General features: G+C 33.0%; 20 protein-coding genes across 33 annotated transcripts; 6 read left to right on the top strand and 14 right to left on the bottom strand.

Annotated features, from left to right (window-relative positions):
* The first annotated feature begins 2,548 nt into the window (after positions 1-2,548).
* Positions 2,549-6,520, top strand: LOC127257386 (uncharacterized). Its single transcript, XM_051283781.1, has 10 exons — positions 2,549-2,678; positions 2,774-2,835; positions 4,017-4,136; positions 4,220-4,319; positions 4,420-4,500; positions 4,648-4,697; positions 4,790-4,940; positions 5,022-5,078; positions 5,933-6,054; positions 6,188-6,520. The coding sequence occupies exons 1-10, from the start codon at positions 2,664-2,666 to the stop codon at positions 6,396-6,398; spliced, it is 969 nt and encodes a 322-aa protein (XP_051139738.1). The 5' UTR covers positions 2,549-2,663; the 3' UTR covers positions 6,399-6,520.
* A 308-nt stretch (positions 6,521-6,828) lies between these two features.
* Positions 6,829-10,685, bottom strand: LOC127257385 (probable choline kinase 1). Of its 4 annotated transcripts, XM_051283778.1 has the most exons (9): positions 10,536-10,685; positions 9,990-10,357; positions 9,719-9,840; positions 9,432-9,627; positions 9,186-9,303; positions 9,038-9,085; positions 8,049-8,152; positions 7,793-7,951; positions 6,829-7,438 (listed from the first exon to the last, which is right to left on the bottom strand). In XM_051283778.1, exons 2-8 carry the CDS (start codon positions 10,335-10,337, stop codon positions 7,829-7,831), a joined length of 1,059 nt encoding a protein of 352 aa, XP_051139735.1. In that variant the 5' UTR covers positions 10,338-10,357; positions 10,536-10,685; the 3' UTR covers positions 6,829-7,438; positions 7,793-7,828. The 4 variants fall into 4 exon arrangements, with proteins under 4 accessions (XP_051139735.1, XP_051139734.1, XP_051139736.1 ...); XM_051283777.1 differs by lacking the exon at positions 6,829-7,438 and having other exon boundaries at positions 7,456-7,951; XM_051283779.1 differs by lacking the exon at positions 6,829-7,438 and having other exon boundaries at positions 7,458-7,951; positions 8,049-8,149.
* A 9,003-nt stretch (positions 10,686-19,688) lies between these two features.
* LOC127257410 (tryptophan aminotransferase-related protein 4-like) lies at positions 19,689-23,837 on the bottom strand. Its single transcript, XM_051283813.1, has 5 exons — positions 23,570-23,837; positions 22,269-22,560; positions 21,699-21,994; positions 20,605-20,888; positions 19,689-19,899 (listed from the first exon to the last, which is right to left on the bottom strand). Exons 1-5 carry the CDS (start codon positions 23,650-23,652, stop codon positions 19,694-19,696), a joined length of 1,161 nt encoding a protein of 386 aa, XP_051139770.1. The 5' UTR covers positions 23,653-23,837; the 3' UTR covers positions 19,689-19,693.
* Positions 23,838-27,727: 3,890 nt separating this feature from the next.
* LOC127257246 (S-adenosylmethionine carrier 1, chloroplastic/mitochondrial-like) lies at positions 27,728-33,277 on the bottom strand. 2 transcript variants are annotated; one of them, XM_051283630.1, is made up of 13 exons: positions 33,140-33,277; positions 32,975-33,016; positions 31,971-32,078; positions 31,641-31,727; positions 31,214-31,286; positions 30,381-30,471; positions 29,953-30,006; positions 29,729-29,824; positions 29,388-29,477; positions 28,690-28,741; positions 28,403-28,464; positions 28,239-28,319; positions 27,728-28,141 (listed from the first exon to the last, which is right to left on the bottom strand). In XM_051283630.1, the coding sequence occupies exons 2-13, from the start codon at positions 33,003-33,005 to the stop codon at positions 28,031-28,033; spliced, it is 936 nt and encodes a 311-aa protein (XP_051139587.1). In that variant the 5' UTR covers positions 33,006-33,016; positions 33,140-33,277; the 3' UTR covers positions 27,728-28,030. The 2 variants fall into 2 exon arrangements, with proteins under 2 accessions (XP_051139587.1, XP_051139588.1); XM_051283631.1 differs by having other exon boundaries at positions 31,971-32,086; positions 33,140-33,268.
* Positions 33,278-34,701: 1,424 nt separating this feature from the next.
* LOC127257484 (UDP-rhamnose/UDP-galactose transporter 6-like) lies at positions 34,702-39,018 on the bottom strand. The gene is made up of 6 exons (XM_051283932.1): positions 38,656-39,018; positions 37,871-38,109; positions 36,736-36,920; positions 36,447-36,647; positions 36,175-36,336; positions 34,702-35,409 (listed from the first exon to the last, which is right to left on the bottom strand). Exons 2-6 carry the CDS (start codon positions 37,998-38,000, stop codon positions 35,080-35,082), a joined length of 1,008 nt encoding a protein of 335 aa, XP_051139889.1. The 5' UTR covers positions 38,001-38,109; positions 38,656-39,018; the 3' UTR covers positions 34,702-35,079.
* Positions 39,019-42,550: 3,532 nt separating this feature from the next.
* Positions 42,551-44,011, top strand: LOC127256994 (uncharacterized). Its single transcript, XM_051283242.1, has 2 exons — positions 42,551-42,842; positions 43,282-44,011. Exons 1-2 carry the CDS (start codon positions 42,722-42,724, stop codon positions 43,755-43,757), a joined length of 597 nt encoding a protein of 198 aa, XP_051139199.1. The 5' UTR covers positions 42,551-42,721; the 3' UTR covers positions 43,758-44,011.
* Positions 44,012-44,350: 339 nt separating this feature from the next.
* Positions 44,351-47,346, bottom strand: LOC127256993 (dolichol-phosphate mannosyltransferase subunit 1). The gene is made up of 8 exons (XM_051283241.1): positions 47,138-47,346; positions 46,287-46,386; positions 46,153-46,186; positions 46,008-46,084; positions 45,689-45,714; positions 45,441-45,605; positions 45,237-45,351; positions 44,351-44,712 (listed from the first exon to the last, which is right to left on the bottom strand). The coding sequence occupies exons 1-8, from the start codon at positions 47,236-47,238 to the stop codon at positions 44,608-44,610; spliced, it is 723 nt and encodes a 240-aa protein (XP_051139198.1). The 5' UTR covers positions 47,239-47,346; the 3' UTR covers positions 44,351-44,607.
* A 292-nt stretch (positions 47,347-47,638) lies between these two features.
* Positions 47,639-54,063, top strand: LOC127256991 (1,4-alpha-glucan-branching enzyme-like). Of its 2 annotated transcripts, XM_051283238.1 has the most exons (14): positions 47,639-47,791; positions 48,292-48,405; positions 48,771-48,978; positions 49,199-49,268; positions 49,350-49,619; positions 49,856-50,762; positions 51,021-51,137; positions 51,234-51,296; positions 51,625-51,732; positions 52,353-52,454; positions 53,148-53,215; positions 53,307-53,388; positions 53,562-53,678; positions 53,764-54,063. In XM_051283238.1, exons 1-14 carry the CDS (start codon positions 47,714-47,716, stop codon positions 53,965-53,967), a joined length of 2,508 nt encoding a protein of 835 aa, XP_051139195.1. In that variant the 5' UTR covers positions 47,639-47,713; the 3' UTR covers positions 53,968-54,063. The 2 variants fall into 2 exon arrangements, with proteins under 2 accessions (XP_051139195.1, XP_051139196.1); XM_051283239.1 differs by lacking the exon at positions 47,639-47,791 and having other exon boundaries at positions 48,820-48,978.
* Positions 54,064-54,189: 126 nt separating this feature from the next.
* LOC127256992 (G2/mitotic-specific cyclin-2-like) lies at positions 54,190-57,122 on the bottom strand. The gene is made up of 11 exons (XM_051283240.1): positions 56,592-57,122; positions 56,335-56,441; positions 56,090-56,225; positions 55,917-55,994; positions 55,750-55,801; positions 55,537-55,671; positions 55,325-55,462; positions 54,893-55,207; positions 54,717-54,815; positions 54,451-54,629; positions 54,190-54,373 (listed from the first exon to the last, which is right to left on the bottom strand). Exons 2-11 carry the CDS (start codon positions 56,393-56,395, stop codon positions 54,190-54,192), a joined length of 1,377 nt encoding a protein of 458 aa, XP_051139197.1. The 5' UTR covers positions 56,396-56,441; positions 56,592-57,122.
* A 3,536-nt stretch (positions 57,123-60,658) lies between these two features.
* On the bottom strand, positions 60,659-64,157 carry LOC127256987 (catalase isozyme 2-like). Of its 2 annotated transcripts, XM_051283233.1 has the most exons (8): positions 63,992-64,157; positions 63,760-63,856; positions 62,808-63,085; positions 61,946-62,722; positions 61,770-61,859; positions 61,587-61,654; positions 61,047-61,219; positions 60,659-60,958 (listed from the first exon to the last, which is right to left on the bottom strand). In XM_051283233.1, exons 1-7 carry the CDS (start codon positions 64,004-64,006, stop codon positions 61,066-61,068), a joined length of 1,479 nt encoding a protein of 492 aa, XP_051139190.1. In that variant the 5' UTR covers positions 64,007-64,157; the 3' UTR covers positions 60,659-60,958; positions 61,047-61,065. The 2 variants fall into 2 exon arrangements, with proteins under 2 accessions (XP_051139190.1, XP_051139189.1); XM_051283232.1 differs by lacking the exon at positions 63,992-64,157 and having other exon boundaries at positions 63,760-63,883.
* Positions 64,158-64,528: 371 nt separating this feature from the next.
* LOC127256989 (phosphopantothenoylcysteine decarboxylase-like) lies at positions 64,529-66,707 on the bottom strand. Its single transcript, XM_051283236.1, has 3 exons — positions 66,193-66,707; positions 65,729-65,980; positions 64,529-64,705 (listed from the first exon to the last, which is right to left on the bottom strand). The coding sequence occupies exons 1-3, from the start codon at positions 66,535-66,537 to the stop codon at positions 64,697-64,699; spliced, it is 606 nt and encodes a 201-aa protein (XP_051139193.1). The 5' UTR covers positions 66,538-66,707; the 3' UTR covers positions 64,529-64,696.
* Positions 66,708-70,835: 4,128 nt separating this feature from the next.
* LOC127256988 (probable serine/threonine-protein kinase PBL21) lies at positions 70,836-74,217 on the bottom strand. 2 transcript variants are annotated; one of them, XM_051283235.1, is made up of 7 exons: positions 73,770-74,217; positions 73,200-73,575; positions 73,062-73,115; positions 72,792-72,967; positions 72,498-72,687; positions 71,949-72,340; positions 70,836-71,226 (listed from the first exon to the last, which is right to left on the bottom strand). In XM_051283235.1, exons 2-7 carry the CDS (start codon positions 73,279-73,281, stop codon positions 70,948-70,950), a joined length of 1,173 nt encoding a protein of 390 aa, XP_051139192.1. In that variant the 5' UTR covers positions 73,282-73,575; positions 73,770-74,217; the 3' UTR covers positions 70,836-70,947. The 2 variants fall into 2 exon arrangements, with proteins under 2 accessions (XP_051139192.1, XP_051139191.1); XM_051283234.1 differs by having other exon boundaries at positions 73,833-74,217.
* A 3,243-nt stretch (positions 74,218-77,460) lies between these two features.
* Positions 77,461-81,499, bottom strand: LOC127256986 (uncharacterized). 2 transcript variants are annotated; one of them, XM_051283230.1, is made up of 9 exons: positions 81,068-81,499; positions 80,275-80,317; positions 80,099-80,168; positions 79,895-79,940; positions 79,708-79,806; positions 79,324-79,392; positions 78,897-79,248; positions 78,668-78,819; positions 77,461-78,594 (listed from the first exon to the last, which is right to left on the bottom strand). In XM_051283230.1, exons 1-9 carry the CDS (start codon positions 81,308-81,310, stop codon positions 77,677-77,679), a joined length of 1,992 nt encoding a protein of 663 aa, XP_051139187.1. In that variant the 5' UTR covers positions 81,311-81,499; the 3' UTR covers positions 77,461-77,676. The 2 variants fall into 2 exon arrangements, with proteins under 2 accessions (XP_051139187.1, XP_051139188.1); XM_051283231.1 differs by having other exon boundaries at positions 80,293-80,317.
* Positions 81,500-82,397: 898 nt separating this feature from the next.
* Positions 82,398-84,638, bottom strand: LOC127256990 (HMG1/2-like protein). The gene is made up of 8 exons (XM_051283237.1): positions 84,484-84,638; positions 84,333-84,379; positions 83,592-83,684; positions 83,432-83,489; positions 83,307-83,351; positions 82,912-82,992; positions 82,753-82,830; positions 82,398-82,656 (listed from the first exon to the last, which is right to left on the bottom strand). Exons 2-8 carry the CDS (start codon positions 84,377-84,379, stop codon positions 82,639-82,641), a joined length of 420 nt encoding a protein of 139 aa, XP_051139194.1. The 5' UTR covers positions 84,484-84,638; the 3' UTR covers positions 82,398-82,638.
* An 8,255-nt stretch (positions 84,639-92,893) lies between these two features.
* On the bottom strand, positions 92,894-107,804 carry LOC127256855 (uncharacterized). The gene is made up of 28 exons (XM_051283069.1): positions 107,283-107,804; positions 106,862-106,943; positions 106,597-106,672; positions 105,605-105,669; positions 105,486-105,530; positions 105,297-105,397; positions 105,073-105,214; positions 104,641-104,702; positions 104,493-104,566; positions 104,342-104,412; positions 103,398-103,485; positions 103,239-103,311; positions 103,065-103,160; positions 100,722-100,818; positions 100,032-100,125; positions 99,865-99,948; positions 99,617-99,773; positions 98,985-99,178; positions 98,591-98,635; positions 97,562-97,590; positions 97,364-97,485; positions 96,122-96,169; positions 95,479-95,603; positions 95,093-95,400; positions 93,925-94,834; positions 93,754-93,822; positions 93,213-93,338; positions 92,894-93,107 (listed from the first exon to the last, which is right to left on the bottom strand). The coding sequence occupies exons 1-28, from the start codon at positions 107,653-107,655 to the stop codon at positions 93,087-93,089; spliced, it is 3,777 nt and encodes a 1,258-aa protein (XP_051139026.1). The 5' UTR covers positions 107,656-107,804; the 3' UTR covers positions 92,894-93,086.
* Positions 107,805-110,607: 2,803 nt separating this feature from the next.
* Positions 110,608-113,370, top strand: LOC127257233 (uncharacterized). The gene is made up of 5 exons (XM_051283619.1): positions 110,608-110,775; positions 111,895-112,006; positions 112,229-112,325; positions 112,511-112,597; positions 112,967-113,370. Exons 1-5 carry the CDS (start codon positions 110,730-110,732, stop codon positions 113,099-113,101), a joined length of 477 nt encoding a protein of 158 aa, XP_051139576.1. The 5' UTR covers positions 110,608-110,729; the 3' UTR covers positions 113,102-113,370.
* A 301-nt stretch (positions 113,371-113,671) lies between these two features.
* Positions 113,672-116,914, top strand: LOC127257232 (glyceraldehyde-3-phosphate dehydrogenase B, chloroplastic-like). Its single transcript, XM_051283618.1, has 8 exons — positions 113,672-113,892; positions 114,070-114,183; positions 114,489-114,650; positions 114,730-114,897; positions 114,986-115,146; positions 115,275-115,336; positions 115,417-115,466; positions 116,253-116,914. The coding sequence occupies exons 1-8, from the start codon at positions 113,767-113,769 to the stop codon at positions 116,796-116,798; spliced, it is 1,389 nt and encodes a 462-aa protein (XP_051139575.1). The 5' UTR covers positions 113,672-113,766; the 3' UTR covers positions 116,799-116,914.
* Positions 116,915-121,864: 4,950 nt separating this feature from the next.
* Positions 121,865-126,439, top strand: LOC127257441 (serine/threonine-protein kinase/endoribonuclease IRE1b-like). Its single transcript, XM_051283866.1, has 6 exons — positions 121,865-122,238; positions 122,970-123,204; positions 123,322-124,781; positions 125,233-125,405; positions 125,481-125,727; positions 125,814-126,439. Exons 1-6 carry the CDS (start codon positions 122,096-122,098, stop codon positions 126,262-126,264), a joined length of 2,709 nt encoding a protein of 902 aa, XP_051139823.1. The 5' UTR covers positions 121,865-122,095; the 3' UTR covers positions 126,265-126,439.
* Positions 125,641-130,575, bottom strand: LOC127257439 (glutamate receptor 3.3-like). 4 transcript variants are annotated; one of them, XM_051283863.1, is made up of 7 exons: positions 130,261-130,575; positions 129,593-129,875; positions 128,066-129,411; positions 127,700-127,977; positions 127,585-127,616; positions 126,600-127,489; positions 125,641-125,904 (listed from the first exon to the last, which is right to left on the bottom strand). In XM_051283863.1, exons 2-7 carry the CDS (start codon positions 129,849-129,851, stop codon positions 125,878-125,880), a joined length of 2,832 nt encoding a protein of 943 aa, XP_051139820.1. In that variant the 5' UTR covers positions 129,852-129,875; positions 130,261-130,575; the 3' UTR covers positions 125,641-125,877. The 4 variants fall into 4 exon arrangements, with proteins under 4 accessions (XP_051139820.1, XP_051139821.1, XP_051139819.1 ...); XM_051283864.1 differs by having other exon boundaries at positions 125,641-127,004; positions 127,083-127,489; positions 130,261-130,567; XM_051283862.1 differs by having other exon boundaries at positions 125,641-127,489; positions 130,261-130,573.
* Positions 130,576-130,809: 234 nt separating this feature from the next.
* On the bottom strand, positions 130,810-134,388 carry LOC127257442 (U-box domain-containing protein 43-like). 3 transcript variants are annotated; one of them, XM_051283868.1, is made up of 4 exons: positions 134,081-134,388; positions 133,106-133,946; positions 132,700-133,009; positions 130,810-132,593 (listed from the first exon to the last, which is right to left on the bottom strand). In XM_051283868.1, the coding sequence occupies exons 2-4, from the start codon at positions 133,646-133,648 to the stop codon at positions 131,017-131,019; spliced, it is 2,430 nt and encodes an 809-aa protein (XP_051139825.1). In that variant the 5' UTR covers positions 133,649-133,946; positions 134,081-134,388; the 3' UTR covers positions 130,810-131,016. The 3 variants fall into 3 exon arrangements, with proteins under 3 accessions (XP_051139825.1, XP_051139824.1, XP_051139827.1); XM_051283867.1 differs by having other exon boundaries at positions 134,104-134,388; XM_051283870.1 differs by having other exon boundaries at positions 133,106-133,897; positions 134,104-134,388.
* Between the last annotated feature and the right edge of the window lie 2,896 nt (positions 134,389-137,284).

The following is a 137,284-nucleotide window of genomic DNA, read 5'->3' as shown; positions in this document are numbered from 1 at the left end:
TATATTAATAAATAAATTTATGTAAAAAATATTATAATCTAACGGCAAAGCCTTTTATTTTTTACCTGGTATTAGATCGTGGTTCAATTTCAATTTTTTTCTATTATTGGATAGCTAATAGTATATTTAGTTTTAGTTTGAATTTAAAGTGTATTTATTAAAATTTGAATTTAATATTTTATAATAAAAAATACTTTATAGGCTAATAATATAGTCCCTTGTAGGTATCTAGATACAAAAGTTTAAAATAAATATAATTAATAGATAAAATTAAGATAATTAATTAGTTTAATTAAAATTTAAAAATTTAAAATGAGATTAAAGTGTATAATTATTTAAAAAAAAAGAAAAGTAAGTAAGACTGATAAAAACGACAATGTGAATATGGTAGATGACACAAATTGAGTATTTTATTTATTTAAAATAAGAAAACAAATTAATCATTCAAACTTAGATATAATTAAACAAATATATTTAATTGACTCAACAAAATATGTATCCTTTTCATTTTTCAACAATGTAGTTTAAAATTTTTTCACTCCATCTCACTTAAATTGTCACTAAGGTAAAAGCTGAGCTTCAGATATTAAATAATTAATAAGTAATTGAAAAATATATTAGTAAAAATAATTATCATTTAATAAAAATAATTATTAATTAAGATTAAGATAATGGAATAGTTTATTTAAAATAAAATATATATATAAATTATGAATTTTAAAATGTGATTAAAATGTATAATTATATTTTAAAAAAAGAAATGACAAATTATGTTGACACATGAAAATAAAAAGAATGGACAAATTAAGTGAAAAAAATATTTTTATTTTTAATCTTATTTTCATATTAAATATTTTTACTTTAAAAAAATTTTAAATTTAAATTTATATTTATTTTGGAAAAGTTTAGTCTAAAATATTTCACATTACCAAAAAAGTCTCAAATTTAAATAAATACTCCCTCCTTCCCACATATTTTGGGCCTATTAACGTAGATACAAGATTTTAGATAAAATATAATTAGTAAGTAATTAAAAAGTGTATTACTAAAAATAATTATTATTTAGTTAAATCAATAATAAATTAAGATTAAAATAATTAAATAGCTTAAATTTAAAAATTTATAAAATTTAAAATATAATTAAAATGTATAATTATTTTTCAGAAAAAAAAGACAAATTATATGGACAGAAAAAAATAGAAATTAAAGACAAATTAGATGGGACGGATGGAGTATTTAATATAATATTAAATTAAACATTAATTTTGAATATAATATAAAAATAAATATTTAATTCAAAATTTTAATTTTCTTTTCCTTTTCTTTTAAAAAAATTAGAAATTGGAAAGCCAACCCTACACCCGAACAAACATTACCAAACTAATTTTGATATTCAAGTGCTAATTTTCATTTGTGATCAATTAAATTAATGTATTATTTTAATTTTATTTTTTCGTCTTGCATAATTTCTCTTTTATTTATTTTTTTATTTTTTTTCAGTTTTACATAATTTATTTATTTTTTAAAAAATATAATTATATATTTTAATCATATTTTAAATTTTATAATTTATAATTTTAAACTTTTAATTGCATTTTTTAATTATTTTTAATTTTAATTGTATTTTTTTTATTATAATTATTTTTACTAATATATTTTTTAATTATTTAATAATTATATTTAGCTAAACTTCTGTAAATAAGTAATAAATTCACAATATCTAAGAAATGCTATTAGTTGTGTTAGCTTTCAACGATGGATTATGCTCAACAAATACAAATTCAATAAAAGTAAAATCTAAAATTTTTAAATATTAAAATAATATAATCATATCAACAAAAACTCAAATTTCTACACACTAAAAATAACACAAAAAAATTAATATAGGAAGGTTGGAATTGCGGGCGAGAAGTCATGGATTCTCGTGACATTTCAGGTCATCTCTCAGTTTAGTGTGATTTATCTGTCGGACCTATTTTGCAGGATATTAAATTCGATCAGATTTTTACCTATGTTTACTTTCAAAAGCGGTTGCGTATCCCAAAGTCATAAAATCTAACACAATTATATCTATTTTTACATTTTGGTGTGTGTCATAGCAAAATATTCATTTCCGTTTTTACTGTCTACCTAACATTATAAATACCCTTCCAATTTACAATATATTACACAAATGTCATTATCTTTGTATTATACAATGGTTAATTTAGTCTTTTTACCTTTATTTTTACTTTATACACATGTTTGAAGATTGAGTTTTAAATACACTGTTCATTTCATAAAAGAATATTAAATCAAACATTTATTTTTTATTTTTTATATTATACTAAAAATTAATTTTACATTCAAAATATCAGATCATCATCTATTTATATCGCATCTTACAATTATTTAAATTAAAATATTCTACTATTCAAATGACCGCTCAAAATTTAATTCTCAAGAAAGACACCCTAATGGAAACAACTGCAGTGCTTGGGATGGATATTGCCACGTGGCTGCATTAGGGCCGTTAATTTTTATAGGTCCGACGAGCGGACGCGATGCTACCAAAGCCGGCATTTGTTTGCCGATTCGGATACTAAAATGAACTTCACATTCCCTCTTCCAACTAGATTTCGAATAAGGAAAAAAGCGATCCCCTCGCTCGAATTCGAAACGCCATGTTTATTCTCAAGGCACTGAATTGGATTCGTTTAATTTTCGGTATTCTATTTTTGTTTTAAGCGGCTTTTGTTTAATCTGCTTCTGCTCTACTGTGGTTTGCTTGCAGACATGGAGATCGGTTGCATTCGGGATATATGGCTTCAAAAATTTCACCAAGTCTGGTTTTCTGTAAGTCTTTCCATTCATTAATCGTTTGTTGCCTTTCATTAATCGTTTGTTGCCTTTTACTAAAACTGTCAACTATTTGTTGTTTTTTTATCGTTGTTTTTGCTGCGTTTTTCTTTGGTTGAGTTTCGAATAGCTGCTTTTTGATACTTGATTTTTATCAACATAAATGCGTTTAGTATGTGTGTTTGTGTTTGTGCACCATATGTGGTGAATTAAGATCATCATTCTGGTGCGGAAGAATTTGTTGGTTGAATATGTGTTAGGATATGATGAATTTTGCAAAGTAATTTCTTAAATTCACATGAGATCTAGACTTACATGTTTGTATGGGACTCTATTAAATTTTGTATTGTAGTTGATTTTAATCCATAAACTGAACTACAGCAGTGGTAGAATATTAGTGGATTTCGATCTAGATCGCATTCTCAAAATGTTTCCAACAATCTAATACTACCCTGTCCATATCAATTGATACATACTTTTAAGAATATTGATATTTTATTGATAGTGTAAACAAAATAATAGTTAAATGTTCTTTTTGTAGCTGTAAATGTGTGTTTCAATTTAGTTATAAAAATAGTGTCATTTGTGTAATAATAATGGGTGCGTTTATTTGTCAAGTTTTACACTTGATTTTACTATTTCAATTTTTTTTTCCTCCGAAAACATCAAATTAAACACTCAATTTTTATTTATTTTATTACACTAAAATTTAATTTTACATTCAAAACATCACATCAACACATATTTATATCACATCAAATAACTATTTCAATTCAAAATTTTACTATTCAAAATCGAAACTCAAAACTAAAACCTCATAAGTAAACACACCCAATGAAAGATGTTAGTAGTTTTATAGTTGCACGACTATTTACAACACTGTGTTGAACAACGCCCAATAGACTCACAAAAAGCACACGACATTTATATTAATATAATACAAATACAACACATGAACTAAGAATATAAACTCAGACAAAACATATTAGCGCATGACATACTTTTATACTTTATACGCTGTAATTATGAAGCCGTGAGTAATATAGACATGTGCTATTTTGAAAAATCAGCCCGGACTGTAACCCTTCCCGTGAGGGAGTATAAGTTTTGAGAGAGATTTAGAATTGATTCGTCGCTGTGGTCGGTTATTTTGTTTGGATTTTACTTTTCAATGTTAGGGAGCATTCAAAAAATTTCAAGGCAGAAGATATGCAGGCGCAGATTGAAGGGAAGAATTGCATTGTCACTGGGGCAAACTCCGGCATAGGTTTTGCGACAGCCGAGGGACTTGCATCCCGGTGTGTGTGCATTTCTTTTTTCATTCATTTCATTGATGAGCTCATGTTAAGGATCGTAATGTACTGATCTGAATCTTTTTCAGTGGCGCTACGGTATTTATGGTGTGTCGGAATAAGGAGAAGGGCGAAACAGCCCTTTCGCAGATTCGGGCAGCTACAGGAAACGAAAATGTTCACTTAGAGGTTCAATGGCTCGGTTCTTCGCTCTCTTAAGAATGCATCAATTACTTCACATAATGCATGATTTCGATTCAATGATTTTGTATTTGAATACTGCTGGCAGATATGCGATATCTCTTTGACAAGTGATGTCAAGTCTTTTGCTTCTCGATTTTCTTCGAAGGGTTTGCCTGTTCACATCCTTGTAAGTTCATTTTTGTGTTTACATACATTTTTCTTTTCCTTTTTAGATTTACAGTATGATGTTAAAATAAAAAAGAAAAAGATAGTAGTTTGGATGTCTGTACATAATGTCGTAATCCTTAATCCAACCACGGTGCGGTGCATTTAGGTAAACAATGCTGGTTTACTCGAAAACGATCGACAGACTACCTCGGAAGGGTATGGATCATTTGTTTTGCACAATAATCTTCCATTTTTGGTTTTAAAAATGGTTCGAAGTATCAGAGTTTTATATCTGTCTTGCACGCCAGATATGAGATGAATTTTGCTGTAAATGTGCTGGGAACGTACGCCATGACAGAGCTCATGTTGCCATTGCTGGAGAAGGCAGCGCCCGATGCTCGTGTCATTACAGTTTCATCCGGTGGAATGTATACAGCTCCTTTGACGGAAGATCTTGAGGTACACACATTTGTTGAATTTTATTTTCCTCGCCTCGCCTCGTCTCGTCATGTCTTGTTTATGGCGTTAATATCTTTGCAGTTCAGTGGCAACAAATTCAATGGAGTAGAGCAGTACGCCAGGAACAAAAGGGTACAGGTATGCACATCGCTTATTGTACAAATACTTGAACCTCAGTTTTATTCAGCTCGAATATAGATGGATGGATGAGACTAGCTATGCAAGCGATAAACTTTTCTACCAAATTATCTTATATATAATAAACTTGACTGAACTATTGTGATCGATCCGGCAAATTTGGCCTTTCTGAGCGAATGAATGAATGAACCTCATTGTGTCACCAGAATGCCGATTCCTTTGCAACCTGTGGGTAGCCTTTTTCCTTTCGATAGGTTGGTATATGTATGATGATGTTAGCATGCTACGGGTTTGTACATCAATTTGGTCATCCGTTTTTGTGCTTTCATAGGAAGCTTTGTATGGAAAAGATATGACATCGATTGCTCCACAATGTGTTTATAAGCTGAAACTTTGGCTCCGTGTAGATTGAAGTTTCAAAAATTTATAATTTTGAAAAAATTTGGAAATAATAAAAAAATTGAGTATTTGCGTTGTTGATATACCTTAATCTAATTTGCCACTTGCTGAGTTTTCACGGATTATAGACCCTAAACCCGACGGTATGCAGTATTAGGCTTTGGAGTTGGTATTGGGTTAAGTCCGTCCGATGTATTCTCTTAGTTTATTTGAGTAGACTTAGAGATATGAAATCTGTAATCGGTAATATAGCCGTCTTAAAAAAAATTTGCTCTTCGTTTCTGTGTGCCCGTGGACGTAGCCCAAATATTGTCATCCATTTAAATTTGTGTTTTCTTTACGTTTTGTATTTTTTATTCGATCATTAACCTTAATCCAGTCACATGCAAAAAAAATAGACATATGATAGTGATAAAAACTCCATAGTGCCTATGTAAATAGAACATTTGTGACAGGTGGCGTTGACGGAAAAATGGGCGGAGATGTACAAGGATAAAGGCGTCGGGTTCTACTCAATGCACCCTGGCTGGGCGGAGACGCCGGGAGTGGCCAAGAGTTTGCCCGGTTTTTCAAAATCGTAAGAATTCTGTCGAAACCAAATTCGATTACAGAAAGGCAAATGCCATTGCGGATCGATCCATACATGAAATCGAATTGCCAATATAATGTCCAAGAAATTAATGTTGAAAGTACATGGATTGGTGGCACAGGTTGGAAGGAAAGCTCCGGTCGAAGGAGGAAGGAGCCGATACAGTGATATGGCTGGCTTTGCAGCCGAAGGAGAAGCTCATCTCCGGCGGGTTTTATTTTGATCGAGCGGAGGCGCCTAAGCATTTGGCGTTGGCAGGTACGAATGGATCTCATGCATCGTATATCCATTCCATTGCAGCCAACCTTCGTGCTTTATTATCCCGACTTTAGCAATTCATCTCCCCGTCGTGTGTATACATATATATATATATATACACAGATATAATGGGTGCGTTCCTCGACTATATTTTTAGATATTTCCCAATTAATATTACAAAAGATATACTTCCTTTATGGTATATATTTTGTAATTTTTTTTGTTGTTCAAATACAAAATGGTGTGTTTGTTTTGTGAAAATAATTTGAAGAAATATATATATATTTTTTTTATGTAAAGTATATAAAATTGGATAAAGAATATAAAAATGTGTAATATATTAATATTTTTTAAAATTAAAATTATATTTGATGAGATATTTTGTGAAATTGAAAAAGTTTAGTTTGAATTTGATATTAAAATAATATTTGATGGAATATTTTGTGAGAAATATTTTATTGGCTGAGCTGAAATAATAAAAAATTTGAGAAAAGTAATCTAAAACAACAGATCCATAGCACACTTTCATATCATACAATACATACTAGCACAATGATTACATACACCCCACACGGTACTCAAATTCATGCATACACTTATATATAATAGTATTACATTAATACATAAATATAAAACAGTGATTAATATTGCTATTTACTATCCCTATAGTAACATTACAATCATTTCTAATTTTATTGGAAACAATATTATTATGCAGGCCAGTCCTCTCTTGATAAAAGATGCAACAAAATATGTATAGTACACAGTTTTCTTATAAACAATTACACACACATCTCTAAGACGTGGGAATCCGTAATTGCTATAAAAAAATATTCACTAGGTAAACTTCCGGCCGAATCTAATACCTTGTAAAGTAGGTCCGACAAGAAAAGTCACACTAGGCGAACCACGTGTGGCAGGTAAACCTGAAGGCGTTGGGGTTGGGGTTTAGCATTTAAACCCCATGACCTCACGATCACAAGTTCACTTTTCACACCAACCATCCCTTACGAGATTATATTTATACATTTTTACATACATAGAGAGGGAGAGGGAGAGGGAGAGAGAATAGAACAAGGCCAACCGAGGGCCAAAACCCGGATAGCGACAAATCCTGTTTAAATTTTGATAAAATAAAAAGTTAAAAACCACTTTAGTATTATTTATTATGCATATCATTAGTCAAAATATCCGGAAAGCACAAATCCATCCTTCTTATAATCAATTCTTTGAATTTCAACCACTACTTTTTCCCACATCAAAATCTAAATTATGACGGAACGAATCTCACTATATATAAATATATATATATATTTATAATAGTAAAGTATTTTATTCAATTGGAGACATCTTATGCATACATACATATCAAGAGTATGTATGCAGAGTATCATCACACATACCAAATGCATACTCAACTACTGAAATGCATGCATTTGAGAGTGTAATGAGTTTGTAGCAACCGTACCTCTTATAATGTGTATATTGTTTTGCCACAAATGGCTTAGGACACGCTCTTTAGTTTGCTGTTCGACAACGGCAACAATTCCGACTTTCTCAACCAGTATTGCTCCAACCTCTGACGAGCGTACGACTTGTAATCAAAGTCAATGTGGTTCACGTGTGCCTGACAGTTACGGCATATATGTATAAGGGGATCGTGATGCATGAATGAAAACAAATGCCATGCTTGTGAATTAGGAAATCGAATTTGCGTAGGCTACCGAGATTATCCCCCATAGTCCCCAGAAAATGTGGTTTGCCAGAGTATACTTTTCGACATCTTCTGCTAGCTTCTCAACTGCGGCATCACTCGGTTCCTCACCTGCTAATGTCCACACAAAGGAAAAGAAGATTATTAGGCCAATGTTCCATCGGTCCTAAAAAAAAGTTAGGCTCATTTAATTTGCTTTCGACACCGAATTTTAATGTCATATGTACTTTTTGTCTTTTGGTACAAAAAAAATATAGAAAAAATATTAAGAAAATAATACTACCTCTTTCCCACTCTAAAGTTTCCATTTACTTTTTGTTTAAAATTAATTATTATATATAAAAAAAATAAAAATATTTCAGTTAGTATCTTATAATACTCATAAAATGACATTTGTACAAATTTTTTTTACAAATATAAGAATATTTTTAATATTAAGTACAATAACGTAAAAGATAAATGTGACTGTTAGTGCCGGAGAAAGTATGATTTCTTTGCTAATTTTGTTTTATGACAAAGAAGCGTATCCATGACTATTTTGTACTGTGGAAAAGAGGCAAGAAGTCAAAGATAGGATAAGCTTAAGTGTTGTCCCTACACACCAAAAACTTGGAGCAACTGAAAAAGTCGTATTGAAAAAGTCCAAAAAGACTTTCAGTTGTGTGGAAGTTTGGTGTTATATGAAGTCACAGGTTTGACCTAAGGGATAGCATTGCTTGTCACAAGGGAAGGAGAAGTATATCAAATGGTGGATAGAAGAACAAGCTGATGTTATAAAGTTTGAATTTGTCTTCTATTCAATACTCTCCCTCTCTCTAGATATATAAATATACATATATGTCACTGTATGACATATATTATTGATGTTGATATAATACTGCAGCTATATGTTTACACAAGCAAGACAAAAAAAAAAAACCCTTCATGGAAGCTAATTCTAATGTGCAACAATGAAGGTTATAAGTTGAATTCAAGCATTTTATTTGTAAAAAGACTAACCTGCAGAGTTAAGGTAGTGCCGTATAAACCTGTGGCGCTCCTCTTCACCTGTTGCGAAATCGAAACAGAAATGATATGAGACTTCATTTTATTATTTATGCTATAGACGAAAACGTTATATATTGAGACAAAAAAAGGCATTACTAACCGGGATAGTTAGAGTAATCCAAGACGTGGGGAGTATCCGTGTGATAATTTGCAGCCATCTCACAAAAATGATTTGCAATATCGTAAACAACAGGGTTGTAACTTGAGTATTCATAATCCTATATTAGACGAAAAGGCAAAGCAGCAATTAATTTAAGCAAATACCACGAGGATTCGGTGCCTTTTGTAATGTATTGAAAATATTCGTTTATGGAAGCTCTTGCAAAGGTAGAAATCTCTAACATACTATTATAGTGATGGATGAATTCTTGTCATCGATCATTATGTTACCATATTGCAGATCGTTGTGGCAGAAGCCTATCTCTTGGTGATTCCCTGATACCGTATTCTCCAACAAGCTGATTTCGTTTTCTAAGCTTTCCAGCTTATATTCCTTAGCTTCATCTGAAGAACACAGCCTTTTAGCCACCCCAAGCCAATTTCTGAAAGGCATACAGAGAAAAGTAAATATAAAAATAATCAGAATCAAATTCAAACTGTTGCGCACATTGCAGCAAACAACAGATAAATGACCTCAATCTGTTCCACAATACAACATTCTTCGAGCTATCCACATTGAGATTGTGAAATTCCCTCATTTTTGCTGCTATGAGCGCTGATATTTCGGGATTACGAAGATCACCAGCTGATAGAGTCTGCAAGGTAAAAAAAAGGTGAAATCAAGTAACTTAAAATAGTTCGTACTTGACCTTTTAGCCGCAGTTCAAGTTCATCTCGACTGTAGACGAATCTGATTGAAAAGCAGAATTGCGAGAAACTAAAAACTATGTATGAATTTTCTTACCCTAGCATGTATAAACTCCTCGACTCTTCCCTGAGGGAACTGCCCGAGGAGCTTGGGACCATAACCGAGCTCCGATAGACAATCGAAAGTCCGAATCTCCTCATCTCTGTTGAAAAACAAGTCCACACCATCGCCATACATACGAACCAAAACAATCCGTTGATCATTTTCGGCCTCTTTAGACCAACTAATCCTATACACTTCATTCGTCATAGCACCGCTCAGATGATCAACATCCAGAGCGCTTAAATCAATCACATCTCCCCAATTCGAGGCAAGCGACAACAACAATTGCTGCAATTCCTCGGGAAAAGCATTTCCAGCAAATCCACCGGTCTTCACCGCCATCGAAAAACCACAAAGCGTTTCTTCAAATCCAAACAAACAACATACACCAGTCAGAGAAATCCAAACAAACAACCAACAAGAAGCTCGAATATCTCACCAATCCAAATCCTTCGGAGAAAACAACAACTCACATATACAAACGCGATAACTGAAACCATGACTAATTCCAACAAAACGCGAAAACAAAAACGAACTTACCTACAGAAAACAGCAACGAACAACAGAAAGAATCGCGGAGCTTTTAAACAACTGTAGAATTTCGAGCAGAGGCGCTTCAATGGAGCGGTTACCGAGAAGAACAACTCACTACGTATATATAAATAGAAAAGGAAATGAACCCAACGAATCTGCTTTTGCTCTGCCAACGAATTATGACATATTCTATTTATTTTTTATTTTTAAGTGAAATAAAATAATTCTCATAAAAAATAAAATGGTCGCTGGTCTGGTCAGCGTATCTAGAGTCTAAAAGCAAGTTGTAATTCTGGAGGGGCAACACTAACTCCCCCTTACAAAACGCGCAATTCAACAATACAGACAAATGATAATTTGACACGTGGCATTCTGGACGTTAACACTGGCGTAGCGCGTGGACCACTGTACAGAACGCTTTCTTCGTCACGGCGAATGGTGGTCCGTCGGATATATGAACGTGGAGGATCCCAGCCGTCAGATTATTGTGTAGCTTATATTGGATTACTTAATAATTAAGTGACAATTAATGACTCAAATTTGGTTTAATGAGTTTAGATAAACAGTGCATTAATGGTTAGGAGGGAGTATATTAATAAGTTTATAATTAGTACTTAGTTCGTCACGGACAAAGTAAACATTTATTTTTGGCACGGTATTTAATAAATAATACTTCTTTCGTCCCATGTAATATGAGTGTATTATGTAGACACAGAAATTTATGTAAAGTATAATTAGTAAGTAATTAAGAAATTTATTAGTAAAAATAATTATTATTTAGTAAAAATAATTATAGATATAACTAAATAGTTTAATTAAGATTAAAAAAAATTAAATTTTAAATTTTAAAATATCATTAAAGTGTATAATTAATTTTCCAAATAAAGGAAATGACAAATTATGTGTGACGTACGAAAATAGAAAATAGAGATAAATTATGTGGGACGGGGGGAGTACTATTTTAATTATAGTGGATAGTTAAAAATAGTATAAAAATAATGATGTGATGTAAAATAAAGGTATTTGTGGAAAAAGTGAGATATTTAATGAAATTTTTGGTTTTGGACGTCCCAAAATAGAAATGTGTATACTTTGTAGCTAGACGAAGAGAATATAAAATTTATATAAATAATAAATAAATAATTTTAAACAATAATTCTATAAAATATACTGCTCCCTCTTTCCCAGCTAATTTGTCTTATTTAGTTTAGGCACAAAGTTTTGCTTATTGTATTGCGTAATTAGTAAGTAAATAAGAGATCTATTAGTGAAAATAATTATAATTTAATAAAAATAATTATAAATTAAGATGACTAAATAGTTTAATTAAAATAAAAAATTTATAAATTATAATATTTAAAATGTTTTCAAATAAAAAAATGACAGATAAATTATATGGAAGAGACATGAATAAAAAGAATAGATAAATTAAGTGAGATGGAGATAATATAATTCAAATAATAATTGATTTTAAAGTTATTTAAATTTTATTTTATATAAATAAATTTATAATTATTCATAAATTTTAAAACAAAAGCCCTTCTTTTTCCTTCACGACGCACAAAACCCTTGTACATCTTTTTTTTTCTTCCTCAATCCACTTAATTTTTTTCTTCTTCTATTTTTCTAAAAAGCAAGTATATACCTAAATATCCATTTTTCGTTAACGGGATTGAAACGGTCCACGTCATTCCGGTTCCGACTTGCCATGTCGGATTGGATTTGGCCGAGACGGCGAACTATAGCCACACAAGTTCCACGTCATTAAAAAAAGTTATAAAAAGAAATTTTATTTTATTATATGATTTATTATTATTTTACTAAACAATACTATGATTTTCAATAAAAATATGATATACAATATTATTACTGTCAATATATAATTTATATTAATATGATACAGTACATTAATTAACAACATATGATTTAATTTTATATAATACATACATGTTACGCACAAAAAATAATAATAATAAATAATAATAATGATAATAGTAGGGTCAAAAGAAAGTCGGTTGGGCCAGCCGTTCATCTAAGGAGATAAGGCAAATAGAGCCGGTCTGTTGGTCCGCGTTCGGTTGGTTCGCCGTCGGTTGGTCCGAGGTCGGTTGGCCCGTGGTCGGACCAAATGAGGTCGGACGGTCGGTTAATCCGGTCGGCTGATATGGAGTTCGGACTAAGTAGGGTCGGCTGATACGGAGGTCGGACCAAGTGAGGTCGGGCGAAGAAGAATAAGACGGACGATACGAGGTCGGACAAGAGACCAGATGGTGGCCGCTTGGTGGGGCGGCCAAGGAGTCGTTTGGTCTAGCGATTAGTTAGTCTCTGGATTGGTCGGTTGGGTTATGTTGTTGGCGAGACGGTTAAAGACACGTGTCAATGGAGGATAAATTGATGGGCTAGTGATAGTGGTTGTTGTAACCGACCAGGCGACGGTTCATAACGTTTCCTTAGGAAATATTTAAGGATTCGGGTATGTTCTGAAAAATCATCTTTAATCGACATCAAATTCAAAAGAATGGGATCACCACTTTATTTTTCAGTCTGTAGTTTTATTTTCCTATTTTATTTATGTATCCTACGGTGTTTAGAGATTTCTAATCTCAGACACTAATTATATCAAATTCGAAGATAATTTTCTATTTTCGAATTTTACTTTTTATTGTTGAAAAATTGCATCAATAATACAATAATTGATTTCAATGATATATTTTTATATAACATATGTTTAAATATGAACAAATAGAACTTATTTCTATTTTACTAAATATGTATTGTATAAAATAAATACATTTATCTATATATTTTATATGTGCTGATTTTAAAAAGTTAGCACGAAAAATTCATCCAACGTGCTTTTGAACTTTTTTTTTTTTTTTCCGACTTGTTAATCATCTTTTTTTTTTTAAATATAAACATATTATACATAATATCAATTTTCATTCACAATTTTATATTTAATAAAACTCAAACTAATTTTATGAATTTTCTCTGTTTCTGGCATTAAATAAAATTCAAATCCAACATTGCAAAAAAAAAAAAAAAAAAATGGAAATTATGGTATTAATGAAGATTATTATTCTTATTATTAATTTAATTTTGAAAGATCATACAAGATGTCACATTCCTCCCATACTTGATGATTGTTATTCCCATATTATTATTACAAATAATTAATTAAAATCAATCAAGCCGGCGACAAACGTAATCGCAGATGCAATATGTGACTCCTTCATCGACGACGCAAGTTCCTCTAGTAATCCGACGATCGGTCTTTACTATGCAGATACCCAAACAGTAGCGTGGGTCTGATTTTTTATCGCAATTCTCTGTCGCCAACTTCAACGAGCATATCTTGCTTTCGACTACACCGTCACATAAATATATAAAAATAAAATAATTTCAACTCGAACAATAATAATAATAATAATAATAATAATGAGAAATCAAAATTGTAGAGTGAATAATACCTGAAATTTGGAAGAAGAATATTGAAGCCAAAAGTAGAGACACCACCAAGAATTTTCCCATCTTGAAAAATATTCAAATAATTAATTTAACTTAATTTAATTTAGATGAATACCTACATGTGGGCATATATATATATATATATATATGATAATTATAGGCTTACATTTGATTAGATAAAGGAAACTATTATTTCCTCCATCTCACATACCATGTCCACGTTGCCGTTTCTGTCCGTTCCACGTACCATGTCACTTTCTTTTTTTGAAAAATGATTACACATTTTAATCTCATTTTAAACTTTTTAATTTTATTTTTTTTAAATTTTAATTAAACTAATTAGTTATCTTAATCTTAATTTATAATTATTTATATTATCGGATAATTATTTTCACTAATACATTCTTAATTATCTACTAATTACACTCCTCCTAAAATACCTTGTTTACAGTGTAGCAGGCACAGTACGTGGGACGGAGGGAGTATTATTTACCATAATACCATATTTAGAGAAATGAAATAATTATTTAATTACATTATCATTATTGCTTGCTATATATATGTATATTTTGTTTAATTTTCTGATTCTACTTGCCATATTTAAGAAATGGTTATTAATTATTACTATATAATATGGAAAATACTGATTAATTATATTATTATATTTATTTCTTACTATACACACATTTTTTTATTTAATTGTGTTTGGTTGCAAATTAGGATTGTATTTAAAAATTCGATTGAGATCAGGTGATGTGCAGAATAGTAAAAAAAAATCAAAGATTTGTTATTTTTACTCAAAATTTTTTAACACATTTCTTCCAAAAAAAAATTAATATACTCCATAAATTTATTATTTTAATACTATTATTTACACAATTTTATGTACTTCACATAAAAAATACTATTTCAAACCAAAATACAAAACAAACACACCTTAATTATTTTAATTATATTAATAATACAATTAAATTATACTTCATCAATTCCAACACATGATTTATTTTTTTTGTCTCATAAAAAGATGACGTTTTTTTTAATATATTTAATAAATATAAATTAATTAAATTAAATTTCAATTCTTTTACACATTGACTCATTCAAAATTTTTTTAAAACTATATTTCTTCGATAAAAAATATTTTTATGTATATTTAAAATTCCTTTAGCTTACGTTGATTATAGATAGATAAATCTATTTTTTATTATACAAAATTTTATTCTTTATAAAATTATATCAATATTATACATATTTTTATTGAGATATAGTGTTTAAAATATTTAAACACCTATTTGAATTTCTTATAACCATATATCTTAATTTTTATTTAAAAATACTAACAATACACTTATATAAAAATTAATATCATACTACTATTATTAATTTATTATATTATATTATTTTAAATATAACCAAATAAATCATCGTATACTAGACAAAGAAAGTATAAATTAATATAAAATTTTTCTAATGCAATCAAAAGCTATGCTGAATTTTTATTTTAGCATATAATCCATGGCCTTAGATATTTGGTTTTGTTATTAAGTAATTATTGTAAGTTGATTATGATACACTCTCTCTGTCCCATGTAAATTGTTCAAGTCAGTATATATACAAGAATTTAAATAAAATATAATTATTACGTAATTAAAAAATATATTAATAAAAATAATTATAAATTAAAATAATTAAATAATTTAATTAAAATTTTAAAAATTATAAAATTTGAATTTTAAAATATAATTAAAAAAATGAAAGGAATCCAAAATTGAAAAGAATTTTTTACTGTGTTCTCTTAATCCTCCATCCATCCAAAACATGGTTCAAACGAATCATACTAAAATATGATTAAGAATTTTTTATTTTTATTTTTATTTTTATTTTTTGTCCCGTAAAGAATGGTTTGGTGGTTGGACTCACCTGTGAAGTCATAGGTTCAAACCCACAACTCTCGTGTCACCTGCACCTAATGTAACTTGCCTTGTGTTCCCACTTCATAAAAAAAAACCTTTTTACCATTTTTAATACCAAAATATTTTTAATTTTTTTTTTAAATTATAAATATACAATTACGCATGGATTTACTTTTTACATAAAGTTAAAAGAACAAAAATATCAAAATCTTCTACGTATTTCAACTAACAAATAAAATATTATTATTTTTTAATATACTACAAAATCCCTTTATATTTTTTTATATTAGATATAAAAAATTGTATTTGTCCGTCTTAATTTAAAATATTTTTTTTACCATTTTCGTTCGTTTAACTTAAAAGTATTCATTTTTTATTTTAGAAAAAGTAATAATACACTAATACTAAAATATCATTTAATTTTGACCTAAATTACAAAGGTTTGTTTCTTTTACTAAAAAAAATCAGGTCTCTTCTATTTTGACTCTGCATTTCTAAAAAAAAACTATACATTTTTTCTCTCACAAAATATCACATTATATATTATTTTAAGACAAAATTCAAACCAAAATTTTTTCAAACTCATCAAAAGAAACATACTCGTACTATTACACATGCAATTATTTTATACATAAAAATTAATTTAAAAAAAATATCAAAACCCCTTGCACACTTCTATTACCAATAAAATATTATTTTTTAAATCTACTGCAGAATCACAAAAGACACCCTTCATTTAGGGCGGAGTAAATAAAATAGTGTAAACTATTTTTTTTTTTTTTTGTATTTAACCTCTTTTATCATTTTAGTATTTTAAGTGGATCATGTTTGAAAATAGTCTCATAAGTACAAATTTTTTGCTAAAATGGTCCTCCGATACTGTGCCGGACTCACCATGCTGGCCTGCTGTTGTTGATGTGGCGCTGACGCGGCTGACATGTCATCGCCACGCCAACGACACGTAGAATTTTTTTATTTTTTATTTTACAAAACGTCTTTATAAGTTATTTTTTTATTCCCATATATGACCCCCTTCATCATTTTTAGGACTTTAAACGGACTATTACTAAGAATAATTCGTAAAAAATTTCGTTAAAATGGTCTCCGACGTGGCATTTACAGAGCGATTACATGTCAACCGCGTCAGCGCTACGTCAGCAACATCAAACCAGCATGGCGGACCATTTCAACAAAAAAAAATTTACTTACGAGATTATTTTAAAAAATGATCCCCTTAATATTCTAAAATGATAAAGGCATTCTATACAAAATTAAAAACAATAGTTTGCTCAAATATGTTATATTAATATATATATATTATATTTTTTTAATAATATTTATAGAAAATAAAAAGAAAACAAAACACTGAATGAACAAATTCAAAATATGATATTGCCTCCTCATTTATTATTCTCGTAATCATAAATACTATTATTATTATTACAAATTTAATAATAATAATAATAATAATAATAATAATCAATAGGGGGCAGAACAGTCATATTCACATATGCAAGTGGAGGCCCCACTCTCGACAATACAAGTTCCTGTAATAACCCGTTCTTTGATCTTTGTTTTGCAAATATTCAGACAGAAGAATGGGTCCGATTGCTGCTCGCAGATCTCTGTCTTCAACTTCAACAAACATGTCTTGCTTTCAACTACAACGTTACACAACACAAATCCATTTTAATTAATTAATACTTAATTTCAATTCAAATAAAATAAAATAAAATAATCAAAATCAAAATTGTAGAATCAACACTGTTATAAAATTTTAATTTTCTTGGACCATTGGATCCATACATAAACAGAGATATATATATATATATATTCTGTTGCCCAATTAAATTACCAAACATAGAGAACACTTTAGAATTATTCCTAATATCATTTATAACCGCTAGATGATTTTCAATTTCATTACTATTATTTGAAACAATTCTAACATTATTTTTAATTTCAAAAACTATATTTTCTATTTTACTCACGACAGGCTGGCCGGCAATAGATAAGATTCGAAAATCACCAACAAAAATATCAGTTTCACTGTATAAAGCAAACTCCGCGTCATTTTGAACACGATAAAAAACAGTATAAATTTCTATTTCATTACAAATAGAATACCTGAAATTTGGAAGAAGAATATCGAAGCCAAAAGGAGAGACACTGTCAAGAATTTCCCCATCTTGAAAATTATTTGAATTAATTTAATTATTTTAATTTAGAATTATGAATACACATGCATGTGTGTGTGTATTATATAGGCTTGTGCTTTGATTAGATTAAGGAAATGATTATTATTATAATACCATATTATTGATTAGAGAAAGGAAATAAATTTTTTACTTATATTAGCATGCTATTGCTTGTTATGTATATATGTTTCATGTCTTTTCATTTATTTTGCTGATTTTTTTATTGCCATATATTGGAAATGTTGTTACTTAATTATAATATCTTATTATTGCTTGTTATATATATATATATATAATACATATACTAGCGAATAAATCCGTGCTATGCACAGGTGTGTATAAATAATACATTTAAATTTAATAAATAAAATATATAGATGTAAAGAAATTTTTTAAAAAATAACCGAAGATAAAAATAATAATAATAACTTGATATCTATTGATATATATATATATTATAGAATGAAAGCCACATTTTTCTCAATATAAAAATATATATAATGATATATGGTAAGTTAAATATACATAATATATATATATATATGATAAGATTTTTCCATAAAAATATTGTTAAATTTTTTCAAAAATAAAATCGTAAATCACGCAATTTACCATAAAAATTGTTGCTATTATTTTTTTAAATCTAAAATCTCAAATTAATATAAGTTTTCATAAATTATAAAATTTTAAAACCTAAAAATCCTAAATTAATGTGATTTTCTATAAAAACTATAACTTATCAAATTTTTTTTTTCATTTTTTTTTTATTTAAAAAATCTCAAAAATTAAGAAGCTTGGAATTGAGACGTGAATCTACATTATTCTAATATATATATATATATATATATAAGTATATGATATGATATGATATAATTTAGTTACGTGTATTTTGCCGCATGGACTTAAACTATAATAATATAGAATACTATATATTAAATATACAAAAGAACTATATTTAACACGAGTGCACAGTATAAAATAAAAATTATACTTAGATTAATATTAAATAAGGTTATTTGAATAAAAATAGTAATAATAATAATGTTATGATATAATAAAAATATATTGTGTTTAATTGGAGTTTGAATTTTTGGTTGGAATTTGAATACAAAAATTTTGAATTAAAATAGTTGTAAGATACGATATAAAAATATAAATAAGTAATCACCTGGTGTTTTGAATGGAATATTTGTTTTAAGTATAATACAGAAAATAAAAATAGATATTTAATTTGATTTTGCGGGAGAAATTCTTTTGTGAATAGTAGAAATTTGATAAAAACTACACAAGAATCTAAAATTCCAAAAATAAATTTTAGAAAACTCTCAAAAAAATATTTAAATTGATACCAACATTTTGTGTTAAATACCCTTATCATTGTACTTAGATATACATAAGTTTGTGTCAAACCCAATAAAAAAAATTTATTCTCTATTTTGTTAGTAATTTCAATGTTGTTGATCGAGCTAGTGTATAAGTTTCCATAAATTCAAAGTAATATTTTGTGAAGGTAATAAGAAATTAGATAAATTAATTCGATACTATTTTAGCACTAAATCAATAATTCTAAATTAATTCTTTGTATTTATCTTCGATCTTCATCGGATATCAACTCTTTCAAATGATCCAAAAGCAAGTTGAAGTCGTCGTCACTCTTTACAAGACTGAGTCGAACATAACGATCCTCTGCATTGAACGAGCTGCCTTTTCGCCCAATTATTTTTGCTTTTTGACGTAGTATTTGGTGGCAATTTGAATCTTCTTCCCGCTCGCATTTCAACCACGCAAAAGCTGAAGATAAAACATAATCAATGGGTAAGATATTTTTATTTTTTAATTTTTTAGTTTTGAAAATTTTAAAATTAGTAAAAAGTCGAATATTTGATGTGATATTTCATGAAAGAAAAAATATATTCCATCCGCCCCGCAATACGTGGTCCATTTTTTCTTTTTTGCCCGTCTCATTAAAGATAGTTTATTTTTATTTTTAGTAAATTTATTCATTTAAAGCATATTTAATAAATATAAATCAATTTAATTAAATTTTTAACTTTTTATACGTAGGACCCATTCGAAACCAGATTGTTTGTATATCTCTTCTCAATAAATAAATATTTTTATCTATATTTAAAACTTCTTATTTTTTATACAATCACTTTTAAATTAGTTAGAAAGAAATAAATAAAGTTTTTTTTTTATTATATAAAATATTCATCTTGAATATATTTTATTAAGATATAATACTAAAATATTTAAAATATTAACAATGGTACTCATATAAAAAATAATAAAATAATATAATAACTTATTATTAATAATATACTAATCTACACTATCTAAAATATCATGTCTTTAACTAAATGGATCATCTTGACCGAGACAAGGGGAGTATTCGATATGATATATTTTAAAAAATTTACCATTGATAAACCGTTAAACTTCTAAAAATATAAATATAAATAGGGGTAATAATTCAACATTAATGAAATGTGTCACCTGGCGATGCATCTCTGACTATTCGAGAGTAATTACAAAAGGCCCGAGGAATTTTTTGGAGTCGAAAATTCTTAGATTGTGAAAAGATATTGTTTATCTTTTCCCATCTTCGTTTCATTGCCTTGTAACCGAAGTTAAACATTCCTTGCCCCTTGTCATCGTCGAGAACAACTTTGATCAACTTTAACGCCCGAAGTTGCGTGTCTTTGGATGTCCCGGAATCCGCAAGCGACTTATATAATAGCATGTTTTCATACACTTGTTTGTCTTTCACTATAGCCCACCTGTGTTTGAAAAATAAAAAACAAAGTAAAAATCACTATCGTCTTTGTTTAGATAAAAATCTTTGAAAGTTTTCTATAAATTTTTTTGATATTATTCGTCAATATTAATATTCGAGAAAATATTGCATCAAATACTTTATCTTACAATACCTCGTATCAAATACTTTAATCTTTTACTATTCTCAATTTTTTCCAAAACATAAAAAGTTTTGATTAAATTTAAAGTTTTAAAATTATTTTACAATAATAAAAATTAGGTATTTTATGAGATATTTTCTAAAAGTAATAAGTATTTAACATGATATTTTTTTTTAAAAATATTAAATTAACATTGATGAATAGTGCCAAAACATCAAATCTAATACTATAACTTTATTATTTAAATTTTTTTCGGAACTTAAAAAACCTCACTCTAAATTGTGAGGTTTTATTATTATTATTATTATTATTATTATTATTATTATTTTATCATAGTAAAAATTCAAGGGTTCGCTCCTTTAACCCTAAACTCAAATTTTTATATTTGAACTCTGTATTTTTTGAAAAAAATATATTTTTTTTCTTTCACAAAATATCACATCATACGCTATTTTAATACCAAACTCTAACAAAAAAATTTCCAAACTACATCAAAAGAAACATACCCTAATTATTTGATATTATAATATTTTTTGATACTAATAAGTATTTGTATAATCTTTTTTTTAAAAAATATTAATAAATAATATCAAGACTTCCAAATATGTGTAAGCATAACCTTATGTTTAGAATAAATAAAATAAAATGCCGAAAAAGATTAAAATACATTACCCGAATCTACTCCCCGCATGACCGGTGAGCTTCGACATTGTGAAGATCATTAAGTCTTCATCAGCCGGCGATGAAATTGGCGTGTAATGAGGCCAAAAATAGGCGTAATCGTGTATAGTTTTAACTCGAGGGCCAAACAAGGTAGATTTTTTCAATACACCGTCTGGATTATTCGGCGATGTTACAAATTCGATTGTATCTTCAATGACATTCACTCCATTTTTCTTCAATAAGGAGGAATGATCTACAAATTCGAATTGCTTGGAGTTGAAGAACTCTGTTTGTTCTTTGTAAACCTACAAGGGTCAATTTATTTGTTTAGTTTAAATATTTTAGGTAAAAAGTAATGTTTTATATGAAACTTAATACTCCCTCCGTCATGCAAATGTGTACTCATTTGACCGGGTACGAGTTTTAATAAAAATAAATAATAATGATTAATTTTTCCTTTATAGTAAAAAAAGTACAAAAATATAATAATTTTTTATTTAAAAAGAAAACGAGAATATTTTACATTATTATTATTATTATTAAATCATTATTATTATTAACAGAAGTAGTCTAACCCACCGGATAAAATGGTGATTCCGCGACGACCTTTGCAGGAGACGACATGTTCATAGAGAGTGCATAGACGGCAGCGTTGAGTAGCTGAGTCGAGCCTGCACCAAAGACAATATATCTTCCCTCCGTGACGGCATTTCTAGCAACATCGTGCAACATACGAATGTGCGTCTCTAATTCAGCCGAAATGTACAAATTATTCACGTAGTCGTAGCTCATTCGGTGCCACCCGGGAATCACCACCGCGCTTTTACCCGAATTCTCCATCCAAAATGGCTCCAAGAACATCGGATCCCCGCTTTATAAATTGAAAAATAAAAAAGAATAAGTCGAATGTATTTTGAATTTTTTTAAAAATTTATAAAAAAATAGCTTTTAAATGTAATATTTAAGATATATATAGATTTTGTTTATTTTGGCTTTGTGTTTGAATTTAAGCAGCGATGATTTAGTCAGAGAAAATATTATATTATTTTATATAAAATTAAAAAAAAAAAGGATTTTTAAAGAAATTTAAAATGAATTGAATTACTTTGTTTTTAAAATATTTTATAATTTATTCTGTAAGTATTTGAAACAATGCAATATGTATAGTATTTAAAAGATTTTGTCAAATTTTTATTATTCACCGAATTCCCTCGTCTCCTTTTTCTCAATATCAAATCAAATACTGTATTTATTTTTATGAACGATACATATTGTCATTTAAGTAGCGAACAAACAGTAAATATGTTTATATAATTATATTCAATGAAATTATATTCCCTCGTGTACCTCTAAGGTTTATATTTATTTTTTGCATCATATTTAATACTCTCTCCGTCGTATAAAGAAGTATCCATTTATTTTTTGCACGTAGTTTTAGAAATATTAGTATTATATTGAAATATAGTATGAATAAAGTAGAAATGACTAAAATAACCATATGTGTGATATAAAGGTAATAATATTTGTGTAATATATTGTAAGTTGTAAGAATATTTGTAATGTTAGGTAGATAGTACAGTTACATAAAAAAAAAAGGAAATTGATACTTTGTTATGAACAGACTAAAATGGAAAAATTGATACTTTGGTATGGGACGGAGGTAGTATTAAAAATATTGTTATATTTGTATATATTTCTTTTGTACAAATATCATTCTATTAGTATTATAAGATACTAATGAGAGTATTTTTGTAATTTTTTCTTAATTTATATTATGTTTTGATATAATAATTAATATAAAAAATCAACACGTAAAAAATAAATAGGACTCTTAGAGCCGAACGGAAGTAGTATAATATAAAAATGTGAGAGCTAAAAACCTGTCGGCATCGACAGTGCAGTTCGACAAAAATCGAGAACAGTCGCGGCCGCCGTAGCACGTGTTGCATTCGCAAATCGGCATTATGTTTTCAAGCAATCCATCGATAAAAACCCGGCCGTGTCCGGAGCAAGAAACGGCAGCCACAGCCTCGGCTTCGGCGGCTGCGGCTCGGCTCCAGCTGAGGAGCCGCTGACTAAAGCAGAAAGTCAATATGAAATATACATTGAGAGAGATGGAAAGGCAAATGGCAACAATGTTGTAATGACTCTGAGGCACAGCCATGAATATGTGGATTTGAGGCTCTGATAAATAGGTCGAGTAGTCCTAGGTAGCTATTTATAGTGTATAAAGTCAACCTGCGAAGTAGTTTGCAAGGTCAAATAAGATGGATTAATAGCATTTCTAATAATCAGGGTTTTAACATTTTTTTTTTCAATTAACACGTGAGGAATTTAGTTAGAATTTGATAATTAGTGTTTAAACAATTTTTTTAATTACCACGTGAGGAAATTAGTTGGAATTTATTGTGTAAATGGTGATTTCTGTGAGGCTTCCGAGAGATATTGATTTAGGTTATTACTACCCGTCCCACATAATTTATTCATATTTTATATTTTTGTCCGTCCCATATAATTTATCTTTTTCTAATACACTTTTTAATTACCTACTAATTATATTTTACTTAAATTCATATATCTACGGGAATATGCCCAAAATATATGAGACAGATGGAGTATTTAAATATGTTAAAAGCTTGGGGTTCCACTGGAATTTAATTATAATAATATCCTCCATCAGCTAGTTCCTCGGGTTATTTATTACTTCATCATTCTCGTATAATTTGTTTATACTTTTTTTATTTTTATTTGTTTGATATAATTATAAGTTTAATCGCATTATAAATTTTATAATTTTATTAATTTAAATTAAATTAATTAATTATTATAATTTTAATATATAATTATTTATATTATATATAATAATTATTTTAATTAATACCAATTAATTATTTATTAATTATACTTTTGCCCGAATCTCATATTTTTTTTAAAAAAAAATGGAAAAGTGATATAGAGAATAATATAAAAAATTAATGGTAGATGATGATTTGTTCTGTTTTTTTTTTTTTAAATAAAAATTATTATACAATCTTATGGTTTAAAAAATATATATCTAATTTCTAAAACATAAAAGATAATAAGTTGATAGTATATTCAATATTTTAGATTGACAATAAAATTTAAATACATTTTTTATCCCAAAAAAAGGTTCATTGGAAGTTTCACTTACACACTATTATAAAAATAAAAAATGAAATACAAATAAACAAACCTAAAGGTTGTGTTTGCTATGAGTTTTCATAATTTTTGTTAAAGAGTTATGATTTTTGTTTTTGGTTTGTGGTTGTCTGCAGAGGGTCAATCAACCAACGAAATCCAGTATTGAAGCCCAATTAAACCTGGGCCTGTTGACTCAAATATGGCCCAATATGAAATATCTAATTGATGCTACTAGAAAGAAACGTGAAAAACTGTGATAGATTCGCGATTTTGTTGCAACAAACAAAAATGTGATATACAACTGATCGTGAATGACATGTAGGTGGGTTGGTTGAATGTAGTATAGTGTGATGAAAATGGAAGAAATGAGGGCTTAGTGAGTGAGACAATGTGTGCGATGTGACGGTAATCACGAAATATGAGAATTGAGATTTTTGAAATTTCTGTGAGCTAAACATTGTAGAAAGCATGACTGTAACCACGAACCAGTTCTTTGATAGTTGAGATGAGCCTAGGTTAGAACCCCCAAATGTAGGTCATTGATGATCGAACTAGGTTAACAATTGTTCTGTCTGTGTGCGATTATTTATTGTTCGTGGTTGCAGCTGTTTATTTTTGGGACCAACAACTCTTAATAACAGTATTTTTACACATAACTTTTAATTAAAAAAATATACTAATATATCTCATATAATATCACGGTTAAACAACTATTATTGAATATTTCATTAAGCAACTATTATACAAACTTGATCAAACCATTACATAAACTCAAACCAAACAAACCCGAAGCATTCGAATTATTTATGTATTTGAGTTGGTCTCATAGAACGAGGTTATTGTCCAAATTGATGTTTGTTTATTATTTACATGGGTTGTTACAAGTTTCTTTATTATTTAATTATTGTTACAATTTTATTTTATTTAACTAAAGGAAATTGACAAGCAACTCGGTTAAGACTTAAGAAGACGAAGACCCAAGTTAGATGGCTAATAAATTTAATCATATTTATTCAGAAATTTTTATTTTATTATATACAACTCTATATATATATATATATATATATATAATTAAACAGCAAGAGGGATGCTTTCATACGAGACGAGGATAGATACATTGTATTGAAATAGTTTTATAATTTTTTACTTATTTTTTTTTTTTTATGAGTTTCCTATATAATAATATTATCAGTGTCCTTCGTTTCCATTCTCTTTTATAAAATATAAAATGAATAAGAATAAGAATAAGAGCATCTTTCAGTACGGAAGCAGTAATAATTTTAATTCTATCCAAAGTTAAAACAGAGCAGATCATGTCCTAAATTTTAGTAAATAATATAATTACATCATTAATATTCTAAGCTTCTTAAAAATTCGGCACTTGATCTGAAAATAAAATACTCCCTCCCTTCATCCCATAAAAAAAATGATTTATTTATTTTTTTTCCTCCCAAAAATAAAATTATTATTTTTTTATTTGGTAATTGTAATATATATATAATATTATAAATATTCTTATTACTTACCGTATACCCTCCGCCTCTAATGTTACATTTACTTTTCGTACTTTAACATTAAAAATATTCTTATATGTACAACTGTCATTCTATTAGTATTTTTGCGATTTTTTCTTAATTTGTATTACATTTTGATATAATAATTAATATTTAAAAATAAACATAAAAAGTAAACAAGACCCCTAGAGCCGAACGGATCAGTATTATATAAATATTATTATTTTTATATTACACAATACTAATATTAATTTTCGAACCTGTGACTTTCCCATCACAAGTCACCCTACCACCCTTGCTTCTTTCTCGTGGTTTGGAAATTTGGGATTTTTCTGGCTAACTTGTTCCTTAACATTAAATTGCATAATTTTTTGTATAAATTTTCTTATAAATTGAAGTATTTTTGCAATTTTTTTTTTTAATTTATACTACGTTTTGATATAATAATTAATATTCAAATATCAACGCGCACATAAAGTAATGAGACCGGCCAGAGGTAGTATTACATTACATATTCTTTTTCTTACTCTTTAAAAAATTCCAAAATTTTCGAAACTTCTATCTAAATGGAGATTTGCTCCTTTCAATTCAGCCATAGACTAATTCAGACTCATAAAATCTGGTGTAATTAACTCTAATGATGACGAGGAAATGAAAGTCCTAAAGAACGACGAAGATGGCATGGATGACCGAAAGAAAAAGGATAATGTTGTGAGTATTTCTACGACGATAGATGTATTTGGTGGGCAAAATGAACTAATACCTTCTATACAAATTTCAATTCTTGCATGTAGCTCATGTGTATCTATTAGGATTCCATTCTTCTCACCTATGCATTATGAAAAAAACACTAGACAACATCGACACACTTGCTTTCAATTGTAGAAAATTCCGATACTGATGAAGGAACACTGATGGACACAAATTCTAAAATGCATATGCTCTATTGGGTAAAATTTAATTGCATTGCGATCCAAAATAAAATCGACAAAAAACATGTGTGGCATATCTCATATCATAAAGCTTAATGTGGGTTCAGAGTAACAAGAGAGAAAGTATACGACATATGAGAATCATCTCTATAAATATTGGCCAAGTATCTTCGAACACTTCAACAATAGAATCTAAGTAATGTGGTTAAATAGCGCGACATTGACATAAATGAAAATTGCTAATTGATGTGCCCACCTATGCAACTATAGATTCTACATTTCCTCATTGCCTATGTTCTTTGCAAACATCGAAGATCTATGATTGATTTTAAGCCAACATGCCTGGTTTATCACAACTTCAGAGAATTTTCAATAGCTCAAATCTTCTAATGGAGTTTTATCGATTTGTATGCATAATACGTGCTCAAACTATAAAAAGAGTTGCACATATAACCAATTAAGGATTAGATGTGAAATTAGATGTGACTAATTATTTGCAATGGACTGTTATCCTACATTAGAATTCTTCACAAGATCTAACTATAACCAATGCTTTGAATCATAAATGTAAATATATAATTACGATCGATAAAATAATTTATAAATCCTAATTCACTAGCAAACTATCAAGATCCAATTTGCTAAGAACCATCATGACTCATTTCCAATCAATCTTGGAGTTGATCTTAAAAACTATTGATGTAACTTGACATTTAGATAAGTTTAACTAACCTTAACTCTCTTCAAGAGGCTGCCTATGGGCGAGCCCATGCTTCGTCTTCTCAAGAACTCCAGAAAATATACAGCCGCCGATGCCTATCCACAGTACTCTTGGCCCCATTCCCTAATCGAACAAATCATTAATGATTTGCCTCAAAACTCTTTAGAGTTTAGACCTTATTCATAATTAACATAGCTTGATACAGAATATAAAGCCATACCATGAAGAATGCAGAGCTGCCTTCTTCTCGAAGAATTGTATTAACACAATGAAATATACCTTTGTACTGCTTTGCAGACCCCTGCAAGTTAGGATTAAAGAAAGGGATATCGAAACTTTATATGTGCATGCAAAAAACAGGCATAAACAGCATCAAAACCATACCTGCACCATTAATCTGGTTTTAATCAAATCCAGAGGATTTGTCAAGGCACCGGTGATTGCACCTGTTAATTGAATATTTCACAGAGGAAAATCATTCGGAGATAAAAAAAAAACAAAAAAAAAAAAAAATAAATAAATTAAACTTTTAGAAAAATGTTGGGCCAAACTGATCAAAGAGTTAAATGAAGAGAACTAATCAACTGTTTGCTTTTTAATGACTAATCCCTAGTAATAGCTGCAACATTATGGGGTAGCATGCATATCAATGTCATCAAGCAGTCATTCACCTGCAAACGCACCGATGATTGCATTCTCAGGATCGTTTAGGTTCCTTTTTGCCTGCAGTGTACAAAATCACATAAGTTTTTGGACACAAGCATATAAGAAACAGAGTATTGTTATAAATCCTTAAATTTGAACCTTACATCAGTTTAGTATTGGCAGATGTTTTGTAATGTGGAAATTTCTAGTTTTGAGTATAAACAATTTGAATCTAAGAATCATTACATGAAGTTGCATACACAAGAACTTCAATCAGGTATTACTGTTACAAAATTTATATAGAACTAAGCACTTATAAATTTGTATACAACCTCAATACACACATCAGTTAACGAATAAAACTTTCAATAATGGTATTTATTGGGATGCTGTAAAGTTTAATGTAATTAGAAACATCCGGTTTACTTTTACAACAGCAACTTGTTATGAAGATACTGAAGTAAATCAAAAACAGAAATTATCAATCTTTAGGAAGGACATCAATCAATCCAAGGAAGAAATTAAACTCATTCATGCTTTCTAGCTTTCTTCTTTTTCCCTCTTCCCTTTCTAAGTATTTTGCCCCTTCAGAGATCAAATTGTAGTTTAAACAAAATTCATGCACTGAATATATTAATGAAACTTAAGTTATCTTTGGTAAGGTTATACATACTTGGTATGGAAACAAAACACACAATTTTCAGATAAAACTTGGTCAACTTACTGCCAACTTGTATCCAATTCGTAATTGCTCATAAATGCAAAATTGAACGGCATCAAAAGGCAAGTCTCGCAATAAAAATGAGCCATATCCCTGCAATGTCAGAAACATGAAGAGCACCTGCTCAAATCTGATACAACCTTAAGATTTTAAAGAACATAAAAAATTAAGTAGACATTTATTTTTTAACTCTTTTTCATACAATAACTGTAAGATATATATATATATATAATATATATACTTAGAATGAACACCAGGATTTCAGGACTCCAAGCAGTACATACGAATACATTTAAAGAAAGCAACATTTTAATAATTTCATAAGAAAAAATTGCACCATATACCGCGAAAAGGCCTTTAAAACCCTCCTTAGCAACTATAAGGCGAACAGCATCAGGTGCTGAAACAAATTGTCCAGTCTGAATCCTTTGCTTTATAACCTGCCAGAGATTGAAAAGGGTGCTTTCTGAGCGGTACTAACATTATGCATGCATTGTAGTATATAATCATAGTATAGATTAGCACATATACAGTACGGAATGCTATATAGATACAAGTATACACTTGCCTCAGTAGGAACTCGAACAATAGAAGAAGCAGCACCTCCAACAGCACCTGCAACCTGTATGAAGTATAACATATTCAATACAATCGTGAAAGAAAATCTATACAATTCAAAAGCTTCACAACCTTCTTCTGAGTCCCTTGTGAAAAATAATGACTTTTCTCAGAGAAAAGCCATGAGAAAGTCAAAATTCAGCTAACCCATGGGTTACAAACTATACATACATCGAAAATAAGGTTTTGAGATTGTTTCAGGAGAAAAATTAGCTGCTGAAAATAGATGATCATTTTAGGACAATCAACATGATACACATACAAAATTCCAACACTTAGGGCATGCTTTTCATCTTCTGCTCAAATGAAAAAGAAAGCAATTGCATGCCAAACACAATAATATTCTTTGGCAGTGAGATTGTCATTAGCTATTGTTACCAGGTGTGCAACGGCGGAGAAGTTTTCAGGAAAAATGTTTAGCAATTTCTGCTTTGTAGGTTCATACACTCCAATGAATAGAGCTGATGCCCTGTGGACAATTAAGGTCATGAACAATAATAAGTTCCGCACATCACTACAGACTCACATAAAGGTGTAATGAAGAAGTGTTGATTGAAAATAAAAATTAATTATGTTTCATTCACAGCAAATTATAGGAAAACATGAATCTATATTGCGGCCTTACTATGATTAAGGAAACCTTATGAACTAGCATAGAAGTGAAAACCAGATATGCAAAATCCAGTTGGAGACAGTGTACAAAGCCATGACACACATAATTAACAAAGTTACAAATATGGCCGGAAATTGTGCGAGAAGAACTCACTCAAATTAAAGTCACCCTCTACATTTGACAATCAATCATATAATCATTATTTTGTCTGAGAAATAAATATATCATTGCCATCTGTGAATTAATCACAAAGGTATAACGTAACGAGTTGTTTGAGTGCTACACAATTCATTACTATTTAAAGTGAGTGGCAAATGTGTTTACAAATGGACTAGTCTTGATATGTGGCAAAGTCGGTATGGAAGATATAAGTGGACTATCAAAGTGATTATACTGTTTTGGATTTTCTTAGGATACTATCTATATAATTTCTATATTTTTATCTCCTCCAATTTCATATTAATGGTGACATTATTATGATAATAATATGCAAACTTCCCAACAAGCTTAGATATAGCTAAACAGTGACTAAATATGAGACATTATGGTAGAATGAAGAAGAAAATAAAACATAGTAAGTTGTGTATTCCCAACATACGGTATAACACCAGCAAGGTTTGCAGTTAATCCAGAGTATAGTCCTTTAAATATTATTTCACCCCCACCACGAACTGCCTACAAAGAAACCATAAAAAAGGGTTCCAATAAGAAATTTCAGTTAAGAATTACCAATGTAGAAGCAAAACAACACAATCAGGGTTTACACATGCTGCTAATTGAGCTCTTTTTATAAATCTAATAAGAAAATACAGTGTTTCTTTATTAGGATGATAAAACAAACAAAAGTTGCTTTTTTTATAATAAATTGCAACTTAAAAGATAATAAATCCAACTTTTTTTTCCCAATACCAGTAGCAAAACTAATTCTGAAGAAATTATGGTATCGTAACAACCTAGGATTACAAAATGAAATCTCATTCTGTATATTCCACGGAGATTTATACATATTACACTAACGAAATAACCTGCTTGCAATCGAGTTTTTATAGTATCAATTGGATATAGAATAGTCTCCACCACCGCACCAGCAGTAGCTCCTGCCACAGCACCCTCTGCACAAATGAAAGCAAAACTCTAAACCATGCAAAGACAAGAAGCAAATTTATTTGCCTCACAGTTAGATGTTTCACATTCTCTCTCATTCAATATTCCATTTTGCACACATCAATAATTATGAAATGAGACTGACAGAGCAAAAAATTAGCACACGATTCATCACAGCATAATAAAACATTTTCACACTTTGCATGCAATCATCTAGGCATGAACACAATCATTTTCTGAAGTTGAATTACCAAATAACAGGCCTAGAAAATCAAATTGCTTGTTCTGTGTGCTACAAGCTGCTAAATTTGCACATTCCTTGTCCTGAGACCTGAACGTGACCAAATTCATCTTGCTCTCTGCAAGGCTCCATACATACAAAGTTAGATTCCATTAAAAATATCAGCATCAAGCAAAACCGAATATTCTCTTGCAGCATGCAAATACATAATCTAACACAAAACGGATGAAACTTTTTTGTAGGATCGATTAACTCCTTATAGAAAAAGATTTCCCTTATAATGAACCAAAAATAACCACAATAACAACAATAAGAAGAAATAGCATTATTGGAGCAACATATAATCTGTTAGGGACTTAAACCATGTTTAAATAATGGGTCTTTTTGTCTTTGGTATAAAAGATTGTATTTTATCCACTTTCATATTGAAGGATAGTAGCCCATGATTAATTTCATTCTTAAGGAACAACATTATGAGACTGCCGATGATATATAATGGAATGAAACATCTATTCTATTAAAATAATCCCAAGAGTAAGACTAAATTATTTGATCCAATTTTTATCTATTAAATAATAGTATGATTAGCTAGATAATAGAATCTATCAAGTCCAACCACTCAAACCATAAGTGACCATTATCCTATCATTAAAGGGCTTAACTACTTTCTCCCACAATATAAACATCCTTATCAAGCAGCATCAAAGCTAAATGTTCAAAAACCATTTTCACAAGAGAGAGAGAGAACAGTACATGAGAAGATCAAGATGAATGACAGAAATATGAAGAAGGATTAATCCGCCATTAAAAATGAAATCCAAGTCGCAGTCTATTAAGAAAAAACAAAATGCAATCAATCCTCCTTTACCATCGGGTTTACAGTTTACTATATGAATATTCTCCTCATTTAAACTCAAAGAGGCCTTATTCGTGCGTTTTATCATAGCCTTCCAATTAAATTATAATAGTAATATATAAATCACAAGACACATGATTGAAAGCGAGCATTTTTACCATGAGGCTGGCTCTTCGTATTCCCCGACATTTTTTATTTGGCTGCATTCAAAATCGAGAAAACGAAAGCATTAGCGTAAAACACAGGCTCAATCAGGAAGGTGATTGGATAATGAAAGCACCAAAAAGCAGTCTCAGAAAAAAATAGAATGCTTACGAACTTACATTGGATCTCGATGGCGTGAACGGCGACGAAGCTCAGTGACGATGGCAGAATGGGAGAATTGGTTGGGTGTGATTTCTCACTGTGTTGGGTGTGGACTGTGCAGTCCGAAACCTTTTGGTCGGTGTGATTGTTTTGGGTGTGTTGTTTATTATGCTAAAATAAAATAAGAATAAAAAATTAATAATATTAAAATTTATTTTTATTATTATTTCTTTCTTTTGCACTGTCTATTGCTGAAATCACATCGTATAAAAAATTTGAATGAATAGTAAAATTCTCCCAAATCCTTCGTACAAACGCACCTTTAATTACCCGACATTGGTTGTCAAATGCTCAGGGTCTGTTTATAGGCAGAGAATTTTTTAGAATTTTAAATATAACCTCAAATTCTTCTTGTTCATTTAAAATTTAATTTTAATTTATTTATTATATAATAATTAGTTATTTTCCATAAAAGTAATACTACCTCCAGTCAAGTTCTAAGCCACATATTTCTTTTTATTTTTATTTTTGAAATTTATCTTTTAAATACTAATTATTGTAAAAATACCATTGTCATCCGCCATCAACCATGTAGATTTGACAATTAACCGCTAGCTGTTAGTTAATTCAATAAGTTGTTAGTTGATTTAATTAATTGGTTAATTCAATTAATTGATTTGACTAACTGATTCAATTAGCTGTTTGTATTAAAATGTTTAAAACAATTGTTTGACTGTTTATATATAAAACGACTACTAAGGAGTTATTTTTTAAAATATTTAATTTTGTTCATTTTATTTGAAATTTATGAGAATTTTTGTTATTAATTATTGAAAATTATAAAAATATTATAATATTTTTATTTTTATTATGTTAATTATTGTTTTAATATATAAATAAATTAATAACCTTTATTTTTTTAATTTGATTTAGTTTTAAAAATTTATATATAGTATTTTGCAAATAAAATAATTTATATGTAATAATTAATAATAATTATTATTTTAAATTTACAAAAATAAAAATATACTTTAATAAATTAAATATATTAAAAATAATTAATAAATACTACTATAAAAATATATTTATATGTATAAAATAAATAATTAAATTTGAAAGAAATTAGCTTTTTGAACTCTTTTAAAAAATTAATTTACCAAACACTTAAGCTAAAAGTTGTTCAATTCTTCAAAAAAACTGTTCCCAAACACCCTCCAAGTGTAGACAGTTCTTATAATGCATTTATTTTGTATAAAAATATTTAATTTGTCCGTATAAAAATTATTAAGAAAATATAAATATACACACATCACTATAATATATATATAATCCACTGAAAAATATCAATTATTCAACACAAAATATTAGTTATATATACATTATTCATTCATAAAATATCAACTATTCCACACAAAATATTACTTATTTTTTTTATATTACATACCACAACATAAATCAATTTATCTAAATTAGTGAACAGACTGATTATATCTAATACTTATAAAATTTAAAAAAAAAATGGCCCAAAGCCGTTGTAAAATTACAAATTTACAAACAATCACCTAGATAAAATCCAAAGTATAAAAACAAAGTCCCCTTTCCATACAAAAAATTTAATCCATCAACAATAACTTATATATATATATATATATATAACGCCCAAAATCTAGTCACCATCATCACCACCAGGGCAAGTTCTCAACTCCTTTACCAACTACAAATCCTTCATAACCAACACAATTTCGAAAAAAATAAAATAAAAATAAAAAAGAGAGGAAGAAGAAAACACAAGAATATATAAAAATTACAAAATTTCCAAGCTCCTCTATGAATAATCAATCTGGTATGGAAGAAAGAAGTTCATCTTTGATCAGTAAAGAATCACCTTATCAGTATCTCCTATCGTTCCGTTCTGTTCAGTCCGGTCCCGTTTCATTGTAGTATTCTAATCTTACTCTTACACCTTTTCGTCGGCGTCGGAAGATTCCGAAGATCCTCCGTGCCTTTGTTGATTGTTTCTGGGGAGCGAGTGGCTGCGCCGCTCTTTCCCACCGGGTTTCGACGAGGCATTGCCGTACCAGATCATTCCTACTACTGCCACGATCATGCCGAGAACTACTTGTAAATTAAGACCCTCTTTTCCGAAAAATAGGAATCCAAGGATGAGGACGAGGATCGTCTTCATGTGGCCGAGGACTTGGAATGAAACTGCAGTGAATCTGCCTATACAGATGAACTGACTCAGATTTGTTCCCACGGCAATCGTGCACGAGAGGATAATGAACACCTGCACATCCACGGAAATAGGAATTTAAGGGCGCAAGTCGACAGTTCAATTTTTAAAAAGGGAAAAGGTATGTTCATGCAGCTAAGTAAATGGCATACTTGGTGCGCGAAAATTTAGCTATTTAGGTAACCAAAGACAGCACAATCTATTTGTTTCATAACATATTTTCAGCAATTTAATCTACATTCTTGATATATTCTTTCACTCTTTCCGAGCCCAACTAGAATTTGTCCAAATTCGACTTCATAACAGTACAGATTCTCACTCATTTCCTTAACTCAAATCTAATCGAAGAAGAGAATCAGAAGGATGAAACAAGGTCAGGTCAGTAATTATATACATTGATAAAAATGCTCGATGGAATTTAATAGTTTTGAAAATGACAAAAGGTCAATACCCAATAGTACAATCAAGTTAAGCAGTCGAAATTTTCTGTAAAAACCAAACCGTGGGAAGCAAGCTCTGATAATTAACTAGAACGTATGATTTGGAACACAAGCTACGAATTTATTTATCACGCCACATCGACTAACACAGGAAATAATCAAATTTTAAAAATATTCACTAACTGCACTTCTGTTTTTATGCAGAGGAAATTCAACAGTGAAGTTGCCAAAGAAACTCATATAAGAATCGAATAATCATTATGACTCAACCTCTTTTCTATCTTCGAATAAAGAAAAATAATATCCAAACGTAAATAGCACACAATCAATCAGAATCAGGAACAACAATACAGAAATGAGAACTTGTAGAAGCACTTACCACTGACGGCAAATGAAACTGATAGCCATCGATTCTCTTTTCAGTCAGCCAATAATCCAGAAACGGGCCTATCAACAGCAGCGTAACAGCTTGGGTCGGTGCAGTGTGCCCCAATAAATTGAAGGAAGTAAGGGAATATTTCCTTTGAAGAAAATGAACATACTGCGCATACAACATCACAATCATTTATTGCAGCATTTCCATAAAAATCATCGACAAAAGGCACAAAACTTGATAAAAATGGAGATTGGAGATATACGATAAGAACTTACATACTGTTGCAGAGACGTACTCCAGACAGCGATAAATGCCGCAACGAAGCCCTTGAAATTAACACTCACATCAGAAACTGTGCAGACTGCAACACCAAGGAGAACAACTAAGATGCTGAGCTTAGTGTCTCTTGAATAGCGGATATTGTCGAACACAACTTCCAATAAGCAGGATACGGGAATCATAGTCAATTTTGCGATCTGTGTTAGCAAACAGGACATAAGATCACATTTTTAGCAATGCCCTGTTTCTCATTTCAAAGTTTAGAATGAGAATATGTTACTTGACCTGGTAGAAACCGACTGAATTCCACATTAAGCTGACATTCATCCCAACAATCGAGAAGTTTGCAAATAAGACAAACTTTAAAAGCTCCGGCAGAGGTAGATGAGAAGCTTGGATGTAACCCAACCACCTTAGAACGCCCGTCATCAAGGTCGTCGTAGCAAAATGTAACCCAGTCAATGTTGTGGCTGCACATATAGTAATTATTATAAAACTTAAAACAACCCTCGACGTATGGCAAGTACAAACTTAGGCACAAAAAGTATAATAAGTAAAGCATTTCGCCCGCCATTAATAACAAAGGATAATCAGTGTCTCATACAACACTTTGGGTGTGTTCTTTTGAGAGTTTGGATTTTGTGTTTAGGATTTGATTAGTAAAAATTTTAAATTGGAATAGTTATATGATAGTGATATAAATAGGTGTTGATATGATGTTTTGAATGAAAATTTAATTTTTAGCATAATATAAAAAATAAAAGACAGGTATTTGATTTGATAGTTTTAGCTATAAAAATTGGTGAATAGTAAAATTCGGGATAGAAATCCACAAAAGAACACACTAGGGTGTGTTTGTTTATTGAATTTTCCCAAAATTTTACTATTCATCAAAATTTTGATTTTTTCCCCCAAAAATTATCAAATCAAATATTCTATTTTTTATTTTTTATATTATACTATAATTTTATATTTAAAACATTACATCAAGCCCTATTTATATCACATCATACAACTATTACAATTCAAAATTTTTACTATTCAAATCCTAACTCAAAATCCAAACCCCCAAACAAACGCACCCTTCAGCTCAGTTTACAAACACACCTTTGAAAGTGCTTACACTATTCTTACATTAACTTTTTCAAAACATCCCATCAAATATCTATTTCATTTCACAAAACATCACAGCAAATACTAAATTTATTACAATTCCAAAATTTTCTAAAATGCTAAAACTCCAAAAACCTCTATGTAAACGGAAATCGCTTTAAGCTTTTTGACAAATGAAAACAACTTATATGAAACAAACTTGAAGTATGCAATAATTCAAACTAAACCAGAAAATACTTCAACACCAATATCATGCCAAATTGATAAACAAATATAAGTTATGTTCGTAAAAGGAAATCAGACTTACCAAAGCTGAAGCCGTAAGTAGCCATTAATGCTTTGTTGACAATAATGATCCCAACCGAAGTGACTACATTGAACAACCACGCAGCTGCATCCACAGCAGCTTTCCGATCAGCTTTGCTCGCTGGCGGCATTTTTCCTTCTTCGGATTTTCTTGCTATAACGATTCTATGAGCAAACGACTTCCCAAATAGACACAATCAAAAAGGCACATTCACCATAAGCATCCACTTCTAATTCTTCCTGCAAGCAATCAGAAAGTTTTTTAATCGAAGTTGGCTCATTAAAGCAGAAGCTTTTCGAGGCAGAAAAACAGCTAACCTTGAATCGACATTCGGATTAAAAGCATCCATTTTTTAAAATTGGTTAGAATTGAGAGTAACATCACAAAGAACTAGATTACATCAATTTATACACAAATTTCAAAATCAATGAACACAATGTAATCTTCAAGAGGATTCAACACTTATGATTTATAGAACTGTTTTTAGAACTCAACTTTCCAAATTGACAGCACGAATAAAATAACAGTAATAAACACAGATCACAAAATGTTCCCATATTCAAGGCACAATTCGTTCGAACTCCATGAAACCCTAATTTCTTATCTTTTTTATCAGATCTAAAGCCACAAACGCCTGCAGTTTCCCCAGATCGCATACGATCCCCCAATTCCTCATCGATCACTCGCCAATTACAGATCGAACCACACAGAACCGATAGAATTCGACTCCGAATTGATTCTATTAACACACTTGCGTGAAATTAAATAAATTAAAGATCACGCACCGCTTTTTCGACGCTTGCGAAGGGACGAAATAGGGCATGGGCATGAATTCGAAATCTCCCCAAATCCTGATAACTGAATAAATGGGCTCAACTCGCCTGCATGCCGTGATACCTACACACGCGCATTTCACCCGAATCAGAATGCGGGGAAGCGTAGAAATGGTGAATTTCAAGAAATTGGAAATGAGATCTGCGCCGCTTTAGGGCTTGAAAGGCTCGACGGTTGACCAGAGATGCAGATGAGATGGAAAAGGGAAAACGAAAATGGAATGGGAATGGGAAATTGCAGTTAAAGAAGGAAGCTGCTTGTGTTCTTCGTCATCTCATGACATCTGCTGCTGCTGTCTGCTCATTCAATTTCTGCTTACACCGATTTGGCTATTTTTATTATTATTATTATTGATTATTAATTAATCATACTTTTAGTTAATTAATTAAACTTATTCCCACATTCAATCCATACTCTTTTCATCTTTCATTAATTATTGCAATCTTATTTTATTATGATTACGTGTCTCTTTCCCTTCATTTTTTAGAGAATATTTTGAACTTAATGGTTATATGATGTAATATAACGTTGATGTTTTTTATATAATATAAAAAATAAATATTTAATTTTATATTTTTGGGGGAAAAAAATCGAATGAATAATAAAATTGGAAGAAAATTCCCCAATATTATATTCCGTTCGTCCCATAATTTTGTCTTATTTTTTTTATTTTGAATAAAATTTACTAAATCAAAAGACTTTTTGATTACAGTGTTAATATTAAAGCATGAACATGGTAGTGATTAAACATACATCATTAGATCTATATAATTTAAATATATCCGGGGGGCCAATAAAAAATAAAATTAATTTATAATTTTGCTATAAACTTTTGAATGATTAATTAATTTGTATTTGAGATAGCGAGATGCTGCTATAAAATAACTCAACATCAACCTATAAATACAAACATTGTAATACTTTCTGATACTATGTTCTATGCTCTCGTTATTTAATAGCAGTGCATTTAATTAAATTATATTTAGCTTCTTACCATAAATCAAAAGATTAATTTTGCCTTTTAAAATCACATTAAAAAAAAAAAAATGGATTTAAGATTTATAATCATTAGTTAAATCACATTTATAACAAGAATACAATATTAATTATGAAAAAATACAACAATAATATTTTAAAAAATACAAAATTGATTTAAATAAATAGAATATTAATTTTGAAATAACACAATAAAATAATACTCCTTCCGTCCCAATACAATAGTCTTGTTTATCATTTTTGTCCGTCCCAAAATAGTAATCTTATTTTCATAAATAATCATATCACCATAAAACTATCCCTATTTTTTCATTATTATTACACAATTGCCATTACTTTTTACACTAATATATTCACAAAGGTAAAAAAGTAATTTATTCTTTTTTTTACCAACTATCAAGAATATTTCTTAAATTCTGTATTCAATACAACAAGACTATACTTTTCGGACGGAAAAGAAATAATAACAATGAGAGTGTCCCTCCAACAATGAGAGTGTCCCTCCAACACTACTCCTGCTATATTGCAAATTTATCAAACACTAGATGGTTTTCAGAACTTTATTCATGTATACAGAATTATTTTTCATGACTTCTCTGTTGGGTGCGTGTGTGTTAATGAAATTTTAAAACGGATTGTTTTCTAATATGAGATTACAATAAAAAAATATATATATAGTAAAATTTAAAAAATACAATTATTATATTACTAGAATATATCACAAAAGCACCATGATTATAACATAAAGTACAATATAAATTATGACAAAACACAATAATAATATTTAAAAAAAAATCAAAAACTACTTAAAAAAACACAATAATAATTTCAAAATAACACAAAAAAATAATAAAAATAATGAGAGTGCAAGGAATGAATAGACAATTTGCATATTGGCGTTGAGTATCTAATTAAAATGAAATAAAGCTTTAATTTTCACCTTATACCCTTTTTTTTTTTTTTTTTTTTTTTTACAATATGTATCTTCCACCCTACTACAAAAAATATATATTTTAAAATTTATTGTAAATAATTAATAATATTATTAAATTTAAATAAAACTATATCAATATATATTTCGTAGAGAATAAAATTGTATATAATAAAAAAATATAAAAAAAAAATGAAAACAAATAATTAAATAGATGATATTTAAAAACAAAAAGGAGTTTCACTGGATTGTTGTACAAAGTAATCCAGAAATAATTTTTATTTTTTTTAATAGACAAATAGTGAAGTAGTTGTTGTCGTGGAAATTGTTGCAGAGGAGAAAGTCCACTGACGTGGATGCCCTTGTATTTCAAAGCCCGGCATGACAGACTGAATTGCGTTGAACATGGCTAAACTCATGTAAGGAAATATAGAGAAATTACTATCTCGTTGAAGTATAAGTAGAGACGATTTCGTATATGTGATTTATTGGTTTGCATTATTGATTTGGGGTTGGCGTGGCCGGCGGCGGCATTATCTGATGCGGTGGTAGGGCTCCTTGGGAAGAGAATCGATGTGATACCCCCGGAGTTGGGCTGTTGTATGACCAACTTTCGTGTGTGAAAATGAGTTGGTATTAGGTTATCCGAAGTTGATTAGAGGTTAAATGGATTGGAGAATCTACTCATGTCAACAATGTGCACATTCTTTTTCGGAAACCTAACTGAAAGAACTCTAAAGTTTAGCATGCTTATTCTTAAATAATTTGAAGATGAAGGACCTCTAGTAAGTCTCCCAGGATTCGCGTGAGTAAATACAGAAGCGCGCATAAATGACTCATATTGACCTGTGGGGTAAGTCTACAATCCCGATACTCTTGGCTTAGCGTTGCTTGCAAGCCGGAGTGTCACAATTGGTATCTGACCGACCTGCGACAGCTTGCACCCGTTAACCAGACTATTGAGAGGCCTAGCCGTAGCCGATCCTTGGGATGCAACGTGGACATTGCATTCTTAAGTAAGGGAGGGTATAATACTCCGGAGTTGGGCCAGTATTAGGCCAATTCCCGTGCATGAGCCGGTATCCGGCCATTCGAGATAGAATAGTAATTAAATAGATTGAATAGACTACTTATGTCAGCAATGTGTATATTTTTTTTTTCGAAAACCCTACTAAATGAATCCATGTGCTTACTTTAGAGTAATAACCCCCGGAAAGGCTCCAAAATGCACGTAAGTAAGAACAGAAACGCGCGAAAAAAACTCATATTAACTTGTGAGATCAATCTACAATCCCGACACACTCAGCTTAACATTGCTTTCAGGGGTGTCACAACCGACGACGCCGCGTTGCTAGGGCTTCTCCGGGAAGGATTGGTGTAAAAATATCTAATAAATAACTTAGAGAAATAGGAAATTGTGTTTGGAGAGTACTTTGAATAGTGAGTCATTGTGTATTAATTTTTAGTCTCATGTGCAGACGGGGTTCGTATATGCAAGCAGAAAAGGAAAACATTGGATAGACGCTGTGATTGGAGGCAGGGCGCACTGTGCTTTCTCTAACATAGGACTATAGGAAGCATCTAAAAACCAACTATTGGTATTGCTATTAGTGGCCTTTATGGTTATATCTTGAATTAAATTAGAATAGATATTTAATAAAATATTTTGAATTTTAAAAAATTTTATTATAATTATTTAAATGAAAAAAAAAATACTCAATGCGATACATCTTTTTCAAAAAATTATAGTAATAAATAATCCCATAATTCAAAAAGATATACATAAATATCTTAATAAACAGCATTATTACATATGGTAGGAAATTAATGAATGGTATAGATTTGTTTTTATTTTATTATAACGTTGATTGTTAAATCAAGATTAAACCTGAGCCGTTGGATGATGAATACGACCGTTGACGCTCCTCCTCCAAATTTGAAAACACAATAAATTGACTTACTGCAATGATACGTAGAGAAGTCTATATCAGGGCGCTCCGCTCTCTCCTCTCTCGTCTTCACCATTGTCTTCTTCGCAAGGATTTTTTTATTGTTCCTCGTTCGACTTGATTGAGATCATTTTGTCGAAAATGGTGCTGAGATCGAAGAACAAACCGCCTTTGCCTTTGGCACGATCGCCGATTCAGCTCCGGTCCCGCCGCAGAAGCCTCGAGCCAATTGCCAGTAGCGTCGCCACTCAATCGCCGCCAGGTATTTTCGAGAATCTAATTTTGGTGATCTGTTTTTGATTTTCCTTCGCCAATCGAGTTTTGTTGAACGAAACTCGCTAGGGCTGAGGTATTTTGGAGAATCTAATTTTGGTTAACTGTTTTTCATTTTCCTTGGCCAATCGAGTTTTGTTGAACGAAACGAAACTCGCTAGGGCTGAGGCATTTTCGAGAATCTAATTTTGGTAAACTGTTTATGATTTCCTTCGCCAATCGTTGGGGTTTCAGCGGAAGTTCTAATTTGAATTTCTCTATCTATCATCCATTGAGTGTTTCATCTCGATTACACTAACTTCGGTTGAATCTGATTCGAAACACCAAAAATATGATTCTCAGAACCGTCTGTCATTTTAGGTTTCTACGATCCTGTAATTGTTCACATAGTTTTTGAAATGTTGTTTGGAATCAAAATCCAAAAACAGGCCAAACAGCGAAGCCAAACCACACACGGGAGGTTCGGAGATCGGCCGAGGTTCTTCCCACGTACCAAACCATGTCCTGTCAAATCACAGCTTTGGCTAAAATGGTGCACCAAGAGCTCGGGGTGAAACCCGAAGATACAGTTTCCGGTGGTGGAAGAAGCACGGTGGTATTCGAGCGGGGCAGGTTTTACAACGAGTATTCAGCCAAAAGAAACGAGAGGCTGAAGAGAAAGAAGAGTGAAGTAAATATGGATAAGTCCGATGACGAGAATGGTGGCATTGATGATGGTGTGAGGATCGACGCCTCTACAAAAAGAGACACAACGGGAGCAGCGGAGGATTCGAGCAGGTATTCGCTGAGGAGGGTTACTAGTAAGGAAAACAAGAAACCTCCCCTTTCCTTGTCTGCAGCAGTCGCCGTTGATGTCGAGGATGCAAAGGTTAGTGTTAGAAGAAGGGCTCGGAAGGCTTACTAGTTGTGTGCACTTATTTCGTGGGGACGAAGCTATTCTAATGTCCTACTCTCATATATTTTTCTCCTATCATTGAAAGTGTGTTTTGTGAAGTCTCGAACTACATTTTCTACGCTAGAGGGTGTAATTTTCTTTCAAATACGATTGTTAGTAATGAAAGTTAATCCTAAATGTAAGTAAAATAATCCACAGATTATGATTTGAACAAACCATTACCAACATTTGAAAGTCGAAATGAAAACAAGAAAGAATTATGTTGATCGGCCAACCTATGAACATTCTTGATAGTATCCTAAAAATATACACTCTTATCCTGACTAAGTAGATATCTTATTATTAAAATTGCACAAGTCTATGATAGATAAATTTAGAAATTACACTAGGACCTTGTCACTAATTCTCTAGGCTAGTTAGGTGATCTAGCAATAATTTCGAATATTTCATTGCACCAATTGTAAGGATTTTAAGTTTTCTCTACTTCTACATTACCATCGTATATTCAAATCCAAACCTTTTCTATACATAACCTAACATTAAGTGTTTCTATATTGAATGCCGCCAGGAAATCACCTATATTTAAGCTGACTATATATGTCTTGAAGCAATTAAAAAACCTCATTACATTTCAGGTTGCAGTTGCAAACATTTGAGTAATTCTGGACAACTACAAAAAAATCTTTACCATTACGGCATTAAAAATGTGGGAAAAAAACAGAATTTGGAGAAGCCGACACTGTTTAGATTTATGATCAGATGAAATACGGTTAGCTACTCATATAAACGCCAACTGTAGTCAATATAACAATCTGCAAAATCGAACAATGTAATCAGGATCAGCCTCATTACCTTCATTTCAAGTTGTTACCAGGAGGTATAAAAGCCCCTTAAGATATTCTACTATTTCTGATCCTCCCAGCTTTGAACTTCCATAAACTCTATCAACGAAAGTGATTGGCACCTATTAGAAAAGGGAAGATCACGTCAGAGATGTACAAACTTTTCTTAATATCCTATGTATGAGGAAGCTCAGTAAATGTTTCGAGAGATTTGACAGAAAAACAATAATTGAAGCTAAATATTATTCTCACAGTATACAGGATCAAACGAGGAACTGTATACACGTCCTATGTAGCTTAAAGTAGTTCATCACAAAATTTTGTCGGTATCCCCGTTTTGAGTGGGTTTCAACCTCAATAAGTATTTTTGATATATTCCGATTTGATGTACTTGTGATTTTTGAGCCATAATGACTAATTAAAAATTCTCGGTAGTTCAGATTTTTATTATCTGACTGAGATAAGTTCATGAGTGACTACACCAGTGTTTCGTGACACTGCTAGTCTCAAACCTTGATAAAGCACCATAATTCTTAAAAGTGTGTATCAGTCTTTATTCTCTGCTTATTATTGGCTAAATTTGGTGCTTACTACAAATCAATTTCAGCCAGATTTTTTCCTAGATTATAATGTAAATTGTAATTACCTCTTCTATGTGGTAACCCTTTCTTGATGCTCTGACTATCATCTCCATCTGAAAAACATATCCTTTACTCACACACGAGCTTATGACATCTTCAAGTACAGATTTCTGGTAAAGCCTTCAAAAGGGCAGCATAAAATTTAATGGGGTATGTTAGATAGCAAAACTTGAAGACAAAAAAAAAAAGGTTGCGGAAAGTCCACCTACCGGAATGATCCAGTTAAATCTGATACACCTGGCCAGAGAAATGTTTGTGCGAGGACATTGGCTCCCCTGCTTGTCAATTTACGCATCAATGTCCAGCCATGCACCCCACCACCTTTAACATATCGAGTTCCAGTAACTATGTTTGCACCTGTCTCCTTCTGTTTCCTGTAGATAAACAATTCTCAGCTAGTATGACGCCCTAATATATGAATTTGCATGATATATCACTCAATTTAAAGAATACTTACTTAATAAAGCTTGGTAAATATTTTGGCTGCCAGAGAGTGAAAAAGAAAAATGAGTTCAATAGAGATAAAGAAAACATGTAATTCATAATAATGGAGTGACAATGTAGAACATGGCACGTTCTAGAGTACAAGTTTTTGCAAGCATCAATCTCAACTCTCAGTATAAAAGTGAGCATCAATTTCCAATTATAGTGTTATTGAACTCCAACTAAATAACAAATATTGGGTTTCATAACATAATGTCGAGAATTCCTATTTCTTTTTCTCTTTTATTTATTTAGTTATTTTTGGTGACAGTACATTGGATGCACAAACTTACATGATGAGATAAATCAGCATCCATTATCACAACATAATTTCCAGTTGCATGCTTTAAACCATGTATATATGCAGTCCCTGAAATGAAAATCATCTAAGATACTTCCTCGCCATCTTTCAAACTATGGGACACAGAGAAAACATACCCAAACCGAGCTTTCTAGGTCTGGGTCTCAGTAACTGCATTACAAGAGCATCGTGAGCCTATCAGTAATGAAGGCTATGAATTGTGCAAAATCATATGCTGTTGCCACGTTATAATTATGTTTTGAAAACTCACTATTCGATCTTCTCCATATACTTGCTGCAGTTGTTTGACAATCTCCTGAGTTCCATCTGGACTCCCATCATCCACCACAATAATTTCAAAATTTATGTTCCTAGTACAATGTAATAGATCATTACACTAATCATTGGGTCCAAGCAGGCAAAGAGCAGATGCAAAACAATTATTTCAATATCTAAATCATTGTTGCAAAAACATAAGCTCTTTCATGCCATGCCCAATTATAAGTTCTGAAATCAATACAACTATCTAGTGCTTGGTTCCTTAATTAAATTTCTCTTCACAACATTCCAGTGCTGAATTTCTTAGAGCCGATATACATGCACTGTGTGATGGATGACCTCGAGTTAAACGGTTACACCTAGTGTTTCAGGTTCATGTAATCCATTTCCATGTGAGCTTGATGGACGAGCCAGAAGAGCGTTTCAGCTGGACTAGTATGCACAATAAAATACTTACTAAATACTTAACCATGTGTTAATTCGAACGAAAATGAATAACCTAGACTCCAAGGTTTCATGTTGAAAACGGTTATAGTGATACTCTCCAAACATATGCATTCTCTAAATCATGAATTAGCTCAGCAACAGAGCCAAACATCAAACATCAATTTCACAAATTCTCAGCTCCCCGGCTCTAATTTCCGGAACAAAAAATCATGGAAACCTATCCATCAACACCGTGATCAAACAACAGAAGCTGACGTATTAATTAACAAAAGAATAAAATCTCATCAATCACATCACCAGGCTGCCTAAATACGAGAAAATTACAAACACGTTTCGATTCAAAAACGTCGGAAATCAATACCAACAAAGAACAAGCACATAGACATGGGAACTCACTCGAGATGCTTGAAGATTAGGTAAACTATGAGAGCAATGTTGAGGCGTTCGTTGTAGGTAGGAACAATTATGCTATACTTACTTTCCTCTTTTCCTGCCATGGAACTGCAGATCAAACGCCAATTGAAACTCTAGAAATGCACCCTAATCGAGGTTTAGGATGGTGAAGACTTTGAAGGAACGGATCGGACCCGAAAATCGGATAATCCATTTGGACTCCTATTTGGTCTAAACCGAACCCATATAAATAATTGAACTGAAAACTCAACCAACGGCTCAGAATGCATATGAAAAGTTCAACGGTCAAGATTTATTATATAAGATATACTTTGCCTCCTTTCGCAATCAATCACATCATGAAGCAAACAAAGCGCTAGTACGTCAAGTGCGCTTCTAGTTTGGGATATCTTGTGGATATTACATCTAAGCCCTTCGACAAGAGATTTAAAATCGAAGATGTGCAGGGGTAAATATGTACATTCGCATTGGTTTCTAGTTTGGTTATCATGTCGAGAGAATTCTGCTGCAACCACTTCCCCCATTAAAGCTGCTAATGAGATTGATGCTACTGAAGAAATGTACAGTTCGAGCACGCTTCTCTCCTCGCCGGTGCTTTGGTTTTCATCTACTACCTCATGGAAAAACTCCGCGGCGGTATTTTTCTGTATAGTCCTTCGATTACGGGATGTTGATTCATGTTTTGTTTTATGGTTTTGTGCAATTGAATTTTTCCAGGCGATTTGTGTTTCTAAATATGTCAAGTTAGTATTTGGATATGTTTGTATGTTAGCAGAATCAAGCGCATCGTATTACATGTTGATCCTTGAGTTTGGGATTTTCTTTAATGACTGAAACTCCTGGAGAGCAGTATCAATGGCGATATGGGGAGTGTGTTTGGGTGTTTCTGATCACTTGTTGAAAGGATCCAAGGAATGTCTAGTCCATCTATAATGTGGAAAATGTCGATAATACAAAAAATTGGAAATTCCTAGACAACTTCCAGGAGCAAAAAAGGACTTATGAACAATTTCTTGGATATTGATTTAGTTCTTCTTTGTGTTTGTATCTCTGTTGTACACCTTTATATATCCATCTAATTAGTTGGCTAATGATGATCAATGAAATTAGATTCAATTATATCTCTCATTGAACAGGGCCCAGTTAGTGGAAGATGCATCAAGAAACAACCTGGACTTGTCTTGAGTTCCCCTTATCTACTGGGATGTAGCATTGCTAATCCCGTTTTAAGTGTTATGGCAAACAGAAAGGTATTCTATCTATGTTTTGAATTTTCTAGGGTAAAACTGAGAGTAGCTTATATATAGGAGAACTGTATAAATTTGGGACTTTTTTGAAATATTACATGGGCTTGTGATGTTCCTTAGGTCTTGAATTTATTAAATATTCTGTATGTACCAATTAAAAATCAGAATCATTAAGTCCTTCATTGATTCATTATGCATATATAATAGAGATGATATGTTTATAAAACGTCTTGTACTGTTGGAATAATATTTACATAACAATAAGCTTCTTTTAATCATCAATCTTAGCTCCTCAATATTTTCTTTGAAAATTTCAATATCCCTATAGATTGATATTAAAGTAGCTTTTTTTGGCACCATACCACAAGGTGCACAGTACATCTGTCACAGCAGTTCTGACGGATGATGAACCTACAGTGGCAAATGTGGACGAAGGCACTGAAAATATTGGCCTCTTTAGCTTAGATCCAGGTTTAAAGTCTTACAAAGGTCACTTTGGATACAGAATAAAGAGATATTCTGATCAGAAGAACCTCATAGAGAAGTATGAGGGAGGCCTAGAGGAATTTGCTCAAGGTAATGATGTGATCAAAGTGGTGTACTTGTATCTTATGTTTGTAATGTTTTAAGTGTAACATAAATTCATATTCTTCGATAGTCATCCCCTCTGTACATTGGGAAACGCATGCATCTGCAAAATTTGCATTTTATTATTATTGTTCATTTCAAAGAATTTCTTACAAAAGTCTATGTTTTTTCAGATTTTTTTAAAATCAAGATTTCACATGATATTCAGGTTATATGAAATTTGGATTTAACCGTAAAGAAGGGTGCATAGTGTACCGGGAATGGGCCCCAGCAGCACAGTGAGTCTGTATTCATAGATATATGATTTTTTCTGACAGCTACCATGTGTTTGCATCACATATAAGTTGTAATTAACACAGGGAGGCAGAACTTATTGGTGATTTCAATGGGTGGAATGGTTCCGGACACAAGATGGAGAAAAATCAATTTGGTGTTTGGAGTATTAAAATTCCCGATCTTGATGGGAGTCCAGCTATTCCGCACAATTCAAGGGTCAAGTTCAGATTTAAGCATGGAAATGGTGTTTGGGTCGACCGGATTCCTGCTTGGATTAAGTATGCAACTCAGGACCCTACAAGATTTGCTGCACCTTATGATGGTGTGTTCTGGGATCCACCTCCAACAGAAAGGTATATCCATAGCAAATAAAGTTATAAAGATTTGAAACTAACATAGTTCTAAATTAATGCTTATTAAGCTATAGCTTAATGATCTACAAATATTTCATCAATATGAATGTGTATTTATCACCAAACACGAAGAAACTTTTGTTTTGGTTGAAATCTTTAGTTAGAAAGAATGGTAGCAGGCCATCCTGTCCTATACAGACCATTTCATTTCTGTAAACATTTCATTAGCCTTGCAGGTACCAATTCAAACACCCTCGTCCACCTAAACCTGTGGCACCGAGAATATATGAAGCACATGTTGGAATGAGTAGTTCTGAACCTCGGGTGAACTCATATAGGGAGTTTGCTGATGATGTGTTGCCTCGCATTTCAGCAAACAACTATAATACGGTCCAGCTGATGGCCGTGATGGAGCATTCTTATTATGCATCATTTGGATATCATGTTACAAACTTTTTTGCAGTGAGCAGTCGATCTGGGACTCCAGAAGACCTAAAGTATTTGATTGATAAGGCACATAGCCTAGGTCTTGAAGTGTTGATGGATGTCATTCACAGCCATGCAAGCAATAATATTACTGATGGCCTCAATGGTTTTGATGTTGGACAAAGTTCTCAAGATTCGTACTTTCACACTGGAGATCGTGGCTACCATAAATTGTGGGACAGCAGACTATTCAACTATGCAAATTGGGAAGTTCTTCGATTTCTTCTATCCAATCTGAGGTGGTGGCTGGATGAGTTCATGTTTGATGGATTTCGATTTGATGGGATAACCTCAATGCTGTATCATCATCATGGGATAAACATGTCATTCACTGGGGACTATAATGAGTACTTTAGTGAGGCAACAGATGTCGATGCTGTGATTTATTTAATGTTGGCCAATGATCTAATACATAGTATCTTGCCTGAGGCAACTGTGATTGCTGAAGATGTTTCTGGCATGCCTGGACTTGGTCGGCCAGTCTCTGAGGGTGGAGTTGGTTTCGACTATCGATTAGCTATGGGAATTCCTGACAAGTGGATTGACTACCTGAAGAATAAGAAGGATGAAGAATGGTCAATGCACGAAATAATGGGGACTTTGACGAATAGGAGATATACGGAAAAATGTGTAGCATATGCGGAGAGTCATGATCAGGTTTGTCCAGCTGACCTTGAATGTATGTTTTGTCCATTGCTTGTTAGGTACCTAGTTACATTGATCTACCTCTTCCATTGCATTTATTGGCCATGCAAGATATGTTCAAAGCTTCTTTTGAGGTCACCTTTACTAATTTGCACTCTAAAACCATGACAAAGCAGATAACTTAGCTATTTTCATGTTTAACAGATCTAGTAACTATTTGAATGAAATTTTATATTCCATTTATAATGTGTTTTGTCTTGCCTTGTTTAGTCTATTGTTGGTGACAAGGCTATTGCTTTTCTCCTGATGGATAAAGAAATGTATACTGGTATGTCATGTTTGACTGAGGCTTCTCCAGTAATTGATAGGGGAATTGCACTTCACAAGGTATTTTCAACCCTTTTGCATTCATTGCATATTAGTGATTGTGTTATGCGCTCATGCCCTTATAGATGCTATAAGGTTGTTATACCTTTTTTGCAGATGATTCACTTCCTAACAATGTCCTCGGGGGGAGAGGGTTACCTTAATTTCATGGGAAACGAGGTAAATAGACTGTACAGTTGAATTTCAATTAGATAATGCATGTTAACCGGAAGCAAAATTTTTCAGTATTGTTTGCTATAAAGGTATAGGTTAATGCAACTTCTTTGATTTCTTACTTCCTTTTTTTTTTCGCATGAAAGAATGTTTAAATATTCATAAAATATTGAAAAAGGTTGTGGTTTCCTTTATAAAATGTAGTTAATGCAGCTGTGTTCAATATTTTCCAAGAACTTCATGGAGTGAAAAAAGATTATCATTTACTTTAAATGATTTGGCAATTTATGGTTGCCATTGTTCATTCTTCTAACAGACCTGATTACTTTAATAGTTTGGCCATCCAGAATGGATAGATTTCCCAAGAGAAGGAAATGACTGGAGTTATAATAAGTGCAGACGCCAGTGGGATCTTGTGGATACTGATCATCTAAGATTCAAGGTGCATTATCAATGTGTCAAATGGGTTTTGTTAATATTCTTTTCATAGTTTGTTATCTAGCAAATTTTTTGACTTAATCCTTCCTATCAAATGCATTACTGTAAAAATTTCCGCTCTCCATATCTTCATGATCTATTCTTTTTTCTTTTATATTCAGATAAATTGAAACTATCATGTTGTTACTTCCCTATGAGTTGGGTTTGGGAAGTTTGCTGCCTTGATATAGCTGCCACCCTCTATCATGAAGCACAAGTCAAAATATGAATAATATACTATTTTGATTTTTTCATTGTTCTCTTTTTAATTTTTGAAAACATGCCCATTTGCAGCAGTATGCCTCTCTATTACTTTTTCAGTTCTTAATCTTATTCGACATTTCTATATATTGCATCATCCCTTGATTCCTATTATAGCTGATCTGCTGCACTTTACCTCTGAGATGGAGCCCTTTCTTTCCGTTTCTATCTGTTATTTTGATTAATTGCTTCAATCATATAAATGACTTATAGAGGAAAAATGTCTATATTCTGTCTTGGAGCATGAATTTCTCTAATATAACTTTTTTCGTTCTTCAAGTGTATATGAACCCTTTATTTTCTCTTTTATCATTGTATTTGCAGTTTCTGAATGAGTTTGACAGAGCCATGAATTTGCTTGATGAAAAATTTAACTTCCTTGCTTCGTCAAAACTTTTTGTGAGCTGTACAGATGAAGATGACAAGGTAATATATATATATATATATGGTATGTGTATTTCTAGATAGTTACCCTGCTGTTGGGTAACAGTTATTTCTTTTATTTTATTTTATTTTTGTGAAGGAAAAAAGTTATAAATAAGTTTAAGTTACATAAATGTATATATATTTGTTTTGACTGGATTGTATTCATGTTCATGGTATAATATTTTAATAAGAAAGAGGTGGAATATATCGGTAATGATCTACTGTTAAGGTGATGATTTGTATATAAATTTGAACGTGCATCATATATATATATATAATGTAGGTAATATTTTGAATGTAACAAGGCTGAACTTTGAGTTGTTTATGATCACATCCATTAATTCAGCAATTTAATTGCGATTTTTTACTGCTTTCTTAAGTTCTTTACTAATTTCCCTTCTCCCTCTATAATCTATGCATGTGAGAGAGAAAACAAAATTATTTTTGATGTATATATATGTATATATATTTTGCATTACATGCATAGCCCAAGCTTCTTTATGGTGCAAAGAATACTGCTTTCTTTCCGGAAATGCAGCTTCTCTTATGGTAATTAATTCACCATAGGAATGTGTTGTTGAATGGAGCTCCAACTCCAAGTAATTTCCGTAGTTAATGAATCCATGCATCAACAGATATTTCTTTATCCCGTTCTTGTCTTGGTTATGACTACTATTATTATTTCTTTGGCAGGTCATTGTTTTTGAACGTGGAGATTTAGTATTTGTATTTAACTTCCATCCAGAGAACACATATGAAGGGTAAGGGTATCGACTTCTTACAAAGCAACTGATATTTTTTGCATAATTTATGGATTATAGCTCGTAGTCTAATTCATCCTTTTGCATACAGCTACAAAGTTGGTTGCGACTTACCAGGAAAATACAGAGTTGCTTTGGACAGTGATGCTTGGGAATTTGGTGGACCAGGAAGAGTAAGTGATTCATGTACTCTAAACTGCAAAAAACAAGACGACATTTCATCATTAGCTATTGCTCGGTGAAATCCATTTTTTCAACTATTAGAGAAATTCATTTCATATATGTACTTTATACACTTACTTACCTCTATCTTGTATTGTCATATCTCTCGACTGTTTCGTGGCAGGTGGGCCATGATGTGGATCATTTCACCTCCCCTGAAGGAATACCTGGTGTTCCGGAGACAAACTTTAATAACCGTCCCAACTCCTTCAAAGTGCTTTCGCCTCCTCGAACATGTGTGGTATAATATTCTTTTACCTTGAACCTCCATATATAACAAAAAGGGATCATTTTCATGCTATCAGAATATATTGTCCAATTTATAGGTGTATTATAGAGTCGAAGAGGTCGTAGAAGAAGAAGGGAAAAATGATGAGCCAGCAGAATTGGCAAATGCATATGAAGACGACGAGAGTTCCCATGAAGATCCTTATTATTCGGGAGAATCAGAAGATGACGAAGTCATTATTCGGACAGACATTATCACAGAAGACGAAGATGGCGACGACAGCAAAGCGAAGAATCAATGAGATGGTAAAAACAAACCTTTCCTTTGTTAATAAAAAGGAGGCTTGAAGTTCAATTACAGGCTTAACAGTACACACACAGTATGATATATATATATATATATCTGATCAGATCATTGGGACAAAAGTTGTGTTGTTTTACAACCCAGTTTAGTAGTGTTAGAGAAAGCCCTCTTTCTCTCTCTCTCTCTCTATATATATATATATATCTATCATCATATATATCTATCTCAGACTAGTCATATCTGATCTTTCATCTTCTTCTTCTTGAATGAGAAACAGAGCAGGCTGAACAAACCTAGCTGCATAGCCATATTTTGCAGTAGAGTATTTCTTGTACACAGCAGATAGATTTCCCTTCCCACTTGCTGCCTTTTCATGGAGTCTCACCATCATCTTTGCACACTCCCTGCAACAACACAACACCATTCAAACGACGAGAAACAGACGAAAAATGTTCCGGGTTTAGGGTTTAGGACTACATACAACAGATCATCTTGAGTATATCCCGTATATCTCTCGCACGTCTTGCTCCACTGGCGATGTCCGCTCAACGTGCATTGCGCTGTAAACACTGCGCCTGCCGCCAGCATAGACGGCGCGAACCGTAACATCTCATACTCGACCAGGCACAGCTCCATTACATAGAACGATAAAACCTCCATCTGTCATCATCAACGTAATAATCAATCATCATCGAGAACAACAACATCAATCGCTGCTAATAAGTAGCGAAGGCGTAGCAAACCAACCCTTCTGTCCGCCTGTGCTGCCCTGAGGTACCGCGTCATGAACACATACGACGTTGGCAACGATAGATTGAACTGTAATGTATTGATCATCAGCTTCTCCTGTCGTAAAAAGAACCCGTTGGAAGAGGTCAGTGCAAAAATAGGGATTTCTTTTGATAGATATTTCCAAGTTTTACCATTTCAAGAACTTCTTTTCGGGTGTAGGCCTTGTCGGTTATGAGTATGAAGTCCTCGACAACAGGGACCGAAACTTCTTCGTACTTGCAGGCGAGGAGCATCGCCGTCACTCCAACAAGCTGAAGCTTTTTTCTTACAACTGATTGAACTGATAGAAACCGGTCGATCAAATTGACCGTTAGATATAGTGTCTCCTCCGCCAGTTCAAATTTGTAATGAACCTCAATTAGCCAATCGACAAGGATCGCTCGCATTCTTTCATTAATGTCGAATTGTCGAGACATCATATAGCTCGGCGACACACAGCTTAGGCCCTGCAAACATGCAAGTAAGAATTTCCGACAAAAAAAAGGTTTGATTAGGAATGATGCAACAACAATGATCGAAACAGGTGATGTATATATACAGATACATATATATATATGTATAACCTCTGTTTTCTTGTAAAAAGAGTACAAGTCATCGATGTACTCTGTGACGGCGAGAGGATTGTTCTTACATCCGGCGTCGATGTCTATTACCGGCTCGTCGTCCTCCTCGTTGATGATGTCCTCCATTTCAACTTCTTCCTGTAAGGTAGGTATGATCATCAGATTCACACAACCTCAAAACACAGATTCGGACACAGCAATGAAGTTATTACAATTTTTTGTTCTGTTTTTGAGTGGTCATCATCTGTTGCATCGATGATAATGCAATCCTCGGATTGTCGACTAGAAGTCGAAACCAGATGAGCAATTGACCTGATGTTATCTTCCTCCTGTAATAATTCAATAATCTCAAAAACATTAAGATTAGTAACAATATCTGAGATCAAATCAATAATTTGTATCAGGACAAAAAACATTGTACAGACCTGAATTGATGGCTTCTTATCCTTCTCTTCAGCCAATTGTGCAGCAAACTTCCTGAATGCATAAACAAACAATCCATAATCTTCTTTTAAAGTATCTACAAGAATGTGACCTCTTTCTTTTTTTTCTTTTTGGTGAAGATTATCGATAACCCCGAGAACATTCGAACCTGGTTATGGGGCGGCGCGGCGGAACAGCAACAGGAGGCTTGTTATTACAGGCAGCAGCAGCAGCAGTATTGTGATGCCTGATCAATATTGTTATTATTATTTTCGATCAAAAATATATATATATATATATTGTTATTATTATTATTAGAGAGAATTAAAGATTGGTGAGTACCCTCGTTTATTAGAGTGGTAGGGTGGGTGGGCTCCTAGGATGTTCATGTCTATGGTACTTAATGCTCTTCTCTTACTGCCTCCACCATTGCCATTACCATTACATTTAACTACTCCTCCTTCACCCCTCAATCCCCCTGGTTATGTATGTATATATATATATATCATTTTGATGATTTTGTAGGTTAAATTCAAGAAGTTGTGTGTGTGTATGTTTTGGAATAATAATAATAATAATAACAATACCTTGATTGTTTGAAGAAGGAGGCCTAATGAGACCTGGAAAATTCTCATCCATGGATTCCATAATATCTATCTTGATTCGAATCTTCCCCAAATCAGTATTGTTGTTACTGAACGCAAAAAATCAGTGGCAAAATAGAGAGTCAACAACAATCAAGATAAGAAGATACGAATGGATCAGCAAATGAACAATTGAATCGAATCAGTCTCCAATCCACCACCAAATCAAGAACAAAATAAAATAAAATGAAATAAAATACCTGGTGCAGAAAGAAATATGAGTGTGTGTAATCGACAAAACCTCCTCTTCGATCGAAGATTATTATTATTATTATTATTATTATTATTGTTTCAAAAAAAAAAAAAAAAAAACACTAAATGAGACGAAGAAATCTCCTCCAAAAATGGATCGATGGATGAATGAATGAATGAATGAATCTTGGGAGACACCAAAAAGAAAACCCACTGATGTTTCCTTTTCCTTTCCCCTTCTCCTTGGCTATCGCTTTCTTTCTTTCTTTCTCCTCTCAATCAATGGTTGAATCAATGGGATTAAGCTTATGATGATGATTCAGAGGAGAAGAAGACGAAGAGCATTTATTGTATGGGAGAAAGGGATTGGAGGAGATAATGTAAACACACAGCGGATATGTATGTATTGTCTGTCTGTGGGTTTGGATTTGAACGTTGCTTCTTGTTTCTTCAATATATTTTGAAATTAACGGCTAGTGAGTGATTGGATGAATGGTAGCCGTTGGATGGAATGGTCGTGCTCCTTCCTTCCTTGCCTCTCTCTTTAGTTGTCTTTCCAAATTTCCAATGGAATAAATAATTTTGATCTTGTTCGTAATTTATTAATTTTTTTTTTTACTAGTATGTATTATTCAAAAGTATATATTAGGAAAATTAATCACAAGTTAATATCAAAATAAAATATTATAAAGTACAATTATATTTTTATACGTATAAGTAATATGAATAAAAATATCAAAATCAATTTGCATACCTCAACTATTATTTTTTAATTTACTATAAAAATTCAAAATGATACTTTGAAACAAGACATATTTTGGTCTTTTGATTAATTTTGATCTTATTCAAATAAAAATTAATTAATTTTAGTTTATAAGGCCGTGTAAAATAGCTAAAAAATAGGTAAATTTTACATACAATCATCACGGTCATATTCATATGTGAGAGTCTTGTTATAAGTCATGTTCACTTTCATATACTAACTCATGTTCATTGTTCTTTTTCAAATTGTTTAATATGTATTTATAATTTAATTAAAATATTTTTCAAAATTATTTAAAATATATATAAAATAATTATCAAATTGTATTATTTAAAAAAAAATGGTTGCAAATAATAATAATAATAATAATAATAATAATAATTCAATATATATTTTTAATTATTATAATCACAAATATATCAATCGTAATAATGATTAGTCTATTTTATTTGGCAAATGGCGGGAGCTCAACTTTAGAATAATGATTTCGTTCGTAACATGATGTCGCTACTTTTTTTTTTCGTTCATAATAATGATTGGTCTGAATGGCCGAATCGTGATTTTTGGATCCTAGGAGCCATTAAGTTGCATGGGCAATCGAATTATAATAATGTGATCGTGAATAGCTATAATTATCATTGTCATAGTCGGTCCAATTGAATTCACGAAAATTTGGCCATAAATAGCCAGAAATTGATCTTTATCATTGAATTGTCACACGAATAATGATGTTGATTGGTTGCATGAGCAATCCACTTGTTGTTTGGCTGAAAATAGTCATATCTATGTATTGGTTTTAAGTAGTCATTACGGACAGTAGGATATCTACGAACTTTTATTTAAACGTAGATAATAAATACGAAATTAATTCATCATATTGTAAAATGAAAAAAAAATTACACTACGGGTGATCGGAAGATTTGATATCTAAGAATTTCTTCTTAATGATTCGATGTTTTTATAGTATGACGGAAGTTTGGTTCATATTGGAGGATAGTACACTTTTAAAATCTGCGAAGTATACCGCCGATAATTTAGATATTTAAAGTAAAAAATTAAAACAAGAACTCAGAATTTAAAACTAACTAAAATAAATTGGCTTTAATTTCAATATTTGCAATTAAAACAAAGACACTAGACTTATTATCGGTCAACAACACTAAAATTTGATAGCAAAACAGTGCAAAAACAATTAATCAGACATAAATGTTTGCCTAGCGGGTCACAGAAAGATCCGATAACAACGGTTTTTTATTAAATGAAATTTTTAGTTAAGTATTGTTGGAGCCTCATTAGAACTCCCATAATATCAAATACAAATCGAGTCAAAAGTCGTGTTTAAACGAACAAAAATGTGATTATATTTATTTCTCACAGTCGCCTCACAATTATACATATATTATTTGCTAACACACTATCATCATCCGTTCATTTCCTACGAGGTGATCTAACCATTTCGGAAGGGACATGTCTCAAACACTAACACTTCACATATTTATAGGTAAATAGAATAACTATTCCATGTAGTAATTTGTTATAACTATACCTTAGATCAAACCAAAGTCACACTAAGTGAATCATATGTGGCAGGTGACCTGAGACGTCGGGGTTGGACTTACCTCACGGGACTATTATTATTATTTTATTATTATTATTATTATTTGAGGGGGTTTGATTGAATTTTGGGATCCAATGCTCCTTTTCAAAGTCTTATTGAATTAATAATTTTCTTATTTCAATTCTCTAGTTGTTAAAAAAGAATAATGTTTGCACCATATATTAATGCCTTTTTTTGGTATTGTAGATATTGAGATATGAAAAATAATTATTGCTACATTATCCAACTCAAGAATTGGAATTTTACATGCCATTCTCCTCATTTCTAGATTTTAATTTGAGAAAATACAATAAAATCATAATTTGGATCATCTAACGAGAAACCTAACTCCACAATTACATATTAATCTGTGCGAGATCAAATATTTGGATACAAATTTTAATATGAGCATATATTTTTTATTACTTTTTGTTCTTTATATAAATAAATACAAAAATAATACTCATTCCGTCCCATAAGTATATATTTGTTTGTTTTTCACACAAAGTTTAAGGTATATTAGTATTATATTGATATATAATAGGAATATAGTATAAAGAATTAAAATAGCCTTATTAGTATTATATGATACAAAGGTAATGACATTTGTGTAATATTATAAATTATAAGGATATTTGTAATGTTAAGTAGATAATATATTTATTAAAACTTTGTTATTATGATTTTTAATTACTAAAAATAAACAATGTTGAGGATATTCTTATCACAAAAAAAAAAGGAATATAAATTTACATTTATTAATATTTCCATCATCCCATTCCATTTGTCTTTATTTTATTTATTTATTTTTTTATGTTGTAAGTATTTTGTTATCACAATGTTGATATGTTTCTATTTTTTTAAAGTTTATCTAAATTCAAATATATTTAATAAATATAAATTAATTTAATTAATTTTCTCAAAATTATTTTATTTTTATCTCTCTTTTTGATAAACAAATATTTTTATCCATATATATATACTCTCACGTCCATTAAATTTACTCTCACTTTTCTTTTTTATTCTATCTGTTAAATTTACTTCATTACTAATTTTGACAAAATCAACATTTAACTATTATCCATACTTAAATGTGACTGCTTTTATTATTTTATTTTCAATAAAATATATTTTTTTTAATGTCAGGCGGAACCCAATTGTTTTAATTTTTACGGATGGAGGAAATATATAACAAAATAAAAATATAATATCATATCATCTTGTATTAAGTATTCCTAGCTTCTACACCTAAACCCCCTTCGTTCATGCATCCCATTCCTGCTCACTTATCCCACCACTCAACACTACACCATATATTATAGCACTATATGTATACTTTCTCTATTAATAAAGTGTCCATTTTTTATTTTTTCCAGAATTTGATTTTTCTGGTAAATAATTAAATATTTTAAATTTTTTAATTATTTTTATTATACAATATTAATATATTCTTTAATTATTTAAGAATGATATTTTTTTAAAATTCTTTTGTCTACATTTACGAAGACATTTTTACTTTGACTTTGAGAGTATGGGTAAGTCCACATGCTTACGTATAATTCGTCTAGTATGACTTATTTTATCGAATTTAATTTGTAAGTTATTAAATCCAATCGAGAATTTATCCAATGCGCACTCAATGTGTAGCGGCTACAAATTTTCATATTATAAAAAAAATAAAATAAATAATAATAATAATAATAATAACCATTGCATAACGATAATTAGGTATATGATATATGAGATGGTTGTTTTTAGTGACACTGAAAGACACCACTTCTCACCATCACTACTAGTACATTTCTTATTATTATTATTATTATTATTATTTATAACTTGAGAATTCGCAGTCGCTATCCGAAAATACACATTGGGTAAATTTTTGACCGAATTCAATACCCTATAAATCAGACCCGACGAAAAAAACACGCTAGGCGAACCATAAATAAGTGAGAGAGAAAAAGAGAGAGAAAGAGATAGATTCCAACAAACAATAGCTGCTGTCCCTGCCCTGCCTGCATTGCAAATGCTTATTTTATTTTATTTTATTATTATTATTATTATTATTTTTTTGTATGATGTGAGAGAGGTAGGTATCCGTACCTCTATTCCATGATCACAATCACATTGTTGGCCTCACATTAAGTCGGGATGCGAGCTTCTGCCCCAGAGACTTGTCAGCCTGAGACCAGTATGAAATCCATATGCTTCGGATTTCGTGTGTCAGCCGTCCATCCGACAGAGCTTCTACCCATCGCCGAATGAACCTTTCTTGCCTATACAATACAAGTACAAATTATAGAACATTTCATACCTTACGCTAATTTTATGGTTTCTGCAAAGATATCTGTTTCTTTTATCCCAAAATTATCGTTTTTTACTATTTGAATTATATAGGTTTTTTTTAAAAAAAAAAATTCTCACGAAACATCGCATAATACATTAATTTTTTTAAATTAAGATTTGAATAGCAAAAATTTTGAATTGAAATAATTGTATGATAGTAATATAAAAAAACTTTGATATAATATAAAAAATAAAAAATAAATATTTGATTTTGATATTTTTAAGAGAAAAAATTTGAATTAGTAGATTTTGTGACGGACAAACACACCCCAGTAATTTCTTATAAGATGCGTGTACCTGTCTGGCGCCCAAGAACGGTATCTCTCTCCAGGTTGCTTGAAGTTGTTCTCTTTCTCAATGGACACCTGCATACATACACCCGCACACACATATATATATATATATATATATCAATCTAAATCGCATAAAAAATGAATGAAATGGCCATAAATGAAATAAATATATATTATATCTATATACCTTGTCGCGCTTCCCTGTCAATACGACAGTTGGAATAGGGTACCTCTCAGCATGACGGGTAGGGTCATATCTCGATGGGAAATAGTTTACCTGCAATATATATATATATATAATGGAATCGAACATTAATTGAATAATGCATATACAAATATATATATATATATATATATATATACCTCTTCATCCCTGTGCATAAAGTTCATGAACCCTTCATGGTGATTGTTGTGATGGGCACATTTGGGGGCATTAGCCGGAAGCAGGAGGTAGTTAGGCCCCAGACGATGTCTTTGAGTATCAGAGTACGAAAACACCCGAGTTTGGAGCAGCTTATCATCCGAATAGTAAATCCCCGGAACAATAATACCAGGGCAGAATGCAAGCTGCTCATTCTCTGCAAAAAAGTTGTCGATGTTCTTGTTCAACACCATTCTCCCCACCGGCTGCAGGGGCAATATATCCTCAGGCCAAGTCTTGGTTACATCCAGCGGATCGAAGTCGAACCTGTCCTCATGGACAGGATCTATAGTCTGGATGAACAGCTTCCATTCTGGATAGTTTCCTGCTGCAATTGAATCGTACAGATCTTGAGTGGCATGGCTGTGATTGGCTCCCCCAACTCGAATTGCTTCTTCCTCCAACAGAGACTTCACTCCGCAGGTAGGCCTCCAATGGAACTTAACGTAGTGGACTTTTCCAGCAGTGTTGATTAGAGTGTAGGTGTTGACGCCGGAGCCATCCATGTGGCGGTAATCTTGCGGGATGCCGATGTCGTCGAAGAGGAAGGTGAACATGTGTAGGCTTTCGGGATGGTGGGAAAAGAAATCCAGGATTCTCCAGTTCTCCTGGATGTGGGACTTGGGATTCGGCTTCAAGGAATGAACCATGTCGGGGAATTTTATTCCATCTCGGATGAAGAAGACAGGGAAGTTGTTTCCAACCAAATCGAAGTTTCCCTGAACCAAAATTGATTGCACAGGGATGGTTAGATAATTGAATTCAGCAGAGATCAATTTTAAAAGTTTTATGTATTCTATTCACCTCTCTTGTGTAGAATTTGACTGCAAATCCTCTGGGGTCCCTGAGAGTTTCAGGGCTGCCGCGCTCATGGATGACAGTAGAGAATCGAACGATTACAGGAGTCTGGACTCCTGGAGCTCGGAGGAAATCAGCACAGGTGAGGTTGGATATATCATGTGTGACCTCAAAAAAGCCTTTGGCACTCGCACCTCGGGCATGTACAACACGTTCTGGGATCCTCTCGCGGTCGAAATTCGCGAGTTTCTCCACCAAATGGTAGTCTTCCAGTAGAATTGGACCTGTTCAAAGAGGGGAAATTAAATCAGCATGAGCATGACAGGAAAGGAAATTTTGCAGTAAAATTTGAAGCTATATCCATGTCCAACAATTAAGATTATCCATCCATAATCCTCGTTGAGGTGTTCTCTGTTGTACAGGAAATGCTAACAGATTCCTTAAATATTTTCTTAGTTTGGAACGTCAAATATTGAGGAAGCATTAGAGCTAATAGCTGTATTATTATTACTACTATTTTTTTCTGCGCTTCAAATTATGTTTCCTAGGGCAACTCAGTTTAATCGTCTGTATAATGTTCTAAACACAATTTTGCGATTCAGAAACATGAAATGACAAGCAAAAATGGACCTATTATTCACCTATTTCAGCAGTTTATCGGAATTTGTAAAGCAATAAAAAATAGACGGATTTAGAAGCAATTCAAAGATGAACGCAGAGCACCTAATTCTTATGGAATCCCCAAAACATATTCTCATAGCTATAAAATGTTAATTATCTCCATGGAGCAAAAAACTAGCTCCATTACTAGCTAACAACATAGACCTGGAAACGCCGAATCACTAATTGAACAAGGAAACACGAGTTATGCTTCACTATCTATCACAAAAAGGATAATCGAAAACGCGAAAGACAACAACTAACAAACACGAATTCCTCCAAAAATTTAAACCAAAACCTCTGGTTCCAACCGTCAACGAGTTGTCATTGTTCCAAACCGGAGCTCCGGAGTTTGTGGTCATAAAAGGCGAATTGAAAGCGCTCGAAGGACGGCACTGCACCACCATATCAAACATCAACGAAAAATCAACATTACCAGAACATTAAACAACAAATTTCGATACCCTGCGTACTATCTATCACATAATTACTACAGCAATATCCATTCCAAACCAAAACCAAAAACTCACCTTGTATGGATCCATGGAGAGAATTCTGCGAGACTAAACCACGCACGCAATGGAAGCAGTGTGCAAAAAGCTATGTGGCGGTTGAGTTTTATGAATGTATACATGCATATATATATATATATATATATTTTATTTATTTATTTTATTGATTATTTAATTAAATTTTCGTAGGGTCTGTATTTTATTTGGCTGACACTTCTATATCCGCTACACTTTATCATCATATATATTATAATCTTTATATATATATTTTTAAGTGATTTCTGTGGCGTAAAATTGGAAACTACATTATCGTATTATGTGTGGTATAAATTTGTTGACGTTACAAATTTATGGCAATACAATACACACGACGACGTAATTTTAATTTATTAATTGGTAAGTGTTACACTATATTAGTATTTCTTTTTTAATTTTTTGTGACGTACAAATATCTGCCCTTTTATCGACAGAAAGATTGAAAAATTATTTACTTAATTAATTTACATATAAATACGAAAACATGAAAGAAATTTAAAAATGCCAATTTCCGGCCGTTATCCAAGTATTTGGCGGTACTTCTGTGTGGCGGCAACGAGCTTCACCGTTAAGATCTTGCCACGTGGCAAGCGCCTCTTTGAATTGTGCGCTTCAGATTTAACGTGTGGGAAAGGACCCACTAATATGATAACACGTGGCTGTCCGTTTTGGTCCCAGAAACAACCTCTACTCACGCTGGACAAAATCGGGAGTGGAGTTAAACGTTTTCTATTTGAAATTATTCTCGTTCAAGAAATTACTAATATGCATATTTTTCGTGTTTTCTTTTTTGAAATAAAATAAATTCAACCTAATATTTTAAATACAAAATAATACAAAATAGAAAAATCAATGAAAACTCCGACTCTTCAGTTTTGCAAAGGACTTAGTCAATTTGTTTATCATTTAAAGTCACAATAGGATCAAGATTGGAAAAAAATTACTAAAATAATACTCCCTCCATCCTACATAATGTGTCTCTTTGTCCTGACATTCATTTTAATGGCATTTAAAGTTTTAAATTTTAGAATTTTTTATATTTTAATTAAATTATTTAGTTATCTTAATTTTAATTTATAATTATTTTTACTAATACACTTATTAATTATACTTTAAAAAAATTATGGGACAGAAGAAATATTATTTTTGTCATCAACAAATATTTGTTTTTGTATTTTTCATAAAAAATTATATATATATATATATTCCAATGCCGGAGAAAATAATAGTTTTGACTATATTCCACAAACTAAGTGAAAAAATGAGTATGGTAGACACAAAATATTATTACATGCCATAAAATACAATTTAACAAAGTATATATTAATATAATACAAATATAAGATAATAATTGAAAAAATGTGATAATACTATATATACATTACATAAAAGTATATCAAAATATTATATTTCTAAATCAATAATAATAAAATAAAATAAAATAAGAGAGAGAGAGAGAGAGGGAGATGGGAAAAGCCATAAACAAAATAGGTGTTGAGTAAATTGTGTATGCAAAAACATATAGTACTAAACTAACTACTATTCGATTCACAAACAATACGAGAAACTCTGTATCTATATATGTATCTAACCAAATGATGCAACAGAGGGATCGATCATATTCATATATCAATCATCAAATCAGTGAGCTCTGGAAACCAGATTGTGCCTAAGCTTCTGAAAAAATCGTTGTTTTTCATTCTCAAAGAAAAGCCTTACCGTGGCACTTATGTGAGAATTGTCAGCCATTGAGCCGGAGCTTTCCACGTGTTCCCCGGTCGAAGGATCTCTTTTCAGCACAGGCGGGATTAGGGCCACCCCGAGCTCATCCACCAACATCGCATGGCGCTCGGTGACTATGTTCTTCCACATTGAGGCGGTCATCGATGGAGCCATGAACACTTGCTTCTTTCCGTAGTCCCATGCCCGGACTATGCACGTCAGCAGATTGTCGCACAATCCACCAGCAATCTACATTATAGTAAAAAAAAATAAAAATAACAAAACAAACTAAAACAAACAAATACAAGACAAGCGTTAGAATTACGACTAGAATCCAACAACAGGGGTTATGATGATGTAAGTTAAATAATCATCTCACCTAAAAGGTTAAAGAAGACGAATAATTAACTGTTATACGTATGATCAACCATGATCCAGCAAAGTGAAATGCGTTTTTGTACCTTTCCAAGTGTGTTGGCTGACAATGGTGCAATGACCATCATATCAGCCCATCTCTGCAGCTCGACGTGCAGCACGCTGTCGCCTATCCGTTGCCAGCAGGCCCATTCGTGCTCGTCTGTGTAAACTGTTACGCCCCTCGGCAGCGACAATATATCTATGAACTTGAGGGCATCCTTGGTGACTACTGCTTTCACTTCTGCCCATTCGAAGAAACAATGGCAGAGCGTCGAAAATTCGGTGGCAGATACACTACCACTTGCAGCTAAGAGAATCCGAGGCTTCCTTGCAGAGCTGTATAGTGCGTATAAGTTCGGATCTATGCTTGAAGGTTCTGTGTTCTCCATTATCTGTTCCTCGTTCTTAAATCACACAAAAAAATGAGTCATCGAACACAAGATATGTTATCTCAATCCCAATCTCTTGCGTAAATCAAAAACGATTTTGTTTTTGTTTGGTTTCAAAAGTTGTGTAGGGCGAACAATACAATGAAGAAATTCTTCAATGAATTCACCATACGAACTGAACATCGTAAAATCAGAAATTGAGTTCATAACTTGCATTTCACAAAATATATATATGTAAGTTTCCTAAATCCTTCATCATCTACGCTTCGATCGATCGACCTCCCTAACTGTTCGTTCGCATTACCCAATCATTTTGGGAGATTCTATGCATAAGAGATATAAACGCAATCGAATAACATTATAGAGTCTGTTTCGAAATTCAATCCTAATCACGTCAGAGATCTAAACCTCCATATAAAGAAAGACAACGAGTTCTCGCAATCTTTACTGCCATTCATTGATTTCTTGGAATTTATAAAACACGAAAGTAAATCTATCTGATAACTTAAGTTCCACAACACCATGCTTACTTGTTCAAGATTCAATCGGAAACACCACAAATACTAACTACAAAGGCAAGCACCTTGAAGACACACAAATTTGAAACTGTAGATCAATGTTTCGATTCTGAAAATGGAGAATAGGAGGCGCGATCGCAGGAAACTGACCGTGGAGAAACGTCTTGACTATGGAGGATTGGGAAATGGGAAGTTCGAGTGAGACTGTGAGAGGGAAATCGAAGTCCGTGGGTTTTCAAATCACCATTTAACAATGGCTTTTATAGTTTCCGAATAATAATATCCTTATTAAAATATTGAGGTCTTTTTATACATAAAGATTGATATTATTCATTAATACTACTCCCTCCGTTCCAATACCATGTCCATCAGTTTCTGTCAATTCCACCTACCATGTTACTTTCTTTTTTCTTAAAAAAATATTACACATTTTTAATCACATTTTAAATTTTAATTTTTTTTTAATTTTAATTAAACTAATTAGTAATCTTAATCTTAATTTATAATTATTTATATTATAGGATAATTATTTTCACTAATACATTCTTAATTATCTACTAATTACATCCCTCCTAAAATACTGTGTCTACAATACAGCAGACACGCAGACACAGTATATGGGACAAAGGGAGTAATAATTTTAAAATATTTTATTAATTTCTTTTTTTTTAAAATATTATAATTTTTAAATTTTTAACATTTTAGAGTGAACTTGATTTAGTATTTATATTTAAATGATAATTGAAAGTAATATTTTGTTTTTTTTTATCGATAATTAGTAAAAAAAAAATGTACATTATGCTTATATGCATCAATATTTATACAAGATTTTTTTTTTGGTAATTAGTTCCTCATAGCTTACCAAATAATATTTATTTATTTTAATTATATAAATAATTAAAAAAAATATTTTTAATTTGATAATGAGTAATAGCATATACATTATAATATGGAAAAGTAATTGTATAATGTATTTGGTTCTCATGGGTGTGTTTTTAAATGATACAACTTTTCAAAAATATTATAAAAAAATACAAAATTTATATACACAGTAATACAATATATATATATATTATATTACTCTATATAACTTTATGCACTAAAAAAAATCAACAATTCGACATTGCATACTATTTTTTATATTACTAATTTAATTTTTCGTATTTTAAATAAAAATTAAAATTAAAAATTATCTATAAATACTAAATGAAAAAATTCAAAAGAAAAAAGGTTTGAGCACCAAAAGACAGAAGATTTTTATTTAGAAGAGCAGAGCTCCTCTTAAAGGGAGAGTCTTGATATGAAAAAATTTTAATGGAGGAATTCTGGTTCAGATAGAATTAATTAGAAAATATACAATGTTGATAGAAGGAGTTGAGTATGTTGTGTGTTGGCTTGAAAATGAGGAGTCTTATCATATTTTTGAGCTTTGAGAATTTGCATCCTTCCGTGTGGGCGGGAGGTGTCAAGTTGGTTTGGACTATCTTGGCGCATCCAAATAATGTACAGGTTTGGGGTTGAAAGGGGCTCCAAAGGAAGGCTTCCTATGAATTGATTTTGGACATTCTTTGCTTCGCGAGTTTTTGGTGTATTTGGAGATCAAGAAATAAAGACAAGTCACCTTCGGAATCGGATATAGTATAGAGGGTTAATTGGGTGGCACGAAAATAATTTGATACATACAATCCTGGAGTAGATAGTTCGACAATTTTATTCAATGGGAACATGGACTACCTCCATTTTCGTTGAAAAGGAAAAGAGAGTGACTAGAAGTGTATCTATACGGTGGATGCCTCTGCCACAGAGTTGGTAAAAAATCAATGTGAATGGTTCTGTAAAGGATATACCTGGATAGGCAGGGATTGAGGCGGTGGTGAGAATAAGACATGAATGATCATATTAATGATGTCAAAATATATTGGAGTTTCGATCCCGGTGGAGGTGGAACTGGAGGCCGTCAGAGTTGTATTCAAGGAAATTCGATGTTGGACAAGCTTTTCGTTACCGAAAGTGGTTACGTATTATATATAAATATTACACATATGAAGAATAAATATTGTAAATGTCATAAATAAATATATAGTCTATGATTTGTTTTGATAAGATATTATCTTATTTTTCGGTGATCTATAAGTATTTCTTAATTATTTCTTAGTCATACAAAATATTTGCATAAGCTATATATGTTGCTTTTGAATAGTGCCCACTTATATAAAAATACTTGTATAAAGTAGACGGTTATTATGTTTGTAATAAGATATGTTATTAAGTTATTAATAATAAGTTAAGATAATATTTTATTATTTTTTATATGTGTAATACTATTGGTATTTTAAATATTTTTAGAATTATATCTCGATAAAATATATGCAATATGGATATCATTTTGCAAGACAATAAAATTTTATATAAATAAATAAATAAAATATTTATTTATATATATCATTATCATAAATTAGTTTTATAAAAAATGAGGAGTTTTAAAGGTAGATAAAAATATTGGTTAATTGAAGAGAGAGATAGAAATAAAAGAATTTTGAGTGAATCTTATTAAGATTGATAAACTTACCAAAAATGAAAATTGTCATCTTTTGTGGGACGTACCAAAAATAAAATTGGGTCAGGAATGAGAGAGTACTATTTTCTTCTTATGCATGCATAATTTGAATTCTATTTTAAGCCTAAAGTTGGTATTCTAATTAAATGTAGCGCATGCAATAGATAAATAGCATAGATATTATTATAACATATAATATGTTTTACATGTAAATATCTTATATACTTTTTTAACATTCAAATTTATACTTATTATTTTTTTAGTTGTCATAAAAATATTTATTTTTATTTTTTGTTAAGTAAATATGCTATTTTTTGTACTTTTCTATTCTATTTTTTTTCTTTTTACTAATTTTTATCAAAATATATACTCAATCAAATTGATATAAATTTTTTTTTTTTTTTTTAATGATGTGGGAACCCAAAAATGAATATAAGTTTTGATGATGCAGAATATGTATAACTGTGTATAATTTGAGTACAAGTGATGAAAAAGAATAATAACTCATATGTGAATGAGGTAAGACCAACAATAAAAGAAAACTCGTGTCTGTGATTGAGTAATAGAGAAGGTAAATTATTTTTTTAGTCTTCTAATTAGCCTATTTATCAATTTTAGTCAAGTAATTGTAATTTATCGTAAATTAGTTTCTAAAAAAATTTTACATTTTAGTTCTCCAGCGCCAGAGAAACCGACATCTGGCCGACACATAAATTTAAAAAAAAATAGAAAATTTATTTATTTTCTTTTTCAAAAAAATAAAAAAAATTAAAATTAAAATCGATATGTTCGCCAAGTATCACTAACTAACCTGGCGAACACGTATTCTCCAGCAAATCACTTTGATGACATCTTTGGTGCCTTAGGACTAAAAGAAAAAAAGAAAAGAAAAAAAAAAAAGAAAAAAAATCACTTACATGACAAAAAAGTAACCGTATTAGAAATAGAGGTATGGGAATAAAATAAATATATATAAGATTTAAATAATAATAATGCGATGCATGTACTCAATAAAAGAAAAGCCAGAATATTTAACGTCGCCAAAAAACAATCGAAGAAACGAATGTGCTTAAAAAATAATAATAATAATAATAATAATAATAAAAAAAAAAAAAAAAAAGATTACCTATGTTATGTATATCTTCAAAAACCAAAAAAAAAAAAAAAAGTGTGCAATTTCAAAGGACCCAAGAAAATTTGTTCGACAGTAAAAACTTTCAAAGGCTTACCTTACCCGATTCTTGAAATGTATATGGAAATCTCTCCTTTGTACAAAATAGAAGTATCAGCAGCAGCATCTGATCGACAGCTCCATGAGTAATCAATTTGCAAGCTTCAATTACCGTCGATTTCGACGTCGAGATGGGTCTGTGACGACGACGTCCGCGAGTGAGATCTTCTCCTGTGGTGGTCCTGAGACTCCTCCGCCTGTGAAGCCAAGTATTCAAGCGCCATGACGACGTCGCTGATCATGGGACGGAAGCTCGCCTGTTCCTGAAGACACATCGCCGCTATCGCAATCGCGTGGTGCAGACTCCGCACCGAGTAGTGTCCTTCCAGCCGAGGATCCAACATCTGGACAAACTTCCTACGGTCCTTCAGAAAAGGACGCGACTGCAACCAAAATTTCAATTTCGAAACATTAGAACGCGAGAAAGAAGCTCGAGATTCGACCACATTTTCTAGAACTGTCATTTTGATTCCAAATTTCAATTTTGAAATATAACCACGCAAGAAGAAGCTCAAGATTCGACCACATTTTCTAGAAATGTCATTTTGATTCCAAATTTCAATTTCGAAATATAACTATGCGGGGAGAAGCTCAAGATTAGACCCCATTTTCTAGCAATGCCATTTTGATTCCAAATTTCAATTTCGAAACATAAAGAAGCTCAAGATTCAACCACATTTTCTAGAAGAAGCTCAAGATTCGACCACATTTTCTAGCAATGTCATTTTGATTCCAAATTTCAATTTTGAAATATAACTACGCGGGAAGAAGCTCAAGATTAGACCCCATTTTCTAGCAATGTCATTTTGATTCCAAATTTCAATTTCGAAACATAACTAAGCGAGAAGAAGCTCAAGATTCAACCACATTTTCTAGAAGAAGCTCAAGATTCGAACCCATTTTCTAGAAATGTCATTTTGATTCCAAATTTCAATTTCAAAATATAACTACGCGAGAAAGAAGCTCAAGATTTGACCCCATTTTCTAGAAATGTCATTTTGATTCCAAATTTCAATTTCAAAATATAACTACCCAAGAAGAAGCAAAAGATTCGACCCCATTTTCTAAAAATGTCATTTTAATTTTGGATTCACATAGAACGTACCCATGCGACGAGATTCTGCTCTCCCGGTGCCTTACTGGTGTCAATGGCTTGGCGTCCGGTGATCAGCTCCAACAGAACCACGCCAAAGCTGTAGATGTCGGACTTGAGGGTCAGTTTGCCGCTCATGGCGTATTCGGGAGCGCAGTATCCGTAAGTTCCCATCACTCGGGTCGAGACATGAGTGTTGTCCCCAACAGGTCCTAACTTGGCGAGCCCGAAATCAGACAGCTTCACATTGAAGTCGTTGTCTAGCAAAATGTTCGAAGACTTGAGATCGCGGTAAATGACCGGGGGATTTGCTTTGCAGTGAAGATGTTCGAGGCCTCGGGCAGCGCCGGCAGCAATCTTCAGCCGCGTGCTCCAACTCAATGCCTTCTTGTTCGACCCCAAATCTGAAAGGAAAAAGAAAAATTGCTCGGATTGATTTTTCAATCCCTTCTACAAAGATGTCGCCGTTTAATTTCTAATGATATTTGCTTAAATAGAGTAATCAAAGAGAAAATATGAACATCGTAGTAGTTAGGTTCAACAAATTTGACGAGAGATTACCGAATAGATGATTCTCCAAGCTGCCCATCGGCATATACTCGTAAACGAGGAGCCTCTGATCTCCCTCGGCGCAATAACCAACGAACGGGACAAGGTTAGGATGGTGCAGCAAACTCAGCATAAGAACCTCCATTATGAATTCTTGATGCCCTTGATGTCCCTCGAGATTCAGCTGTTTCACCGCAACAACCTGATCGGAAAGGCAATCGATAATCTACATCATAAATCAAATTTAAAGGGCAGATATATATATATATATAATCTCTGATTTTTTTGATGAAATGTAGTGTTCACCAATCCGGATCCGAGTCGACCTCTGTAAACGCTACCAAAACCACCTTCGCCGATGAGATTAGCCTCCTTGAAATTCTGCGTTACCGTCGCAAGTTCCTTGAATGTGAAGCTTTGCGCAATCTTCCCCTTCGGCGAATTTCTTTCCGCCCTCTCCGACCCTCCCTTCCTCAGCTTTGCTACATAACCAAAAATGAAGTAAAATGAAAAACAGAGATTAAACACGTCGCCGGAGATCAAAAGGATTGAATATTTTCCTTACTCATCACTTACCTCTCTTACTTGCATTCGATTTCTTATTTGCATTCGACTTTGGCTTCCTACCGTCTGACACATTCGATCAAAAAATCAAATAAAAACACAAATATCATCGATAGGAGCCATCAAACATAGGTAAAATCGAAAAGGGACCTGAAACATGACTGGATCTTGGATCAATATCTTCGTCGCAATCCCGAACATCCTTCCTCCGCAATCGAAAACAGCAAGCCATGTCTTAACCCTTACCTTCCTCTTCAAAGAATTTATTTCAACCCCAAAAACTTTGATCTCCAAATCAAACCCCTACCAAATTCAACTCAACAATCCCAAATCCAACACATACTTTACAAATTACAAGAACAAAGAATCGATCACGATAAATACAACAACAACAAAACAGAGATTCAACTGCTAAACGAGCCAACAGTTAAGCATTCCTTCTCCCTCACTCCAGACAGCAATGAAACAATTCCTTGTTAAACCAACAATCCAACAGTCAATCCAACACGCAACTCCACCCACAGATCTGAATTCAAAAAATCAATACAATCACAAAAACGTAAAAGCAATGTGTATATATATATATGTACATACACACAAATAACTCTTAACTCTGTGCAGTGTACAAATGCTGAAAAAAAAAGCGCGTCATTCTAAGAACGAGAAAAAATTATACAAAAAATCCCCAAACCCTAAAACATTGAGAAATCCTCAACTCACAAGAACATCACCGATTTTTGTTTTTATTTGGTGAATCCACGGCAACGTAACGGTAATTGGTACCTGGTTGTTCTCCGTTGCTGGTCGCGAATTTGAAATCTTTTTCCTTCTCATGAGCTGTTGAGTGCGTGTAATCTGTGGGCCTCGGGAGGGGAAAGCAGAGCAATTAAAAGCATTTGCGCGTCGCTCTCATTCACAGCTAGCAATAGCTAGTAGCATCTTCAACCGCATTTCACTCACTCACTCTTGGATTTGGATTCGGCTAATAATCAATCGATTGATTACTCACTGACTCATTCATTCGCAATCCATTCGCCTTCCTTCGTGGTTTTGGGGTAAGTAGGTAGGTAAGTAAGTGATAAACACTAATGGTGATGATATCAAGAAAATCGATTATCGGTAATGATGCTCCATTTTTGGTTAATTTTTCTTGAAAAACAATCGTCTTATTAATGGCGGACTGGATTTGGAAAAGGTGGCGTTCACACTAAACACTTGCTTGCTTCCACATGGGGATTTGTGTGAGGGATTATTTTATTTGTGGGTCAATCTATTATTTTCTGAATTAGATTTTGGGGTCACTTTATAACTTTTTTATTTCTGCGGGGCTCGGCTTTAATTGGGGAATCCAAGAATTTTATTCGGCTCTTATTTTATAAGGGAAGTGAGTTTATTTAGTAAAGGAATTTTATTCCACTGTTCACTTATTTAAAGATTTTATTTTTGTGTGTTAATTTTATATACAAATCAATATTATTTAATTTTTGTTATTTTTAATAAAAATATACTTTCTCTATTCATAATGTGCAATGTTTGGTTTGGTTTTTGATACAGAAAAAATTATAATAAATTATTTTTTAATTTATAAATATGGTAGAATATGAATATTGTACGAGTAATTTTTATGGTAAACTATATATTAAAATATTATTTTAAGCAAAATTTTAAATTCAAATCAATGGGTTTGTTTTTGTTGTTATTTGAAATTAATTTGAAATAAAATATTAATTAAAATTTTTGTTTAAATAATATTTTGATATAATATTTTGTATAAATAAAAATATTATATTTTTTAAAGATACGGTGAATATTATTGATTTGAATCGAAAATGGTAACAAAAACACAAACAAACAACTCTTTTAGTTCTTCTCTTTCTAAACAGGTTTGTTTGTTTATTTAAACCATATAATGTTTGGAAAATTATTTTGATATTTTATTACAAAAAACTAAAAAGAAACAACTCTCATTATTTTATTTGACTATGCAAACTTTTTAAAAATAAAAAATAAAAAATTGTCAGACAAATTTCATATTTGAAATTTTAAATAAGAATTGGAGGATTTGTTTGAATGGAAGTTTGAAGTTTGGTAATAATAATTATTAAATAAATAAAACAAAAATGTATCCAATCTATTTTTGAATAGTATTAAAAAAAAAAAAGCAATATATATATATTAACCTAATATATATAATAGATATTTTATTCATATAAAAAATTAAAAATTTAATGCAAAATATTATTTTTTTATTTGTACGATATTTTATATTTAACATAAAAAATATATTTTAAAAATCGAAAATAAGAACATTCTTTGTTTGACTAATGTTTTAGAAAAAATAAAATAAAATCACAGTATTATATTACAAATTAGCATGTTTTCAATTTTTATTTCTTTTTATTGTACAACTAAACTATTATTGTTACCTTAAAATTATTTTTCAAACAAACAAAATAATAAAATCAAACTTTAAGAAATATTCAAAAGCTAAGCATACAATAATTTGTTTGGTTTTAACAAATTGTGAAGGTGATTTGAGTTTTAATTTAATTAATATTTTGAGATGAAGTTATATAATAGAAATAATAGTATTTTATTGAAAACTCCGGGATAATTCATAATATTTTTATTTTTTAAAAAAATAAACTAACAAACATACCCTATATTATGTGTTTGTTTGTTAGATTTTGGTTTATGTTATTTATTACTCCCTCTTGTAAAATTATGTAGTTTTGATTTGACACATAATTAAGAAATAATACTTTTAAATATTAAAATTGAGTAGGTAAATAATAAAACAGACTATTATAAAAAAATAAAAAATAAAAAAGTATTAAATAATTGATAGGAAAATAGTGACAAATTGATTATTATTTGTTTAAGTAAGAATAATAAAATCATAGATGAATAAAGTTGTTTATTGTGCACAAATTCGGTGAAAAAAAAAAAGAATAATAATAATAATATAATTTTGGTGGATGAAAGAAGTATTTTTTGAAAAAAAAAATCAAATCAAATGGTTGTTTTGGAGTTTTGTAATAAATCAAAAAATAATAGTATTTTATATTAGTTAGTGAAAATATGTAAAAATAATTTACTTTTTTGCCTTTGACTTTATATATAAAATAATTATATGTGTAATGATATGTTTGTAATTAATTTAAATCGTGTATAATTATTTAATTTAAAATAAAAAAATTAATACTTCGAGATGAGACAAACGAAAATGATAAAAATAGTATTTTGAAGTGAGACGAAGAGAATATCTATTTATTTATATCATATCAAATAATTTAAATTTAATAGTATTATCAATTCCAAATCCAATCTACACTAATAGTCAATGCCATAGAGGTCTTTACACTACTATTTTTTTCAAATGATACAAATCGTGACGAATCTAGTGCTAAAAAATGATTTTTCAAGATTAAGATGATGATGAGCTTCTGGTGAAGTTGGGCGAGATAGTGTAGCAAAAGGAGGAGGAGACGATGAGGGTGGCGGCGGCCTTAGGAATTGTCTTATTAATCATCAAAATAAAATATTGCAATACAAAACAAACTCAATAAACTCAAATGACAGTGGTGGAGACGGCATAAAATACCAATTTATTTCTTTCAAGATGATACTATTATTTTTTATTCATCTTGAAGCAACATTATAAAATATATATATATATATATATAATAGAAGAACAAACAAAAATAGCCATAAATAATAGCCTGAATAGAGGCGGTGAAAATATAGCGGAGTAAGAGGCGACCGATACAAATACTCCTATTAATTTGAATTTTACCAATATATTCTAAATAAGGTTGTAAATTAATCGAATAATTTTGTTCGATTCACTATTTGCTTCGAAATTTTTACATTCGTATTCTTTATAATTCGAATAAAAATATTTAATTTGATTTAAATATGAATCAAATACAAATAGAAATTTTAATATTCGATTTGCTATTTCCAAATTAATCTAAAGTACTTGCTTCATTTTATAAAAATATTAGCCCCCAATAAGGAATATATATATATATATACACGTATATATAGAACCAAGAAGAAAGCAATCTAGAATGATTTAGGTTGAGCTACCGTTTTCATTTGATGTTAAAATAATGATTGATGAAATATTTTGTGAAAAAACAAAGAAAATTCAAATAATAAAAATTTAGAGTTTGGAGTGAAAAAGAAACAAACCTAAAGCAATAATATTTTATACTATAATATACTAATTGTTAAATTACCATAAGCCAAAAGCAAAAAAACATAAGATTCAACTTACTAATTTTTCAAAAATTAAAACCAAAAAAATGAAATAAAATCACCTAACTGACCAGACTCATAGTTCAATGTGATATAATTTCAATTAGAAAGAGATAATTTCCCAACCTAAATAACATTCATACATAAATACCCCAATCAAGAATGCCTTTTTTTTCTTTTTTAATAAATCCTAGAGAGTTAAAACAATAACCTCATTCCTGTGGATGATGCTACAAATTTTTGGGTTACAAAAAGATTATTTTTTTAAAAATGATTTACTGCTACTATTAATAATAATCATGCTATAATGCAGTATGTAGTCAGTAAGTAAGTGTATCTTTCTGACCTTAATTTCCATATTTTTCTAGAGCTGCAATGCTAAATCTGGCTGGTGAGATGATGGCGACGCTCCTCCGCCGCCGCCGCCGCCTGCTGCAACCGGAATTCCGATAATATTCATGTTCTCCGGCAAAGAAGAAATGTTAGCGCCGCCGCCGGCGCTACTGCCACTGCCATTGCCGCCGCCCCATTGCTGCTGTTGTTGTTGTTGCTGTTGCAGCAATAGTAGATTCCAATGTAAGCCTCCTATAGCTCCTGCTGAATAATCTTCACCATTGCATTCTGCTGCTGATTTTCCTCTTTCTTGCATTCGAATCATTCCGTCATCGTCGTTGTCGTCATCGTTGTTGTTGTTATATCCACCGACTACTCTTTCTTTCGAATTTCCAAACTCGCAAGAATAATTCTGCTCGTGGCGCTGAGGGTTCGAATGATATTGATGATGGCTCTGGCTCGAAGACGAACAAGGGTTGTGCTGATCCTTTCTTGATATGAGGAGTGGTTCGGAATCTTGAGCTGTTGCCATGGCAGAAGTAGATGTGAAACCGTTTCGCTGAGGCACTGCAGGTTTCTGCTGAATCGAGAATGGAGCCGTGGTTCTCCACGAAGAACTTGGATCATGCTGGCTTTTGAGTTTCCCTGCAGCTTCTGTCATTCCTTCCATGGCGAGACCATGTGCAACAACAGCTGAGCTTAAATCAGAAGTCGAGGGCGTCACAGGCTTGTTTTGATTACCATTGCCATCGCCAGCAGAGCTGTTTGACGAAAATGAAAATGGCTGCGAAGGTGCTGGATCGTCGCCCACCCATCCAGGACCGAATTGTACGCCAGGAGGTAAGATTTGCTCTAGTTTCTTCGATACAATTTTCCAAGCTACGGGTCCAAGTCCCGCTCCATATCTAGCCAGGCTTCTTGCGTAAGAAAGGGGATCTTGAAGACCGACCTGTAAGTTTGAAAGGGTAGAGTGTAATGAAGTTAAAATGCAACTTAATATTGTAGTTTCTTAGGATACTTACGGGCACTAATCTAGGCGCATCTCCGGAAGAGATAGCAAGAATGGATGAATTAATGGCAGGTGTGGTGTGTACAGGCGTGTACGTATCACGCTTAGTTTCATCCACCGTGAACTGTTTTTTACCGTATTTCATATCAGCCCTTAAAATGGAAGCTGCAAGTTATGAACAAAGCATCAGTGAAAAGAATCTGTAAGGTTAACGAGATCAGTGAGGATTTTACAAATCCCACCTGGAAATTCGTCGTTCCAGCCACCTGAGTTTTGAGAGTTGTTCTCGCCATTTCTTGACTGATAAGGGAAGAAGTAATGATCGCCTGATCGAAACCTATTTACTGCCGGTGCTTTTCTTAGGTTATAAGTGTTCGAACCAGAACCAGTGGCTTTGTCTTCTCCAACGGGAGGAGTTACATCCGATGAAAGCTCAGGGCGAATACTGTTTGCTGGGGAGCTTTCTGGTTTCTTTGAGTTTTTGTTGCTCGGGGGTCTGCCTCTCCGGACAACTTTGAGCTGTGGTTCGCCATTTTTGCCTTCATTCTTCAGATTTTCGAAATCTTTCTTTGCAAGTTCTTGAATGGATCGTGCCTAATGGAAGCTGGTGTTACAAAGAGAAGACAAAAACAAGGAAAGAGAGCAGGGATGACTATTCTGCGCGCAGACCTGCCTATAGAAGACGGTGTTTGCAGCATTGTATGTCATGGCATTCGAACAAAGTAAATCCACATCAGCCTGGACAGATAGGGAAGAAAAATGTAAGAATCCACACGAAAAACTTCAAACTCAACAATACGTAAAACACTATAAAGACTGATTCGACCGGATGTTTATCACAGTTAATGAGTTACCGCCATGGTCGTGTCATAATTTCAAATGATTAAAACCTAATCCATATTACACCATCCCTTCAAGTCATCAGCAATAAATATATATACACACGATGAAGAGAACAGAATTTCCGACACACATACACACGCCTGAGGTTCCATAAGTCATTTTCAATCATTCAACCAGAATCGAACGAGAGACAGAAACAAATAAACCAACCTCCAATTCTTCCAAGCATTTATAAGCTCTGCCATCAATATTCTTCCTTATAGTCCCAAAATCCATAGGTTTCTCCACATAATCTAAATAATCAGGGAGCTGAAAGCAAATCAGCCGTACAACCACTGTCGATAATAAAAAGAAATATTCCATCATCATCATCACCAAACAAGGATTATGGGATCACCTCATTGAGATCCACAGGCTGAGAAAATACTCCATGAGTGTCCTTCCTGCACCAACATACATACAAAAACCAAATACACAACAACAATCAAACTCCACAACACCCAAAAATAGAACAACAGTCCAACAAGGAATCATTTCTATAAATTATATATATAATTTAAAATAAAATTAAGCCGGAAGAGGTGGACAAGAAAACACATACTTTTGAAGCCTGTCAAGAATGAAGACCAGCAACTTTTTGTCTGGCAAAGGTGTTGTGGGACCAGTCTCCCCTGCCAACACAAAAATTAATTGAAAAACACCCAAAATCAGATCAAACTGGATATAACCCCATCAAAGAGTACAAGTCTTCTTCAGTTAAGGGGTGTGATGTTGAACCATGTAGAAGAGGTGTACCCGTCGCTTTCGAAGCAATTTTCTCCTGCAATACATCAATAACCATTACTAATAATAACACCAAATAAAAACTGTTCACTCAAAAACTGCATAAAAATATATAAACACATCAAAGAATGAAGACAGGCCCCAGTTAAACAGCAGGAGTTAATGAACAAAATCAACAACTGCTACTGCAGCAAGAATAATTTATCGACTCGCATAAAGGACAAATCTGAGGCTTTCTCAAGGCAAGCAGCAACACTTTCCAAATAATTAAAAAACTATATGTGGCTCCACCAGAAATGATAGAAACACAGATCCATAGGAAGAAACAAGTACAACCAAAGAATGTAAAGACTGGAGAGGCGTAAACTAATTTATGATGATGCAAAACCGAAGAAGATCTATTACGGGCCAAGAATGTTAAGAAAGAAATAGTCCTATTTTATTGCTTGAACATAATCATCATATAGATATGGAGTTGACTGAGTCAAGTCACACCACCGCTCCTATCCAATCCAGATCCTTCACAAGTCCGAGGATTTACCCCCAAACACGAAAAGTAAATAAATTTCTTTTTCCGCGCGAAAACCCAGAAGCTCTTCAAATCACATCACCATAAAGAGTTTCCAAACTTTCACACAAAAGGGGGGAAAATTGCCAAAAATTGGGTAACGGACAGCGAAGTTTCGATTCGGTTGAATTCCATTTGAAATGAAAAGAGAAGGAAAAAGTCGAGTAGGATTTATGAGAATCGATGCAAAATTAGGCGGGGGATAGCGAAAGAGGAGACCTGAGGGGAAGCAGAGTCGTCAGATCCGGCATCAACGGCATTGATCTTGCGCTTCTTCGCATTTATCTGGTTATCCTCCGAGTCGGAAGGGGAGGCGGAAGGCCTGCTACTGTGATCGACTTGAGGGAGGCGGACGACCAATTTGAGCTTCTTCTCCTTGCGGTCGTCGTCGTCGTTGTCGGAATAATTAGGGTTGGGGATTGGGCTTTTGGGGGGACGACCCTTCCTCTTCTTAGGCTTCATGGTCCCCGCCGCAATTGCTCCTTCCTGTTGTTGCAGAACTCAACTGCACTCTGCTCGATTACGTCTCGCAGGGTTGGATTGGATTGGAGGCAAAGGGAAGAAGGGGAAGAAGAACAGCGACAACAAGGAAGATGAAGGAGGAGGAGAAGAAAGGAAAAGGACCCTTTGTTCTTTTTCTTTAAATTATAAATTGGCCCCTTTATTTATTTATTTATTCTTTTGGTTTATTTACTTTTTATTGGTTTTTCTTTTTTTTTCTTTACTGCAGGAGGGATACAAGTACAACCGATAACAGCTTCGGTAATAAATAAGACAAAATCAAGGGCTGGTTTGCGTCAGGCGACACGTGTACGGTAGAGATGGATTGTTTTTAAAAATTGAATTTATTGAACACGTTTCTGAAATTTAAAAATATCTACGCTGTTACAGATACATATACTATATGTTATAGTTATTGGTGTATTGGGCCGTACACAGAATAATTAGAAGGCCCACTATCCAATGTGGCAAATATGGGCCCAATAGAATACACATACCTACTTTTGGTGCTAAAGCATTGGTCCAACATAGAGAGAGAGAGAGAGAGAGAGAGAGAGAGAGAGAGAGAGAGAGAGAGAGAGAGAGAGGGCCTTTCTGAAAATGTTACGTGATTCATTCAATTAAATTAAAATGGAAAAAAGAAAAGAAAAAACAAAAACAGGGGGGGGGGGAGGATAAAGGGAACCTCCCACCCTCAATTTTCATGTGATGAATGCAAAAATGAATCAAGTTATTGACCAATGGAAGAAAAGAAGATTACAAGTAACTAAAGTAAAGCAAGAAAATGATGATTATGAAGAAGATGATAACACCACTCATTTTCAGCATTTAGAAACGACTTGTTTGAATTCTTACCTAATTGTCACCCAGTCAATGAAATTTCAGATACCAAGTAATGCACATTGTGAGATCATAAAGCTTACCACACAATACATACATATGTACACATACACACATATATATATATATATATATATACCTTCAAGCAATGCAATCCCCCCTCCGGACGGAAACTTTCGGCAGGACATCGAATAAAAAGCAACGGTACTAAAGGAGTTCAACGCTCGGGTCGAGCTATTGTATATCAGAAAAAGCTAAATCTTGATGCATCAGAAGTTATTCATAGTTTTGACAAGAGGTATAAAAGCTAAATCCCATATTACAAAATAAGTTCCCAGGTAAATAAAGCATAGGATACGATATACAATGTCAAACTCGAGAAAAGCTATAAAATATAATGTCATCAAGTATTGCAGCAGATAACCATCTCCAGGTGCAGGGTGGTGTGTCTAATCATCGTCTTCCTCCTGCATCGAAATGGGAAAGAAGAGTTGTCACAAAGATGATCGATCACAAGCATTACTACAAGGTATAGAATTAAGTGGGGGCGTAAATCAACTCACCCCACTGCTTCCATCATCGTCCTCATCATTAACCTCTGATTTCGACTTGTCAGACTCCTCATCACCATCGTCTCCAGCCTATCAGAATCCGGCAATTGAAAGATAAGATGACTATGAAAATTCACTTATTCTGTAAAAATAGGAGCTGTCGATTATTACCAATTTTCTGTTGTATGCCTCCATCTTGCGTTCATACTCTGCCTTGCGCTTCTCTGCCGTTTCCACAAAGGGAGCTTTGTCCTATTTACCACAAAACTCATTTCATTAGATGACTTTAATATATATATATATAAAGTGGAATAGATTTCCTAACCCAGAAGCTTAAGGTATCTATGAATGGAGGGTTGGCTCCAATTTTCCTTTCTTCCCTCGGAAAAACATTACAGCAAACATCTATTTTTCATTTTCTATTTTACATCAAAAATTTATTTTTCATTAAAAAATATTCTATCTATATCACATCAAGCACATATTTCATTCAAATTTTTACTATTCCCATCGCCACATCCAAACACGTTCCCACGGTTTCTAGAATATAATAATACAAAATTTACCTCCTCGGTCATTGACTTCCACTCCTCACCACCAGCTTTGCCAACCTGCATTAACCCCAACAAGCATGTCCAATATCTTAAACCTAGTTCAAGAGAAAAATCAAATAAAAATGAAGGCTACTCACAGCAGCAACAGATTTGTTGCTGGGGTGCTTTTCCTTGAATTGCTTCCTGAACCCCTCCCTGCAAACATCAAACGCTTAGAACCCACAAAATCAAATTGATGAATCGTTACAAATAAACAAGAAGACGAATAGATGACAAACAACGCCAACGTCAGCATACATGAAAACAAAGAAAGCACTTGGTGGCCTCTTTGGCTTGTTCGGGTCCTTTGCGGCTTTTTTCTCCTTCTTTGTCTGCTTCTTCACAGCAAGCCTAGAATATTCACCACATGCTTTGTTCAAAGTTCATACATTAAGGCCAATAATAGGCATAGAAGTATAAAATGCAAAACAGCCTAACAAAACTAAAACAATTGATTCTATTTTGTTCCTCTAATGAAAAACATACAAGATAGATATGAAAAGAATAAGAAGGAAGGCAGGCAGGCAGGCAAAAAGAGATCCTAAACCAACTATTATCTAAAAGTTAAATTCTCCAGTAAGGGTAAGCTAAATAAAAATAGGATTGATGCCTAACTCCATAAATAAGTCAGTAAAAGCTGTGTGTCAAACTCTAGAGGAAAATAAAAGTCACATTAAAACAGTATCAAAAAGTAAGCAATGACAAACGGGTAATTACCAAAAAATAACTTTCACGAACATGTGAAGTTGAACGCAAAGAGAGTAGAAAAATAATGCAAACAGATCTTGCCCTGAGTCGTTCAAGTGATTCAAACACTAAATCGATTGAAATTCATAGCAATCACTCCAAAAAATTATATATATATCTACACAATAATGGATCAACACCGTTTGAAAATCTTAAGCTTGCCAGACAAATTATGCCCTCGGATTAACTTCCAAAAGTCGAAAACAAACACAATCGGTTAACAGACGCAATAAGAAGAAAAACATCTGAGACCTGCTATCGGCTTTCCTCGAATCAGTTTTCGACTTTCCTCCTTTCATCTGAAACAATATAAGGCAAATAATCTCAGGGTAAATATACAAACCTAATTGCGAAAATAAACAAATAAACGATTGAAAAAAAAAAGGAATCCGGCGAAACCAACCTCAAACGCGAAAGGTGGATTGGAATTAAAGCAAACGCTACTCTGAACGTTCCTTGTTGTTCTTCCTTTGCTTCTCCTCTCTTTCGGCTACGAGCGTTAAGAGAATCGAATAGGCGTTGGTCGACGACGAATGGAGTCGAAATTTTGAAATTTGTGCTTGTAAATTGGGGATCGCATTATTTGGGCCTAAATAAAGAATTGGATTCAAACGGGCCCAATAACTCTACTTTGTATTATTAGCCCGACTGTATTTTATTAGTATTTTAATAGTAATTTAATTAATTAATTATAATTGATTTTTCTTTTAGATATATATATTACTCCCTCCCTCCCACCATTCACAACAAACTATACAATTTTTTTATTTTGGTCCCTACATAACAAATTATTCTTTTTTTTTTAAATAATTGTACTATTTACTTAACATTACATGACGTATTTATTTTTGTCATTTCCATATTAAAATTTTATTTGTATGGATATTTTTTTGAATTTTTAATAATATTTAATAATATCACTTGTTTAACCAAAACATCACATTATATATCAAATTTAATACTATTTTTAAAATTTTTCGAAAATATAAAATTGTTAGAACTTCTATCTATCAACAGAAGCTTTTTTTTTTTGACATGTCAAAAAAAATAATACAATACTAGAGTACTATTTTCAAATTGAAAAAACAGGCGTCTGATCATCTGGGGAACAAGCATATTGTAGAAGAGACATTCCCTAGGCTGTTTTTTTCTTCTTTTCATAATTTTTTGGCATGTTGTGTCAGAAACAAATTTATTTTTTTAGTTTGATCTTTTTACCATTGAGAATGAATTGAAATTTTTTAGGATAGTCTGTTGTGTCATATACAAATTTGTTTATTAGTTTGATTTTTTTAACCATTGAGAATGAATTGAAGATTTTTTAGGTTGGTCTATTGTGTTACAAACAATTTTTTTTTTCAATTTGATTTTTTTTAACCATTGAGAATGAATTGAAGATTTTGAAGATAATCTGTTGTGTGATAAACATGTTTATTTTTATTTAGTTTGATGTTTTAAACTATTGAAAATGAATTGAAGAGTTCGAGGATGTAATTTAAAAGAGCTTGGACAAATAAGATATAGAAATTTTTGTAAGACTTAACCATTGTATTTGCTCTTATATGTCGATTGCATTGTTGATTATATAAACTATTTATGTCCGATCGAATTATATAAATTCTTATCAAGTCAATAGTTTTTATATTAATTGTATAAGTCAAGCATACATATTTTGACTGTCAATTCTATTGAAAATTATAAAAATATGTATTTATTTTACCTCAACAAAATCCCTTCAATCCCCTCGACGGAACAATACTAACACCGCTACTTCATGGAATTTTATTGCGTCATCCATGGACTACATACATCTAGCTAGCATGCACAAGAAATTCGATATTTTCCTATACTTTCCATCACACTTTAATGTGTCCTGTTTGGGATTTAAAGTTTTTGTTGGAACGAATTTTGAATTATAATAATTGTATAATATAATATAAATAAGTATTTTTTTGATATTTTAAATATAAAATTAATTTTTAATATAATATAAATTATAAAAAATAGATATTTAATTTGATATTTTTAAAAAAAAAAACGTTAATGAATAATAAAAATTTCAGAAAAAAAATTGATAAAAGAACACATCCAAATAAACTATGCATCGTTAGAGTGTAAACAATTTCTTTTTGTTTCTAATAAGATTTTTTTTTTGCATAGATATTTTTTTAACTTTTAACAATATTTAATAATATCTTTTATTTAACCAAAAGTATATTTCCAATTTATTACTATTTTTAAAATTTTCAAAACTATAAAATTATTAGAACTTCTATCTAAACCAACCCTTATACCCGTGGAATCAACAGAAGCTTTTTTTATCTGTCTAAAAAAATGATACATTAATACTATTTTCCAGTATGAAAAACAGACGTCTGACATCGGGGGAACAAGCTTGTTGCATAAAAAAGTATTCCCCATGCCGCTTTTTTCTTCTGCCCCTATTTTTTAGTCTGTTGTGTCAGAAACAATTTTGTTTTTTTAGTTTGATTATTTGAAGCATTGGAAATGAATTGAAGATTTTTAGGATAAAATTTTACTCAAACTTGGACAAATAAGATATAAAAGCTTTTTTAAGACTTAACCATTGTATTTGCTCGTATACGTCGATTGCATTGTTGATTATATAACTATTTATGTCCGATGAATTATATAAATTCTTATCAAGTCAATAGTTTTCATATTAATTGTATAAGTCAAGCATACATATTTTTACTGTCAATTCCATTTAAAATGATAAAAATATCTATTTTTTTACCTCAACAAAACCCCTTCAACTCCCTCGGCGGAACAACGCTAACCCCGCCACTTCATGGAATATTACTGCGCCATCCATGGATTACATACATCTAGTTAGCATGCACAAGAAATTTGATTTATTGCTTCTCATATTTCCCATCACACTTTAACATGTGTTTGTTTGGGATTTAAATTTTTTGTTGGGACTTTAATAGCAAGATTTTGAATTAAAATGATTATATCATATATGATATAAATAAGTATTTATGTGATATTTTAAATATAAATAAATTATAAAAAATAGATATTTAATTTGATATTAAAAAAATAATAATAATAATTTTTTTAAAAAAAAATTGATAAAAGAACACATCCAAATGCATCGTTAGAGTGTAAACAATTCCTTGTGTGTTTCTAATAAGCTTTTTTGCATAGATATTTATTTAACTTTTAATAATATCTTTTATTTAATCAAAACATCATGGTATATATCCAATTTATTACTATTTTTAAAAAATTTTAAAACTATAAAATTATTAGAACTTCTATTTAAACCAACCCGTGGAATCAACATAAGTTTTTTTACATCTCTAAAAAAAATGATACAATAATACTATTTTTCAGGTTGAAAAACAAACGTCTGATGTCAGGGAACAAACTTGCTGCAAAAAAAGCCTTAGTCACACTGCTTTCTTCTTCTTCTGCCCCTATTTTTTAGTCTGTTGTGTCAGAAACATACTTGTTTTTTTAGTTTGATTATTTTAACCATTGGGAATGAATTAAAAATTTTGAGGATGGTTTTTTGTGTCAGAAATAGGTTTGTTTTTTAATTTGATTTTTTTAACCATTGAAAATGAATAGAAAATTTTGAAGATAAAATTTTACCCAAACTTGGACAAATAAGATATAGAAGCTTTTTTAAGACTTAACCATTGTATTTGCTCTTATGCGTCGATTGCATTGTTGATTACATAAACTATTTATATCCGATCGAATTATATAAATTCTTATCAAGTCAATAATCTTCATATTAATTGTATAAGTCAACATACATATTTTTACCGTCAATTCTATTTAAAAATGATAAAAATATCTAAATTTTTTCACCTCAACAGAACTGCTTTTAACCCCCATCGATAGAACAACGCTAACCCTGCCACACCTCATGAAATATTAATGCACCATCCATGGATTACATACATCTAATTAGCATGCACAAGAAATTTGATATCTTCTCGTACTTTCCATCACACTTTAATGTATGTTCCTTGGGATTTAAATTTTTTGTTGAGACGTTAATAGTAAGATTTTTGAATTAAAATAATTATATAATATGATATATTTAAGTATTTATGTGATATTTTAAATTTAAATTAATTTTTAATATATTATAAATTATAGGAAATATATGTTTAATTTGATATTTTAAAAGAAAAAAATTAATGAATAATAAAAATTTCAAAAATAAACTGATAACAAAACACATCCATATAAATCCGTGCATCATTAGAGTGTAATATTTCTTGTTTGTTTCTAATAAGATTTTATTTGCATACATATTTTTTGAACTTTTAACAAGATTTCATAATATCTTTTGTTTAACCAATACATTACAGTATATATATCCAATTTATTATTATTTTTAAAAAATTATAAAATTATTAGAATTTTTGTCTCTAAACGAACCTTCTACCTATGGAATCAACATAAACTTTTTTTGACATGTCTAAAAAAAAATGATATAATACTATTTTTCAGGTTGAAAAGCAGACATCTGACGTCTGGGAACACAAACTTGTTGCAGAAGAAGCCTTCCCCAGGCTGTTTTCTTCTTCCTCCTTATATTTTAGTCTGATGTGTCAGAAACAATTTTATTTTTTGGTTTGATTAATTTACCTATTGAAAATGAATTGAAGATTTTGAAGATAAAATTTTACTTTGAATTTGAACAAATAAGATATAGAAGTTCTTTTAGGACTTAACCATTGTATTTGCCCTTTTATATAAGATTGCATTGTTAATTATATAAATTTTTATAAAGTCAATAGTTTTTATATCAATTGTATAAGTCAAAATACATATTTTTACTCTCAATTCTATTTAAAATGATAAAAATACTTGATTTTTTTTTTGTTTAACTTCAACAAAACCCCTTCAACCTCCTCGACGGAGCAACCGTAACCCCGCCACTTCATGGAATATTACTGCGCCATCCATGGATTACATACATTTAGCTAGCATGCACAAGAAATTCGCTATCTTCCAATACTTTCCATCACACTTTAATGTGCGTTGTTTGGGATTTAAATTTTTTTGTTGGAACTTTAATAATAAGAGTTCTGAATTAAAATAATTGTATAATATAAGTATTTATATGATATTTTAAATATAAAATTAATTTTTTAGTATAATATAAATTTTTTTAAAAATAAATATTTAATTTAATATTTTTTTAAAAAAAATTAATGAATAATAAAAATTTCAAAAAATATTAATAAAAGAACACATCCAAATAAACTATGCATAATTAGAGTGTAAACAATTTCTTATTTGTTTCTAATAAGATTTTATTTGCATAGATATTTTTTGAACTTTTAACAATATTTTTAATAATGTATTTTGTTTAACCAAAACATCATGGTATATATCCAATTTATTATTATTTTTTAAAAAAATTAAAACTATAAAATTATTATAATTTCTATCTAAACCAACTCTGTGGAATAAACTGAAGTTTTTTTTTTCACATATCTAATAAAAATGATACAATAATTATTTTCTAAATTGAAAAACAGACGTGACCGTTTGGGGAACAAGCTTGTTGCAGAAAAAGCCTTCCCCAGGCTGCTTTCTTCTTCTGCCCTTATTTTTTAGTTTTTGGAAACATGTTTTTTTTTTAATTTAATTTTTTTAACAATTGAGAATGAATTGAAGATTTTGAGGATGGTTTGTTCTGTCAATTTCGTTTATAATAAACCTTAACAAAAACCCCTTCAAAATTTCTGGACGAACAATCCTAGCTCCCCCGCTTTATGGAATATTGTTGCGTCATCCATGGATTAAGTACATCCAGCTAGAATGCACAAGAAACTTGATATCTTCAACACTTCCCATCACAATTTAATATGTGTTGTTTGTTATTTAAATTTTTTGTTGGGATTTTAATAGTAAAAATTTTGAATTTAAATAATTATATAATATAATATAAATAAGTATTTATCTGATAGTATTTTGAATATAAAATTAATTTTTAAGATAATACAAATTATAAAAAATAGATGTGTTTGATTTTGATATTTTTAAAGAAAAAAAATTAATGAAGAATAAAAATTTCAAAAAATATTGATAAAAGAACACATCCAAATAAACTATGCATCAGATTGTAAACAATTTCTTGTTTGTTTCTAATAAGATTTTATTTGCTTAGATATTTTTAAAACTTTTAATAATATTTAATTTAATATCTTTTGTTTAATCAAAACACCATGGTATATATCCAATTTATTACTATTTTTAAAATTTTCAAGACTATAAAATTATTATAACTTCCATCTAAACCAACCCTTGTACCCGGGGAATCAACAAAAGTTTTTTTTTTTTTTTTACATGTCTAAAAAAAATGATACAGTAATTATTTTCTAAAATTAAAAAAAAGAAGTCTGACGTCTGAGGAACAAGCTTGTTGAAGAAAAGTCTTCCCAAGCTGCTGTCTTCTTCTGTCCCTATTTTTTAATCTGTTGTGTTAGAAACAGAGATTTGTTTTTTTAAATTTGATTTTTGTAACCATTGAGAATGAATTGAAGATCTTGATGATTGTCTGCTGTTAGAAACAAGTTTGTTTTTTTTTAATTTGATTTTTTTAACCATTGAGAATAAATTGAAAATTTTGAGGATAAAAATTTTACCTGAACTTGGACAAATAAGATATAGAAGTTTTTTTTAAGACTTAACTATTGTATTTTCTCTTATACGATTGCCCATTAAAACTCCTCGATAGAACAACCCTAACCCCACCACTTCATGAAATATTACTGCGCCATCCATGGGTTACATACATCTAGCTAGCATGCACAAGAAATTCGATATCTTCCAATACTTCCCATCACACTTGAATCTGTGTTGTATGAGATTTAAATTTTTTTTTGGGACTTTTAATAGTAAGGGTTTTAAATTAAAATAATTGTATAATATAACATAAATAAGTATTTTGTGATAGTATTTTAAATACTCCACATGTCCCTCATAAATTGTCCACATTTTCCATTTTCGTCCGCTGCAACGTAATTTGTCATTTTTTTTTCAAATAAAATTATATATTTTAATTTTTATACATTATAATTTTTTTAATCTTAATTATATTATTTAGTTATTTAATCTTAATCTACAATTATTTTATTATATCATAATTATTTTTAAATTTACTTCTTAATTACTTACTAATTATACTTTATCTAAATTCTCGTGTTAACGTGGACAATTTATCCGAGATAGAGAGAGTATAAAATTAATTTTTAGTATAATAAAAATCATAAAAAATAGATGTTTGATTTGATATTTTTAAAAGAAAAAAAATTAATGAAAAATAAAAATTTCAAAAAACATTGATAAAAGAACACATCCGAATAAACTATGTATGAGTGTAAACAATTTCTTGTTGGTTTTTATTAAGATTTTATTTGCATAGATATATTTTGATCTTTTAACAATATTTAATAATATATTTTGTTTTACCAAAACATCATGGTATATATCCAATTTATTATTATTTTAAAAAATATTAAAAAATAAAAAATTTTTAAAACTTCGATTTAAACCAACCCTTATACCCGCGTAATCAACAAAAGCTTTTTTTTTACATGTCTAAAAAATGATACAATAATTATTTTTCAGGTTGAAAAACAGACGTCTGACATCTGAATAACAAGCTTATTGGACAGAAAGTATTTCACAGGATGCTTTGTTCTTCTATCCTCTATTATTTAGTCTATTGTGTCAAAAACATGTTTGATTTTTTAACTAGTGAGAATGAATTGAAGATTTTGAAAATGGTTTGTTGTGTTAGAAACATATTTGGTTTTTTAATTTGATTTTTTTAACTATTCAAAATGAATTGAAGATTTCGAGGATAAAATTTTACCCGAGCTTGGACAAATAAGATATAGAAGTTTTTTTATGACTTAACCATTGTATTTGCTCTTATATGTCAATTGCATTGTTAATTACATAATTATTTATATCCGATTGAATTATATAAATTCTTATCAAAACAATATTTTTTATATTAATTGTATAAATCAACAATACATATTTTTACTCTCAATTTCATTTAATAGTATCTTTTGTTTAACCAAAACATTATGGTATATATCCAATTTATCACTATTTTAAAAAATTTTCAAAACTATAAAATTATTAGAACTTCTATCTAAATCAACCCTTATACCCGTGGAATCAACGAGAGGTTTTTTTTTTTTTGACAAGACTAAAAAAATGATACAATAATTATTTTCTATATTGAAAAACAGACATATGAGAAACAAGCTTGTTGAAAAAAAAACCTTTCCCAAGCTACTTTCTTCTTCTACCCCTAATTTTTTTTAATATATTTTGCCAAAAACAAATTTATTGTTTAATTTTACTTTTTAACCATTAATAATGAATTAAAAATTTTGATGATGGTCTGCTGTTAGAAACAAATTTATTTTTTCAATTTGATTTTTAAACCATTGAGAATAAATTGAAATTTTTTAGGATAAAATTTTGCCCGAGCTTGAACAAATAAGATATAGAAGCTTTTTTAGGCCGTATTTGCTCTTATTATGTCAATTGCTTTGTTAATCATATAAACTATTTCTGTACGATCCAATTAGATATATTCTTATCATCTCAATAGTTTTCATACTGTAACCGTCAATTCTATTTAAAACAAAAAATATCTACTTTTCTTTACCTCAACAAAACTCCTTCAACCCCATCGACGGAACAACCCTAACTCCGCCACTTCATGGATTATTACTCCTGCACCATCTATGAATTACATACATCTAGCTAACATGAACAAGAAATTAGATATCTTCTAATGAAATGAATAGTAAGAATATTATTGATGATACAATTGCAAACTAGTTGCAATGTAGCAAAATTAATTTGGGAAATGTGATTTTTGTGTGTGCTCTTACCTTACCTTAGCTTGGCTGGATGGATCTTAGATTTACATTTTACTTGTCCCATATATATATATGGACAGCCAAAAAACCTATTATCTAATTACTTCCTAGGAAGCCTCATCTGCATTGCAAGAACAACAAACATCGAATTCAATGAAAAACTAAACTTGTTGATGATGCAACAATGCAACAATGCAACAGAAGAAGTAGCATTACAGGGACTTACCCGTGATTTTGTTCTCCTCCAACCTCCGGAATCTTGGACTGGTGACTTGTATGCAAACTTCTCGATGTCACTGACTGGCAGATGTTTTTCTGTGCTTGCGCCACGGTCTTCATGTGAAGTTAAAACCTGCATGCACGATAGCAATCACAGGTAGAATCAAACCAAATAAATACAAAAATGCGTTGTTCTGTTTACGATGCATATGGCAAGCTGAATCATCAGTCTCAACTAGGTATATATAGCAGTGTATATAGATAGATGTAATTATAGGAACTTTTAGGGTTGAGTTTACTAATGTTTGCTATTCTATAAATATCCTAAGGAATTATTCAGTAATGCCCACAATGTGTTTAGTTTATTATCAGGTTGCACTGAAAATTTGCTATTTATAGATAGCTAGCCTATTTTAAATTCAAATTCAGCCGGACTAAAATTAATCTAAAACAATAAACTAATCAAATCAGCACATTGATCTAAAACCTTTTTAACATCTAAGAATTACCGAAAAAATATGGTGTTGCAAGCATAACTTAATCAGTACCTCGTCTTTTCCTCCCTTTATCTGTACTTTGAAACTCTTAATCTCCAAGCAATCAACGTACAATAACATCTGCACATCGAACAATATAAATGTGAGGGTGATAGGAAGCTTGTGCTATCTAAAAAAAGAAATCAACTGCTGCTTCAACTTCAACAACACAAGGTTTCTAACCTTGTTTTGGAACTGAATATTTAATGCATCCGTAGCCGCAACCTGAACGCCAAGAACCTTGTGACAGAAGGGGCAAAATATTGAATTGAAAACACAGCCATCTTCTTTGCACCAAATACCCTGCCCAGATGAACCTTCACACACACGGGGATCAATTGATGATGTATCAGCCACCAGAACATCCACGCTTGGTGTGCTTGAATATACAATTCCCAGAGCCTTGTTCTGCAGTGATAGTAAATGATTCTTTGATGTTGAAATGATTGAGCAAGGAACAGTGAAATCGTTTTCAAAAAGACCCATTGGATTTTTGCAGCCCAAGCAGAAAATTTGTTGTCTGTTATCCATACTCGTACCAGAAGATACACACAATCTATCAGAATTACTTGGTCCATGTGACCAAAAGGATTTATCTTTGCAACATCCACTTTCTGAATGATTCCTCTCCTTAGGACTGTGGGCTGTTGAGGCAGGAGATGTAAATGAATGTCTGAAAGAGCTAACAATGTCAGGAACTTGAGCAAGCGTACTAAACTCATGGAGTCGACCAACTGACGGCAGACTAGAGACTTTTCTTCTTTTCCCAACATCAGAACTGACACTCCCTGGAGATGCTCCAGCAGGTTCTATGATGTTTGCATTAGATGCACTCTCTTTATCGAGAGTTGCAACAGGTGAAAGCATAACATGAGCAGGACTAGCTTGTTTATTTGAAATGGAGCTAGACTGTAATGAAGATTGTTCATGAAACACATTGAATGATTTCTTCGTTTGTGGTGTTGAGTGATCATCCTTGGGGACAAATTTAGAATTTGATTCAGGACTCCTAAAACCAATACCAGGTGTTTCTTGAACTATAGTGAGTTCAAGATCATCCGAGGGCAATGCCACCAAAGGTGTGTCATGACACCTGCACATAGAGAACATTCATTGAAACTAATTGTGTGAAAAATAAGCAACTAAAAATCAACTTGCCCAAGAAATCATGAGAACACGGAAGATAAGACTCAAGAAGTGGCAGACCAGCTTGTCTAAAGGCTAACAAATTAAATTATGCACTGATAACAAAAATGGATATTAATGTTGAAATGCAAACATTAAGGTAGATTGTTCACTAGAAAAAGGAATTCACAGGAGAGTTGCATTGTAAAATCATTCAAACAATTACCTTAACTCATTCTCAGGATCGCTGTCCAGGTCAATATATTTTCCACGAACATTAGCATCCCCATCATTGGTTAGCACTTCAGATTTTGTTTGAGTTGATGGTGAATCAAAGATTGTAGAAGGAACTGAAGAATTGGTTGGTCTGGCAGCTTCACCAACAAAATAATTTGATACCATATTTCGCTTGTAAGGTTGAGATTTCACAACTTTATCGTTGATCCTTCTTGACCCCTTTTTATCTTCAGAATTGATTATTTCACAGTTCACATCCCGAGCTTGTGACGAGTTTGCTGCCACGCCAATTCCAGCCTACACTGAGAAATGTCAGGACAGTACAGTACATCTGCAACATCAATCACATTATAAATCATGTTTCTCTTCATGTACCTTGACATCTGTAAAAAATGATTGTAACCCATCTAGTGCTTCATCAAAACAGTTGTACAGCTTAATGGAATTCCGCAGCCACTTTGATATGTATGCTCTATTTCTATCTTTGTGAAACCGCTCATCTGTTAACAATATATATATAAAATGAACTTATTACCACTGAAGATTGTACAGAATATGATTTGGGATCAGCATATACTTGCTGAAACAAAACCACCAAAATTTCAATGAATTACTATTATATAGTTAGCATTAGCAATTTTTTTCTTACATCAATATTCTTTATCAGGGAGAAACAAGGTGGAGGGGCAAAAGAATGTTAAGCTTGAATAATTTGATCAGAATTAACTAGAAAATTGATATTGCTTCACAAGATCTGATCTAAGTAACTAATAAAAGCTGATCAATTTATTCCCTTTTCTATTGGTTGTATCATTCATATTACGAAATGGACAAAAATGCAGAAAATTTAACCGCCAACACCCCTCATTAACAAGATGTTTCAAAGAAATTAAAACAAGATAAATCTACACAGCGAATTTTCTATAAAGATGGCTATAAGATTACTTCAAAGAAGATAAGGAGCAATTAACAAAATGTACAAGTAAACAAAACCTAGTCGAAGAGGGTGATCGAGTACCTAAGAAAATGATAGCACCATAATCAAATTTGTGGCGAATACATCGACCTACAAAATTAATGAAATACATATCACAATTAGCTAGAAATATAATGAAATGGAAAGAGATACAAGCAACCAAGTAAAAGCAGGAAGATTCTAAACTATTTATTTGTCAAATATAAATAGTTTGCAAATGCTTCAAATACTATGTCAACTAACATGGCACTTCCAACCCTTTAGTTTCACCATAAGACTAGTTTTGAAGCACTATATTCAATACTTTAGGTAATAAATTGACAATTTGTTATCTTATGATTACCTAAAATAAATCAACATGCACCTGCTGATGGCATCGGGTTTAGGCAAATATCATACAGAAATGGCTTGATATGGGAGGAGAATATTGACAACATACACTAAAGTCAAAGTACAAATAAAAGGCCAAACCAAACATAATATTGAAAATGTATGGGTTGGTGGAATCTTGCACACAACTGTTAGAGTTAATCTATTTTAACTTTCTTGAAAAGTTTGGTTTTAAGGGAACACTAATGTGTGGCATTCTAGGGATAGATTCCCATGATTTAGAAAAGAGGTTCAAAAATAACCTTCAAGATCCATACTACTCATTAATTTACAGCTATGTATAGTCATTCAGGCGTAGCTCCATCAAAATACTTCATTAAGTGATTAAGGTAAGCCTTACATATTTGTTACACTAATTAGCATAGAAGACCTAAAATAAATATATCAATGAACACAGAGCTGTGAGAGAAGTTCTTCTTTTTTTTTTTTTTCAGAAAAGAAAATTATTTTGTAAATAAGGATAAAAGAGTGTAGAAAATAAGAGGTACAGGGGAAAACATGGAGACAGACATATAGAACTTGTGATCTGCCCTTCGCAAAGAAAATGTCAATCTATTAGCACAGTGAAGGATGTGCTTAAGGGAGATGGATGGGCTATTAGAAATAATATGGCAAAGTTTATTTATCTCTGAATTCAACTTCCAAGGGAGTGCTGCTCCAAGAATCCAGCTAAGGGCAACTTTAGAATCACTATCAATGCAAGTACAAGGCAAAGGACCAATTTAAACAGTATGAACACTTAATACCAGGGAGTTCACGATATTCCATAAAACAGCAGGAACCAATACGAACAATTGCATGATCAACTACGAGAGGGTAAAAGACAAAACAGAAATGTATAAACTTTTAACATTTCAGGACAAGCATTGAACATTTGCACGTCATCAACACTACCTGTAGCTTGATTTAGAGCCCTGAATGCCTGTTGACAGTACCACTCATTCCCACTTAAAAGGCTTTTTGACAACTCATAGGTATCGTTGAACTTCTTCTTTTGGGCAACTTTAGTATCATAACTGACAAAAAAATCACCAATGTATTGTAACTCATATATAATCAACAAACAATAGAAGTGGGGAAGAAGATTATTACATGTTTGGAAATGGAATCCCAACGACCACCTGAAGTAATTAAGGTATAACATTTCTTATGGCACCATTAATTTATATATCATGCAGTTTAATGCAAGGAGAATAGTACAACATAAGGACTCATATTACAGCTATTAAGGGTGTGTTTGTTTGGGAGTTTGGATTTTGAGTTGTGATTTGAATAGTAAAAATTTTGAATTTGAATAGTTGTATGACGTGATATAAATAGGTGTTAATGTGATATTTTGAATGTAAAATTGATTTTTAATATAATATAAAAAATGAAAAATAGGTGTTTGATTTGATATTTTTTGGGGGAAAAAATTGGATGAATAGTGTAAATCCAATCCAATCCCCCAAACAAACACACTCTAAGTTTCAAAAAATTATGGGGTCATCTTAATGTTTGATAGCAACATAATTGCTATGGTGTAGGCAGTAAGGCACCAACTTGATGCCACATTAAAGGACCTTATAAAGACAACATCTTATTTTATACTTAAAAAGGGAACTAAAAGAAAAGGCCAATCTGTGAAGTTCATTTCTTCTGCTCAATGTGATCAATCCACCTCTCACAAAGTCATTATCCTATAGCTTTTTGAATATTATTTCTCGTTTTTTTTTACTCCTATGTTTTTTCTTTTGTTTTCCATGTGTCTTTCATTTTTCTTTCTCTATCATAATTGTAAATGCCTTGTGTTTCACTATCAGAATGCATTTCCTTCCTTCTTGAGGCAATAACCTAATGCTATAGATGACACATACAATTTTATGGAATTATGTGAACACTGGAAATATAGTCTCTCTCTATGACTAAATAGTGTTTTAAGTATTACTTGAGTCAAATTTATTTTGTAATTATGGTTAAATTGCTTCTGACATGTAGTGTTAATAGTCAATGGGAATAATAATCAACATAACTATTATATATATTTATGTAATTTATGGCATGCTTCCATAGACCTTTTGATGTGCCATGTTACAAAATATGATCAAAATGACCAAGCTCACACATACTGTAAAAGGATACAACAACTCGGGCATTGTCATCAGAAAAATCTATTCCTTCGGAGACCTGCAAAATAATACTTAAATGTGAGCATCAACTTTTTATGTCAATTGTCAAAATTGTTCACAACTCAGTGTCAGAGCAATACTTCTAAAGCAGATTTTAGAAAAGTAGAAAGCAGCCTGCAGTTTCTGTCATCTATACTCCATTATGCTCTCAAACTAGTAGTGAATAGAAGAAGTGAAAGCTTAACTTGTATACATTATTTTCTTCAAAAGTAGTAAGCAAAAGCAAGTTCCATGACATAATCACTTTAACTGCTACAGAAAATCCGTCTTCCAGAAATGGAAATTCAAAGCTTAATTCAGAGGAAGTGATATTCTCCAATGCAAAAAGGGGTCATGAATTGCATTACCTTGCCTCGACAAACAGCCAAAAAAGCAGCACCTTCTTTCTTTTTTCCTTTGGTAGATTCTACCAAATTTCCAGTTTTAAGACCTAACCTTTTGCCTCCCATCTTCTTTCCACGTGGTCTTGTGCCGTGACGAATTGTATTATAATAACCTTTCAAATAATGCTCAAAATAATCCTGGCTGCTTCCTCTTGGTTCTAAAACAAAAGGTAAATAGATAAATATAAATGCATCAAAGTGCATAGAAAGTAAAAGCCTGTATAACATAGATTCTGCAAATTAATAATTTTGCTTGAGATAACCCAGTTTCACAACTCACTCATTTCATAACAGCAAGTCAGATAATATCATCAACAGCAGAAATTGTGGAGCAATAATTACAGTCTACTAATTGCTACAATAGAGGGCAATAATAAAGAGCACCAAGTTATGGGATTTATTCTATCACAAGTACAAAGATAATGGCTGAAATTATAGTTGTATATTAGTATTAGATATTATTCGTGTGAATTAGTGCTAAACATTAAATTTGTCTATCCATTTCTCCCTTTTGAATGTCTATATATACCCATGTAATAATAGTGTAAGAAAATCCAGAGATTCAGCCTCTGATCCATAAAATTATCAAATCTTACCAGCAAAAATGGATTTCTGAGCATTTAATCGAGACCATTGACCAGTCTCTTGCCACCGAATGCTTACTTTATCCAAAAGTTTGTAGCTAGGAAAAAACACCAGGCACCCACCAGGAACAATCTTGCAAATTTCCTCCAATGATATACCTACTGCATCCTTTATAAGAATGCACCAACATCAAGTGATCAAGCTACATCTAGCAAAAGAGAACTTCTGACTAGAATAATATTTAGAAGGTATATAATACCTGGAAAGCATAGTCATCTGCAGTCTTGTAACTTGCATTCAGAGGATAGTTGCCAGGACCATTGGCAATTGCAGCCGCCCATACCTATGAAAGGAGAACAAGCTTCAGGATGAAGGAACAGGTCTAATGTATGTCGCATTGCCAAAACACTGCCAAAGATATTCTACCTGTGACTCGACATCTATGACATGTGGAGCTTCCAGACAAGTTCCAAATTGAATGCCAAGTTCAGATGAGAAGGTGGTCATTGGTGATAAAGTCCTTTAAGGATAAGAAGATATGTGTAATTATACACCCGTGACTGCTTTGCACAAGCAATACCATCATGCATATGCTCATATTGATTACCTATAAGTGTATCAAGAAAAGATGCAGGGAAGACACAAATGACAGGAATGTTGTCATAAAGTTTGTAGAGTGTAACATGATACAATCTCAGAGGGCCGAGGAGCAGTACTACGATACAATGCAGACAACAGAATTTTCAGAGGTTATCATTTAGGATCCATTTGTTGAACCTCAATCAGCTATATAGCCTTTTGGGAGAAGCATGTTTGTCTGGGGTTTTGGGTTTTGAATAGGAAAAATATGAATTGAAATAGATGTGTGATGTGATATAAATAACTATTGATGTGATATTTTGAATGTAAAATTGATTTTTAGTATAATAAAAAAAATGAAAAAATAGTGTTTGATTTGATTTTTTTTTAGGAAAAAATTTAAATGAAAAGTAGAAAATGTCAATTATCTCCAAACAAACACAACCACATTCATGGAAAAGCTTTTGCAAAAATATTAAACAGGACATACACTCTTACAAACTAAGGTATGAAGGGCGTCAATTCAATTGTGTTTACCCTGATGTCAAGATGACTGATTTAGAAGAATCAGCAATGTCTTTGAAAACAACAGCTGGATTCAATAACCATAGGCTGAATGTAGTTTTCCAACCACCTGATAATTTTCCATGCAATAGTCACAACAAGCATTTCTTCAATAATAAGAGTTCAAGCACAAAAGGGAACTGAAAAGCCACACTGCTCGTAGATTTAGTATTTATAGTGCAAAGGCCAAAAACTTAAAAATGATTAAGCATCATATCAGAACCATAAAACTGTAAGTAGTGATTTCCAGACTACCCAAGTGCCTTTTACCAGTCATCAAGACTAGTCTTCTGGAAACAAAATCATTTTTTGAAGTGCTTTCATATTTGAAGCGATAGTTTCAGATAAGTGTCTTTAAGAGACTAATGTAGATGCATTATGTTAACACTCATAAAGTTGTGATTTGATCAACTGAATGGCAGCTTATGTTCGGAAGGAGAATTATATAAATGGCAACTACCATTCAAACGCATATCAGTGGTCTCTAGGAACTCCAATGCTTTCCTATTAAAGCTGTAAACAATGCAATCTTTTTGTCAAATTTTGGAAAAGCCATAATTACAAGATATTATATTTTCTATTTATGAGACTTTACTGCCTTGCGTTGATTAGTAATATTAACATAAGCTGTCAATAGGATCAAGGATATGTGATCATGGTATAAACTATAAAGACTCACGGCGAAGCTAGGAGCACCATGTGACCATGGTATAATAATAGAACTAGATTGGTTTCTGTAACCCTGGATAGAAACAGAAGACTAATATAATAGCGTATAAAGAGTTTTGTGTTTGTTAAGACTTGGATTTAGTTATGCAAGAATGAAAACTAATAACTCTAAAATTAGCTTATCTATTTTTTATGTGACGTACATGATTAGAATATTGGCAATAGACATAGTTAAGTTGTTTATACTAGTGAAGTTTCGAACCAACATTTTTATCGAAATAACTATATGTGGTTTTACGCGATAATCAAGTAAGGTGTGGAAAAATAAGCCAACTCAAAGGCAGTCAATAAAGTTGGCCAGAGTTACATGACGAGGCTACAAGAGCTGATTACTTAGCAAGTTCCCAAGTTTCCACTGCTACCATTTTGGACCTTAAGTTGTCAAACTAAGCAAAGTGTCAGAAATATTGTTAGAACCCTATGTCTTATTATTCCACTGCCATGAAATGAAGAATAGACACGTGGCAAATAATTAAATTGGTCCAGTTGGGTCTAAGTTATGTTTACCTGTTGAACAGATGTATCACGAAAGCATGGATTTCTAATTGTCAAGCACTGTCAAAATAACAGACTAATTCCATAGACCAGCCTTACATTTAGAGTTATTTTGTTTTCCCACAAATTGAAATACAATAGTTTTGTTTTCATAATTAGGCTTCACAATTCACTTTGACAAAGGTGAATATGTATCTGAAACTCTATTTTATGTTACTCCTTTCTATAGTTACATGAAATTCTATTTTCATTTCACTGGTCCGTTTAATTCCAATTTCAGATGTGGTTTCAGATTTAGATTCAAGTGACTAGATCAATTATGAACCAAACCTATACATAACCGACAAGGATATGCTGATGACAATTACTCATGTGAAAAGTGATCATTGTTATCATGACTACTGAATATGATATAAGCAAGAGCTTAATCCAGATTCCAGTATCAACATGGTATCCAAATAGTCTAAGCGGTAGGATAATAAAAGCAATATTTTCAATTCCATAGTTGACTCGATAGTCGGTGCAGCACATTCTTAGGCTAGATCATTGTAGATTACCAAATTCCATATGAAAAAAAGGTATATGTATATACATATAAATCCAAATTAAATTCACTTAATTATTGAACCATATTACCACAAAGTTAAAGCTAGGCTAATCCACTAAATTTGCATGGATATTTCTTTCTGGGATCGCTTACACTAGCTTCCCTTGCACATGCTCATTTTGCACATTCACTCTGCTTACATTCAAGTTTGCAATTAGTTTCTTTTTCTTTTTCTTTTTTTCTTAATGGATACTTCCAACTCTTTATACATATCTGTGATTTTCTGAGTTCTACCAAAAAAACCTCACCAAATTAAATGAGCATACAAATTAACTTCAAATCTTAAAATGCCTACAGCATAGACTGAAAATAGAAGCTGACCTAACATCACTTATATGGGTCCATTCAAACATGCATATATATAATACCTAGATCTCTAAGATCAAAGACCACAAAACTATAATATCCTACTTTCAATAACCTAATGGAAAACAAAGTTCATAAAACATTTGAAAATTTATGAATGAAATTATATAGCAATATACCTTCATCTTTCTTGAAAAACTTTTGAAGCGATAGTTCATAATCACAGGCATGAGCACCATTCCCAGAGAAGAAGTAATTAAGTGAACTAAACAATCCTGTATGACATCATACTTTAAAGTTAAAACATTGAAATTTCACAGTAGTAAACAAGTGCAAGTATAAGATGCAATTACCTTCCAATGTAGTTGATGCCATTCCACTTAGATGGGGAATCTCAGACTCCGCTTCTGAAGCAGCTTTAATTGCCTTCATGGAAATATAAACCATTATAAAGGGGCAGGCAGCCACAAGGAAAGAAATTTATTGAATATTCTAAGGTTTTAATCAGTTACCTTTTTGGCACACTCTTGGAGGATTGGAAAGCTTTGCAGTGATATATTAGCCTCCTGCAGCTCCTTTGAAGCCTTATCTCCAGACCAACTAATATGTAAAAAAAAAAATACAAAAGCAGAATAATGAAAATGCATGAACACTGCTTTAGACCCAACCAAATAATATCTGAAAATTAAAACAATGAAATTTGTATTGTATATCCTTTAACCTCATGTTTAGAGAAGTAGCTAGGAGTTGTAATTATTTAAGTGGTAACCAACTGATAAATAAAAAAGCAAATTTGGATGGAAAAGGTTGGCTATAACATTTCTATTGATGAAATGCATTTTCCCAAAGATCATCATATATCGGGAGCTTTAGAGAGAACTTTAATGAGAAGCAGATCTGGTATGCAATCAATTTCAAGGAAATCATCAACGGTTCCTTGAATCATTTAGCAATTTGAAGAACTGGTTCAAACTTAATCTAATTATACTTCCATGAACAAAATCCAATTCCAAGCCCGATATGTGGACTTAACAAGTTAACATGAAACTGCCTTCTCTTCAAAAAATCCCAGATACTCTTACTAGCGTAGGAAAAACTAAAAACCTTTTCTTGGTTTAAGTTCTAACAAGTGTGAACATTTAAGACAAGAGGACAGGAGGAGACTGCAATAAACACTGTCATTGTTTAAGTTCCACCAGTTCTTTCCCACATTATGTAGCCCAACAAGGAGAATGCAAAATAGATGACACAAAGATTAAGGTTGTCAACTGATATCTTTTTTACTGCTGTATCAACTTGAATGTAGAACTAAAGATTGAGGATAAATTAAATAAAAAGAATGCAAGAATTGCGTTGTATTACCAATATGTGCTCCATTGATTTGACATCACTTTAAGGAAGGGGTAGCCATAACAAAATGAAAATAAATATAACTGTAAGTCTGTAATTTACTAACCAATAAAAATAACGCTGAAATTCACGCTTCTGTAAGGTATTTTTTCTCCGGTCAATCCAACTTAAGATATCCTGCATTGTTATGAAATATACTAGACAATTAACAAACAAGGATGACAGGAAATGGATTGCTTGCAAAATAAGATCTGCACCTGTATCATTTCAAACAAAGGTTGGTAAGTCATGCCATCGTTGAGGCTGAGCTGCCCAAGCTCTGTCTGCAGATCTTTGAAAAAATAAAGCAATATGAGATTACAAATCTGAAAATGAATTATAATATATTTGCAGGCTGGCACGTACGAAGCAAAACTTCTTCATCAAGATCAACACTGCCAGCATTGCGTGTTATATCTTCTATATTACTGGAATATTAAAGTAAAACAGGTAAGAAAGTTAGGGCTGATAACACAAAGAAAATTGCATGTGGTTGGATCCACTACCAAACAGACCAAATAATTAACAGTCACTAAAAAGAGTCATGGGATGTGGTTTGGGTTTGAAACATTCCATATGAGTTTAGCTTTGTTGAAACAGGAAAAAGTGCAAACAAAACACAAGATCATTCTGAGATCAACATTTGCCCCTGAGTTATGTATAGTTTAGCAGGTCAAGAGAATACAGTTAACAATCTCAATCTGTTACAGGGTACTTCAAAAGAAACACAAAAAAGAAAGAAGTTGATGCCTTTCTTAGGAAACATAGTTGAGAAACATAAATATAAGTTCAACGTACTGAGCTTCATCAAAAATAATAATGCTCCCACTTATATCAACTTCCATAGCATTCCGGATGACTGGATTTATAATGTAGTTATATGGGCAAAAGACTAATTCAGCATCTTCTGCCATGGACCGAGCTGCAAAGTATGAACAGCCTGAAAATAAAAAAGCACCGCCATATATGATTAGATTAATTCACAGAAACAGACACTAATGTGGGTAGAATAAATACAGAACCTTTGACAACTTGCCCAATTTTGACTAGGTCTTCAATATCATGGACCTCATGACACCCTCCTTTCTGCAGAGAGGGATGACTTTTGACTTTGTGGACATTTCTGAAAAGAAAGAAGTTGAGTGAGGACACAGAAATCAAATGCGCAAGCAATCCACAGTATAATCTTTAAATAAAAAATCAAACTGTACTTGAATTCTGGGCAAGTATCTTCTTTGTTCTTCAGTAGCAACTTACTGAAAATTAAAACAACTGTTAAAAAAGGGAGACACTTTAAAAGAACTATTAACTCTCAGGGAATATAAGTAACCATTGTTCATCAACTTTATCTTGACCACGTAAATATGGATTTGTGCAATAATGCTTCCTTGATCCCTGAAATAAAAACAATAATTAAGCAACAGAAAGAGCATTTGAAACAAGTAGAACGGAAATGAGAACAATGTTTACAACTCAAACAGAAGGCCCGGCAACAGATGAGAGCCTGGGAAAGTGGGGATCTCAAAATGTTCAGTTCCCACTTAACTGTCCAAGGCAATATTTCAGTCCTATGCATGACTTGTACTTATCATAACCATTCGAAATTCTTAAGTTCTAACCAACATCATAAGCCATAAGTGGCTACCCAAGTGGTGCCTATCTGATGTTCATAATTTAAAACTTTTTGGTATTATAATTCAACAAAGTAAAGGCTTAGTTATAATGCAGGAAAACCTGGAATGAATATTGACTCGACTCAAGTGGAAGGAGAAACATTCAAGGATGATACATATCAACATTATAGAGTATCCCGACAACTTATAACCATTGTTAAGAAACACTAGGATTGTAAAACCCGAATATTCCTGGGTATCAATATGAGTAGCAGGTTCTTTTTATGTTAAATGTGGCTAGATAGCAAGCATCAAGGTATAATACAACATAAGGTTTTAGAAATATCATGCTATAAGAGTAAAAAATCAAAGAAGCAAGGCCGGCAATTTATCCTAAAATCATGATAGAAAATTCACACTAAGGGTGTGTTTGTTTGGGGGGATTGGATTGGATTTACACTATTCATCCAATTTTTTCCCTCCAAAAACATCAAATCAAACACCTATTTTTTATTTTTTATATTATACTAAAAATCAATTTTACATTCAAAATATCACATCGACGGCTATTTATATCACATCATACAACTATTCAAATTCAAAATTTTTACTATTCAAATCCCAACTCAAAATCCAAACCCCCAAACAAACACACCCTAACATTACAGAACTGTGCATGAATTAGGAACGAATTTTGTAGCACACCTACCAAAACTGCCATGGGAACTCGATAGGATGTCTTCTTGTACTCTCGAATTACTTGACTGATTTGGGAATGAGTTCTCCTGGTTAAGTGAACCTAAGAGTATTAATACAGTTTTTCTAAATCAACAAGCTCTTTAAGTGACACTTGAGCAGATCACCAAGAGATGAAATATTGGTGAGAGAGATTAACAGGATAGTGAGAACAATGAGAGTTCTTAAAATTCTGCCATACAAATATTGTGCAAATGTGCAACTGTAATGTAGCTTACGATGAATAAAAGATGATGGGAGCCAATCTTTGCTTCTCCTTTTTTGCATTTTTTGCAGCAGACTGAGGTACATCTGGGTTCCCTAAAGCAGGAAAATTATACCAAAAAAAGAATTGATAAATTTTAGCAGTATATTACGATGGTTACCCAGAAAAGTGAGGAAAAAAGATCTTCATAAATAACAGATTCTTCTAAGGATAACATCTATTCATCCAACTAACAATGCCTCAGAGTTGTACAACGTCCAGTTTATTGTAGAATTAAACGACTCGACGAACCAATTAAGTAAGGAAAATTACTCCCAGCAGGTTCGTGCTGAACATTGTTAACAGAAAATTATGATAACAACAAGACTACTCCACCGTTTCCAAATAATAGGATGGAAGCAAAAAACGGATTCTTGACAGAAAATTCATTATACCTGACGGCTGCGTCTCCGGGATGAAACCACCTCCATGATTAATCGGATCCGTAACAGCTTCCGGGTTAGGCCTCGAGCTGGAATGCGTGAAATTGTTACGGATGTTCTTGGCCTTGTGATTCTGCTGCCAGGCGAGGGTGGAGCAGAGGAGCGAGAGTGACTTGCCGGTGCCAGTGGGAGACTCGAGCAGCGCGTGGCAGCGGGTTTCCCTCTGGGCACGGTCGAGGGTGGAGATGACCCGATTCATGAAAGCGAGCTGGGTCCCGTAGGGCTGGTAAGGGAACTCGACGGGAACGCCACCAATGTGGATGGTGTTGGTCCGCTTGGGGGTAGGGTTAGGATTGGTTTGTGGAGGAAAGTCCTGGTCATCCATTTGTGAGCAGAAATAGTTGCAGCGAATAGGACGACGGGAACAGCACGCCGCGGCTGCTCTCCGGTATGGGATTTGGCGGTGGAGACCGGAGAGTGAACACGAGAGGAGAGGAGACGAGCTTTTGGGCGGGAAATTTTTTAACTTGTCCCTTTCATTCTTCGCGGCTGCTTCCTGTGGAAGTTTATCGGCTTTTTTTTAAAAAAAATAAGGGTGTGTTTTTTATAAAAATTTTTAAAGAATTTTTTTTGCTCTGAACTTTTTAAAAAATATATATTCATTCCTTTTATTTAAAAATATATATTTATTTTTATGGAGGAATAATTAAAAGTAATGTAAATTTTTATTCGTATGTAAAAATAATAGTAATTGATAAATTTGTAATAATTATATGGATAGAAAGTATGTTTTTTTTTAAATAAAATATTTTATCAACTGATATTTTAATATCATATCTAAATTAAAATTTCTAAATTTTTACCATATAAATGCACCCTAAATATTCAGGGTGTGTTCATTTAAATTATTTTTTATTAATATGATTTAATATTTATAGCAGCGGCTACATTGCTGAATTTTAAATTCAAGCACGATATAAATTAATATAATACAAATACATCATATAAATATATACACGTTAATGTAATAAAGATATAACTCATGAACTAAGAGCACATTATCTCACACAGGTATATACTTTTATTATATATAGCATATGTTGTATGTAATAATATTATGTGTTGTTTGTATATTAAAGTGTCTGCACCATAACCATCCAAATATTTATATTTGATTTTTATTATAAAATATTATTTTTTAATATTTTTTTTTTTTTTGTTTCAATTCAATATATACATATATATTTATAATAAATGTAAAATAAAAATAATTTATTAATTAATGAAAATATGTAAGATAATTTTTATATTTTTATCTTGCAAATGCAAAAATAATAATATTTTATTCTTCCCCGTTGCCCCTCAGGCAGCCAAAACCTCCACAGGAGATGGCCTATTGGCTTAATGATGGAGATCAGTGGTTGTCCTCGTAGTACCTGCTGATGGAGAACCGACAACTATTATCTTGGTCTCAACATCAGACTCATAAAATTTGACATTGGTCAGTTGGTTTTACTAGCGTGCTATTGTTGAAATTAAATTTTTTTAGTTTCCAAATCTTTCACGAGACTTGGAGCATTTTCAAATATTATATACCATGAAAGGCTTCGAGTCTTTTATGTGTCATAAGATCAAAGCTATTGTTGCCGATAAAATTATGGAAATCGGCTTAGAGTTTCGAAAATTACTCCAAAAAGTCTTATCAACGGTCGAGCCTAGTAGTTCTTAGCCTTGAAAAGGCTTTAGACTATCGTGTGTGGTGTGTGCACGGCCATTAACAATAAAACCAGCAAGTTGAAGGTAGACTTCAGACTAACGGATTTAAGCAAAAGGCTGTCTTTTCGATGGTTGATATTCGAGTCTTTAGCCACGAGTAGCTTCGAATTTCCAAGGATCGGCTCTAAGCCGTAAGGCCAATAAATGCATATGGTCCTTAGCCTCAGAAGGTTTCGGATTGCTGAAAAAGCAATCAGGAATCACGAGGCCAGCGGAAAAATCGAGAGATTCTCATAAAATCAAGGTTTTGACGGCTGAATATAATGAATCGAATGAAAATAAACTAAAATTAATGTAAAAGGGCTAGAATAATATAAATGTAAATGACTAGAATATTAAAAATACATAAAAAAAAGGATAAAATCTTTTTTTATAATGCAGGAATCCGCAGCCACTAGCTATATGAAAGTGCATACGAGTAAATTTTTAGTCAAATCTAATGCAAGTCACAACTCATGACCTTACGATCAAAATTTCATTTTTCACACCACCGCATCATTCCTTGTGGGACAAGGATAAGATGTTTTGTGTAACGAGGCGTGTGTACAAAAATGTTTCGTAATGCTTATTTATAATGTTAAAAAACTAAGAATCTAACTCCATACTTTACCACTTCCTAAATTATAGGGATTTATTTACTACAACTTTCCTATTATTTCATTTGTGGCTAAGTTCATTCCTTGTCATTGTCATGCTTTTTGTTTAATCCGGTGTCAATTAATTGTCATTGACCATCTTTAGAAGTAGAGTTCTTTGTGGTGTCGAGGACGAACTTCCATGAGGGCCGGGATTTATTGAGGGTTGAGCCTTATGGACGGCTTTAAAGACTGGGGTATCTTGGGGATCAAGTTGTTATAAGAACGGAACACCCGCAAGGGTAGACATTCTTTGAAGGTCAAATATTGCAATATTTGATTTTCGATTTTACTATTTTATTTAATTTTTTTTCAAAAATATTAAATTAAATATTTATTTTTTATTTATTATATTTTACTAACATTAAATTTTACATTAAAAATATTATATCAGTATATATTTATATTATATACCACTATTTCAATTCAAGATTTGATTTTGACCCCATTTCACTGTGAATGTGAAGGGGGTTTAGCCCCATTTCACTGTGCACAATGAAATATTTATTATAATTAAATGAAAAAATATATATACAATATATATGTTATTTTGTAAAAATAAAATTATTTATAATACAAGTAAATAAAACTTTAAATATATATATTGAGTATAATATAAATTCATAATTAAATCATACAATATAAATTTTATCAATTAAATTTAATATATATTTATATTATTTTATTCATTATCCATCAAATCAATACACATCCAAACTCCCCAAATTCCAACCAAACTCAAATACAAAACAAACAACAAAATCCAAACTATCCCAAAATTCAAATAAAAATCAAATTCAAACTCTAACTTTCCCCAAACTCCCCTAAAGAAACATACCTTAAATTTTTATTTTTTTTTAAAAAAACCTTTCTAATATGACATACACAGAGAGCGATGCAAGGGACGTTGCTGTAGCGCTACTCTATTGGGCCGGGCTTCGGCCAGCCATTTCTTGATTTTTTGCTTTCTTTCTTTCTCCATCGCCACAACTGCTATTTGCCATCGATTCAATCCTACGCTGTTCAGTTCAATTCAATTCAATACACCATGACGCTCGCTGCTCTCTCCAGCCCCTCTCTCCATTTTGCACCTGGTAATGCTCCTTGTTTTCTCCACACTTTGAATATACATGTGTTGTTGGATGCGCCGAGCTAACGTTTTGCACCTGCTAATCTATCGTTCCTGTATAAGTGTTCGATTCTCTCTGCTCTATCTATAATGGCTTATTTAATTGGAATTATTTCAAGTATTTCTCGCGATCTGGGAATCCAATGAACGGTTCACGAACATATTTGTTCTGTTCAGTAGTGGGCGACGAATCTTTTTTCACGGTGTTTGTTTTTTGATTTATTTAGAACTGATGCAGTGGTTGTGGATATACCTGCTTTTATCTTGAATTTCAAGAACTATCTCTAGGCCTTACTTAGCAGGATACAGTTTGTCAAATGATGTGATAGGGGTGGATGAGAAAGGTAATGTTCCTAGAAATGCTGTATTTCGTTGAAAACACGAGTAGGAATGTTGAGATAAGTAGGAACGAGGTTGAACATGAGAAACGAAACCATGTTATTGTATTGTGAAATTCTGAGATGATCCTAGATGATGCCCATGAAGATGCAGTTTAGAGTGAGGTTTTACTAGTTTGGCATATTCCTCTTGTGGTGAACTCTTTTGCTACATAACATGTTCTTTAAGCGACCTTATGATTTCTTAAATCTGACACAAATTGGTCCTTGCTGCATCTTACGTCAGGATTGCATTCCTTACGTCTTTCTTGTTTAATGGTCATGTAAAGGAATACTAGGAGAATGATTCTGTTGTGCATTGTCTAAATATTGCTTATCGATAGAACCTTATGATATGGTAAATTGATGTAAAGGACATTCTATAAGTCAAGTTTCATCACTCTCCTAGTGCTTCTAGAGTAAACTAATACATTGGTCAAAACTCATGAAATATATCTGGAGGTTTATAATCTTGGTGTGGTAATATCCTTAACTTGCAGTTAATGATTTCTTTTAGCTTTCTCATTCTTTGTCAAGTATGTTTGAGAAGGAACTAAATATTTGTTCTATGTTGGTAGCTTATATTTTACTCAAAGACCTACCAAGGTGATTTTATTGTTTAACTACTTTTGATGTAGAATTTACCTGCAGCAATTTTTCATATATGAATTTATATTCACGAGAATGGCAAACCTTGTTTGCATCAGGTTCTTCTGTAAAATCAGAAGATAAATTCTTACAGCTCTGCAACCTGAGTGTCAAGGGCACAAAGAAAGCATCCACCCAGAGAAGGGGACTTGTTGTCCAAGCAAGCTATAGGTTTTTGCCTCACATTCGATCCCTTCCTATGAGTCTCTATGTGGAGATTTGTTCATCACTTTCTTTATGAAAAGAAGGATGCATTCAAAATTGATGAATGTAAAAATGTCATATTTGGACAGGAAGTTGAAAACATAATATATGAAGAAAGAACATGTATATCTTGTTTTTCCCCTCACATATTATTCCTGAAGACATCTCATAGTATTATATTTGATGCAGTGATGGTGGAAGGCAAAGCAATGCAAGCCTTTTCGTTGGTGGCTTTGTTCTAGGGGGATTAATTGTAGGCACTTTAGGCTGTGTATATGCACCTCAGGTAGTATGATTAACCCATAATCAATGTATGAGTTATTTTGTATGAGGTTCTGACTGCATTTTTTTTTTTTTTTTTTTATCTTATGCGGCACTTGCTCATTCAAGACTATGTTTTGATATTTTGTGGTATTGCAGATTTAGTTGGTATTGTTTGTAAGATAAGGTTTGGTTTGTTCTGTCTCACAGATTAGAAAGGCTTTAACCGATACAGACAAAAAAGATTTGATGAAAAAGCTGCCGAAGTTTATCTATGATGAGGAAAAAGCCCTCGAGGTTAGTTTGATTGTATATCCTTATCTCTTATGCCTACAGATGACAATTGAATGCCCGTTTTCAATGAATTTGTGTTTGCAAATTTCTTATCGAGGAAGTCAAATTTGTTACAAACATCTTCATAGTTGGTAACTTTGTGAGGACATGAAAATGGTTTTCCTAAAATGATCGACTTAGATGATTTTTACTGGTATTTTCCACAGACTCTGTAAATGAACAATGCCATAAAGTTTCAAAACTAGCACAAAAACAATTTCATGGAACTCTGTAATTTTTGCAAGATTCCTTTCATGTTACATAACCCTGGTCAATTGAACCGAGGCTTGTCTATTTCATGTCACATCATATATTGTATACTCCTATTTGCAGAGACAGCGGAAGAAGCTGGCTGATAAGATCGAACAACTCAACTCCGCCATAGATAATGTGTCAAGTCAGTTGCGACCAGAAGAATCTGCAAACGAAGTAGCAGTCAGTGCTGACGACTTTGAAGCTGCTGTCTAAACTGTTACTGCATTTGGATATCTTATCCAATCTCATTGTTTGATTCCAATGACAAATTGTCCGGGATGCTGTTATTTTGTTTTAGGATATATCGTATTGTTGTTGGGTATTATTAGTTCAGCAGCTTCCCATGTCGATTTCAATGTTTTGATTACAAGTACTTCCTGGTGCCCGGTGGCAGAAATATGCTCTATAATCCAAAAGACCTCCTGCCTGTGGATTTCTACTAAATACCTTTCTCTATAATGTGAGATTTCATACTGTTTTCAGCGGTGATGTCATTTAGGTGAGGATTGAGGAAGATATTATTCCGCGAATGATGCTCGGGTGACTGCTAAATTTGAATGGAATGGCTTAGGCTGTTCTTTGACAATTGTGGTATATAATATAGCCAGAATGATGCTCAAATGTGGGCGAAAAAGGACTTGCAGGGAATGGGAACAAATGAAGAACAATGATGGGTGATATGATCCTGTGGCTCATATTTTGAATGGCACAGAAACAGGGGATGATCTTATCTGATATCCATCTTAACACATCATCTTCACCACTCACTGCTTCAACTCATTTCCAACCATAACTTGTTACTACTCTAGCCAGGAAAAAAGGTACTGAGAAGAAGAGTATAAAACATTATACATATCAAATGTAGTTCTTGAAGTTATATGCAGGTTTCTTCAGTGGCAGCCATGGCAGCATCCCATGCAGCTTTGGCTTCCTCCAGAATCCCGACAACAACCAGATTTCATTCCAAGGCATCCCATTCATTTCCTGCTCAGTGCTTCTCTAAGGTCAGTTTCTTTTGCTTTCTTCAAATGCATCTTGTATAGGACACATGAATTGCTAGGATCAGAGTATCTAATTATGTCGTGGCCGTAAGATGTAGTTTACTGTTTCCTGATCTGTTCATTCCTTAAATAGTGATCTTATGGGCTTGGCTGACTTATTTTTGTCGCTATGCTGTTCAGAAGCTCGAGGTAGCAGAATTTTCGGGGCTTAGGTCAAATGGATGTGTGACATATGCCAAGAGCGCCAAGGAGGCCTCTTTCTTTGATTTGGTGGCTGCCCAGCTCACATCAAACGTATGTTTCTTTGTTTAATCTTTTGTAATAGTTCGGTAGTGTCAACTGCTAATGGATGAAAATGTCACCGGATATCTAATCACTTTTAACAAATTTAACAGTAAATCAAAACATGCACTTCGGTCCGAACTTAATTTCAAGGAATATGCATGATATGTATGCTAGAAGTGCTAGAACCGTAGTCAGAATTCTTGTCTTAAAAACCAGAAAAGGGCAGAAGCATTTTTTGACAAACCAGAAATCTGCATTTTATATTGGCTTTTTGAGTGTGGGAGTGATGCAAGCTTCCTGTGCACTAAGATCAGATTGCAGGATCAGCACCTGTTAAGGGACAGACCGTCGCCAAGTTGAAGGTCGCTATAAATGGATTTGGGCGCATCGGTAGGAACTTCCTCCGCTGCTGGCATGGCCGTAAAGATTCACCTTTGGAGGTTATCGTGGTCAATGACAGTGGTGGTGTAAAAAATGTAAGAAGTTCCGAGAACCGATTCATATTATAATAGTTTATCTTGGCCGCTAATATTGTTCACACCTATTGAATTGTAGGCTTCTCACTTACTCAAGTATGATTCGATGCTCGGCACCTTCAAGGCAGATGTTAAGGTAGTCGACAACGAGACCATCAGCGTAGATGGGAAGCCCGTTAAGGTTGTCTCCAACCGTGACCCTCTCAAACTTCCATGGGCTGAACTTGGGGTCGACATTGTTATTGAGGTATATAATATATATATTCCGCCCTCATTAATAACCAAGCAGTTCATAATCAGAAAGAGCAAATCTTTTTTAAATTGTGTGACTGCAGGGGACGGGTGTTTTTGTCGATGGCCCCGGAGCGGGTAAGCACATCCAAGCTGGAGCCAAAAAGGTCATCATCACAGCTCCAGCAAAAGGCGCTGACATTCCTACCTATGTTGTCGGCGTAAACGAGCAGGACTACTCTCACGAGGTTGCTAACATCATAAGGCAAGCAAATTAAATTAAATCAAACCAAATTCTTCTATTTTCTACTTCCATGCATCGAATATTTGCACAATGTCGTTGTATAGAATACGAGAATGATGAACATAACAGTTTGAAATCGACACATGCAGCAACGCTTCTTGCACCACCAACTGCTTGGCTCCCTTTGTTAAAATCATGGACGAAGAATTCGGTAAGATTCTTGTGTTTTTTTGGAGAATTGATTGTGTAGCGAATGAAGGAGCTAAATAAGGTTTTGCTCGTAATGTGAAGGGATTGTGAAGGGCACAATGACAACAACTCATTCCTACACCGGCGATCAGGTAACATACAGCTTCGTTTTGATAGAAGTTTTGAAGAATTTTGAGAATGGTAAAAAGGTTACTGGTAGATAAATAACGTCAAAAGTTCTAAAAGACTATTATGTAAATTTTTGTTGTGAATTGGCGAGTAGGGTTGTAAACGAATTGAATCAAATTGAAAATTGCAGTACTCAATTTGGTTTGAAAAAAATGACTATTTGATTCGTTTTGAATATGAAATAGTTTTCAAATTATTCGATTTGATTCGAATATTTGATTCAATTCCAATATTATACAAATATTTGATTCAAAATGTGATTCATTTTATTTTATCAGATTCCAGCTATTAGATTAGAACTTCTATAAATTAAAATTTTAATAATAATTATTAAAAAACTTGATAAAAAAAATTAAATATCTATTATTTATTGTTTTTTCACATTAACAAAAAAGAAAGACTTCTTGATCTAACATAAATAAAAATATTGTAGTTTTGATTATATTATATTTATTTATATAAAATTTAAAAGTATTATTATTAATAAATTTAGTTTAATTTATTTTTATTGGAAATACATATAATACTATATGTACTATTTATATATTATTTTATCATCGAATTGAATATTTACAAATGAATATTGAATTGAATATTAAAATTTCATATTTGTATTTGATTTGTACTCGAATTGAATATTTTTATTCAAATTCAAACTATAAAGTTTTGAATAGAAATGTCAAATTTTCGAATCAGAACAAAGTTATTTGATTCACTTACAACTCTATTAGCTGTAATTTTTTCTGTAGAGGCTTCTTGATGCGTCGCACCGGGACCTGAGGAGAGCGAGAGCCGCGGCGCTGAACATTGTGCCGACGAGCACAGGCGCAGCCAAGGCGGTGTCTCTGGTGCTGCCTCAGCTGAAGGGGAAGCTGAACGGCATCGCGCTACGTGTGCCTACGCCGAATGTGTCGGTCGTCGACCTGGTTGTGAACGTGGAGAAGAAAGGAATCAGCGCAGAGGACGTGAACGAAGCCTTCAGGGCGGCAGCCAACGGTCCGCTGGCGGGGATACTGGCAGTGTGCGATGTCCCCCTGGTTTCGGTAGACTTCCGGTGCAGCGACGTGTCGTCGACCATCGATTCATCGCTGACGATGGTGATGGGCGACGACATGGTGAAGGTGGTGGCGTGGTACGACAACGAGTGGGGATACAGCCAGCGGGTGGTCGACTTGGCGCATCTGGTGGCCGAGCAGTGGCCGGGGGCGGCGCCGGGGAAGGGGACCGGAGACGCCTTGGAGGAGTATTGCCAGACCAGCCCTGCGGACAAGGAGTGCAAAGTTTATGAAGCTTAGTTGATGAACAACGTGACAATTCAAGGTAAGGTGTTGCTAATTATGAGTTAGATGAGGGTTGTAATTCTAGGATTTTGTTGCGACATGAAATGAAATTATATATTTGGGGTGTGTTTTGTCTGGGGTTTGCATTTTGTATTTGTATTTGAAATTTGAATAGTAAAAATTTTGATTTAGAATAATTGTATAATATGATATTTTAAATATAAAATTAATTTTTAAGATAATATTATAGTTTATTGAAAATATAAATTTTTAAAAAATACCGTATAATTAATAAATAATTATAATATAATAAATTAATTATAAATTAAAATTAAAATAATTACTCAGTTTAATCAAAATTTTCAAAATATAAATTAAAAAATTATTTTTGTTTTTTAAAAAAGGAAATAAGATATATAGTACATACTAAAAAGGATAATATAAATATGAGACAAAAATAGTACTTCATCCATCGGTCACGAAAATTTAAAAGGAATATAATTAATAAATAATTAAAAATATATTAGTAAAAATAATTATTTTATATTATAATTAAAAATAAAAAAATTAGAAATTAAAATTTTCAAAATAAAATTAAAGTATATAATTTTTTAGTGACAAAATAAGGTGGACTAATGAAAATAAAAAAAATGGACAAAAAAAAAATTCAATTGATATGTAACATGCATGTACGGAACACACTAATTTTCTACGCGTCACACATTTTAAAAGAAAAAGAAATCCAAAATTCTATACTATATAACCCCAAATATGAAAGAATACATAAAGCCTAATTAATTACGGTATAAATATTTGGAACCAACAATGCAAAATGTAAAAAATAAAATAAAAACACACACAACAGTTCACAAAAACAGTCGCACCATTAGAAAAAATGAATAAGTTAATGGCAAACCTCTTCCCAAACGACGCAACAATTCTGCAATCCATTCGCCACTTTCCGATTCTCTCCGTCTCTCTCTTTTTATGTATACATATGTACAGACGCATGGATCGAACTCGATCGGAAGTGATATCGAAATACACGCAAGCAGTTGCACATCTTCTAAGTTCTAATCGGTCAGTCGGAGAAATAATTTGAAGTCAATTAAGAAAAATGGCTGCAAATTACCAGGCGATTGCGGCGGCGTTTCTTCTGACGATGGCAACGGTGTTGGTTGGGGTAGAGAGTGTGGAGAAAGCTTCCGGCGGCGGCGTCCAGGCTACGGAGTGCCTGAGGGAGTGCTATGAAGAGTGCATTCAGATAAGGCTGTTCTACGCCGGCGAGTGCCGACGAGCGTGCGCATATGGTTGCGCGCGCGCATCTTCGTTCGAATTCGACGAGCACAATCACGAGAGCGAGGGTAAATTCTTCCCCTACTGGATCTAATGCTCATTGCATTTCTTCCCCCTTTTCTGGTTTTCAATTAGTTAGTTACATACGCCGCTGCTGTAGCCTGTATGTATGCTCTTATAGTTAAGCTTTATTTATAATTCATATATATATAAAGTGTACTTTTGTAATGGCTATAATCAACTGCGGAATCAGCCTTAAAATTAAGGATAAGCAAAATGTCAATTTATTTATTTATTTTTATTTAATATTGTCATTTTTTATTTCTTCTAATACAACTGGATAAACTAAAAAGAGAAAAAATAGCTAAAAATTAAATTTTTAGAGAAATATTTTAAAAAATTTAATAAAATTCAATAATTTCTATTAAAAAAATTAATAACTAAAAACATAAATCAACAAAACTACAAAAAAAAAAAAATTATTATTTTTTACACTATAAAACAAAAAAAAATTTGAAAAATAAAGGGAGTAAAACAATAAAAAAAATACATAATTTTATTATTTCTTACTGTTAATTTTTTTTTATATTTTAGGGACTGAGGTCAGCTACCGTATGTAACTCCGTCTCAGCTATAAATTTATCAAAATATTTTATGTTTGAATTTTATTTTTATTTTTTACAAAAATGTTATATCTAACATGTGATTTACTAAAAAAATAAAACACTTTACTTACTATCATTGTTTGACTTCGAGGTCAATTCCACACTATGTACACACATTTACTTTTTATATTACAATATTTGTTTCTAACAAATTTTTTATATGATTTTTGATATATATTAATAAAAAATATAATTTATATATGTATCAACATAACATAAATAATATGCACCTTCTCAAAAAGTCAATTATTAAGGAAAATCTGAAATTTAAATTTAAGATCAATCCATATTCAACAAAAACCAAAACAACAAACAAGCCCTTTATTTTTGCCTTCTCCTAAATACATATATACTTTAAAACACTTAAATTAAATTATTTTATGACAAAAATACATTTTTATTTATCAACATGTAAAATATATTTTTAGGGAGGTAGCAAATAATTTAGAATATTTTTAATTATATATCATCAGATATTAAAGTTAAGTCTCAAACAATTCAATGAGGTGTGAACAATTTTTTATTTTTTTTTTCAAATTATTTCTTATTTTAGTTTAATTATCAGTTTATAGTTCATGTAGGAAGTAATTATTTTATGTTTTTTTTTTTTTAATGTCTATTATATAGAATAGAAATGCATATTTTCTTGGTTTTCTTCATCTATACAATCATATGTCATTGATTGTTAGATCAAAAATATTTTAGTTTAATCCCGTCGGGCCTAGTTTGCAGTGTATTAGGTTTAGTCGAGGGTTTACTCAGTGCACACTTTCGGGTAGCGGCATCAGATTCCCACGTCATAATAAAATAAAATAAAATATTTTAGTTTTAAAAAAAATAATTTAAATATTTTTGTTTCATTAATTACCCAAGATCACAAGATTTGTTGGATATGGTTGAAATGTGTTTCATAAACAAGAAGCATCATGCAAAAATACTTATCTTTATTCAACAACTACTTGATGGATCAATTTCGATGGCCTCTATAACAAATCAAGCATGAGTGAGAAGAAATTTTGTAGACGGTGAAAAAAAAATTGCATTGTGTTCATAACAAAAATAAAAGCTTATAAATATCTTATTTCACTCGATAGATTCAAATAATAATACCATATAATAACGAAATAATCTAAATAATAACAATATAAATAAACTATAAACTAAATTAACAAAATATATTTATATCCCCTCAAACTCAAGTGGTGATGTAGAAATAATTTGAGTTTGCAAAGAGAGGTCGAAGATATGTAGCCACATTGTTCACTGTTTCAGAGTAGAAGCCGTGTTTTCAACTAAATTAGAGTCTGAAACAACGAGACTCTCAACGTAGTAAAAAATAATAGGACTTTCACCGGAGTAAGAAACAATAAGACTATATGATTTTTTACTGAATTACAACAAATGATCTATGAGCCAAACTCGATCATAAAATTGCAAAAATAAACTTGATGACATATAGTCAACCGTTACTTCTATAAATTTTATTTTTTAAAAAATATCAAATAAAATAATTATTTTTTATATTGAAATTTATTTCTACATTTTTAATATTGCATTAATAATATCTCAAATTCAAAATTTTATTATTTAATCCAAATTTAAAATCTAAACCTCAAACAAACACACTCATCTATATATATATATATATATATATACACATTATATACTCACAAATATTTTTTTTATATTAAAAATTTATTTTTTATACTTAACATGAAAAATGCATATAGGAAAAAAAGACAAAAATAAAAACAACCAATATAATTTATACAAAAACAATACAAATTATATAATAAAAATTAAAAATAATCACCAGACTAAGATCGAACACATACATACAATAGCAGCAACAGATAAAGTAAAAACCTCTATTGGATATAATCTTCATCCCCAATCAATCAAACTGCGATTGGCCGCTTCGATAGGAGGTGGACTACGGACAAGCTTTTTACAATTAATCTCTAGCAGTGACGGAACCGGCAGTAAAATTTCGGAAGATAAAATTGATTTTTTATTTTTTTTTTAATTTTTATCTATTCAATATATATATTTTTATATTCATAGAACATCTGACAAAAAATAAAAAAAATTAGAAAATTTAAATATTTTAGAAATTTTTTTAATAAAATTACATAAAATTTAATATTTTTTTATTATAAAAAATAAAATTTAAAGACTAAAAGTATAAATCAACGGATAAATTTTTTTATAATTTTTTACATTAAAAAATAAAAAATCAGGATGTATATGTAGGCACGGGTCATTGAAAAATGAGAGCTAAGTGAAATGATAAGAAGAGGGAAGATATCAGTTGTAGGTTTGAAATTATGCAGTTGAAAAGTATATAATTGAGGATCAAATTTATATTTATTTATTATTAATATAAATTAATTTTATAAAAAATAAGAAATTTTATACTACTATTTTATAAAAATATTTAATTATTGAAGAAATAAAAATTAAAGAAATTTTGAATAATCTTGTTAAAAATTTAATTAAATTAACTAAGAAAAGATAGAAATAACAATAATTTAAGTGAATTTTATTTATAAAATATTAAAATTTTAATTAAGGTAATGTATATTTATCAAATATATTTAATATGATAAATTAAAAAAAGTCTCCTTCACAATAAACGGTTAGTATTTTTGATTTTTGTCCAACAACGTTATTAGGATTACCTATTTAACCTAATAATTACCTCTTCAATTTAAGATACTAATAAAAATATTTTTATCTTTTCTATTACAACTCAATATAATAAATTCTATCATACATTCTTAGACTCATAGTATACTAAGGGTGTGTTTGTTTGAGGAATTTTATGGGATTTCTACTGTTTTCACAAAATTTCTTCTTCGAAAATATTAAATTAAATATTTATTTTTTATTTTTTATATTATACTAAAAATCAATTTTACATCCAAAACATCACATTTATTCTTATTTATATCATATCATACAACTATTCAAATTCAAAATTTTTACTGTTTAAATCCCGAACGCAAAATCTAAACTCTCACACAAACACACCCTAAAAATGATTTCACGCGGATAATAAATGAATAAATAATAAATATAAATAAATAAATTTAGTCGTCGTTCTAGTCAATTGAAATCAATCGAAAGGCCCCTCTGGTTTTGGGGAAGCGCAATTCTCCGTCTCCTACCACCCTACCCTACCACCATAGCATCTTCCTCAATTTTACCGAAAGAAATAAAGAAAATCTCTGCTTGTTCTCTTACTCATCCTCAGCTCGACTCGGAAAACCTTTTCGCAGAGATTAAGCCAATGATAATTCATTGTTAGACTATTCTAAAATTTGCTTCATTTCCATTTCCCCCAAAATCATGAGGGCATCATCCTTATTTATCCCTCTCTTCCTTCTGATTATCGTCTTGATTTTAGTTGTGGTGGTGTTTGGAAGTTCGCCAAGTTCCGACCCTGCTTTAGGCTCCCAAGATCCGCATCCGCCTGCTCCACTACTGACTCCGTATGTGTGCGAAAGCTCTTGTCTATGAAATAATTAGGGTTTATATATATATATATGTGCTGTTTTGTTTTTGAGAAATTTGTATTGATCTGCGAATCTGATTTGCTGCTCTTATTCAGTAGCTTTTATGAATGATTGAGTCTTTGATTGTAGTAGAGAACACATCTGTGAATAACCTTTGCTAAGATTGTTAATTTTGGTTTTTGTGTTATAAGAGAATCATTCTTCAGCCCTGCTGGTTTGAAATGGTATTATGTTTTTGTTGATGCTGTGGAATGCCGTGGAGAAAAAAAAAAAGACATGTGTTCTTGTTTACCCAATTATCATATCAAACATGATTTAAATAAAAAGTCTAACCCAGACTGAGAAGTAGAAATTTTTTAGAGTTTTTGTTGTTAGACCTATTGTTGATTGTGAAAGTGGTACGAAAATATTTAATTTTGTTATATTTTTAAAATATTTTTTGGAAATGAAACAATGTATTTTTATTGTGGACGACGATTGTTGTTTTGTGTAAGTGAACAAACAGATTGCAGTGTGAGAATGGCTGAATTTTTTGAGTCTGTTTTCTATTTGCATATGGAAACAAGAAGTGCTTTTAGAACACATTTTTTTTTATCTCACATAGGTTGATCAATTGTAAATGTAGTTGTTCTGTGTTGTGGAATTTACTGAACATTCATCAAATATTGTTTCTTGATATCCTGTCCGGTTTCTATGGCTTAAATCAGAAAACACGACGCTATCATAGCTGTTTCCCCAGATGGCACAGTGTATTACGTGGAGAGCAGTTCAGGAAAAATCCTCTGGTCATTCTCATCTGGCCAATCAATTTATTCTTCATTCCAAAAAATGCCGAATCGTGATGGCGAAAAGCTCAATGCCTCGGCTGATGGTGATAGCTTTTATATAGATTGTGGAGAAGATTGGGAGCTCTATTTGCATTCGAATGGCTTCAGTAAAGTGGTGCGTTTACTAATAGGAAACTTACGTCGTGTACCTATAGACACATTATCTTGAAACAATGAGACAACCCCTATGATTCTTTGTAGTTGTTCTTCATGAAGTGTATTGTTCTTGCAGAAGCTCCCACTTAGTGCTGACGACATGGTGAAGCAGACCCCATTTGTATCAGCGGGTGGTGGTGTTATGTTAGGTTCAAAGAAAACCGCGGTATATCTTCTTGATGCTAAAACTGGAAAGGTTGTGCAGACTTTTAGATCTGATAATCCCGAGTCAATCGAAAAGCATGATTCTGATGAAACTTCTAGTCTAACGAGGAATGACATTGAGGAATGGCTACCAACGAGTACGATGAATTCAGTGGCTATTGAGGAGCCACTCTATGTTACGAGAACTGACTATGCTTTAAAGTATACTTCTATGAAAACAGGAGAAGTTCTATGGTATCTCATGTTTGCAGATATCGAAGCTTCTTATGAGTGTCAAGGAATTGAGAATTTTTTAGGTGGATACAAGCAGAGTAACAAGTTCAGACCAGGGGAAGGGTTTGATACAAATTTGCCATTAAATTGTAAGACAAGGCCTGTGGTTTATCGCATTCGTGACCGTAGCTCTCTGGAGCCTCTTTTTCTAGCGAATAAGATGAAAGATGCTCTGCCAGGTAGTGAAGTTCTTTCTTTACCGGCTCTTGATCAATATGTTACTGATTCGAGTTCGCCTTTGTCCTATCACGACCAACATGGTATAGTTCCCTTGGACGACTTTTTAGGCCCTCATTTAAGCAAGAATGAAATTCTTGCACTTCCTGCGGCTGATCGGGATAATTACATAATTGGGAGCCTTCCTGACAATCGTGATATGCACATTGATAGTCCAGTTCGAACCAATTTTTGGCTTCCGTTGATTACTTATGCCTTTGTGCCTATAGCCATGGTTTATGTTTTGTTTCGTATAGCTGCTACTGTTCATAGTCGGGCTAAGGCTAAGGTACAAAAGCCTTTGGAAGAAGATATTAAGTCGCAGAATATGATTCCGAAAAAGAGGAAAGCGAGGAAATCGGTTGTTAATAATAGCTCTCAAAATAGCATAGCAGATGGATTATCTTTGCTGAGCCCTTTTGATAATAGCAATAGTTATGTTGACGGACGAAAGATTGGCAAATTGATCGTCACGAATAAAGAAATAGCAAAGGGTAGTAATGGAACTATTGTGCTCGAAGGAAAGTATGATGGTCGTTCAGTTGCTGTTAAACGTCTTGTCAGGTCACATCATAGTGTAGCCGTGAAAGAGATCCAAAATCTTATTGCATCCGATCAACATACAAATATTGTGAGATGGTATGGAGTAGAATATGATCAAGATTTTGTCTATATTTGTTTGGAGCGATGCACGTGCAACTTGCACGAGCTGATCTTAGCTTGTACTTCTCATGATCAAGTCGCAAGCTTGAGTCGGGATCATGAATCTCTTGGTCTCGTTGGTTCTAATACCCAATTGCTTCGGATTTTCGAAAGTAGAAAAAAGCTCGAGTTGTGGAAATCTAATGGCTATCCGTCGGCGTGGTTGTTAAAGTTGATGAGGTATGATCAATTAAAATATTGCACTCTTATATGAATTGTTGCGTGTTTGTTTTGTGAAATATTTTGTTACCTGAGGTATAGGGAATTGTGTAGGTAATATAAAAATAATGAATGTACGTAATATATTAAATTTTTTTTGGGGAAACGTGGACTATTTTTGCAAAAAAGAACACACCCAAATGTTTTCTACTTAAGCTATTTTTCTTCTATCTATATCGTGCATTCTTATCTAAGTATACACATAATATCAAAATCTCTTAACTTACTAATTGCTATACATGTTAATTGAGTAAAATAATAGCCAAAGATTATGCTAATCGATTGAGGCTTGGGATTGAAAGAAGTGATCTATGGATTCTAGAATGCATTCTTGCTCTATTATTTTTCTTTTAAGACAGTTGATAATATACTCAACTTATAGTGATGATGTTATATTATTCATCAATTATAGGGACACCGTATGCGGACTTGCTCATTTGCACGAATTGGGAATCATACATCGAGACTTGAAGCCTCAAAACGTTCTTGTTATTAAAGATAGATCAATATCCGCCAAAATTTCCGATATGGGTATCAGCAAACATTTAGAAGGGGAAATGTCGTCTTTAACGAAAAATACTACAGGTGAGTCCTATCCATCGTTTTCATTATTTTGCGTAAGTTCCCTCCCCTCGATGATATTTAAGTTTTATTACGCAGGCATTGGTAGTTCGGGATGGCAGGCCCCAGAACAATTACGAAACGAACGCCAATCTCGTGCTGTAGATTTATTCAGTTTAGGCTGCATATTGTTTTTTTGCATGACGGGTGGCAAACACCCTTTTGGGGAAAATTTGGAACGTGACATTAACATAGTCAATGATCGGAAAGATCTGTTCTTGATAGATGGAATCCCGGAAGCTACAAATCTCATTTCTCGACTTTTGGATTCTAATCCAAACGAGAGGTAATTTCTTAACAAGCTCTAAGTTAAAGAAAAAAAATGTTTTACCATCTTATTATTCATCGATCCATTGGTTCGATTCTCTCCAGGCCAACGGCTATAGAAGTAACTCATCATCCGTTGTTCTGGAATTCCGAGTTGAGATTGTCTTTCCTACGTGACGTTAGCGACAGAGTCGAGCTGGAGGACAGAGAAAGTAAATCCGAATTGCTAGAAGCTTTAGAAAGCATAGGAAAAACTGCTTTTAACGGCAAATGGGACGAGAACCTCGACACTGCCTTCATCAACGACATAGGTCGCTACAGGCGCTACAAATTCAACAGCGTGCGAGACTTGTTACGTGTCATACGGAACAAGATGAATCACTATAGGGAACTTCCGAAAGAAATCCAAGCAATATTAGGATCAGTTCCCGAAGGATTCGATGAGTACTTCTCGACTCGATTCCCTAAGCTTCTTATCGAAGTATACCGCATAATTTCTATATTTTGTGCAGAGGAAGAAACATTCCTCAAGTACTTCAAGAACACCAGACTTTAGACTCTTTAAATTCATGTGTGTGTAAACTATTTGTAGATTAATGTACATTTCCAGGCCTGTGACATAAATATTTATTGATACTACTAACTATATAAACCAAGTTCTTAGATAATGTCTACAGAAATTCTATCATATTCATGGATCGACTAATGGTGGATATTCTGCAAGTTCTTCATCCCTACAACTTGTAAGTACACTAATCTGTCTGCTAAATTTGTTCTTGTCATCTACAATTCTCATATTGAAAATCACTAATGCATTTAACATCCGACTAGGGTTTCAAGTCAAGTTCTTGTATTGCAGCTATGGTAACAACCAGGTTGAGAATTACTAACCGTGGAATCCCTTTTGGATTCGACGATTTCGCCGGAAGGGTTGTCTGTACGCCTACGTTTGCTCTGTGGCTCCTTTCGGTCGATCAAGGACAACAGCGCGTGGAGGCGTTTGGCGTGCGAGCTGCCTGGCTGGTCGTGTTCGTCTGAGGCTGCACCTTGCCGGTACTTGCGGAAAATCTGCAAGAAATGGATTAGTATAGCAATGAAGCAAGCTATACCGCAGAGAAGATAAAGGCCTGTGAAGCTCTTGAGGTGAAGGCGGTCCGACTCAAGCTCGGTATTGTCTGAACTGCAGGCGCTTGTTGTTAGCCATTTGTCTGTGATCCTCTGCAGGTCGCCGTTCTCAGACAGCGTTAGAATTGCCGTGGACAAATCCGTGGCCAGAGGAGAATCACGTGGAAACGCCTGCAAAAATATGCAAGAACGGATCGCAAAGTTATTCGACCCAAGTGATGGAAAAAACAGAGGAAATGTTTCACTCACAAATCCCCAGCCGCTCCGGGTGAACTCTTGGCCGATGATTCGGTATTTGCATTGGCTTGCCAAGAAAAGCTCGATATACGGTAGCTCGTCGACTATTGCAGCCACACCTCCATTCTCCGCACCCTGTTGCAGCGCTGTGGCGTATTCTTCGGGTGATCCGAGAGGTTTGAGCCTTGACTTCTGTATGCCGATTCCCTCAGTCAGATAATGTTCGGCGTAAGAGCCCACTTGGTAGCCAATGGGATCGTCGCCATCTTTCAGGGAATTGATTCCTTTGATCGGAGAATAAAGCTGTTGCACGGTGAGAATCGAGGTCAAGCTCGCCGTGTAACTCGAGTTGATTATCAGAACCACAAACAGCCATAGGAGCAGCACCAGCCTTCCCAGTGTACTCACAGTATTCTCCCCTGCATTTGCAAACGACGAGCCAGGTATCAAATCTGCCTATCCGAACAAGCTCATTATCGAGTAATTAGGATAATTATAGATGTTCTTCACTTACTGTGCGCGAAAAATAGCGTCGAGAGACTGAACCTGAAGATCCATCAAGGTAACCACTTGAGCTGTATTAGTTTTCTGCAGAAGAAATGGAGATTTTCGAATGTTTAGAAGCTTACCATAAAAGTGTTATCAACTGCTGCTTCGGTGGTCCACGGAACTCATCGTTTATCCGGTGCTCCAGAATCCAGACTACAATCCCGACGAACACAAAGAATGCAGCGGTGACGCCCCACATTTGTCGAGAAAACGGCCTCAGAAAAGCCCAAGCGCCCGAGTTCAATTTTTGAACGGGAGCCACGACCACAAGCCCGGATGCTACGAACGGCTGAGTGAAGTCGACGAGCTTCGTCCTGTTTGTCACGATTGCAATGTCGCCAACCGCGCCATCGAAGAACTGTAAGAATCAACATGAGTGTTGTTGGATGAAATGTGATGATACTGTGACAAGAAGTATCCAATATTATCGATTCATTCACACTCACTCCCGTATGTATCAAGCTCACGAGTTCGTCGTAGTTTGGATTCTCCAGGCCGTTCCCGAATGGAATGAACTGATAGGGAACGGCGTACGGCAACAGATTGACAGCGGCCGTGAACACGTCTATGCAGAATCCTTTCGAGAGGTTGGTACCCGGCACTTGCGAAACGAATTCCTTGTAACCAACCCTCCGAGGAACAGCAATCTTTAGTAGCTTCCCGTTGGTCGGGAAAACCCATCCACGAGGCGTTTGTGCCGATTCCCCGGGCCATATAACACTGTTTAGCTGCTGTGTTTCGCTCTCTCGGTTAGGTGGTTTCGAATACAACATCTCAGGAGCTACCGGCGACAGACCTGAATAGTTCGACCAGTAACCAACCCGGTGGAGACTTGTCCCGATCACATTTATGATCTCATAAGCCGGAAAGACGAGAGATTTATCCGGACCATACTTGATTCGACCAGTAAGGCCGACAAAATCACTCTGCAGGATATTATCCAGGAGCAAGCGACCGCCATCAAAGATCGATATAGATTCGATGTTAATACTACCCCCTTTTAAGGAATGCTGCAGCCGGGTATCGTTGGAAAATGAAATCGAATGACCGTCGTTTAGAAATGTATCAATGGCTTGAGCGAGCAGCCAGACAGTGTCGTAAGCGTATAGACCATAGGTGCTTAGTCCTATCGAACCGCCGGTAAGGTCATTCCATCGCGACGTAAACTCTCTTTTTTGTTGCGAATCGGGCGTGTGTTGGCGCAGAACAAGAACTCCTTGCATTGTATCCGTCATGGTCTTGGAGCGATGAAAAGGAGCCGAGTCTAAGGCAGAGGAGAGCCAATCGGTTGCGATCCACACATAACCGTCGCCCATCATTCCAAGATAGTTTGCAACGGAAAGGACTGCGAATCCGTGTCCCGGATATGTATGCAGAATGACGACACGAGACTCCATCAACGCAACCTTGACGAGAATATCCATTATCCTGCTCTGATTGACGTTGCCGGGAGGAATCCCTGCTTTGTAAGAAATCCGACAATTCTCAGCTGCGAGCGCATCGTCTAATGCAGACAGTCCATTCCTTCCGTAGTCGTCATCGAGGAAAATCACGATTACTTCCTTCCAGCCGTAATGGACAATAATATCAGCCACTGCAGCCATCTGGTACAGATCACTCTGTGTTGTCCTGATGAAATATGGAAACTGGAGCGACGAGAGCGTAGGATCTGTCGCTGCAAACGATAGAAATGGAGTTTGTAGCTCGTTCGCCACGTGCAGAATCGTATGCGCAACGACAGAAGACTGTGGCCCGATCACTGCAACTGCATCAGTCTCCATAAACTTCAATGCTACAAACAACCAGCATCAGTCAATCTACAACTTCTCAATTTTCAGAAAAGAAACATAGCATCAATCATGTTGTTCGCATATGTATATGAAATGACTCTTGATACCGCCATCGCCATTTTAGGTCCATGGAAAGACTCATTAAGAACAGAAGCTGTGTAAAGTGTAAACTGATTGATTTACCTTCAGCCAAGCCTAGAAATCCGCTGCAATTTGTGTTTTCGAAATGAACATCGAGTCTGGTTCCTCTGAGGATAGTCGAGTTGGAGTTGATATCTTTAATAGCCTCATCAATGGCGAGCTTGGCCACTCTTCCAATGGTGGAATCGAGAGAAAAAATAGCTCCAACATTCACTACAGCTGGTCTTGCAGAAGACTTTGCATTCAATCTTCCAGAATAGAGCAATGAACAGGATACAATAAGGATCCCAAAAAACCTCATCCTTGATTGTTTGTAGAACTAAATCTGCAAACAGAAATAGGCAACAGCATCAAGTTCCACAAAATTGTTTGTTTCCTAGCTCAATTAATTCAAATGCTCATAATCAAATAGTTAAAAGCCCTAGCCTAGCGAGGAGGACATGAACAAAATCAAATTCCACGATGCCAAAGCAACCATTCGATTTCCCTTTTTACAGTAAAAGGACACACTGCACTGTACTACACCGCGGCTTTAGACAGAGAAAAGGGGAGAAAGATTGTGAGAGAGAGGGAGAATCAGATTCTTCTTCTTCTTCTAGGTGCGGTGAGAGAGAGGAGAAGGTATCCTGAAGCTCCCATACAACATTGCAGCTTTGTTTGGAACATAAATATGAATGCCGATGGCTCAATCACGTGTGAGAGAGACTTACTTGTGAAACCAGCAGCAGCGCCATGGATGGATCAGCTGAGCTGAGCTGAGAAAGAGAACATCTATGGAGTCGAACCACAGTCACGGAGGCAGATAACGTAAGAATTAATAAATTTCCTCGTTTATTTGAAAACAGATCTGTGATTACATTTACACCTCAGTCTGAGTCCTCGTTGATTCATTCGCCATTCATTCATGAGTCATGATCGAATCTTCTTCATCTTCAATTCCAGTTGTAATTGGACGAATGGTGAAAGTGATGTGATGTTTTTGTTGCTCCTAAGGGCAGGGCATTTTAATCGTGCTGTGCTTTGCCGCAGAAACAGGAAAAGCTGGATGAGCAACAGCACCCAACCACCATTACTGCCCCTCTCTCATTTGCTCTCGTTTTTTATGAATGGATCTTTTCAGCCCTGCCTATCTTATGTTATTTTTTTTAACAAAAAAAGTTATACATAATCATTTTAATTTTTTTAAAATTATAAATTTTTAAATTGTAATTAAACAAATTTATTATATTAAATTTTATTTACTTTTATTATACAACAATTACATCAAATATTATATAAATAAAAAATTCAAACAAAATCTTCGTACTCCCAACGCAAAAAAAAACTCACTCATGACATAAGCCGTTAAGTAGGTTAGATGAAATGCTGAAATTCAGAGTGTCATCTCCACCCGCCAATACTTCATCACATACAAAAAAAACACAGACAAATTCCATACCGTCTCCGGCGGCGGCTCCGACGAATCATCAAGTATTGGTGTAGATGCTAGAGAAGTTGGGGATTCTATCAACATGCTTCAAGGCGCGCTCCGCAATCTGCCGCGTCCGGTAGTCGCCGTGTTGGAAAGCGTCGACAAGCGCCGTGCTAACGTTAGGATTCCCCGACACTTCATACGCAATGTCCTCCGATCTCAGCAGTCGCTCCACAGCCCACACGGCACGCCTCCTCAGAGTCTCCGTCCGTTTCTCCATCAGCACGTCGAGTATCGGCTTGACCCCTTCCGCATCGAGCAGCACCTGAACCCCCTCCTCCACATCGACTCCGTCCTCTAACACCGTTGACAGAGCAGCCAACGCTGACTCCACGACTGCGTCGTTCGTGTGGTCCAAAAGCGCCACCAGCTTGTCCACGGCCCGACCTTCCAAGAGACAGAACGTTTCTTGCAACGAGCACGTCCCGCGGTGAACTTTACACAGTCCTGTTATGATCGGGGGCTTGCTCAGACAGGGGAACACCGATGCGCAGAATCCTGGGGGAGGAAACTCCGGCAGCTTCGTAAGGTTCTTCGATTCTTGCGACAAGTTCTCCAAGGCCGTCGCCGATACCATCTGCACGTTGTCGAGCCCATTCGCTTGCAGCAGGTCGATGAAAAGCGAAGCGATGTTGTGGCGGGTGGAGAACGCGCGAACGGCGCCCGACGACTCGGATAAGGCGAACGTGATTCTCGCGAGAACCCTCACGAGACCTTCTAAATACGGAGTCATGAACCGGGTGCCTCGCATCTCGCCTTGCCGGATTCTGATCACCCGAGAAACGAAAAGCTGGAACGCCCCCTCGTCGAGCATCTGCCGTGTGAGGCCGACGTCTCGTTCAGGGAGTTCGGCGAGTAGCCCGACCGTCGCTGCCTGCTCCTCCGATATACCGACGTTTTCCGCGACGACTTTAATCAGCGTTGCAAGCTGACCGGGCGAGCTGCGGAGACAGCTCGCTATTTCCTGACCCATTTGCGGAGCGATGTTCTGGAGGAGTTTTATCGACGCAATCCGCAGGTCTCTCTGCGGAGCCTCCGTGAACTGAACCAAACTGATGGTGGCGCCGGAGCTTTTGATGGCGGATGCGACGGTGGATGCTGTGGAAGAAGAGCTCGTGAGCCCGACGAGCACTTGGAGAAGCTTGCCCTCGATCGCAGGCCCGGTGTTGCTGATCAGATACAGAAGGTTGTGAATAATTTCTTCGGAGACGAGCGTTTGGTGATTGGGGCCGACTGGAATGGAATCGAAGTCGTGGCCTGAATTCACGATGTTGGCGAGGATCGTCGCGGAGACTTCTTTCAACCTCGTGGCGAGCTGTTTGTTGCCGACAGAGAAGAGATCCTTGACGAGCGGGGGAAGGATTCCTGCCGCTATCAAGACGTTGGCGCTTGCATCGTCGGATGATATTTGATTCAGCGCTTTGAGAGCCGCCTCCCTCGACTGACTATCATTGCTTTTCATTAGATTGATCAGCGAGAAACCAGCTGTTCTGGCGACGAATACTTTCACGTCGTTGTTCAGAGTCTGCTCGCCTAGAATTGTCGCCATCGACAATTTAGTTTCCGACGATCCTGCAATATATATGTTATGTAAAAACAGAGTAAACCGATCGTCGATTCAGCAAGTTCAAAGAATTAAACGCATATATATATACACACACACAAAAACATCGTATACCTTCAAGGAGTAGCGTCAACAATGGCTGTAATCTGCCACATTCGGCCATTTGTCGAACATTGTTTTCGCACTGTGCGAGATTTTGAAGAGTCATTTCAGCCTTTTCAACAGTCGACACATTCTCAGAGTTGCTGCTAGCCATGCCTACCAACAGAAGAATGGCTCCGTTGACCAAACCGATCTTTTCGTGAAGCCTTTCCGATTTGGAGAGTTCGTAAAGCAATGAAACCGCCTCTTCTCGCTCTTGGGATTGCTCGTGGGATAAGAACTTGACCACCGTGCGCATCGTGTCCCCTTCTGCCATTATTTCCTGCAACACGAAACGATTTTGAGCTTAAACCGCGACATAAAAGTAAAGCTTGTAGTGGTACATCATCATCATCGGCAACCTTCAGCCTGGAACAACCTTATTATCATTGTCGTCCTCTGCAACGATCCGGAGAGTTTCCAGAGCCATACACCGAACGCGACGGCTACTGCTCTTGAGCACATCAACAATCATCGGAATCAGCTCGGCGTTACGGACGACATGCTTGTTTGGTGGCGTTTTCAGGCAGAGGTGCTGGATGAACTTCAATGCCTGGACGGCGTCGTTCTCTGGACTCGTTAGGGATAAGGATCGACGAGCCATGTCGAGCTGTGCAGCCTCATTTCTGGCATTCCATTCCTCGATTGTGTTACGAAGAGCAATGCTAGGGTTGAGCTCTGTAGTCCTCAATTCACGCAGGGTGGATGGGCAGACAAGCTTCCTTCCAGATTCTCTGCACTCCTTAAACCATTTTTGAATTGCTTCTCTCTCAAATGTCTGTCCGTTCTCCAAAGTCACCGGATCTCGCATCACTTGTTTTGTTAGAGGACATATGAAGGAATCGTAGATAGGTTCTATCCGCAGCCTCTCGATGTGGTGGCTGTTCTCGTCGGACTGACCGCCGTCGGAATATCCGGCCATGGCGGCAGTTACCAGCAAAAAATCGTACGGTTGGAGAGAAATCCACAACCAACTAGGAATGTCAGAGCTGTTGGGAATCCCCAGGCGAGTAGAAGGAATCTTCCAAAATCCCCAAATTAAATAATCGAGCCATCAAATTCAGACCTAGCAAACGCAGAATCATACGCGGAGAAGACTTGTCGGAGCTTCTGATTTCGCCCAAACCGTGACCGGCGATCTCAAACCGACGATATATGCAGCGGTGTTAATCTAGAAATTGCAGAGGGAAGGTTGTTGAATTGGAGAGCGAAGGGGAATACTTCGAATTCCGTCCACCAAGCAACCAAAATTCCATTAATCACAATCAAAATATCACGGAATTGAAAGAGAAAGCGCATGAATCGATCAAGCGGACACAGAATTGACCATAAAAGCAAAGTCTAGAATGAGTACATAGTTGAGATCAGTTGAAAAACCTGGAAACATCCGAGCGCGGAAGTGGAATCGAAAGCTTGCACAACACGATACACAAAACACTGAAAATCAAACCAAATTTCTTCTTGTCGCTGTTGTTGTTCTTCACCAATTGAAAAAAAGGAACAAAATGGGAGGCAGGGCAGGCAGTTGAAAACTTATAAAACAAGAAGGCATTAGTTAAGTTGGTTTAGTTGAATGTTATTAAACAAACCGCCAAAACCTTACCATTTCAGGTTGTGTAATTCTAATATTTTACGAGAATAATTTATGTTCGGCAGGCAAGGGTTTACCCAGTTACTTATAAATATTTTTATTTTTTTTTAAATGACACGAAAATTCGGAGTCGAAAGTACGCACTGGATAAACTTCAGCTGAATCTAATACTGCAAATTAAATTCAAAAAGACAAGTCACACCAAACGAACCATGTATAGCAAGTAGATATGGAAGCATCAGCGTTTAAGCCCTAAACCATCTCTTACGGGACTATTTATAAAAATGTATTGAGAACCTATAATGTTGCTTTTGAGTATGGAGTAATTTTTAAGAGAAAAAATTATTTTTTTTGTCAGATTAAGTGAATATGGTTGTACTCAATCCAACACGGTTTTTTCATTAGTTTGGGAAGAAATTTGGTTTGAGTTTTGATATTAAAATAATATTTGATGAAATCATTGTGAAAAAAAATATATATATTTTTTGCCGGGAACCCATAAATCAAATAATAAATGTTAAGATAATCTCAATTCCTCTACATCTATTTTTGGCATAGTGACAAAAACACTTTTTGCTTCTGTGGTCGTTGGCATTCAAAAACAGCAACTCTGGACTTGCTGGTTAAGTCCAATCATGCAGCCCTTGTGTCCCCTCTCGTTGGTGGCTGCTCAAAGACAAATTGGACATTTCGAATTTGTCTTCTTGTGATCAGAATTGATTTGATACAACATCATTCCTTGGTTAGAACAAAGGGAATTTAATGCATGTCATTTCATGGCTGCTGTGGTTGTATGTTTCATAGTATTAGAGTTTTGGGAAGTAGAGAGAGTGATCTTAGAGAGAGAGGGAGATTGGGTAGTAAGATAATTATTATGTTTATCCTCTCAACAACTTCCCTTCCACCTCCATGCATTAAGTAAGTGATTTACATTGTATTTCTGTTGGAGAAGCTTGGAGATCAAAGGAAGACTGGAGTTCTGATCAGGGGAGCATTCGAACTCTGTGCAGCCCAGCTATGACGGTTGTTAGTACGAGTTTGTAACAACTGAAACCTTGAAGGGTAATTAATTTGTAGCGTGGGTTGGTGGAGGTTTGAGTGTTTTGTTATTAATCAGCACTGATTAATGAACACCTCCTGGATTGGTATCCCCCGGATGTAGGATGGTTTATATCCGAACCGGGTAAACAAATAGCATCTCATTTATTGCTTTGAAATACTTTCATTTACTTCATCGACAAGTGGGTGTCATAACTGTGATATAACTACGCTTCGGGAGGTTGGCCCATTTGGATTTGTGTACGAGGATTTATTGGAGTTGTACTCATTTCCATCCCAACATTTGGTATCAGAGCAGTGTTCTCTAAGTTGCTGAGTAGATTCTCTCACAGTTTGCAAAGATGAGTAAAGAAGGTAGATCTACATCGAGACCTCCACTGTTTGATGGAACAAGTTATCGAAGTTGGAAGAACAAAATGGAAGCATTTCTGATGTTACAAGGTGAAGATGTTTCTGAAGCTGTCGAGTCTGCATGGTCTCATCCCATGAAGACCATTCAAAATGAAGATAATACTGTCACTCTTGTGAAGAAACCAAAAAGAGAATGGACTCTCAATGAAAAGGCTGCTGCAATCGCCAACTCGAAAGCCTTATTTTCGATCTTCAATGTTGTTGATGAAACTCAAGCGAAGCTGATATCAAACTGCAAAGTTGCGAAGGAAGCATGGGATATTCTTGAAAATGCATTTGAAGGGTCTGTGCAGGTTCGAGAATCAAAGCTGGATCATGTTGAAACTCTGTTTGAAGCACTAAAGATGAATGAAGATGAAACTCTGTTCGAATACGATATCTTAGCCAATCGGAAATTTGTTCCTGAGGCTCGGTTTACCGATCCCCTACACAAAGATGTTGGCTTCCTCGCTTTCTTGAGGATGAAAGGATTGCGACGTTGGGCAGTTTGTCTCAAATCCTATTGCCCGAAGCTTGTCCGGGAGTTCTATGCCAATCTCACACGAGACGTACTGGAAGAGGAAAGTCCTTGGTTCCACAGGGCTTATGTACGGGGAAAGATGATTGAACTCAGTCCTCAAGTAATCAACAAGTTACTACATCTTCCGTCTGATAATCCTGAAGTGTATCCGTCTGCCTTGATCAAAGAATCCAGAAGAGAAGTGGCACTTCGACTATCTGCATGGAAATCAGATGACTTTGGACGAGCTGGCCTGGGTGCAACTGAACTGACTATGAAATATCAGTGTCTGTTTCGATTCTGTGCAATGAATGTTTTTCCCACCAGTAATGGGACTAACATTGGATATGAGATGGGTAAGTTACTTCTCTGCATTGACAAACTTTGTGCTGACATCAATTTCGGCTTTGTTGTCATCTCCAGAATGATGAAGTATGCCCGCGGCAAGTCATTTGACAAAACAAACCTCCCATATCCGGCCCTCATTACACTGTTACTGCAGCAGAATGGGATCCTTCCTGATCCCACTGAAGATTCCATTCAAACAACATTTTTCAAGCCTAGGTCGAACTTGCACAAGCTGTTCAACGACTTTAAGGAACCTCTCCCAGCCGATCCGTCCGGTCAGCTCTTGGAAGCCCGAAGGATACTTCTTGAAGTTTTGCAGGAACAAGCTTCTATTCACTCCACCTTAGCTGAACATAGGAAGAAAATCATTCGTGCTCTGCATCTTCATCCTCGGTTTGCCTCCGGTCCGGATGAGGAGGAGGAAATCCCTGACTTCCTATAAGCATCCCAGCCTTTTTTGGCATCTGTCCACGCACGGGGGAGAGATGCAGGAGAGAGGGGGGATTGCTGCTGCATTACTGGAAGGAATGGGATCATCGGATCATCAAGAAAGGGGGACCTCTGTTTGAACTGTGTTTGTAGCATCACTGTGTCATGACTTCTTCACTGCCTGTTGCTGTTTTAGACTCTTGTTTTGCTGTTCTTGGACT

This window comes from Andrographis paniculata, unplaced genomic scaffold (genome assembly GCF_009805555.1).
Source record: "Andrographis paniculata isolate CXL003 unplaced genomic scaffold, ASM980555v1 Contig57END, whole genome shotgun sequence".
In the NCBI taxonomy this organism is placed as follows: domain Eukaryota; kingdom Viridiplantae; phylum Streptophyta; class Magnoliopsida; order Lamiales; family Acanthaceae; genus Andrographis; species Andrographis paniculata.
The sequence above is the reverse complement of the archived record's forward strand: the minus strand, read 5'-3'. Positions and strand labels throughout refer to the sequence as shown.

Excerpts from the sequence above, each read along its gene's own strand:
- LOC127257233 (XM_051283619.1), top strand. The coding sequence starts at position 110,730 with ATGACGCTCGCTGCTCTCTCCAGCCCCTCTCTCCATTTTGCACCTG. Across the intron at positions 110,776-111,894 it reads CTCTCTCCATTTTGCACCTG|GTTCTTCTGTAAAATCAGAA; the intron begins GTAATGCTCCTT and ends TGTTTGCATCAG. Across the intron at positions 112,598-112,966 it reads ATGAGGAAAAAGCCCTCGAG|AGACAGCGGAAGAAGCTGGC; the intron begins GTTAGTTTGATT and ends TCCTATTTGCAG.
- LOC127256993 (XM_051283241.1), bottom strand. The coding sequence starts at position 47,238 with ATGGCAGGAAAAGAGGAAAGTAAGTATAGCATAATTGTTCCTACCTAC. Across the intron at positions 45,715-46,007 it reads ATGCTGATTTATCTCATCAT|CCAAAATATTTACCAAGCTT; the intron begins GTAAGTTTGTGC and ends ACTCTCTGGCAG. Across the intron at positions 45,352-45,440 it reads GATTTAACTGGATCATTCCG|GCTTTACCAGAAATCTGTAC; the intron begins GTAGGTGGACTT and ends GCCCTTTTGAAG.
- LOC127256988 (XM_051283235.1), bottom strand. The coding sequence starts at position 73,281 with ATGGCTTGCTGTTTTCGATTGCGGAGGAAGGATGTTCGGGATTGCGAC. Across the intron at positions 72,341-72,497 it reads CTTGGAGAATCATCTATTCG|ATTTGGGGTCGAACAAGAAG; the intron begins GTAATCTCTCGT and ends TTTTCCTTTCAG. Across the intron at positions 71,227-71,948 it reads AGCAGAATCTCGTCGCATGG|TCGCGTCCTTTTCTGAAGGA; the intron begins GTACGTTCTATG and ends TTTTGGTTGCAG.
- LOC127257484 (XM_051283932.1), bottom strand. The coding sequence starts at position 38,000 with ATGCCGCCAGCGAGCAAAGCTGATCGGAAAGCTGCTGTGGATGCAGCT. Across the intron at positions 36,921-37,870 it reads TACTTACGGCTTCAGCTTTG|CCACAACATTGACTGGGTTA; the intron begins GTAAGTCTGATT and ends CTATATGTGCAG. Across the intron at positions 36,648-36,735 it reads ATTCAGTCGGTTTCTACCAG|ATCGCAAAATTGACTATGAT; the intron begins GTCAAGTAACAT and ends TTGCTAACACAG.
- LOC127257441 (XM_051283866.1), top strand. The coding sequence starts at position 122,096 with ATGAGGGCATCATCCTTATTTATCCCTCTCTTCCTTCTGATTATCGTC. Across the intron at positions 122,239-122,969 it reads CCTGCTCCACTACTGACTCC|AAAACACGACGCTATCATAG; the intron begins GTATGTGTGCGA and ends GGCTTAAATCAG. Across the intron at positions 123,205-123,321 it reads CGAATGGCTTCAGTAAAGTG|AAGCTCCCACTTAGTGCTGA; the intron begins GTGCGTTTACTA and ends TTGTTCTTGCAG.
- LOC127257410 (XM_051283813.1), bottom strand. The coding sequence starts at position 23,652 with ATGCCGATTTGCGAATGCAACACGTGCTACGGCGGCCGCGACTGTTCT. Across the intron at positions 20,889-21,698 it reads CATGCGGGGAGTAGATTCGG|GTGGGCTATAGTGAAAGACA; the intron begins GTAATGTATTTT and ends TTTCAAACACAG. Across the intron at positions 19,900-20,604 it reads AGTCAGAGATGCATCGCCAG|CTTTTGCGTGGTTGAAATGC; the intron begins GTGACACATTTC and ends TTTTATCTTCAG.
- LOC127257442 (XM_051283868.1), bottom strand. The coding sequence starts at position 133,648 with ATGGCCGGATATTCCGACGGCGGTCAGTCCGACGAGAACAGCCACCAC. Across the intron at positions 133,010-133,105 it reads AGGACGACAATGATAATAAG|GAAATAATGGCAGAAGGGGA; the intron begins GTTGTTCCAGGC and ends TTCGTGTTGCAG. Across the intron at positions 132,594-132,699 it reads GTTGACGCTACTCCTTGAAG|GATCGTCGGAAACTAAATTG; the intron begins GTATACGATGTT and ends TATATATTGCAG.
- LOC127256986 (XM_051283230.1), bottom strand. The coding sequence starts at position 81,310 with ATGAAGCCTAAGAAGAGGAAGGGTCGTCCCCCCAAAAGCCCAATCCCC. Across the intron at positions 80,169-80,274 it reads GGGTACACCTCTTCTACATG|GGGAGACTGGTCCCACAACA; the intron begins GTTCAACATCAC and ends TTGTGTTGGCAG. Across the intron at positions 79,941-80,098 it reads ATTCTTGACAGGCTTCAAAA|GAAGGACACTCATGGAGTAT; the intron begins GTATGTGTTTTC and ends ATGTTGGTGCAG.
- LOC127256990 (XM_051283237.1), bottom strand. The coding sequence starts at position 84,379 with ATGAAAGGAGGAAAGTCGAAAACTGATTCGAGGAAAGCCGATAGCAG. Across the intron at positions 83,685-84,332 it reads TCGAGGAAAGCCGATAGCAG|GCTTGCTGTGAAGAAGCAGA; the intron begins GTCTCAGATGTT and ends TGAATATTCTAG. Across the intron at positions 83,490-83,591 it reads AGTGCTTTCTTTGTTTTCAT|GGAGGGGTTCAGGAAGCAAT; the intron begins GTATGCTGACGT and ends TGATGTTTGCAG.
- LOC127256992 (XM_051283240.1), bottom strand. The coding sequence starts at position 56,395 with ATGGAATCCATGGATGAGAATTTTCCAGGTCTCATTAGGCCTCCTTCT. Across the intron at positions 55,463-55,536 it reads CAAAAACAGAACAAAAAATT|GAAGAAGTTGAAATGGAGGA; the intron begins GTAATAACTTCA and ends CCTACCTTACAG. Across the intron at positions 54,630-54,716 it reads CAGCACAGGCGGACAGAAGG|ATGGAGGTTTTATCGTTCTA; the intron begins GTTGGTTTGCTA and ends TGATGATGACAG.
- LOC127257232 (XM_051283618.1), top strand. The coding sequence starts at position 113,767 with ATGCAGGTTTCTTCAGTGGCAGCCATGGCAGCATCCCATGCAGCTTTG. Across the intron at positions 114,898-114,985 it reads GGGTCGACATTGTTATTGAG|GGGACGGGTGTTTTTGTCGA; the intron begins GTATATAATATA and ends GTGTGACTGCAG. Across the intron at positions 115,147-115,274 it reads GAGGTTGCTAACATCATAAG|CAACGCTTCTTGCACCACCA; the intron begins GCAAGCAAATTA and ends CGACACATGCAG.
- LOC127257439 (XM_051283862.1), bottom strand. The coding sequence starts at position 129,851 with ATGAGGTTTTTTGGGATCCTTATTGTATCCTGTTCATTGCTCTATTCT. Across the intron at positions 127,617-127,699 it reads CAGTTGATAACACTTTTATG|GTTCAGTCTCTCGACGCTAT; the intron begins GTAAGCTTCTAA and ends ATGGATCTTCAG. Across the intron at positions 127,490-127,584 it reads GACGCTATTTTTCGCGCACA|GGGAGAATACTGTGAGTACA; the intron begins GTAAGTGAAGAA and ends TTGCAAATGCAG.
- LOC127256987 (XM_051283232.1), bottom strand. The coding sequence starts at position 63,877 with ATGTTTGATATGGTGGTGCAGTGCCGTCCTTCGAGCGCTTTCAATTCG. Across the intron at positions 62,723-62,807 it reads TCAAATTCTACACAAGAGAG|GGAAACTTCGATTTGGTTGG; the intron begins GTGAATAGAATA and ends ATTTTGGTTCAG. Across the intron at positions 61,655-61,769 it reads TGACAGGGAAGCGCGACAAG|GTGTCCATTGAGAAAGAGAA; the intron begins GTATATAGATAT and ends GTATGTATGCAG.
- LOC127256989 (XM_051283236.1), bottom strand. The coding sequence starts at position 66,537 with ATGGAGAACACAGAACCTTCAAGCATAGATCCGAACTTATACGCACTA. Across the intron at positions 65,981-66,192 it reads CAGCCAACACACTTGGAAAG|ATTGCTGGTGGATTGTGCGA; the intron begins GTACAAAAACGC and ends ACTATAATGTAG.
- LOC127256991 (XM_051283238.1), top strand. The coding sequence starts at position 47,714 with ATGTACAGTTCGAGCACGCTTCTCTCCTCGCCGGTGCTTTGGTTTTCA. Across the intron at positions 48,406-48,770 it reads GTGTTATGGCAAACAGAAAG|GTGCACAGTACATCTGTCAC; the intron begins GTATTCTATCTA and ends CCATACCACAAG. Across the intron at positions 53,679-53,763 it reads CGCCTCCTCGAACATGTGTG|GTGTATTATAGAGTCGAAGA; the intron begins GTATAATATTCT and ends TCCAATTTATAG.
- LOC127257246 (XM_051283630.1), bottom strand. The coding sequence starts at position 33,005 with ATGTCGGGGAATACGAAGAGCCAGCCTCATG. Across the intron at positions 31,287-31,640 it reads AAAAACTCGATTGCAAGCAG|TTCGTGGTGGGGGTGAAATA; the intron begins GTTATTTCGTTA and ends CTTTGTAGGCAG. Across the intron at positions 30,472-31,213 it reads AACCTTGCTGGTGTTATACC|GGCATCAGCTCTATTCATTG; the intron begins GTATGTTGGGAA and ends AATTGTCCACAG.
- LOC127256994 (XM_051283242.1), top strand. The coding sequence starts at position 42,722 with ATGGTGCTGAGATCGAAGAACAAACCGCCTTTGCCTTTGGCACGATCG. Across the intron at positions 42,843-43,281 it reads CGCCACTCAATCGCCGCCAG|GCCAAACAGCGAAGCCAAAC; the intron begins GTATTTTCGAGA and ends ATCCAAAAACAG.
- LOC127256855 (XM_051283069.1), bottom strand. The coding sequence starts at position 107,655 with ATGGATGACCAGGACTTTCCTCCACAAACCAATCCTAACCCTACCCCC. Across the intron at positions 106,673-106,861 it reads CCCATCATCTTTTATTCATC|GAGAACTCATTCCCAAATCA; the intron begins GTAAGCTACATT and ends TCACTTAACCAG. Across the intron at positions 103,486-104,341 it reads TTTCAGCGTTATTTTTATTG|TTGGTCTGGAGATAAGGCTT; the intron begins GTTAGTAAATTA and ends TTTACATATTAG.
- LOC127257385 (XM_051283778.1), bottom strand. The coding sequence starts at position 10,337 with ATGGCGGTGAAGACCGGTGGATTTGCTGGAAATGCTTTTCCCGAGGAA. Across the intron at positions 9,841-9,989 it reads AGGAGTTTATACATGCTAGG|ACTCTATCAGCTGGTGATCT; the intron begins GTAAGAAAATTC and ends TTTACCTTGCAG. Across the intron at positions 9,304-9,431 it reads ATTCATCCATCACTATAATA|GATTATGAATACTCAAGTTA; the intron begins GTATGTTAGAGA and ends CGTCTAATATAG.
- LOC127257386 (XM_051283781.1), top strand. Across the intron at positions 4,698-4,789 it reads CGACAGACTACCTCGGAAGG|ATATGAGATGAATTTTGCTG; the intron begins GTATGGATCATT and ends CTTGCACGCCAG. Across the intron at positions 6,055-6,187 it reads TTGCCCGGTTTTTCAAAATC|GTTGGAAGGAAAGCTCCGGT; the intron begins GTAAGAATTCTG and ends TTGGTGGCACAG.